Source organism: Cupressus sempervirens, chromosome 3, assembly GCF_028749045.1.
Source record: "Cupressus sempervirens isolate cs-2001-9-10 chromosome 3, ASM2874904v1, whole genome shotgun sequence".
Classification (NCBI taxonomy): domain Eukaryota; kingdom Viridiplantae; phylum Streptophyta; class Pinopsida; order Cupressales; family Cupressaceae; genus Cupressus; species Cupressus sempervirens.
This window is the reverse complement of record NC_143120.1, coordinates 778,085,561-778,229,739: the sequence shown is the minus strand read 5'-3', so window position 1 is coordinate 778,229,739 and position 144,179 is coordinate 778,085,561. Positions and strand designations below refer to the sequence as shown.

Below are 144,179 nucleotides of genomic sequence, written 5' to 3'. Positions count from 1 at the left end.
AGAAACACCCTTGATCTCTCCTTAGCAAATAAATCATATACCAATAATCTAAATGCATATCAATCCATTGAACAAAAGTCATCTTATGTAAACTAAACTTTTGTTTTGTTGCAAGATGTCCAAATAATTAATCGAATGCATATATGCAAAAAATTGAATAAAATATAATTGAGGTAAACTTTAAAAAAAGTAAATGAATGTAGAGCTCATAAGTATATTTCTAATTGAAGATAGCAGGCTTCCACAATCCACATTGAATTCTGTAGTATGTTTGGCCACCTATTTCACCCCCACTAGATCTCATTGCTCCATTTTCAATATGCCCTATGGATGTCCCTATCTAAGTATATATCTTTTAATTGCATATAATAACTAATTTATGCACTTTTTCATGACTATGTTTGACTCATATAATTGTGATCTCTCTAGCACTATGATGCCGTTTAATATGTCTTGCTAAAGCTTGTAAATTGTGTTCCTTTTTCCATGTCATGTAATATGTCTTGCCTTGTCACTTATATGTTTTGAAATTGATGTTAGGCCTTGTAGCTTGTATAATTTGATTGCTAGAGAGCTTATACAGCTAAGCAAGAAGGCCATTGCACGAGTTATAGCCACGTGCCCGGGTATGAAAATCGTATATTTTTTAATCTAATTTATATTTTAACTAGACTTTTAGCTTATATTTTTTGAAATTTCTTTTAGTGGCTTAATGTTGTGAGGTCTCTTGAAATAAGACCTTCAGGCGGTTGGTCAAAGTTTTACAAATAATCTTATCCACAAATTTTCCTAGAGCAATTGACTGAATGTTATAAAAGGTGATTGGGTTAAATGTCTTAGGAATAAAGTCAAAGAAAGTATTTTTAAAATATTAAAGTATTTAGCTAGGTCTAAGAATATTTGTGTACTTTTGACAGTTTTTCTTAGTTTGTGAAAGTTGTAGACCAAAGTTTTCATAGCCCGATTTTTGCTTCCTGCGAAGAATGATCATGTCACATAATATAAGTGAAGAACAAAATAGGGAGACAATCGCTAGATTGTGGTCTAACTTGAAAAGAAACGGTGATGGAAACTATTATTGTCCCTACAAAATTTGTAAGGGCTTAAACCATGAGAATGGTCACATTGAAGGGGGGCATGACTATCATCCACTGGTAAGTTGTTCATTATATCATTTTAACAATTTATATACATATGAAATCACTTGATGATGAGTTGATTACCATGGTTTATTCATGTTAATCAATTTTATATAGGTTGATCTCCCCAGGGAAGTACATGATATGAACCACAACAATTTGAAGAATATGGTTTTCAAAGTGTACGAACATGGAGGTGCAAATATCCAAGGTGAAGATAATGATCCCATGGAAGACGATGATCATGCACCAGAAAAAAACAATTGAAGATGATGGTATAAATACATTGATCCATAACACATTTAGTCCAAGCATATCTAATCATGATGATGATGATAGCCTTGATGTACCTCTACTTGAGAAGGCATACGAGCCCCTATACAAAGACTCCCAAACTACTCTTCTCTCTATTGTATTGTTGTTGTTGAACTTGAAGGTTATGAATGGTTTATCCAACATAACAATGTCACGTATGTTAAGGTATGTCATATATGTCTTTATAGTTAAAAAAGGGTGAATAATGTACCACTAATATTATTTATATTAACAACTTATATTTTTTTCTATAGATTGATAGGTGAGTTTCTGTTACCACCATCAAATATTCTATCTCGCTCATATCAAGAATTATCTGCTGTTATGAAAGATATTGGAATGGAATATGAAGCAATACATGCTTGTCCCAATGATCCTATTATATATTATATAGAACATGAATTTGAAACACAATGCCCTGTATGTCATATGAGTAGATATCGAATAGATCGACTAACAAAAAAGGTGCCTCAAAAGGTTCTTCATTACATCCCCATTATTCCATGGATGTGACAATTATTCAAGTGTAGTAGCTTGGCTCAATTTATGGATTATCATGCATGCAATAGAAGTTGAGATGACATTATTTGAATCCTTGCAGATGGTTTGGAATTTATGCACATAGAGGAAAAGTGGCAACACTTCAAAGAAGAACCTCAGAATCTTAGGCTTTCATTGGCAGCAGACGATGTCAATCCATTTGGAGAGATGAGATCTATTTACTCGGTGTGGCCTATTTTTGTTATCAACAATAACATTCCTCCGTGGATGTCAATAAAGAGGGAGCACATTATATTGGCAATGATTGTTCCAGGTATCTTATCATTTGATAGTTATTAATTTAGATGTACTTACAAATCTTGCAGTAAAACGGTTAGAATAATTATGTAATGTTATTGTTCATTCAAGTAGGTAAATATCAAGTAAAAGATATGAATGTATATATTGAGCCTCTTATCGACGAGTTGGTGGAGTTATGGAATGGTGTCACTATGTATGACGTGTCTAGACCAATAGGACAAAGACAATTTCAATTCCATGCAATACTTGCATGGAAAATAGATGATGCCCCAGGGCTAACACATTTTTGTGGTATGTTATAGTGAATTCAAGTTGCGCACGATAATACTAAGTATAAAAATTAACATATTTAATAATCCAATTATATCATTATCTTGTAGGTCTTCAAACAAAGGGAAAATTTGCATGTCTAGTTTGTAGTCCAAAGATGAAATCTCGTCATTCAAAAAGTTTAGGAAAGTAGGTGTTTGATGAGTGTAGACACTTCCTCCACAGGAATCATAAGTATTGAAGTACAAAAAAACATCTTTTCAATGGGAAAGAAGCAACTACATCAAAGCCACGAAGAATGACACCTCACTTATGGAAGTTGGAATATAATAGAATTAATCGTTGAGGTAATGTCGTTCCACCTAATGGTTTATGTTTGTAATTTATATATTTTTATTGTGATTTTTGTTTACTAATTGTGTAATTGATGATCGTGAAGGTCGTCAAGGTAGTATTGACAACCTTCCAAAGGGACTAAAAAGCTATCCCAGACAATTTAGTAGGTTGCCCTACTATGAGCACTTACAAATTGTGCATTTGTTTGATACTATGCATATTGGAAAGAATATAACAAAGACATTGTGGAAAATATTGGATGGAAGGCATGACAAAGAAAAAATTGTCAAAATTTGTAATGACATTCATGAATCCAATCATGCATTCAAGAATTTCATTCACTCAAATAGCAACAGAGATCAGATTAATATAAGTGCCCTTCCTTGGTTATTAACAAAGCAGTAAAGTGATGCCATAAAATAAGTCATACGAAAAATTTGATTTCTCACAGGATTTGCTGCGAACACAAACAATCTCATATCAAAAAAAAGTAAATTTGGGCCAGGGCTCAAAATGCATGATTGGCATACTTTCATCAAGGTAAGTTATGTTTTTCTGTATTTATAATATATTCATAAACTACATGTATTGTTCATTATGTTATGTTAGAAAACAATGAAATGATTGGTTTATAATTACTGCAGTATGTGCTTCCTCTATCTCTCCCAGAGCACTTCAACAATAACATCAAACAAGTGATATACGATCTTGGAAAATACATGAGGTAAGCAGTAATATCTATTGACTTTGTTGTATATATTTATTATATTCGCGATTTTTTTTTCTTGCTATGTAATCTATTGTATATTATTTTGTAAAGTCTTGTATCTATATATTTTTTGTGACTTGAATCTCTTAATGTAGGTGGTTGTCATCTAAATAAATCCATAAAAAAGATATAAACTATTGGAAGAGAAGAATTCCTCATTTACTATGTGAAATGCAAAAGTGTCTACCTCCAACTTTTTTCAATGCATAGGAACACTACCTGATACACCTAGTTGAGGAGATTGAATTGTGTGGACCTATACACACTAGGTCAATGTGGATGGTTGAGAGGCACCTGAAATCTTTGAAGACTTTGGTTCAATAAAGAACACATCCTGACGGTTCTATGGTAGAGGGATATGTGGTATACCAGATATGGTGTACATTACTGAATATCTTCCTAAGTTTGCATCAAATATCCATGTAGATTGCATTTGGGATCTTGAGTCTTTTAAAAAATTAGAAGGGGAGTACTTGATGGGAAAGGTACATTGAGGAAAGTGAGAGGTAATAAATTATAAGATGTTATTGCAATAAATTATTTCTTAATCTTCAAAATAAATTGGTTGTAAGTTGTCTATTTTTTTTTCGTACAGGTACTCGAGAGTGGGATGCACTACATTTGTATATTGCAAACAATCTTGATTGGATGATGGTATGGATTGAACAATGTCAACATTCTCATCGCACATTAACATGGGAAGGTGTATCTTCATTGGTTAAAGAAGCTCATCATAATGGAGATTCCAATGTTATGCAACGAGAAATAGATTTAGCACGTGCTTCAAGAGATTTACAGGTACATACAAATTTATTAATCACCCATATGTTTATCAACTCACGATACAATAATTTTGACATGTTTCACATATTATTGTAGGTTAAAAGCCACAAGGCTATGTTTTGTAATGGTAAAAAATTTCACGTCAAAGTGTTGGATGAGACAAAGAAAAATTGTGATTCAGGAATAACTATAGTCTTTCAAGTGACTAATATTTCATCTAGAAACAACTTACATCCTCGAGAGTCTAAAAATTGATACTATGGCATTTTGGATGATATACTTGAGTGTAACTTTAGTTCCTTCAAATTAGTACTCTTTGTTGTCAAATGGTACAAGCTACGACTTAATCCAAATGATCCTAATAGAACTATTATTGAACATGATAATGGATTTACAATGGTTAATACAAGGTCATTTGAGCCAGTTGGGGATGAGCCCTATGTTCTTCCAAGCCAATGTGAGCAGGTATTTTACTTAGAGGTTCCACATAAACCGGGTTGGTCATTTGTTGTTAGACATGAACCAAGAGGAAGGCCAATAAAGTATAATGCGATGGAAGAAGAAGATACCAAAGAAGTAGAAGATGATGTAGATGGTGATCACGATCGACAGTTATTGGATGATGTTACTTACACAAATTTTCATGAAGAAGAAGAAGAAGATGATGATGATAATGCTGCTACTGATGATGATGATGAAGATGATGTTGATGTTGATGATGATGATATTGATGATGACGATGACAACGACGATGATGATGATGACGAGGATGATGATGATGATGACAATGATGAAAAGGATGATGATGATAAAATTTAGAGGTATGCCATCAATCCTTAATCTATTTAATATTCATTTCTTAATAGAAATATATTTTTCTTTTATGGTTACATAGTTTATTCATTATCTATTTAAAAGGTACAAGTTTCAACTACAAATAGAATACTGCTAATCTAAATTAACTATTAATCTAAATTAATTAAATAAAACTATTTAAAACACATATTGATGCATGAATGTATTGAGCCTTATTTTCTTTCAGGTCAAAAGCATTTGTAAGTGTTTAGTTTAGAAAAGGGAATTCATTAAATATCTATAAAAGGGAGTTGTACCTAGAATAAAATTCATAGGGAAAACATAATATAAGTTCTTACCCAATTTGTTGGTTAATAATTCTGCCTCTATAGGTGATGCAGAGACCCTAGGTGGACTTGCAATCATTCATAATAAGAGGGACTTCCATAGTGTTCTCACAACACCAACCAAGCATCTTCATAAGATCCCTCTCCTTGATCCAAGCCAAATCCATAACCTATCAGAGTGCACACCAAATCCTTATACCACCTTAGGTTCTACATCTTTAGAATAATCCCATGAATGTCCCTCAATCCATCCAATGGATTCATCCAAGCAATCTAATCAACAAACTATCAAATGCTCACAATGCCTCAATAGGCGCCAAACTTGACTTCACCTTAACTAGGTATTTCCTCCACCTCCACACACATCAAAAAACTTCAAATAGCATGTCCCCAAGGTGAGTAAGCCCTCAACTCATCAGTTGATACAAAAACCTAGTTTTAGCCCTTCACTAGGTCTACTTCCCTAGTAGGCTTATAGTGTGAGCCTGATTTAAGTGTTATATTGTGTACCTTTTAATGTTTTTAATTTTTATCTGATGCTTATGATGGATGTGCTTATGATTATGATGTGATTATTCTCACGATAATTGAATTACATTTGCAGGAAACTGAACCTCTTTTAGGAGCATCCTGCACTGTCTCATGGATCGACAGGTATAAGTCAATACTCCTTATAGACAGTCTATTTAATACACTTATCAATAGTAAGATTGATGTCTTCTAAGATCTCTCCCATTTGCAGGTACCAGCGAATAGGTATTTGTCAGAAGTGTCTTCCTCGAGTGAGGGAAATATAGGAATAGAAGAGGAAAGTGAGACATGCAGTTTATCTAGAATAGGGAGATTAACTAGAGGTCAAAGGACTAGAAGGAAATTCAATAAACGCATGAAATTTTTCCTTTCTCAAGGGGGGTTGTGTTCTTATGATGATGAGACAAAAGGCAACATCGAAGTGCCCTTGAGGTACCAACATCTACAGAAACATTGGTTACCCAAGGAACTTCCTCCAATAAACACTGATTTTTGTGTTAACGAGAGGATATATCACATAGCACCATCATCATTACATGGTTTGGGCCAATTTTCTATGGATGACATAAAGGTGTCTTACAAAAAAGTTTCTGAATTGATGGAGTATGTTGGACCATGTTATGATTACAAAAGTTGGATGCATATTGTTCAATATAAAAAAAGTATGCGTAGGTATGCCCTCTCAGAAAATTATATACAACAATAGGACAATAATCAAAGTAAAAGTGTGGCTATATACATTGATGGAAGGCCAAAAGCAATAGGGAATATTGCAGGTTTTATAAATAGTACACGACCTAGGTCAACTATAAAGCAACCCAATTGCATATTTGAGGCTCGTGAGGGAAATCATGTATTCATCTATGCGATAAAATCAATACATGTAGGGGAAGAGCTTCTTATTGATTACAATTTGAACTGCATAGATACAAACAAGGCTACTATCATGGGGGTGGTACCTACTATTAAACCAACTTCTAATCAATGACTCCAACATACCATTTAGTCAATAAATTTTTGGCTAACATTTTTATACTTGATCTTTGACATAGGGGCACAATATGGAGCAACCGCCCAAAGGGGATGCTGGTGATGTTCCTAGCTCATCTACACATGAGAAAGTAAAACTCATTGTAATTGTGCAAACTAGATAAAAGAAAAATGTTATTTTTTTAATGTTGTTTTCTTCATTGTTTTGGAGTAATTTTGATAATACTGATACTATTGTTGTCACAGAGGGCCAGTGGTTGGAGGGAGGGAAAGGAACCTACAGTCCTTGATTAGTAGCCCCTCCTGAGGAGGACCCTTTTTATATTGATTTAGCAGAGACCGATGACCCGATCAGTTCAATTAAAAAGGTGCTAAAAAAAATTGGCAGAGAAATTATATGTTTGGCAACCATAATGCCTACTACTCAGGAAATAAAAGATAGGGGATCTGAATTGTTGCACACCTCTGAAACCTTAAAAGTAAGTATTAATGAAATTTTTAATTATAACAAGAGTTCAATAATGGTTTTTATGTTATGCTCTTTTATGGCATTAATTAAAATATGGATGTGTTGTCTTTACAGAGTTTTTTGTGTGATTTTGAGCCCCATTCCCATGATGAGGGTGCTGCAAGTGGTTTAGGTAGATCGCATGTTCCATTCCCCACTTGTGTTTTCCACTAAATAAATATAGGAATGATCATAATCATTGACAATACATGCTTGAACAATCCTTTTTTTTAATGCTCTAACAATCTTGTCCATGCCAGTCCACGTGTTCTATATTTATGCATGCTCTAACAATTTTATTCTTTAGCTTGAAATCAATTGCATCCTATGACGACACCGCCTCCATCTATTACAACCACAAATCTCTTTTTGACTACTGAGTTGACAATACGCAACTTACAAGCATCGACTATTGCACCATCTACTGGTACACAAATCCCTCTTTTTCTCTCTTATGATAGCAACAAATAGTTTTTTTTTACAACTTTTTAACATCAATTATCATTTGTTCAATTATACTCCATGACAAAGACTTATGAAACTTTTTGCAATAGGAGCTGCAGCATCATTTCCTAGATGTTACTATGTTCCTAGCATGGGAATGGTGAAGGATGTCATATTGATCGTCAGCGACGATGAAGGCATTCCATTAAAAGTAGCCAAAGTTCTAGGTACTTTAAAGTTATTATTATTCTATAGTGATATAATAGTAATTTAGTTTTTTATCACTCTTCATCGACTAATGATCCCATGATTGTTTTGTAGGGAATGATGTTTTTTGGAGAAAACTTGGTGATGAGTGTTTGCAAATATTCGGGCCCACCCTGCATACATGGTGGAACATCATATCCTTACTAAAACCCCAAACCACTATTTTGATTTCATATCATTGCTAGAATAGTTTTCCTTTTTATCCATTTCTTGAACTATATTAAAGGTAGCTTCACTTCATTTATGAGTCTAACATGTTTTTTTTTGCTTAAAATGTGTAATAACCAAGACAAACCATTGAAGGATGATCTTATAGAGAGAATGACACAACTCTTTGGACCTCGTGCATTCGAGAGAAACAACCTCCTTGAAAAAGTTGGTTTATGTTTGAAGTATATTAGGGACCAGTACAAAAAAAATTTATGGGATAACCCCAGGTATGAGTGTCCGCCCTATGTTCCTGAGGCTGAGTGGTAGGCTCTAATTTTGGATGGAAAGTATAAAGCTGACAAGAAAAATAATATTACACTAGTAGAGAGTACAACAAGGTATGTGATACTATTGAGAATGTAATTATGTACTCATTAACCTCTATATTTATACTATCTAACATATTTCAAACTTTTCATAGATTGCCTGACACATCAAAGGCAACAAAGGCAAGACTAGAAAAGCACAAGATACACAAGCTCGGCTCTGGTGGTTTTTTGAAACTTCATGCATGAGTTGTAACTATTAGTAAATGAAAAATTGTATCAAATTTTTTATATAATGTGATGGGAAATGCTAGGATAGACTAGCTTGTCTATGCTCCTGATCCTCAACTTGGATCTCAGTGTTCCTCCACACCAATATATGATGCAGAGTAACATGCTTTGGAAGCACCAACAAACTCCTAGCACCTTGGAACAACTAAGAAATTCAAGTTATCACGCCAATCCTCTGTTCTCCATAAGAACATTCAAGGCTTGATTCACCTTCAAACAAGGAACTAATTTGCTGTTACAACTGCTCCTTTAATTAATGGACCCAACTCATCACATAAGGCTGCATACTAGTTACTTCTCCCTTGTACCATTCAAGGCCTCATACACCAAACCTTGACACCAAGTGTTTTGGACAACTCCAACCCTCTAACATAAATGGAAACCAAAAAAAACATCAACACAGCCCAAAACAAATCAGGTCTAAGGCAAACTTGTTGTTACAAGTCACAGGGCAGATTGCAACACTTGACCTTTATTCTACACACCCAACCAAGAGTGCAATTGGATCCTCTAGGACTCCCAAACACCAAGGACAGTTTAGAAAAACTCCAACATGACCAAAATAAGGTGTAACAAGGGTTGGAAACCCTACTAACTATTTACCATTTCCTTTTGATATTTTAACTACCCTCTATTGGTTGATGAAACAATGCAAGTAAAATTCACTATACCATGCAAAAATGCAGGGCTTAGAGTTCAAGAGATGCCTCATAGAAGAGGATAAGAGAATTGGCTTCCAACAAGGAGATAGAGCCATGGCTAAATGACTACGAGCTAAAATCAGTGTGGAAGGTTCTAATAATGATGCATCTGAGCCACAGGTAAATAAGCTAAATGAAATTTATTTCAAATTGAATACTTTACCAATTAGTCTATTTGATGTTAAGTTCCAATATAAAGTGAGTATATTTGTTTTAAGCAAGCAATGATAACAATGTATAGGATGTTGGAATGCAGCTTGACAATCCTTCTATACAATCTGTGGATGTTGAAGGTTCGCATGATGTGCATCCTAGTGGTGGAGGTATACATTTGCTATTAATTTTTTTATATGTAATTGCAATTGGTGTTTGGATTAACATAACATTTTGTATAGCAGCTGTAGAGGATTGAGGGGTTAATGTTCATGAGCATTTTGACGTTGAGTCCAGACAAAATGATGTGGTCAGATTAGGTAAAGAGCTCCACAGTTATGTTATTTAAAATAATTAAATACTTGCAACAATTATAATAAATTATTTTTAATTTAACTATTTTATTTGTTATTGCAGAGGACCCCCCTTTACAATAGCATAGGAATTTGAGATCATCAAGAATAGAGAACAGAACAACTGATGAGGGGAGAATTGATGATGACATTGATGCTCCTCTTAGAGCTTACATAGAAAAAAGAAATAGAAAGTAAAAAAAGAAATGATTGTCATCTACATACCTTAATTGATAATGACTAAATTTTATGTCTCAATGAATTTAACTATGTGCTAATGAATGTTCATGAATTATGTGTTAATGTAGAATATTGATGAATGTTGCATGTTAATGAATCTAATGTGTTAATGAATGTTATCATATGATATTGATTGAATGTTATCATGTGATATTGATTGAATGTTACATTTTATTAATGGTTGAAAGAATGAATGAATGTTAGATGTTAACGGGGAATGTAGAGTGATGTTAGGGGGAGGGGGGTGGGGCCAAATGAGCTTCCACCTTCACGTGGTTGGCCCTGTTTAGTAGAGAATATTAAACTATTCTCGAAACAAAGTAAAGCTCAATAAGATACTACATATTTCTCTATTTTGTCCTATGCTTAGACTATTTTCCTATGCATCTAAGGCTTCATGCTTTGAACTGTCATGAAGTTCTAAACTTGTAGCTTTTTTATTGCCTCCTTGGATCTCAGCACTATCTTGGGACTGTGTTATCATCAATGATACAATAGTCGACATTCATGAGAGAGATCCAATGCACAATCCCTGGATAGCAACATAATAAGATCTTTTGGCCTATTAGAAAAGCTTCCTCATAGATCCATGGAAGAAATTGATCATGCTAAAATTCCCATAGTTTGGTTACCCAAAGACAGTTATAACTGAACATTCATGACAGGCAGAAAAGGAATGTGAAAGAAGCTTTGGGATTGAATATTCTATGTAAAATAAATGTTTGAAAGGAATACTTTGAACCTCAACAAGATCAATAGGCATTTCATGACTATTCTGATAGTTATCCAAATATGTACGGGAGCTTTAGAAAACATTAAATGATGGATAGGATTGATGAAAAGCATCACAAGAAGGAAAAATTTGACATGTCTACATAAAATTTGAAAATAGCAAGAACTAAAGTTTGTGGCAAAGATTCAGCCATAAAATATGTTTTGGGAATTCTGGAAAAGTTGCTCTTACAGTCCATACAATGCATTGCTAGGTAAAGCTAAAACCTCAATTCCTAATTATTGCCCAACTACAAGGTCAACTTACCTTGTTCAGTTTACTATTGTTGAAAGCTTGGATTTGATTTGAACAATTGGGTTTCATTTGCGAATTAGCAATCTGCTTTTCAGTTGAGTTTTACTACCACCCATGGCTTACACTAGTTGCTAAGAATAAAATAGTTAGATTTTTAGATTTATCAATTGCCTTTATGTATTAAAATTATTTTTGTTTAGACTTGACTGAGAAGGGGATTAGATTTCCAAGCATGAAGTTCTACTGATATTAAATGTCTACATTTGAAGGGAAGTATGTTAGAAACATAGAACAATATAGAAATTTCATTTACCTTTTCCTTTTCTTTCACAACTTCCAATGCAGGGCTAATATTATTTGTTATGGCATTTTATAAATGATGATGTATTTAGTTAGAACTAAGAAGGATATATATGATATAGATTTCATATATATTTTCTTTACAATGCTGTTTAGATGAAATTGGGAGGGTTAGGAGAAGATAGCATATGTAGTGATTAAAGTTGAATCATTGTAGCTATTTTGGATTGGATGACTTAAACATCACACATTAAGGCTTGATTTTTAGGCTAAAAATATTAAATAATCAAAGTCTACTTATTTTTTAAGCTTTTCTTTTCTCTTGATGTCTGATGTTTAAGAATGGCCATTCTGAATTATATAAAATTTTATAAGAAAGAATGGCATGACACAATTTTGATTTGGTTCATGGCAGTCTTATGTGATTTCCATGGGAGAACATTATAAAGGAAGCGTGAGGGCTCATCTGGCTGCAGAGTCTCATTATGAAGTCATGTCATCTATTTTGGGAAGGTAATAGATATAAACTTTAGAGCCCTATTAGTCAAATATATTTTGTATAAAACTAAAAATAATCCTCTGGACCCATTGCTTTACAAGAGTCCATTAGATTCTACATGGATCAAGGGGAATATGTGAACTTTTGATATTCTTCTTCTTGATTATATAATAGATCAAATTATGCATTGTAATTTGAGTCCTTTATAAAAAAACAATTCTATGCTTATGTAATGCTAACAGTTCATTTTTTAGATTCATTTACATAAATTAGATGTTACATATTTTTTAAAGATTATTTTACCCATCATTTAGATAATCCTCAAAATTTATATTGTTTGATTCAATTCTAAAATCTCAATTTTTTATTCAGTGATTATAAACTTAAACAACAATATTTATAAAATACAATCATATACATATTTTTTCTTGATAAATTTTTGAAATACTTTTGTTTTCTTGTTCATATTATACAAGTCTATTTATATGTAGATTTTTGTTCTTGAATTTGATTGTATATTTTTTTTGGATCAGCATTCTATCATCTTGATGATAGATTGCAATCAAATCGAAAGACATAAATCTACCATTCAAACTAATCAATTGTTTCTTTCATTTTTTTATCCTTCCAACCATCCATTGTTGAGTTCAATCCCTCTTTATTATAACTTAATTGAGAATGTGAAACATTTAAAAACCTTCCCAAATCCCTACTTTAGCCTTATCAAAGAAAAATGATATTTGTTCTATTCCTTTGTTTCTATGGATGACAGTTGTTCATTTTATTCTCATAAATTCTCCATTTTTTCAATTGTTTTGTCTAATTTTTCAGCAAGGATGTAGCCAAGGATTCAGTCTTCTATTCATACTCTAAAACTATTAATGGGTTTGTTGCTAAACTCTAGGAAGATCATGCTCTTGCCATTTGAAGTAAATTCTTACAACTATGATTTTTTCTTCTCATTATGTATTGGCAAACCATATGTTTAAGATCCCTAACACAATAGTTCTACTTCAATGCTCCCAGGAGTAATATCCGTGGTTCCTAATAGTCTGTGAAAGTTGCAGACTACTTATTCGTAGGCTTTCTTGGGCCTAGAAAATGCCAATCAACAAATCTTTCCACAATCACTCTGGAACAAAACAAAATTTAGACAAGATGTCATTATTGCTAACTTGGATTTAGGTATAAGCTCATCAGAAGCCCTATTGTTAGACTATATATATAGGGGATTATGTCATATATAATGCAATATAGCTAATCTTGTTTTGCCTCATGTCAGGTGTGTGGCCTGAATCTGCAAGCTTCAGTGACAAGAGTTATGGCCCCATTCCTTCACGGTGGAGGGGAATCTACCAAAATAACACCAGATTCACTTCCAACAGGTACTCTCTTATACCCATCACAAAATCCAATCTGGTATTCTAAGTTTTCAAAACATTTTTGAGCAATCCAAATGTCAATTTAGAGTAATAAGTGTAGAAGATGCTTTATATTTATATTCAAAGTTTTCGATAGATAAGTGTGTGCAAGATGTTCTAATTGTTAAGAAGAACTAGGGATCTTTAGTAACTAGATAGAGTGAATAAGGATATGAGCTTTCAAATAATCGCTAGGTTATTGCGCTTGTATATACCCTCGATATTACTAATCCCTAAAAGAGATTTCCAAGTATTAGAGGAAGAATGTCCCTTTTTAATGGATTTGTTGATGAATGTCCCTTCTTAATATCTTCCTATTCATTCTGATGATGGATCACGAAGTGTGATCCAAAATGTTGATACTAAAAAGAAATATAATCAAATTCAAAAATCTATGATAACAATTATGATTAGATTGTGGAAATTTGATATCTCTGGTGGATTTGTAGAATCAAAAACCTATGTCTTAAGATTATTTGTTCTCCACTAGGAAGTTGATTGGAGCAAGGTACTTTCACAAGGGATTTGAGGTTGAAACTGGGCCTCTTGAAGGAGGGGAAGAACTTTCGGCTTGAGACATGAATGGGCATGGATCTCATACCTTGTCCACAGCTGGTGGGAGTTTTGTGGAAAAAGAAAATGTATTTGGATATGTCAAGGGAGTTGCAAAGGGAGGGGATCCTACTACCAGAGTTGTGGCCTACAAGGTTTGTTGGAAGTCGAATAGTAGCAGCACAGAAGTCAGATGCTATGATGCAAATATTCTTGCAACATTTGATTAAGGGATATATGATGGAGTAGACATATTCTCTATTTCTCTTGGAGGTGTTCAGGGTGCATTACTATGCCTTTCTAATGTGATTTCCATTGGAGCACTCCGTGCTGTCCAAAAAGGGAAGGGTTGTGGTTTTTTTTGCAGGAAACAGTGGCCCAAGTCCAGGCAATATGTCAAATGTTGCTCCTTGGATTTTAACCGTCGGAGCAAGTACTACTGATAGACAATTCACCTCAGTTTCTTTCTTGGGAAACCAGAAGCATTATAAGGTGATCACTGAAAAACTATTTTATAAACATATCATTTTCATGAGCTTTTTTGTTTTGAAATTCCTTTAGGGTATCATATTTAAATCTATCTTTTAAGATGGTTATAAATTGAAGGGCATTTTGTTGTAGAAGAAGAGAGATGATTTGTAGAGAGCACTGATGTTTAGTCCAGAGGGCAAGGTTAATATTAAGTTATTTGCATCACATAAACATGCAAGCACACTCTAATTAGTAGCCATTCCTGGCCTGGACAAAAACCAGAATCTAATTACCAAAATTGTAAAGGTCATCTAAAAGAAGCTAGCAATTTTTTGTTTTGTTTTACTTTGTATCCGTCATAATTGCGACATCAACCACAAGCATTGCGACGGGCTTTCTGTAGCGGTGATGCCCACTACCGTCGCAATTGCCAGGGTTTTTATCATAATTGCGACACTAGCCACTAGCATTACCATGAGCTTGCTATAGTGGTGACTCCTAAAAGCCATCGCAATTTCCAGGAAGTATGTCGCAATTGCAACGCCAACCACAAGCATTGTGATGGGGTTGGAGTCACAATAAAGGGGTTGCATAGCGATGGATATGTGTCATAATTATGATGTCATAGGCTAGATGTCGTAATCTGTGATGAAAAAACAACGATGTCTATTACTATCACAATGGCAACACATGGCTGTTGTAATTGCGATATGTAGCCATTGCAAATCGATGCCAAATGTATTAGTGCATAATATCCTTATCAAAATTAATTTCAGCATTCAAGTTTTCAAGATTAGTTAACACCCTCACTTGTGGAACTCTCATGTCAAGTAATTTATGTACTATTTTAACAACATTTTCTTGTAAAACATTAATTTTGTTGAACAATTGTAAACTCTTAGAAAGTACATTGTTGTTTTCATGTATGTATGTATGTATGTATCTATATATATGTATGTATGCATATGTATGTATGTATGTATGTATATATATGTATTATTAAAAAAAAGAAAGAAAACACAACATTAATCATTCACAATCTATGAAAGTAAATTGAAATACCAAATTAAGCATATACATCCATAGTATGAAAGTAAATAAACATTCAACACATGTATGACACAAGTTATTTGGTTACCTAGAAAACCTCCAAGGAGAAGGTAAAACTAGGGTGGGGATGACACCCACAAACATCCACTATTGTAGTAAAAAAGTGCATCCAATGAAGGTTACAATGTTTGATCATGAAACATGATCTACCCTGTGAAAGACCTGCCCTGTTAAAGGCTTACAAGACTATTAGATCTTACCCTATTAAAGGATTTCAACAACCTATTAGAAGTGTGCCTGGTAAAAGGACTTTAACTTACAATAAACTAAGAACCTTATTAAAGGATATACAATAGCCTGTCAAGAGTACTTTGATAAGAGATTTAACTGATTCACTTGTTAGAATGTCTCATCAATGATCATATGGTTAGCACTCTATTGCTAGATAACAAATCACCTCTTTCTTGATGTGTACTTGTTCCTCACTAATTAGATGTATCTCTGATGTCTTCTAATTCCTTTCCTCAACTCCTTACTCACCATGAAAGCTTATTTTTTGCATGCAAACTTCTCTCATTTCTCCTTCTACATTCATAAAAAGTTTAGGGTTTGTCCTCCTTAAGAAGACCTAGGTGACTTAGGGTTAAGTATGAATCAACGAATGTGATTCACCCATATTTTCTTTTAATCTTTTCCTTTTTTTGATTGGCTAGATGTACTACATAGGGATTCTCAATAAAGATTCATCCTTATCATCTAAGATCACAAAAAAATCCTTAAGTTGGCTCTAAAATGGTTTACATAGTAGTTTGTGCCATTACAAACTATGTCAAAACTGTATTACTCAACACTTCAAGTCCTTCATGCTCGACATCAATTGCAACTTCAATGCTATAACTTAACCTCTGAATGACTCAACATCTATTGATCACTCAGCATCTGAGTGACTTGATACTTACTATCTGCTCAGCACTTGAGTGACTCAACACTTACTAGTTACTCGATACTTACTATGTATCTCTTGCTCAACACATACTATCTGACAACTTATGCTTGACATGTATTACTTGTTCAGCATGAACTAAGTAAATGACTTAAGTATATTGTCACTCATATGTCAAAATTGATTTGAGATCAACAATCTCCCCCTTTGACATGAGTGACAAAATACTTGGTCATTCATGAATAACCTCAGCATATCACGCATAACTTAGATAACATCCATTTACATATAAAATTTCAAAAGTTCAAAATTTTGTAAAACTTATGACTCATCAATTTTACCTCAAAATTTAATAACTCCCCCTAAGTTGATTATTCTATTTTGAATTGAAATTGAATACTCCTTCTGAGTAGATTATGCATATGTCGACTCTATCTCTATTTAATCTCTACTTATCATGCATTCTCTCCCTTTCTTCATTTTATATCTTCATTTATTTTGCCCTTTTTTGACACTTATATCATGGGTTGTACACAAATAGTGTGTTTGTCCCAAAAGGTTTTATGGATTTCAAGTATTATCTTTAAACTTGAATCCCAATTATCACAAGATACCTCCAATGATTTCATTTGTATGGATAACTTGGCAGCAAGATGAACTAAGCCTTCAAGGGTAGAAAGATGGAGATTTTTTTGTATTAATGTCTTTGCAAATGCTATCTCCTTGTGAAGTATATCTATGTGAGGGGTCAGCATGGATTGGATGTTGATCAATGTAGCTTGAATATTTGCATCTTCAACATGTAGAGCTGCCAACTAACCTTGGGAATTCATCAAATTCCTAAAGTGATTCTGACTCTGAGTTGGAGAATTTGGTAGAGTAGTACCTGCTAGCTTCATACCTCCCTCTAGATTTGTAGTATGGTGTTGCACTTTTTGTGTGAACAGAGTTGTATCACACAACTTGGTGTAAAGTGACAAAATATTCTCCAAGACTTTCTTTATGTTGACAATCTTGGTTGCTAACTCAACCTAACTAAGTGCAATAGCACTTAATATATTTTTATTGAATTTTCCTTGAAATTTTATCTTAGACCATCAAGTAATTTTACATTGGAATCTAGGTTGGTATCATTGATCTATTCTACAATGTTTACCAACTATTCTATGATAGGTTTGTCTTCTTTGGGTGTTGGTAGGCTAAATGCATCAAGAAATATATCCTTGATGTCTTGCAATGATTGCTTCTACCTATGCTCCTTCCTAAGTAGTTCTTGATGCTTTTTCTTTGCAAGCACATCCGGTAGTATGCTCATTTGTTTAATAGTGATTGTTGCAAGGTCAAAGTTTGGTAAAACAATCACTTCATCCAAGTTTACATCACTATATGATGTAACCTCATCTACATTAGATGTACTAGGAATATTCCATAATGACTATAGTGGTATAGAGTTGGCAATCTCAATTGGAGTCATCTTAAATGTTGCCATCATGGCATATACTAACTCTTCTACCTTATCCATTTCTAGCTTTCCAAGCTTATCAAATTCAATATGTGAAAATCCACTTAAATTTGTATTAGTCTTTATATTTTCACATAGATTATCCAAATTAGAAGGTCTATGACTTACCAATTTGAATTGGCTATTATCATTAGATTTTGTCCTCTCCTCATCTGATTTGGTTGGAGCAATGTACTTTCTCCTTTGTCTCCTCTCAGGCTCATGATTTTTTTATAGCTTTTCTGGCCTTCTTTTATTTTGACTTTTCCACTTCTTGAGCTTTTTTTTAGCAGTAGATCTTGTGTTGGTTCTAGTAGATGGAACTCCAGGCTTAGGTTTTACAACCTTCTTTGTTTTGCTAACTATTGGAGCTTTAGCTTTTCTCTTCTTCTTCTCTAAGGCTATAGGTTCTTCACTGGCTTCTTCTCCCTCGACACCTTCTTGAAGTTTGACTTCCTCTTCACCTTAATCTTCTCCTTGACCTTGGGTTAGGGCCAGTGGTTCTTGAGTAGGGACATCTTCTTCTTCATCATCTTCATTGTCTTCCTCTTCTTCAACTTCCTCTACTCCTTCGCCAAATTTCTCTTTAAGCTTCTTAGCTATTTTGTTCTTCTTTCTTAATACTATTACCATCTTCAAGTCCATAGTTATCTTTGATTTTGTAACATCACAATTACCAAAGGTAGTAGCCTTATTATCTAATTATTCTACAAGCAAAGCTATAATTGATGTAGATGCCTTATCCACATTAATATCATATCCTAAAGGTCTTAACCATCTTACCCTTGGAAATGCAGCCTGTACATATGTGAAATTAGTATCAACTAGAAAGCAAACATCATTAAAATGTTTCTCAACTAGTGACACTAGAATCCTGTGTATTTGTTTCATTGACTTCTTAAAGTCCTCAAAGTAACTAGTTATAATAGACTCAAAATTCTCTCCCATTTGCTCAATAAATTCACCTATTTGTATTGCAATAGATCTATTTGTCTTCCATCCAACTTTACCAAAAGGAAAGAAATGTGTTTTACACATAGAAAAAATACATATAGGTATTGATCCAAACTTGTATTGTACACTCTTGGTTTTCCTTGTGGCTCCCAAGTTTTCTAATAATTGTTACAACTATAGCTCGAAAAGGTCATAAGAATGATCGTTCTTCACTATCTTATATCCTATATCAACAACAATACAAGGTACACTTTTCAACCTACTTGATTGAAAAAATTTGTTTGAGATAATCCTTGTTGCAAAAGAAATTAGGGGATTTGTGATGGTATCAATTGTCATTCCTCTCTTGTTCCACACTACCCCTGTGTTTTTCTCAATGACCTCTTTTGCTTCACTTATCATGGTTTTGGGTTTGTATAGGGTTGGATACCCTATTACCCTCTGCACAATCTTCTTAGTAATCATGATCGGTCCATTTTCTAACCATACCAAATTGTCATGAATTCTGCTAAGAATAATCTTAATCCATTCTATCTTAAAATAGTTTGGAAAATCTAGGGCACAAGTTAACCCTTTTCTCTCTATAATCTTGTACTCCTCCTTTAGTACACATTCTCACATAGTTTTCCATATAGATCTTTGATTTTTATATCACCTATGCTACCCACCTTGCATGTGTAACAACATATCACATCTTGAATCATTAATACTATGGTAGTATCATGGATAACACGCTAGATGGTTCTTGTTTATAAGCAATGTTGGGAATTGCCTTGAAATTCAGTTGTCTAATCTCATTGTTGATTAATTGAACATTTAAAACTTCCTTTCCCTCTTTGACTTTAGTAATAGAAGTAGTAGATGCCATATTTAATACCTAGGGTTTTCACAAATTCAAATAGCGTAGCTTGACACAAGATAAATGATTTCACAAATCTAATAAATGGTGTTGAATAGTGGTTGAATTCACTCTACAAATGCTTGGAATCATCTCTTCAATTCACCTTTAGCTCTTTGTACTCTCTCCAATTTTGAATGATTTCAAATGAGTCAAAATTTGATCATATAGACCTTAAAACTTTGCAATTAATGCTTAGTGCTTACATAGCTGTAAGCTTTGCTTGAATAGAAATTTTAACTCACTCAACTTCCATATAGTTTTTTCAAGCTCATAAACCACTATGAGCTGAATTTATACTATCACTTACAATAGCTTGACATTAACTAGATTTCACTTGGTAACTTAAGTGAAAATTTTCATGTTCGACAGTAATGAGAAAATTGACAAAACTTAAAGATTTCTTCTAGATTCTAAACAAAACTTTGCATCTTTCTTCATGCAAATATAATCTTTTCAGAACTAAACTGTTGGAACGGATGTATAATATTTGAAATATCAGTCCCACACACAACTCTTTATTGCTTAATTGGAGGTGGTGTGATCATTATACCCATTGGGTGAAGTGATGTCATCTAAACTTGATGTGTTGCAATATTCCTTTCTCCTCCATTGTCTTATTCATCTCATCTCTAACATTCTCAAAATCTACATTTCCTTTTATTTCATTGAATTATTGCTAGGTTCCTTTGACCTTTTTCGACAATTCCTTCTTAAGTGACCAATCTTCAAAGAGCTAAAACATGTACCTTGACTCAACCATCTTTTGTAGTCACTTTTAAAATGTGTTCTTGTGCAATTTTTAGCAACATGTCCATACTCTTGACAATAGTGACAACTATTCCTAGTATTATAATCCCAATTATAAGAGTTGTCATTGTGCTTTACCTTTGTCTACTTGTTTGATGACCATTTGGAATTGGATCTGCATTTATATGCTCTATGTCCATACATCTAACATCTATAGCAATATCCTTCAAATCTTTGTGTTCTTATGGTCTTGATTCTACATTCATGTGCCTGATGTCCTTGTTTGTTTCATTTGTGGTAGTGACCCATGAAGTTCTACTTAGGCTTCTGATTTGGAGTCTTGCTTCTACAAGCATTGGTAGTATGACCTATCTTACCATAATTATGACGAGTAGGTTTTGAGTTCTTATCATTGGAATTCCTTTATTCATCACTTTTAGATGATTCTCTTTTTTTAGTACTAGTGTAACCTAATCTAGTAGTGTCACTATTGGATCTAGGAGATCTCACCAATTGCTAAAAATACTTGATGGCTTCACTAGGTTTGTTGAAACTTTCAACAAATTCTTTTTCTCTATTTAGATTATTTCTCAATTGTTCATTCTGAAACTTCAGTGTTATGATCTCAATATCTTTTCCATTCAATTCATGATTTACAATCATCATTTGATTCAATGTTTCCAAGTGTATGTGACCAATCCTATTCACCTCTGATGTCTTTTCTTCTAGTTTATTGGTCAGTATCCTTTTTTCATCTTCAATCATGACTTTGTCTTCTTTGGCTTTCTTCTTCTACTCAGTAACCTCACATAGTGATATTGATTGGACTTCTTGTTCTATCTTGAGATTTCTGACCTCTTTAGTTAGGGCTCCATTCTTTTCCATTAGATCTACAACTGCTACATCAAATTCAGTTGTGGTTCCATTTGCAAATAATTTAGTAGTGTCAATCTCTTGGTAATGTGTGTCATTCTTTTCAATAGCTACCTCTTTCCTTTTTTTCAATGATCACTTTAACTCATCTCTTGCCTAATTAGCTAATGTAGGGAAAGTTGTATTTCAATCTTCTAGTTCTCAATAGTCTTTCCCAACTTGTAGACTTCTATCTTCAAGATTTTTCCTCAAAGCTGCAAAGCTTTCCTTTTCAAAGAACGAGGCTTTGATACCAATTGTTGAAAATACAATGGGAAAAGTAAAATTTTGTTGGGGGGGGGGGGGGGGGGATCAACACTTAAAACTTCAACCTTAAAATCATTCACCACACATCCATCTCACAATATATGCATGTAAATTGAAATACCAAATTAAGCATATCATCCATAGTATAAAAGTAAATAAACATTTAAGACATGTATGACACAAGATATTTGGTTACTCAAAAACCCTCCAAGGAGAAGGTAAGACTGGGGTGGTGATGACACCCAAAAATCTCCACTATTGTAGTAATAAAGTATATCTAATGAAGGTTACAATATTTAATCATGAAACATGATCTAGCCTATGAAAGGTTTGCCCTATTAAAATTTTACAAGACTGCTAGATCTTACCTTGTTAAAGGATTTCAACACCCTATTAGAAGTGTGCCTGGTAAAAGGAATTTAACTTACAATGAAGTAAGCACCCTATTAAGGGATTTAAAAGAGCCTTTTAAGACTACTCTATTAAGAGATTTAGTTGATTCACCTATTAGAATTTCTTAGCAATGATCTTGTGGTTAACACTTTGCTACTAGATAGTAGATCACCTCTTTCCTGATGTGTACTTGATCCTCACTAATCAGATGTACCTCTTCTATCTTCAAATATCTTTCCTCTATTCTCCTCTAACTAATTCTATAATGTATCTCAAGTGACAACTCCTTAGTCACCATAAATGCTCTATTAACACATGCAAACTTCTCTATTTTTTCCTTCTACATTCATAAATAGTTTAGGGTTTGTCCTCCTTAAGAAGACCTAGGTGACTTAGGGTTAGGTATGAATCAATGATTGTGATTCACCCATATTTCCACTTAGTCCTTTCATTTTTTGATTCGCTACATGTATTGCATAGGGATTCTCAACAAAAATTCACCCGTATCATCTAAGATTGCAAAAAAATCCTTAAGTTAGTTCCAAAAAAATTTACATAGTAGTTTGTGACATTACAAAAAATATCAAAACTATATTACTCGACACTTGAAGTCCTTGATGCCAAGCATCAATTGCAATTTCAATGCTATAACTTAGCCTTTAAATAACTCAACACTTACTATATGCTTGACACTTGAGTGACTCAACGCTTACTGGTTACTTGACACTTACTGTACATCTCTCACTCAACATATACTATCTAACAACTTATCCTCAACATGTATGTTCGACATGAACTAAGTAAATGATTAAGTATATTGTCACTCATATGTCAAAACCAATCTAATATTAACAAGTGGTTGTATTGGTCATTGATAGATCAATCTTTTTGTGCAATAACAACCACACTCTAACAAGCTCTGAACAAGGGTAGATAGCTCTAAGCATTGGTGGAGATTAGTGGAGATCTAGGATTTCATTGTCGTGCCCTTGTGATCTCTACATCTCATTACCATTCCCTTGTGATCTTTGTATATGTATGCATGCATGTATGTATGCATATATATGTATGTATGTATGTATGTATGTACGTATGTATGTTTGTACGTACGTATGTATGTATATATGTATATGTATGTATATATATATGTATGCATGTATATATATATGTGTGTGTGTGTGTATATATATATATATATATATGTATGTATATATGTATATGTATATGTATATGTATGTATGTATATAAACAAATAGATCTTGATACAATAGAAAAACAATAAAAATCAATCAACAAGTAGCATGGCCATAGAGGCAATGGCAATGCCTATTAGTAAGTAGATTCCTCTTTTTCTCTCTCATTTTTCATGTGTTTATTTCACTTGAACTTTTATTTCTTAGGGGGAATTTTTTAATATTGGATTCATTTTATATAGGAAGTGGTGAGGGCATTCCTAGATGTACTCATGTGATGAATTGCTCATGAGCAATGAAGATGGACTTCCCTTGAGAGTAGCAGGAGGTGATGATTACATTCTAAGTACTTTAAACATTTATCTCATGACATTCTAGGTAACTTACCATGCTTATACACATATGGATATTTAGGTAATCAACCTTACATTTAATAAAAGGAATATGTTCTTTTAACCAAGCTTTTATCACATTGATTATTGTCACAAACTTTTAAACATAACTATATAAAGAGTGAGTTAGGATATATATAGTTTAACCTTAAATTAAGTGTAAAAGTACAAAGCTATGTCACCTTTAAGGCTAACTTATCAAAATGAATAAATTTGAGTATTTCTATATAAAAATCAATTTTGTTCGAACATACGATCTTAATAAATTTATTCTAGATAAGTTATATATGGTCTCACACTTTTCCAATTGGAAATGTCAATTAAATGCATGTTTTATACAAGTTACTATCCAATTACTAAAGAAATAAAATTATTTAAAAAAACTAACATTTTAAAAAATCTTACTATTTTTTATATTTTTTGGGTAACATATAAACACCATTTTATAGATCTCAAAGTCATGAATATTCTCATATATATTTCATAGTGTTTTAATTAGATATGGTATATTGTAATTAAAAAATTCTAAAAGTATGTATTTTAACACTCGAGAAGATGCCAATTTTGAGAATTTTTTTTTAAAAAATCATATCAAAAAAATTTAAAAATTATATGACGTTCTAGATGAGAGAATCCTCTTCCAGAATCCATAGTTTTTCTTTTGGTTGGAATAGATTTATTTTGAAAAATGTGTTGGGAGATGAAAACTATCGATTTGAATAAGTTGAAATTTGAATCGTTATAAAAGAGAAAATATAGGTCTAAAGCCAATTTTTATTTTTGATTGTTCTAGATACATATGTTACCTATAACATAATCTAAGATCAAAGGGATATAAGTTTATTTTCATGTGATTTTGTGGTGGGAACTAGACCCCTAATTTCTAGCATATTTCAGCAACTAAAATGTTATCTTTAAAGAATAGGGAAATATATCATTTATTATTTCAAATAATTCTTTAAAAATATAATCTTAAAATTTATCCATTTCTAAAAAATTCATTAGTTTACTTCATTTTCAAATTCCAAATAATAATACTAGTAATATGTTATTGAAGATGGAGAGTAATACTTATGTTAGCCTTTTCCTTTGTAAAAGGGTGACATAGGTTTGTGCTTTTACCCTTAATTGTAAACTACAACACAAAGGTTGCACTAAGGTATTAAAATATTGTAATTATAGAAAATCACCTATTTTCTTGAGTGGGTGTATAATGGTGAAGAGCTATATTAGGCGAGTCAAGGTCACCAGTGGTTATAGGATTACAACTACATCAAAACAATTAGAAACTAGAACTACATATTTGTTAGAGTGAGTAGTTCAAGGGTCTTGATCCTGTGGATATGGGTATGATGTAGGATCATCTATCAAAAAAAATAAAATAAAAGGATCCATGATAAAAAAAGAATTTATCTTTCAAATATTTTTAATGCATTTAGTTCCATATGTAAGGCTAACTAAAGCCATTTGTAATAGATTGTCAAAAGTTATCAAATATGCAATAAATATTGTCATAAATGTGACAATATGAAAAAGTTGATGTAAGAGAGAAGATGAAAGGTCATAGGAGGTAATTAATTAGTTATAGAACTTGAAAATTATTTAAAGTATCATGTATTGGTCATTATTTTTAGAATGTAATGGCTAGAGAAGCTGGAAGAAGAAGTGAAATAAAGAGAAGTTTATTTTTGTGAGTCTTAAGATAAATTTTTGAGTCACTTGAACAAAAATCTAACTAATTTTTGTGTTGGTATGAGAAAATATAAATAGATATAGATCTAAAACTTATATTTTCAAAAAGGCATTTGAGTTATCTTTGTTTTGGCTATGGTTTGGTCAAATTGTATCGAGTTTTGTAGAAGTTATGGTCATTTTGGTCATTGTAGGTCTGAATGTGTCCTAGTTTGTTGATTTAGTTAAAAGTTTGTAGAAGTGTGTAATATTTCCATGATAAGTCATGAATTTATGATTATGTGATTTGCGAGTCCTTGCACAATTGCATCAAGGTATGCAAGCAACCTAGTACGCAGAGTATGCCTCTAGTGTACAGATGCCTTGGACATAGTTAGGTAGCACTTAACTATTTTAAGACATTATATGTAACAAGTAACAAGTAGTTTGACACAAAAACTTGAAAAATTCACTATTTCCTTTTAGATACATTTTAATCCACCATGAACCAACAAGAAGTTAACTTTGAATAACTTAAGAAATAGTACACTTTTCAAACATAATTTCTTGCTGCATGATGCATTTAAGGTAAAAATGAAGTTTCAAGTGAAGTACATTGTTGATATTAATCAAAAAACCTTCTAATTATTTTCAAAATGGCAAGCCTAAAAATATTGTTTGGCCAATTTACAAATAGAAATCTATTTTGAAATATAAAAAAAAATAGATCTTGTAATTACCAAATTCTAATATATAACCCACCATACCAGATTATGAATCAATGGCAAGCTAAAATATAAAACCTTTTACTCCTTAGTAACATGTCTACAAAAAGAGAAAATAAATCTCATACCATGTACTTACTAAATTGTACAAAATAATATCTCAAGGAGGTTGCAAGCTCATGCAAACATTCTCTAACTATTATGTTTTTATAATTGTAGACTTAACAATCATATTTATTACTATCTTCCTCATACTTTTTACCTATCACCCTTAGCATCTCTACCCAAATTAATTCTTTCTCCCATTGTCTTAACCTTTCTAGACTCTGTATCATCTTAATTTTTACAAAGGTATGATGCTTACCTATTCTACAATTAGAAAATTTCTTTTTCATATCTCTGTTATCATGGTCATGGTCATATCTTCTCCTTTTCTCCCTTTTTCTCGTACCCTCTCAAATGATTCATTGTTTGAATCCCTTTTCTTAGGAACTTTAGTCATATATTTTATGCCTTTTTCACTGTGATTGATTGGTCTAGTTGCTAATTAGCTGGATTGTTTACAAATTCCTTTAGAACTATCATCAGATTAGGTATGATGAAATGAACAATCAACTTCTCTTAGTTAATAGGATGAATCTAGTAACTTTAAATTTTGCCATCATAATAGAAAAAAAATGGAATATATGATGTTAGAGAGAGTGCTTTCCTAAAAAATCTATTTCTTAAATTCAACTTTGGTTATGAACATTAATAGGATATTGCAACAGTCTTACCCTTATAACTGGTTTTCCTATTATTTTTATCTTTTGGGAGAGACCAGATGATTCTTATTTGACAATCACAAGAATCATCTTCTCTCTCCCAAAAGATAAAAATAATAGGAATACAACTACATCAAGTGTTGAAGAGTTGTATTAGGTGAGTAAAGGTCACCACTGGTTATAGGAATACAACCACATCAAAACAATTAGAAACCAAAACTACATATTTGTTAGAGTGAGTAGTTCAAGGGTCTTGATCTTGTGGATACGGGTATGATGCAAGAGCATCTATCAAAAAAGGAAAAATAAAAGGATCCATGATAATGAAAGAATTTATCTTTCAAATATATTATTAATGCATTTAATTCAATATGTAAGGCTAATTAAAGACATTTGTAATTGTTAAAAGTTGTCAAACATTGTCATAAATGTGATAATATAAAAAATTTGACATGAGAGAGAAGATGAGAGGTCATAGACGGTAATTAATTAGTTATAGAACTTGAAAAGTCTTTAAAGTATCATGCATTGGTTGTTATTTTCAGAATCTAATGGCTGGAGGAGCTAGAAGAAGAGGTGAAATAAAGAGAAGTTTATTTTTGTGAGTTTTATGATAAATTTTTGAGTCATTTTTCCAAAAATCTAACTATTGTTTATTTTGGTATGAGAACATATGAATAGATAGAGACTTGAAACTTATATTGTTAGAAAGGTATTTGAGTTAGCTTTGTTTTGGTTAAATTTCATCAAGTTTTTTAGAAGTTATGGTCATTTTGGTGACTGCAGGTTTGAATCTATCCTAGTTTTTTTATTTGGTTAAAAGTTTGGAAAAATGTATAATATTTCCTTGATAAGTCATGAAGTTATGATTATGTGATTTGTGAGTCCTTGTGTACTTGAATTAGGGTATGTAGGTAGCCTGGTAGGCAGAGTATGCCTCCAATGTGCAAACACCTTGGACATTGTTAGGTATCACTTAACTATTATAGCATGTAACAAGTAGTTTGACACAAAACCTTGACAAATTCATTGTTTCCTTTTAGATACATTGTAATCCACCATGACCCAACAAGAAGTTAAATTTGAATAACTTAAGAAATAGTACACTTTTCAAAAAAAATTTATCACGATGCATTTAAGGTAAAAATGAAGTTTCAAGTGAAGTACATTGTTGATATTAATCCTAGAAATATTATTTGGCCAATTTACAAATAGAAATCTCTTTTGAAATATAGCAAAAAATAAGTCTTGCAATTACCAAATTCTAATATAACATGTCTACAGAAAGAGAAAATAAATATCATACCATGTACATACTAAATTGCACAAAACAATATCTCAAGGAGCTTGTAGGCTCGTGCAAACATTCTCTGACTATTATGTTTTTATAATTTTTAACTTAACAATCATATTTATTATTGTCTTCCTCATTATTTTTACCTATCACCCTCAACATCTCTACCCCAATTACTTCTTTCTCCCATTGTCTCAACCTTTCTAGACTTTGTATCATCTTGACTTTTTACAAAGGTATGATACTTGTTGTATGATCAAAAAAATTCTTTTCCATAACTTTGTTATCATGGTCATGATTGTGTTGCATAAAAATGTAACTAAGGAATAAACTCTAAGAAACTAATGCACATTCCTACATTATCATGCAAAACCTCATAATATGAAAGAAAGACATGTAAATGAAAAAAAAAATAGCACTATGCAAACCTCATGAAACCATCAAGTCTAGATGATTTCATTGCTCATGGGATGTGGTTGCTCACAAGTCCAGCAACATAACAATAAGGTAGATAGTGCTTTCTTTAAAAATGAGGAGAGGGCTCTCCTTTTATAAGAAAATGAACGACTAAGATTGAATGCAAGATGGATGGCTAGGATCTCTCAGGATCAATGAGGTGTCCATGAGGTGGAGGCCAAGTAGACTCCATGTGGATTAGGGTTTTGACCATTCAAAGGGGGCAATATGCTCACACATGTGTGAGCAAACTTTGATGGTGACATGTCAATTACAGGTGTAAGAGGTGTGTAAGATCATGTTTCCTCACACATGTGTGAGACACCTTTGAAAGTGATGGGTTAATGACATGTGTAAGAGGGTTAGAGGCTCAAGGTTTCTCACACATGTGTGAGACACCTTGTTTCACATGTGAAGGGGGACAAGGTTGTAAGAGGCATGCAAGATATGAGGGATAAGGAAAGTGTGAACATCTCTCACACATGTGTGAGGATTCCTCACACATGTGTGAGAACACACTTAGGATCAAGAGGTGATTAGCTAGGATGATTAGGAAAAGAAAGCATGATTAGGAAGTGGGTAGGTTTAGCAAGATGGGTTATTTAGGCTAGTGAGGTTAGGTGAGGGTTAAATGTAGGAGCCATGTGCTCAAATAGGATTAAATGCAATATTTAATTCTTAGTGGGATTAGGAGAGAATTAATTAAGTAGATGACATACTTAATTAAAGTGAAAGGGGTTAGATGCAAGGGGAATAGGTTAAGATTTAAATAAACCTTAGTTTATTTAAATTAGGGTAAGGAAAAAGTACTTAAATAAATGCAAATTTATTTAATTAAGGTAGGGGAATTAAATAAATAATGAATATTTATTTAATTGGCTAGGAACGGGTTTTGGACAAATTTTGGTGTCTACAATGATTATATCTTCTCCTTTTGTACTTTTTTTTGTACCCCTTCAAGTGATTCATTGTCTATATCTCTTTTCTTAGGGAATTCAATCATAGATTTATGCCTTTTTCACTGTGATTCATTGGTCTAGTTGCTGGTTAGTTGGGTTGATTACAAATTCTTGTAGAATTGTCATCAGATTAAGCACAATAAAATGGACAATTAGTTGCTCCCAGTTAGCAGGACCAATCTAGTAACTTTAAATTTTACAATCGTAGTAGAAAAAAATATGGACTCTGTGATGTTAGAGAGAGTGCTTTCCTAACAAATCTATTTCTAAAATTCAACTTTATTTATGAACATTATTAGGAGACTACAATGCTCTTACCCTTATAACTAGTTTTCCTATTTTTTTAATCTTTTGGGAGAGACTAAATGATTCTTGTTTGATAGTCGCAAGAATCATCCAGATAAAAGAAAAACCAGTTATAGGAGTAAGAGCATTGTAGTCTCCTAATAATGTTCATAACCAAAGTTGAATTTTAGAAATAGATTTGTTAGGAAATCACTCTCTCCAACATGACACATTCCATATTTTTTCTATTGTGTTTTCATCAAAACTATGACGGCTAGCCATTGGTTCCTCAATATTGCTACTACAAACCTATCTCTATGGTGATAGATAGGTTCGATGTTAAGTTGTTAGACCGACAAAATAGTTGTTGCATAAGCATCACATATGCAACAACGTTTCCATGTTATAGCCATCACAATTATGATGGTGTATTAACCTATCTAGCTTCAATTCATGATAGTCTTATGCATTTCAATTGTGATGAAAGCCCTTACTATCACAATTTATGACAAAAAAAGTCTAGCGTCTATGCGACACGAGCCAATTCCTATATGTGTTGTTTGAGCAATAGGTGGCCATCATAATTGCAACATCCTGACATCACAATTTGACCCCAAATGTAGTAGTGGTTGCTAAATTAACTCTTACTTCTTCTCTTGGTTTAGATAGTTCTCCTCTTTTCTCAGCAATTTATACATCATTCTATAGGTCATTGTTAGTCTCAAAATTTTGTCGAACAATTCCAGTATTATCTTCTTCTTCAGAATTGTAGTCCATCATCTTTTCTTTCATTCGAAACTTTTCATCAACTTTTACATTTGCACATTCAACTATCAACTTGTTTCTATGATTAAAACATCTATAAGATTTAATTTTGAATGAATAAACAAGAAACATACCTTCATTACTTGTTGGGTCAAACTTACCAACATCACCATATCTCTTGATGTAATACTTTCTTCCAAAGATTTTGAAATACTTTCTTATTTGTACTATGTTCATAGTGTATACTGTTGTATTGATTGCTTCTCTCTAAATTTTTTTGGATATATCATTCTTAAACATCATTTCTACTTTTGCCTTTGATATTGACCTATTTCTTCTTTCTACAATCCCATTCTTCTCAAGGATCTTTGGTGAATACAACTATCTCTTAATTCCATTGTCTTCAAAAAACAAGTTAAACTCTCTAGAGCTGAATCATCAACAAAAATCATAAAATACCTATCTTTAAAGAATTCTCTTGTCCCTTTAGGGCTGCTTAAATATGTGCGAACAATCTCTAGCTTCTTTGTAGTAGTGGACTTCTTGCTGGGAAATGACAACTTCTTCTTTTTAGCCAATATTCATTCTTTGAAAATAATATTAGTAGGATTTATTATTTTAGGTAGATCTCTAACTGCAAACATGATACTAATCTTCCCAATGTTATCAAAGTTTATATGGAAAAACCTCCTATGCCATAACCACACATTATCCTCTTTTTTCAAACAAACATGTCATCTTAGTGGTATTCAACTAAAATACATTACCTCTTGACCTTATTCCTATTCCAATCAACTTATATCTTTATCTTTAATAATGCAAATCTTTTATGTGAATTGAAATTGATAAACTTTATCCACCAAATGTCCAACACTCACCAAGTTATGCTTTAATCCATTAACAGAGTAAATATTATCAGTGTTAGTCTTTCCATCAAGAGTAATATATCCTATCCTTGACATTTAATAGGCCACATTGTTACCAACTTCATCAATTCCTCCATCATGATTCCTAAATTTAACAAACTTGTTCAGTCATGTGATGGAAACATCCATTATCTATTATCCAATCATATTTCTTTTCAACTTGGGAAACTAGAACTTTTTCCTCCCTAATCTCTTTATCAAGATCATCTTCTTTAATAGCTACAAATCCTAGCTCATCATCACTTTTACTCTAAATTTTTTCATCAAATTCCTTGGTTCCACCATATGATTTGATTCTAGCAAAAATATTAGATATTGTACCAATAGAGCTTCTTACATATTCATCTTCCATCATTTTACCATCTTGAGAAAAACATATTTAGTTCTACAATCTTATCCTTTTTGTATGTGTATCACCTTCAAAAGTAGATTCTAATGCTTTGAGAATTTCATGAGACATTTTTAGTGACTTTACTTGACTGTATTCATTCTTTGGAAGAGCTATCAATAAGTCTTCTCTAGCTCTCATATTACACATGAACAAATCTCTCTCTACTTCACTACATTGTTCAAGCTTTTCTTCTTCCACAATTATTTGCCATCTTTTGTGAAAATCCAATATCCTAGACCCATACATAATAGATGAGTCTTCATCTTATCTTTCCAACTAACATAGTTAACTCCATTGAACTTAGAACTATCCTTTCTAAAATGACTTGACATTGATCTCCCAAAGCTGTTACCTGATCTTAAACTTTGCATCCAATAATCCCTTGGATCACTTACATTCACCAAATGCTCTACTTTTGTTCAAACTTCCTTTAACACATCACACTTGATACTTTTGTCACACTTTACAAACAAGGAAAACATCTTTCATATATACCATATCTTCAAAATATTCCTTGAGTCTGCTATGAGGCTTTCTTAATTAGTTGTAACAAGATAATTGATTATTTCATAATAACAATAGTATTGTAGGCTCACAATCTATTCAACTTATTACACATGCAACACTAGGGCTTGTGCACTGACTGATGTCAACATCACATTGTCTTCTATCAGTGTCAAGTTGTGCATCTCTAGATAATATCTCTATTAGAAGATATAATACAATCATCAGAAAACACTTAACAATTACTCTACCTCTATATTTCTCTTTGTAAACCATTTACAACTTCTACATGACTTCGACTAATATTACGTGCATTTAACCTCATTATTAGGACATCGTGTGGAACATATCCTTACTCATGCATTATCAAAACATCAAACCTCTATCTATACGACCTTGATCTCTATTTGCTACTCTTCTAGTCTTCACAAACTTACTATTATGTTGACATCAATGAGAAACATAGTCATAAATGCTACATGTCAATACTGCCACATGCTCACCAATGCTTAGGACAATCCCCCAAAGGAATACTATGAAAATTCACGCTAAAAATGTCCCTCTTTGGCATTTATTGCAACATAGATGAAAACAATCTACATTCCAAGAATACAAAATAATACTTAGTTGTTGCTCCTATTGTTCTCATCTTTTCAAATCCTCTTCATCAATCAAATATGAAATCCTCTGAAACACTACTCTATTTTTCATTTTCTAAATCAACATCATGAGTTGTTCACTAAACAACTTCTTAAATTCTCCCCCATTCAATGGTACTCTTATCTTCCCCTTTGAAATTAATAAATATTCATGTTGCATATCTCCCCCATAGAAATAATCCTTCTTTTTTATTTCATCAATCTTTCTAAAATTCCATATTAACTTTCTCCCCCCATTAATCTAGAGGATGTATCTCATACTCATCTTTCCCCATACATACTTAGATGATTTTTTTCATGCACTCTTCTCCCCCATTGACATCAATGGCAAAGGCCTCATTATGTAAATTTACTTCTTTGATTCTTCAACCAACTCAAGTGCCCAAAGACATTGTTCAATACCAAATACCAAGAGCCCTCCACGAATCTTCTCATCACAAATAATCCCCCATACATGAAACATCAACATTTAGTATTGCCAAATAATAGTGCTTAGTACCACTAGACTTATCCAATCTCTTCATCATCTACTCAGAAGTAGGCAGGGCTATAACCCCAAGCATACCTCTCAAATAATCAAATATATCTTTAGGTAAGGGATTCATAAAGATATCTACAATTTGATCTTTAGTAATCACATACTCCAATCTAATCTCAATTTCTATTGCCTTCTCTCTCAAAAAATGATACTTAATAGATAAATGCTTAGTCTTAGAATGCAATACAAGATTCTTAGACATACTGTCTGTACTTGTGTTATCATAGTATATGACAATAGGATACAAAAAATCTATCCAATGTCCTTCAACATCTTCCTCATCCACATAACTTAATTACAATTATTTTCTGCTACTACATATTTTGCCTCAGTTGTATTCTGTGAAATACAATCTCTTTCTTGCTTAGTCAAGAAACCAATCTTCCTACAAGAAAGAATTCTCTACCACTGGTGCTCTTTCTTTCATCCATACTAACTACCCAATCCACATTAGTATAAGCAAATAGAGTGAAATCACTTGATCTATCATGCAATATTCTATAATTAGATGTTCCCTTCAAATATCTTAATATCCTCTTTACTACTGCATAATGCCACTACTTAGGATCAACTTGAAATCTAGCTATAGTCCCAATTTCATTGGCTATATCTAATATGGTGTGAGTCAGATATTGTGAACCTCCAATCATGGATATGTACTTCTTCTGTTCAATTGTAGATGTGTCTATAATGCTAAAAACCTAGCATGATACACATATTAATAATAAGTTTAACATTTATTTTACTAAATGATAGCAACACTTGTGATAAGATGAGGTGAACACCAATAAGGAAGACAAAACTCCTTGGTTGTGACCTGTGATGACATAGATGTGTTTAGATAGCTAGGGTATGTGTGCTCATTTGTGCTCAAGATTCAAGTGATGGGTTGTTAATCAAGCATGGGGGTAAATGGAGGGTTCAACAATGGAAGTGAAGAGGGATTTTAACATGGTCATAGTGTAAATGGGTGTGCTACAGTGGTTAGTGGGGAATTATAAGTTTTCATGGTTAGATGATATGGATTGTGAGAGGGAAGGGCTTTATTTATAGCCCAAGGGGTAGTGAGATGGAGGGTCAGGATGCAATGATGGAAGAATGGTGAGGGAGGGCTAGGATGCTTTGAAAGGGGAGCACATGGATTGTGCTTGTTTTTAGCCAATTAGGGAGTGGCACTTGTCACAAGGAGGATGAGTGTGAGGGGATGAGAAAAATGGATGGTCAAAGGGATTAATGAGGGAGGAAGAGTGTGTAAGAAGGATGTAAGAGGCATTAATGGCATGTAAGAGCCATTAATACTCTTGGATAGGGATGGAAGAGGACAAGGGATACTTATTGACTTTGGCTTGGGTTAGCAAGTCTTAACCGTTGCTTAAAGTTGTGCACATTTTTAGGAGGGGGATTAGGCTTAGCTTAGAAAGGGGGTTAGGGGGTAAGTGGCTTATCTTTGATGGGATGGGTTAGTTAGGAGGTTAAGTGAGGTTAATATGGGTGGATGGGTTGGATTAGGAGTAAATATAGGTTTTAGGGATGGTTTAGGGGTTAGGATGATTTATTTAATAAAAGGGGGATGTGGAATAGATTTGGACATTTATTTAATTTAATAGAGGAATAGGAATTTAATTGATAAATTGATTTTGGGTTATCATTTGATTTTATCAATTAGACTATAGTTAATTAAATTAATTAATTAACTAGGGATGATGATTAATTAATTAAATAATGAATATTTAATCAATAATATCCTAGAAGATGACTAAATAAGATTACTTAATGGTGTAATCAGATTTAGGTGTTTACATTTTTCCTCTCTTTGACATAGAATTGGGACAATACTTTTTCAAAGAAGTTTGAATATAAATGACACACTTTTTAAAGCAACATGCTTGTCTTGGTTTTGAGTAGAAGAGGATAGAATGGACTACATGATGCCCCCTCAAGAAGCCAACGAGGAGAGAAAATGAATCTCAGTGAGTGATTGAAAAGGTAACAACAAAGGGATGGGAGGAGGGGGATGTAGAAGAGAAAAAGGAGTAGGAAAAAGACAAGGAATAGTAAAAATAACAGGGCAGGAGGAAATGATGGTGGTGGGAGAATGCAGAAAAGGGCAATAGGTGCCACTGAAAGTTTATAAGGGGGGTTAAGAGGGGTAGAAAAGGTTATTGGCTCTCATATGGATGTTGTTATATTTCTATTTGGAGCTCTAATTTTGATGATACAATGGTTGCACAGGTAGGGTTAGAGCATCAAGCAGATGTGGTACAATGAGTACGAGTGCAGTGGACACTAGACCAATCAGTAGTGTTCCCACAATTGATAAGACACAATCCCTCAAGCATGGGTCTGACAGTATTGCTATAGGGATCAGTTTGACTACAATCCCACAAAAAATATTAGATGGTAGGGATAAAGTAATGCTTGGAAGCATTTTTTAACAAATCACAAATTTAGTAGGAAGTTTGCATGGGAATGTAGATTTGCCAATAATTTATTGCAAGGAAGTGATCTTGCTAGTGGAATCATGGGAAAGGGTAGCTTTTTAGGAAAAGGTCAGCATGGGAATGAGAAAAGGTTTGACTAGTAGGGGTAATGGGGTTGGCGTATTCCTGTGATAAGTTGTACGTGTAGGAATGCAAGGAAATATCTGGGATTTTAGGAATAGAGGATAGGGTTTTTTGTGGGGAGACAAAAGTTTAAGGAGCAATCTCACAGTAAAATGTGATGGTGCGATTGTGGGGTGCTAGCATTCATTGGAATGCGCCAACGGGAACATTGAGAAAGGGATAAAGTGTAAAAGTGTGTGGAAAAAATAGGGACTTGGTTGATGGATGGGGGGGTTAGGTTTTGTTGAATGATGGTTATATTGTGCAAAAAAAAATAAAAATTGACATGCTGTTAATTTTGATGCCATGACCATTAGATGCGATAGTGCCATAGGAGCAGTGGGTGATCGTACTATGCATAGGAGAGCAGTTCACACTTGCTAACTAGGTGAGGATTGATGGCATTGGCCTGAGCTACCTAGCAAGATTACCACATACACAAACATACATGGTGATGGTGATAGCCCTTTGTAACTAATGGCATAGTGAGACTGACACCTTTCACCTACTAATAGGGGAGATGATAGTGACATTAGAGGATGTTTATAGGATTTTAAGGCTACCTTTGTGGAGGATGCTAGTGATGGTGACCAGGAAGATGATAGGAGAGGCAGTAGTACAATAATTGGTGGGGCTAGGAGTACAGTAACAGATCTAGAGTGGCTAGTTTCCCTTAGATGAGCACCCAGACCAGGTAACCACAGAGAGGAGGATTCATTTCAATGTATGTGGGCTAGTGTCAGGATATATTGTCCTAGATATAGGTGAGACAAAAGTTACTTTGGTGTTGATATCAACTATTATGCAGATTGTGGATATTAGGGTTCTTGTGGCATGGGGTTCATTGATGTTGGAAGAGTTGTATCAAGATCTTCATCAGATAGTCTATTAGGGTTTAGGAAATTAGGGAAGGAGTGTGGGGTTCTTGTCATTGCTATAGGTGTGGGCTTGGGAGCACATTATGACATTCAAGTTGATTAAGTAGAGAGAGAGGTAGGTAGAGGAGCTAGTTGTGTATAGCTGGGGGGATCCATTGACATACCATAATATAGAGGAGATGGACTAGTGGTGATTCTAGATAGATGAGATTTGAGTGGTGACATGGAGTCCAGATATGGGTCTCAAGCCATGGGTAGAGAAGAGGAAACATTTTTCATATATTATTTAACCTTGTTTTATTTTTGGACAGTAGGAGTATATTGTGGAGCAATATCAACTAGATAGGGCCTTGCAACAGTTTAGATGGCCATAGGTCACCCCTAGGGGGCCGAAATGATATCAGCACATGACACATGAGACAGTTACTATTTTTGGGCCTGCACTAGACAAAGAGGGGTTGCTACAGGCATGGTGAGACTTAGCACCATAGGAGTGGGATTGGTTTTGGGGTGTCACAGATGTAGGCTTGACACATGAGTATTGAGATGGTTTTAAGAAACTAAGGCCCATAGGCTAGGCTTAGGTTATGAGAGTAGTAGTGGTGGTAGAGGAGATTTTCTATGTAGTGAGGTAGGGAAGATATCTGGCTATGGGATTACGGTAGTGGGTAGAGACAGTGGAGTAGGAGGAGGTGCCACTTAGGTAGAGGTAGAGGGTTGTGAGGGAGGAGAGGTAAGAGGATGTGAGACCACAAACCAAAAGAGGAAAAGAGAGGGGATAGGAGAGGTCAATAAATCATTAGGGTGAGGGGATGATGGATTGGCCAGCAAGTATGCATCCCTATGGAAAACACATGAGATGACTAGCCAGCTACTATGGGATACATAGTAGGAGAGGGATCAACTTAGGATAGAGTGAGATAAGTTTAGAAATGAGCATGATTTGGTACAAGGATAGGCAAATAGAGCAGGAGTAGAGTTGGGGATACTGCGAGTGGAGGGTAGGCACTTGGAGGGGAGGTTGGAGGTGGTGACAATAGGGAGATAGATGTTGCAGTTGAGGATGGATATTGTCAAACACGAGAGGGATAGATTGGTGGTGGAGGTGGTGACCTTGAGGGCACAGATGGTGATAGGTGGAGGATTGGAGCAATTAAGGAGATTGCAAGGGAGGTGGTGGATCTGAGGGAGAGAGCTGATTTTATCATGGGAGATATTGTTGGTGCTAGCTAAGTAGGTAGAGCATTATAGATGGCTGACATAGTCAGCTACAACTGGGACCCATATAGGCATGTAGGGAGGGGGAGAGAGTGGATAGAGCATTGAGGGATTACAAAGGACTACTGGGTCTCAGCACACATGGTAGAGCCACTAGATAGGATAGATCCAAAGGCAAGATAGGGGGTGAGTGGGAGGAGGGATGAGGCAAAGATCTCAAGTACTAGAGGAGGACAGATGAAGCCACCACCTCTACTAGTAGCAACACTAGATATAGAGAGAGAAATCTATGAGTCTCATGACAAGGAGGTGAGGCATGAGGGGGATTAGTGATATGTCATATTTTACATATCATATTTTGGATGTATTGTTGGATGTTTTTTTGTGGGCACATACCCATGTATTGATGTGGGCCTTTGTATTTATATGGATACCATATATCTGGACTACGATGGACTTTGGAATTTTTGTAGGGATGGGTGATTTATTCTTTATTCTTTGTGGGTGAGATATATAGATCTGATCATTCTTTGGGGTGGGATATGAATGCATGGATTTACTATTTCATGATGTTTATTACATGTATGTTTTTATGAGAGGTGTATGGTTAGATGTAGAAGAGAGACTGGCATGGTTTTATGTAGGATGTGATTTTTATGAGATATATGATGTTATTGACATGTTGTGATGTTTTTTATGATGAGTTGTTGGATGATGCTAGCATTTTGTGATGTAGGATATGATGTACTTTATTTGTTGGATGATGCTAACATGCTGCGATATAGGATATGATGTACTTTATGATGAGATTTTTTGGATGGTGCTAATGTTCTATGATGTAGGATATGATGTTCTTTATGGTGAGTTTTGAAAAATTATGTTTATGATGATGTTTTATGATAAATAAGAAAACAACTAAAAATAAACCTAAGATATGATGATGGATGTAATGTGTTTTAACTTCTAGGATGAAAAAGATATATTGAAATGAACTTTTTGAATGAGGGTAATAATATAAAATGTAAAACAAAAAATAAATGCAAACCATGATGATAAAATAGGATAAAAATGGAAGCAAACTATGCAAATGAATATGACAGAATAAACTTTAAACTATGATAAAAGATGATAAAAAGAAACATAAACTATGATAAAATATGGTAAAATGAACTTAAGATTATTATGATGGAACATGATGTAAAATTAACTCTGATGATAAAATGTGATAAATGAACTCAAGTTTATGATGAAAAAACATGAAAAATGCACATAATCTATGATGATACAAAATGTGATAAATAAACTTAATCTATGATGAGAACATATGACAAATGAACTAAAATTATGATGATGAAACATGAGAGAATGAGTTAAAGAATATGATGATGGAACATGATTTTAAATGAACTCTAGCCATGATGATAAAAAATGAGATAAATGAACTTAATTCTATGATGATAAATGAACTTTAAAAGATGATGATGAAACATGATAAATGAACTCAATCTATGATGGTGGACTATGATAAAAAAGAACTCCAAACTATGATCATAAAACATGAGAAAATGAATTGAAGAATATGATGATGGAACATGATTTTAAATGAACTCTAGCTATGATGATAAGAAATGGGATAACTGAACTTAAGTCTATGATGATAAATGAACTTAAAACTATGATGATGTAACATGATAAATGAACTCAATCTATGACAGTGGACTATGATAAAAATGAATGAAATCTATGATGGTGAAACCTTAGCCTAGGGTTTATGAGTTGTAAGTTTATGCTAATGAATATGAACTCAATGTTTTAGGATAAGGAAAGTGAATCAAGAGATCTTGATAATGGAGGGGTCTAAAGCTCTGATAGTGCAAGGAGGACCCTAAAATATATCATAGAGATTAGGATGAGTGAAAAAGGTGAGTGACATAAAAAATTAAGATGAGGAAAACGATGAAGAAAAATTGGAGAAGAGATTTAAGGGAATGTGGGGGAGATGAGAGGTCACAATATGAAAGGTAAGTAGAGAAACAGGGGAACATATGTGGTGTATAGGAGGATGGTGTAGCATATCAATGATAGATCACAACCTTGGTCCAGAGGTGGAAACATGGAGAGGTGAGAACATGGTAGATAAGAGCTTGTGAGGAAGCGGGGTTATAGAAATAGATGTGTAGGGTAGGAAGATAACATGTAGGATGTGGCTAGTATAAATGTGTGACAAGATGGTATAAACAAGTAATTTTTCATATGGGAAAAAATGGTGAGAGTAATGGGATACACTTGAAGCTTGAGGGTAGGGTACTTTGTAAAGAAGTACCTCCATGTAGTGTGAGCACTTTATTTGATATAGGAATATTAGGGATATGCCAAGGTTACTAGGAACATCAAGGCCTTTTCCCAAATATTACACAGGACTAACTCGAACAAGCATGCAAGGGTTACCCCAACATCACACATGAATTTAAGAGAAATTAGTGTGGAAATGTAGTTGGGTTATCCACAAGAAAATGATATTTGCCAACTACATCATTGATTCATAAAGGAAAACATATTTGGAATATGCAAGGGTGATATCTAACTAACTGACAAGCAGAAAAAGACCTTGATCAAAACCTTGCTTTTGAATTGCTCCAGTCATAGCACACCATGATATAAAAGATCATGGCGACCATGAGGAGGGGACAACTAAATCACTTGGAAAAGATCCATTCGAAGAAAAAAAAACCCAATATTAGAAGAAATAATAAATCAATGAGAAAATAACCATTTTCTAAAGAGATCAAGATAACTAGATACTAATAGGCCACTGTTAGGTATGAGGAAGGATGCATCCTATAGGAACCTAGTGACAATATTTTAGGACAATGACATAATTGGCAACTGCAACTTCCTACAAACAACCAACTGGTGATGTAGGGTTTTGCTATAGGACTTGAAAATGTACAAGAAAGACTATACAAAATGTAGATGACTCAGGAACTACAATAAAATATGGTAGGGGGTGTGCATATGATGGGGACAAACGTAGGATGAGAAGGTAGCATTATATAGTATGGTTATTGTTACATGGGTATGATGCCATAATACTATTATTTTTAGAAGAGTATGATACACATATTACTATTATTGTTACAAGAGTATAATGCATATAATACTATTATTGTTACAAGAGTATGATACATAAAATACTATTATTGTTACAAGGGTATGAAACATCGACATGGTACAAAAGGATAAGATACACCTAATATGATACATGTGGTAGGATATAAGGGTAGGATAAATGTGTGAACCATGTTAGAATACATGATTTGGATAGGTTTTCCCAGCCAAGGGATGCTAAAAATATGTTGTGAGTTGTTGGAATGTGGGGATGAAACTCTTGGAACACCTTGGAAAATGAGAAGATGGGCGATGAGGTGTAAAGGGGTGATGGAGGAGATGTAGGTCATTTGATAGATAATCAATAGGCTAAGTACACCTAGCACCTATTTTATAGGTTTTCACCAGGGCACCTATCCAAGGTGCTTGAATTGCCAAGTTTTCACCATTGGACACTTATTTTTCTTTCCTATTTTTTCTTCTTCTTTTCTATTTTCTCTTTGAGGTAGCAAGATACACTGAGGATTTTAGGCATAGAATTTCTTAAGGTGAATTATGTTGGTGGGATCATTCAAGATTTCACCTTTAAGGGTGGATAACTGATAGGCCCCTGAACAAAAAGATGTTGTGATCACATAAGGACCAATCCATGTGGGCTCAAACTTGCTTTTATTTTCTTAGTCAACTTGGACCTTCATGTTTCCCTTAAGGACCATGTCTCCTTCTTGACATTGGTGTGGATGGACCTTCCTATTGAAGTTGTGCTTGAGGTGATTTTGGTAGACCATGAGATGGTCATAGGCCCATTGACTTTTTTCATCAAATAAATCTAGCTACGTAAGTCTAGCCGATGTCTAGCCCCACAAAAAAATGCATAGGGATGGGAGTTGAACCTTAATAGGTAATACTACTTTAGCTTCATAAACCAGGGAGTATGGGGTTGTGCCTATGGATGTATGAAACCAAGTGTAGTAGGCCCATAGGGCGGGGTTGATTTGCAAATGCCAATCATAACCACAATCATCAACAACTTTCTTTAGGATTTTGAGTAGGGTTTTATTAGTCGCCTCTGCCTGGCCATTACCTTGTGGGAAGTATGGGATAGAAAAATGTTGATGGATATGAAGGGAGGTGCACAATTCTTCCATATTGAGATTTTCAAAATTACCTCCATGGTAAGTAAAAATAGTAGCTAGGATGCCAAAGTGACATATGATATTATAGAGGCTGAATTTAGACACTTGAACTCCCATAGTGGTGACAAGTGAGACTGCTTCTATCCACTTAGTGAAATAATCAATGGCAATGATTATCCACTTGTGTTCTTTTGAAGAGAGAGGTGCTATAACACCAACAAGGTCATACCCCTAACATGAAAATGGCCATGGTGGCACAATAGGTTGAAGATCTTGAGTTGAGGCTTGGATTAGATTAGCATGTTGTTGACAGGGTAGACACCTTTTTACAAAGTCGCATGCATCATGCTCTAGACTAGGCCAATAATATCTAGCCTAAAGGATTTTCTTAGTTAGAACTATTTTTCTTGTGTGAGCACCACAAAGTCTAGAATGTACTTCTATGAGAGCCATTGTAGCCTCATTTTGGTCTAAACATCGAGAGAGAGTTTCATGATAACCACAAAGATATAGGGTTTGAACTATGACAGTGTAACAAAATTCTCTACAAATAAGGTTCTGGCATTGGGTTCATGTGAGATGGGGAGATGTGATACCATTTAGTAGGTAAGGGTGAATTTCATGGTACCATGGGGATTGAGGACCAACCAAGATACATATCTGTGTTGATTCATTGTTCTGGTATGCAAGCTTTTGTAGCTACTCAACTAAGAATTCATACTGTGTAGCCTCCCAAGGGATCTCTAAAAGTGAACCAATAGAAGCCATGAGATTTGCACCCTTCTTTTGCAATCTAGGTACCTATGTGAATTGAACTTGAGTAAAATGTGTCTTCAACTGATCTATCAATTCTTTGAAGACTAAAGATTTTCATCTTTGGTCTAGTATTCATCCAGAACTTGCTTGATAATAAGTTGTGAGTTTCCAAAGACTTTTAGCTCTATGATGTTCCATTTGATTGATATTTTGAGCCCTACAATAAGTGCCTCATACTTAGAGATGTTGTTGGTACACTAGAATTGTAGTTTAACAGATATAGGAATGTAATCACCTTGAGGGGTGACCAAGAGTACATTGGCTTTGAAGCCATGGGATGTGTAAGATCCATCAAAGTATAACTTCCAGGATGGTTGTTCTTCTATTAAGAAGAGGTGTTCATCTAGGAATTCCATAATGAGAGGGTGATTCACAATCAAAGATGCATTAGCCAAGTGATCTACTATAGCTTGGCCTTTGGAAGCCTTTCTATCGACATATTGGATGTTGAATTCACTGAGAAGCATGACCCATTTAGCTAGATGCCCTATGAGCATTATGCATGACAACATATATTTTAATGGATCAATTTTGAATATTAGTTGCACAGTGTGGCTTAACATATAATGACATAACTTATGAGTGGAAAATACCACAACTAACAAGCCTTTTTCATTGGTGTGTAATTGAGCTCATACCTAACTAGAGGGCGACAAATGTAGTAAATATCCCTCTCCTTCCTTCTTCATCAAGTTTTCCTAGAAGAGCACCTAGTGTTGTTGCGGTAGCTATGATGTATAATATGAGTGGGTGTCCTACAATTGGAGGAACCAAGATAGGTAGATTAGCCAAGTATTGCTTGATCAGTTCAAATTTACAGTGGCAAATATTCCCACCTAAAATTTTGATCCTTTTTGAGTAAATGTGTAAATGGTTGACACTTATCAGTGAGTTGGGAGATGAATCGTTTGACTAATTGTAGTTTCCCTTGGAAAGAGTGAAGCTACCTGAGTGTCTAAGGAGGAGCCATATCCATGATGGCCTTGATTTTTTTAGGGTCAACTTTAATACCACACCATGATACAACGAACCCAAGAAGCTTTTCCAATGTAACACCGAAGACACATTTCTTGGGGTTGAGCATGAGACAATATTTAGTCAATCGATCAAACACTTCCTCGAGGTGAGATAAATGATCAAAGGAATTAAGGGATTTGATTAGGATATCATCCACATAATCCTCAAGAGTTTTATGGATTAAGTCATGGAAGATGACTATCATGGTGCATTGATATATTTTCCCAATGTTCTTTAATCCAAATGACATCATGTTATAAAAAAATTTCCCCAAGGGGTGGTAAATGTTGTCTTATGCTAATCTACCTCTATTATTTGAATCTAATGGTATCTAGAGAAAGCATCCATGAGTGATAAGAGCTCATGGCCTATGGTGAGATCAACAATCATGTCTATATTTGGTAACATGAAATCATCTTTTAGAAAAGCTTTGTTGAGATCTCTGAAATTCGTGCAAATCCTATTATCACTAGAAGGCTTCATGATAGGCACCATGTTGGAGATCCATTCTAAATGATAAATCAAGTGAATGATCTTTTCCCCTAGTAGTTTTTCTAGCTCTACTTTAACCGATAGAGCAACTTTGGGATGCATCTTACATAGTTTTTACTTGATAGGTTTAGCCTTTGGATCCACAACTAAATGGTGTACTACTAACTTGGGGTCCAACCTTGGCATGTCTTGATAGGACCATGTAAAGTGACCAAAATTTTCATGCAAGACATTGATGAGAAGTTCCACCTATTCGAGTGGTAGAGATATTGCAATGTATGTGATCTTTGGTACCTTAGATTGATATTGACCGGTCTAGTTTCTTCTGTCAAGACTAACGATATGGAGGGCCTATGACCCTATGGGGGAACGAAAAAATCTCTATCCTTTGATGCCACAAATTTTTTTTCACCATTGGATGCTTCCTTTATTTTCTTTTCATTTTTTGATTCATTTAATGGTGCTCTAGAGGATTTTTCACCAGAGGATGTCTTTGCTTTGGTTTTTTGGTTTTTTGTTTCATTTTTTAGTTCAATTTTACAACTGGAGATTTCCTCCTCCCTAAAGTAACTTACTCAATCCAATTTGTAGACATATGCTGATGGTGGTGGTAGCTATTTATGAGGTGTTTCTACTCTCATGAATCTAAGGAGTGTGCGCTCTTTGGAGAATTAATCAACATGGACAACACTTGGTTGGTCCCAATTAATGAGTTTAGGGTGAGCAAGTGGTAAGTTGATAAGATTTTGGGATAATTGACAAAGCATAGAGGCTCCTAATATAAAAAATTTCAAGGAAGATCTCATCATAGGATTTCTTTTTTACTTCTTCAAGAATGTCTTCAACCTCAATAGGACTATTTTGGATGTTTGTGAAGGCATGGACTTCTTTTTTGGTGCCCCCAATTGCAAGGAGTCCATAAACTAAGCCTTTCTTTTTATTTTCTTTATATTCTTCTATAGACTTCTTAACACCTGAGTCTTGATAGCCTAGACCACCTCCTTGATAATCCCATTGCTCAGTAGCAAGGCAATGTGACAATGGGTATTTTTGTTTAAAGTGATCTACAAGTTCTTCACTTTTCAAAGGTGGCTATCTATGTAACCATGTTCTAATGTTAGGAGTGATATACTCTCCATTGAGGATACCTTTAGTAATAAATGTGGTAGGGCCCAGTTGTCTAAACTAAGGGGTTGTATCTAGCTCTGGCCCCTGATATGTCAGATGCCCTTAAGTATGTGGATCAAGTGGTAAAGCACTGACAAAAAAAGCATCTAAAAGGTTGTATTCTCCGCAACCTTGGTAGTTGATCTTAACTGTGGAAAGGGTGGAGGCTAAAATGGTATTTAGATCATGGTAGCTGCTAGAGGAACTAGCCATGGTGTGGCCAATTTTTATTCCAGGACAATGGTTGGTGTATGAAGCTTCTACCACATTGCAACAAGAAAAGGGTTTAGGATCTGTGTGGATGGTTACCTTAGTGCTATTATGTGGAAACTTGATGCATTGATGATATGTGGATGGAGTAGCCTTCATGGCATGAATCCATGGTTGACCAAGGAGAATCTTGTATGGAAGGTTAAGATCAACTATGTAACAGACTATTTCTTAAGTAGCCAAGCCAACTCTGAGAGGTAGCAAGATGGTTCCTTCAGTGGTATGTTCTAAATTGTCATATTCTTTGATGGTAATGACCTCATTGAGGATACCTACCTTAGTGTATTCAGCTTATTTGATGAACTTTAAAATACATAGATTTAGAGCTGATCCATTATCTATCATGACCCATTTGACTACAAATTCAAAAACCATGACCGCTATGTGAAGTGGAAGTATATGATCAGGCTAGACTGCTAAGATGTTGGATGTTTTGAAGGATAAAGCACATGATGTGGATAGGTGGCCAACCAAGTTGTAGAACTTAGTGGCATTGATGTTAGTGGGGACATGTGACTCATGGAGAGTACTATCAAGGATCTCTTAATAAACTAGGATTGTGCGCAAGAGATCTAAAATAGAAATTTGAGTTGGCATATTTCCAAGGTTTTCCAAGATATTATATTATGGTCCTAATGGGGGTGGTCTTGATGAAGGTGGTCTTGATGGTGTAGATACAGATGGGCCAGCTATGTTGAGTGGAGCTCATTGAGTGGTGACTACGCATTGGGCTTATGGGCCTTTGATATTTATAACATTTATAGAAGGCTCAAATTGTGATATGCATCCAATGAGGTTTCCATAGTCCAAGTATGATGAGGTATCATTTTGAGACTTGTCTTAGTTATTACCTTTTTTTTTTTAGCATTGTTGGGTTTGTTATTGATAGGAGTGTTTGTAGGTGCCTTTCCTGTATCTATGTTATGGAGAGGGAAAGCATTTTGGTATATCAATAATCCTACATCGAGTGAGGCTTGTACCCCCACTTTGATATCTTTTTGAAAAATAAGGTCTTAGACATAGTCCTTGAGCTGCATGCATTTGAAGGTGGTATGCCTCGTAACATGATGAAATTTATAAAACTCATTATCCTTATACTAGGATGCCCTAGATTGATTAGGTTCTAAAGGTTTTGTTTGTGGATGTCAAACAAGGTTATCCTTGGCTAGTTTCTCAAAAATTGCATCAAGGAATTCCCCCAATGAGGTGTATACATGTGGTTTCCTCTAAATGCATGGTTTAGGTCCAACCAAAAGTGCAATAGCATTAGTCTAATTTAGATGGCTAGCTATTTGGGCATTGTGTTGATTGTTTTGTATAAGTAGTTGTTGATAGATTGGTGGTTGTTGTTGAAAAAATGTGGTAGGTATGTTGGCCACTACTCTAATGACATGAATATGTTAAGTGTTGGCGATGCCATTAGTAACTATGTTCTTATTTTTGTTCCAATACCTTGGTTTGTCATTGCTTCGATTGCAGTCTTGGGTGTTTTCCTTGTAAATTTTGATGACATCATCTTTGATGAGTCCTTGCTCAAGTCCCATCCCCTTTTCCTTAATATCTTTGTATGTTTGTAAATAGTTCATAACCATGTGATGAAGAAGACTAGGATGTGCATTGTTAATGAACATCTTGACAAGTTGACATTCAGGGATGGTACATGACATCCAAGTTGTGAGTGTTTTCCATCATTGTAATTATTCTGCAAGGCTTTATCCTCCCTTTTATTTGGTATGAACTAGGTCTACTACAGATAACTCAATCTCAATTAGATGAGCATATTGAGCCACAAAGGCTTTAGAAAGATCAACAAAAGTCTTAATGGTACCCTAGGGTATACTACAAAACCATTCAAGGGTAGGTCCTCCTAGGCTCTTCAAAAAAAGCTGCATGAGGAAAACATCATTATAGGCTACTTCTTGGTACTGCATATATAACTCTTTTAACATGTGTGGTTGGGTCAGTTTGTCCTCTAAATTTATCAAATTTTGGGATTTCAAAGTGTTTAGGAAAAGGTGTCATTGTAATGATTTTGTCAAATGGGTATGGACAATCATTTTAAAATTTGAAAGTTTTGGATTCTATCCCATTTTTGAGGGCTTTGAGAGCACTTTTCATCTCTTCCCATTTAGAGTTTATAGGTGGGATAATGAGTGCCCCCAATCCTTGTGCTCTCGATGTGAGATATGTAGTGGATGTTGAAGGTTGATATGGAAAACTTTGATTGCCATATAATGATGGCTTAAAAATAGGTTGCACAACTATTGGTATGGATATTGTTGGTTGTTGGAATGTAGTTTGGGCATACTGCTACATCTATTGGGTAGAGTTCAAAAAAATAGGTGTGGGGTTGTTGCTTAAGTAGATAATTCTATGGGGGTGCCTAGACATACTGTTGGTGTGATGATTATGGCTAAAAATATGGTAGTATAGGTAATACCTGGGCCATGCTCTAAGAATGTATACCTTGCCCAATATATGTTGGTTATGCTCCTACTTGAGAAAGCAACTGAGTATTAACAAGTGCTAGGTAATTGACACAAGACAAAGTGCCAACAACTGGATATTGTAATGGAGGGGTGACTTGGCTATTGCCTAAGGGTGGAATAGAAAAGTAGTTGGTAATTGGTGGTAATGAATAGAATTAGGGAGGAAGGGATAGATATGCCTGAGGTACAGACATGGATACAGTGCTAAAGGGAATACTAGTGATAGGCCCTCATGCCAGACCAAAACTCCAAGGTCCTAGTGGAAATGGCATATAAGTGCTTTGGCTACTGAAAAATGGATTGATAGTGATGTTGGGTGGGATGGAAGATGAAGTATTTTATCCTAATGGAGGAAATCTTGTAGTGTACTAGGATGTGGGTTGGACATTTATGGTACTAGTGAATGGATTGGATGTGTTTTTGATGGAAGAGAAAATGCAGTTTTACTAAGTGGAAAAAGAGTATATTGTGAAATGGGATAGGGGTGGTGGAAGAAGTTGTAGATGGTATACTTGTGATTGGTTGGGATGTGGTATGAAATGGGATAGGGGTGGTGGAAGAAGTTGTAGATGGTATACTTGTGATTGGTTGGGATGTGGTATGAACTAAGGGTTGAGTGATGATGGGTTGATTGCTTTGTGGAATGGGAGCGTTGACTTGGGTTAAAGGGATAATTGGGTCTGCTTGTTCTATTTGCATTGATTGGTAAAAAGAAAGGATCATGAGGGGTAGATGGCCCTATGGATGGTGGTTTCCATCCAAATAGAGGATGTGCAGGATCTGTAATGTTGGTAGGTGGTGGTCTTCCAAAATCAAAGGCACCAACATTATCCCTTAAGAAGTTTTCCATGATGGTCTCCCTATTTTGATCTATGATGGCATTAACTATGGTTGCATGTCTAGGTTGGTTCATGAAAGCATCAAGGTCTAGTGTAGAACCTGATTCTTCAATGATTTGTGGTGATGGATATATCTGGTGTTACCATGGAAACTATGGGGTATGGCTATGCCTGAGCTGTGCTACTACTAAGACTAGGATCCATGTCCTTTTTCCATTTATTCTTACCAAGACATTTGTTAGGTGGCATGAAATGATGACTTCTATAAGGATGGAATACAAAAGGGAGAAGATAAGTGTATGTGAGGAGATAATTTGTCTAGGTATGACTAGGGTGGAGGGACTTTCTAAGATGCAAAGGAGAGTGTGTGGAAATGTTCCTAATGATATCAAGGGAATCTAAACAAGATGGGGCTAAGTAAAAGAGAGTATGTTTCCCTTATGTGTGAACTAAAAAATGTGATGGTGATATCAAACTCTAAGGTAGCCTTGTGACCTTTTAGAAGACAAATAGAGATCAAGTGTTTGAGGGCTTGGTATAAAGGGAAGTTATTTTTCTTGTGGTTAAGTGTGAAATGTGGCAAGTAATTATGACTTTAAGGGTGGATTACGAATTGAAAGTGAGTAAGAGATCTAAGATATTTTATGTGATGCAAGTATGCATATCTAGTATTGAGATCAAATAAGTGTTTGGTGTAGTAGAGGCACAATGAGAAAGGGAAGTAATTTTAATTGGTAGAGAGTGATAGTGTACATTTTGACCACTTGGAATTATTCTGAAAGGAATACTACTAAGGTTAGTTGGAAAGTGAGTTTGGTTATTTTGCACCCAAAGATGTTTGGATACTAGGTCCTTCTGCCTTCTACAACTCCTAAGGTGATTGGAACAATTCCTAATAGGGTTGGAATCTCCTCACAGGGATTCAAAGTCTCTTCACAAGGATTGATATCTACTGAATATATCTCATTAGCTCCTCATGGTATCTATCCTCTTGCAAGGAATTTTTATATTAGTACATAATTTTATGGGTATCATCTATTAGAAAAATAAAGTATTTTCTTATTTATAAAAATCATATTGATTTGATTATTAAGTCACTTATTATCTCTAGTTTACTTAAGCTAATCTTTGAGCATATCATAATTAATTATTTTATTAATTATTATAATACAACCTAGGTTATTTATCTATTAGGGTTTTGATTTCCTTTTATAAGGATTGATCTCTTTGTAATTTATTCATTCACTTTTGATAATTGCAATCTGTCTTTTTTTTCATGAAGAATGTCTCATCTATGGATCTGAAAATTTTAGCCTCCATATCTTTTTCTTCTCTCTTTCCATGATAGGTTTTTGCATGTATGTGATTCTTGGGATCTATGGGGTTGATCTTTCATCAACTTTAACATGGTATCAGAGCTCCAGATCCTCATGCCCCTATTTTATTAATGAGAGGTTTTGGTTTGACATTCAGATCAATGTCTTTTTTTTTGAAGGGTTTCATTTTTTAGAGGATTTTTATATTGGATATGGGAGTTACTAATTTTTGGTGCACTTTGATCCCAAACAGACATCACCATTGAGTTTAGAGCACCCAAAAACCCTTATTTTCATTTAAAATTTGTCCAATTTGGACACAGTTGGAATCAGGTAAAAATATATGTGTTGAGATTGGGCACATTTCTTGAGATAGAAATTTTGTGACTTTGAGCATGGAAATTAATATTTTTTCTCAAAATTAAAAAATTTGGCATTGAAATCAAGATTTTTCAGCATGCAATTGAGAGTGTTGGTACACAAACTGAGCCCATTTTTGTACAAAATTAGGATGCTTCCCAAAGTAATTTCTAGAATTGGATGACATGGTTTCTAAGGTATTTTGGCATAGATCCCAAGGTGGTATTTTTTCTACCCTTCTAGTGCTTTTTTGACCTACATGTGGTTTTTTGGCTATAACTTGCTCATCGAGACTCCATTTTTTGGAAATGAGATATTGCTAAAAAGATGGTTCTGAGCCCATTGTGATGGTGCAATTTATTTGGACTTTTGATGCTATTTGGTTTCTAGTTTATGCAATCAAAGCCAAAGGTTCTATTTTGCATTCTTAGAGACATATCTCGAGGCATTCTATTTTCCAAATTTTACTCCAAGCACATCCCATTTATTTTTTTGCTTTTTTGAATTCTAGTGGATATCTTGGTTCTTTCAAGTCTAGAGATTGATTTTGTTGCTTCAGATGATTTTTTATGGGTTTTACTATCTCTTTTATTGGTCTTATGTCTCTTTTGATCTTTGTTGACATCCTTTTGTAGTATTTTTGAAAACACACTGAGATAAAGTGCCACTCTATTGCATTTTGGGATCTTGCACATATTTGTGTTTTGTTGTACTCACACTACATTATAAACTACCTTGGGGGGGTTTCATGTTGGCCATATTCACCATCTTCCTTTGTCAAGTGAGTTTTCCTTCCATGACATTTTTAACTCATGGTGTGTCAATGACATGTGCCATTATAGGTATTTGTACTTCTTTTGCACTCTTGATGATCCTAGTTCTTATTTTTGCAAGAGATATTGCATTCACTTTTAGTGTTCATGTTTTACCTCTTATCTTTATAGGGGGGTTATGTTGGTTCTATTTCTTTCTTGGTTTGATGGAGTGAGCTATGTATTCAGTATTTTATCTTATATACTAGGTGATTGCAGTGGTTGGATACCTATGCATTTTTGTAAGATGGATCATTTACTATATAGAATTTCTTTCATTCCCATTTTTGGAGGCCATGAAGATACCTTCCATATTTGATTGATGATCTCTTCAAACTTAGTATTTTCTACCTATTTATGTTCTATATAGTGGAGGTTCTTCAGATCAATAGTTTGGTAGTGTTTGAGGCTTGATGCTTCAGTGGTGTTCTTTATTATCATCATTTTGTTCCTATCTTCTAGAGTATTCTTTCCATCTCTTTTTGGAGTAGGGTGTTTCCCATGTGGTTTTATATATTTCTCCTCTTTTTAGAGATTTTTTTATGCTTGGGTACCTCATCAAGCCTTGTTTTTGGGACCCAATTATTCTTTTAGTAGTAATTTCAAGGTTTTTAACTACTCCCTAAGTTTATCTTAAGGGGGGCGGTAGTAATAAAGTATTTTCTTATTAATTAAATCATGTTGATTTAATTATTAAGTCACTTATTATCTCTATTTTACTTAAGTTAAGCATTGGGCATATAATAGTTAATTCTTTTATTATTATTACCATTTAACCTAGGTTAGTTCCTTGTTAGGGTTTTGTTCTCCTTTTATAAGGATTGATCTCTTTGTAATTTATTCATACACTTTTGATAATATAAATCTCTCTCTTTTTTCATCAAGAATATCTCATCTATGGATCTATAAATTCCACCGTCCATAGGTTTTACTTCTCTCTTTCTGTGATAGGTGTTTGCATGTAGGTGATTCTTGGGAGGTGTGGGGTTGATCTTTCATCAACTTCAACAACATATCTACCAAGGTTTTCCCTCTATTTAAATGGTTTCCCAGTTAAAAAATATGGTGTTATTATGTATGGTTAGCTCTTGTGGTTGTTGCACTTGCTAATTACATTTTTTAGAATTATTAAGGTTAATAACATTTGTTTTAATTGGATAATTGATTCACCCTCTGCCCCCACCCTGCTCAGTTATCTTGGTGGACTTTACTTTCTAATAATTAGTATCACACCATCAAGTCCTTGAAGGAAAATCTTAACAACTTAAGAAGATATATGGCAAGTCATTTCAGAAAGGATAGTCATAAGTTTGATGGAACCATAATAGTTTGAAAGAGAAGATGAAGACACATTTTCTATGCATGGGTCCAGGATATTGGTTGATTACTAAGAACTCAAAATAAATAATTGAAGAAGATAAACTTGAAGGATGTTTTGAAGCACAAAGAGATCTATGCATGTGTAATATTCTTGTGAGGGAAGAACTTTTGATAGCTCTTCCTAAAAATGACTATAGTGAGGTAAAATCTTTAGTTTTGGAAAATGAAATTTTGAAAGCTTTGGAATATACTTATGAAGTTGGTAAGAATGCTAAAAAGGTTAGATTATAGAATTATATTTTCTTATTTAAAGAAGATGAAATGATGAAAGATGAATCTATAAGAAGTTATTTTAGTAGAATATCAGAGATTGTTGTAGGAATTAAGGCTTGTGATGGGAAGAAGGATGAAGATGAAATTGTATAGAAGATCTTAAAAAATTTGATACATGCATATAAGAAGATAGCATAGATGATTGAATAAGTTATACCTTGCACAAAGAAGTTCACAAGAGAGACAATTCTTTGAAGATTAGAATTAGCTAAGATAAGTTTGAGACAAAGTGGAGAATTACCTAGAGTTGAGACTACATTCAATGCAATGAGTGTTCAACCTGCATACAATATTATGGATTGCATGTACTAGTGGAGATTATGCTAGCAATAGAAGAAGAAGTTCATAGGAAGACAAAAATATTGAAGAAAGGAATTTCCCTACTTATGAGAAGAAACCCTAAAGGTAAGAAAAATTTTAAATGTTGGACTTGTAATGAATATGGTCATTATGCTTCTAAGTTTTCTAAGAGAGTAAACAAGTATAATAGGAATTTCAAGCCTATGATTCCTAGATAATGTCTTTTTTGAAAACAGATTGATACAAGTATGATAAATATGTTTTAATCATTGCTTTGTTGTTGATGTCAAACATGCTACTTTCCAGTAAGAAAATTTCTTATATGATTTTAGTACTATCATTTATTTGATTGATAAAGAGGATTTGATCAACTTAGGTAACAATAGCACCTAGAGGAAAGGTTGAGTTATGATATGGAAAAAGAGTACAAGGATCAGTTCATACAGTGATATTATAGTGCATTTATAATCTACTTAAGGTTGCAAAGGTTGGTTACACTAATTAAGTTTAGAAGAACAAGTTAAATGAAGTTTTTCTACCAAGCTTAACATCTGCATAGTAGGTTCTAAGAAAAGTTAGTGCAAGTCGAGTAGAAAAATAATTGGAGCAAAGAAAAGTCAATTTCAGTGTAAGTCAAGTAAAGTTTAGTTCATGCCAAGCACTAATAAACTTTAGTTTGTGTCGAGTGATTTGATAGAGGATGTTGAGAAATGTAGTATGTGTTGAGCATCAAAAGCCAGTTAATGTCGAGTGTCAACATTATGAGAAAGATCAAGAATTTGATTAATCTAAGCTAACAAGTTTGATTTCTTGGATTGAGTGAACCATGTGGAAGATAAGGTTGAAAAGCTTGTGGTACAGAATTCATGATGGACCATTTTGGGGTGAATTCAAAGTGGATTGAAGGATAAGTTTCTAGAAGGGAATGAAGTGAAATAATGGGTAAATTCATTGAATCCTACCTAATCTTACCTAACCCTAAAATGGATGATGGAGGATGAACAACAAAATATTGTAATTCACTATTTATAGAGATGGTTGGTTAGAAGAAAAGGTTGTCATGTGCAAGAACCTAAGGAAGAAAAGGAGTCAAGGGTATTGCTTCATTTAGTGACCTAAGTGAAGAGAATGCATTGGCAAGAAAAGAAAGAAGGCTTATGGGTATGGATCCTTAAAGGGCGAACAAGCTATTAGAGCTAAAGTGTGTGAAAGCCAAGTAGAATGAAGGACTAAAATAGAGATTTGTAATCTACAAGTGTGTTGTAAGTTATTATTAGATGAAGCCTTACTTTTAATTTCTAATCATTGTATCACTCTAGGGTAAATCCTTTGGATTAAGGTTGACCTAATAGTCATTTGTAAATCCTTTAAATGGGTGACATTCCAAGTAAATGATCTAAAGTCCTCTAACAAGGATCACTCCTAAGAGGGTGATTGAAATCCTTTAACCAAGTCACATTTAATGGTGTACATTGTAACCTCTAATAGGGTATGCCTTTCATAGGAAATCACTTCAGAAGAGAGAGAATGAGTAGCATGTTACTGGTAGTTTTTCCCAAATTAGGTTTCCACATTAAATCATTATGTCAAATGTTATTGAATCTATTATGTTTCACATTTATATTTTTGCAAAGTTGATTTGTTAGTAACCTACAAGTTTAAGAGATTGCATAATCTAATGGATGCATGCATGATTAAAAGGTTTTATGGGTTCACTATGCTGTGAAATTTTTTATTTGTACATTTGGACCTTGGATTCAATTATTCTAAAGAATTCCAAAAATTGGTGTTAGAGCCATCTACTTAAGAGAACTAGTTTGAAGGTACTAGAAGCAAAAAGATCAAGATGTTAATAAGAGAGGTATCCAAGATTAATAGAGATAACTTTCCTACATGAAATTTTTTGATGAAGATACACCTAGGAGGTCTTGTAGATCATGCACAATCTACCATTGTTGTTGAGCATATTAATCTTGTTGGAGCCCTAATTGCTAAAGATCTGAAAAAGAAACAATAACACAACCAAGCAATGTTGGATATTTCCTTTTCCCTAAGCTATGCCGTGTTTGATGATATCAAGGATTGTAACAATGCAAAGAAAATGTAGGATGCTCTACACACTCTCTATGGAGGCCACAAGAATGTTTAAGAGCCAAAGCTAAAAGTCTTAGAGGTAAGTTTGATGATATGAGACTATAAGAAGGTGAGAATATTTCTCAATATTTCTCTATGATAAAAGATGTTGTTAATGAAACAAGAGGAGCTACTAGTACAATAGATGATGATACTATACTAAGAAAAGTCTTGAGAACACTACTGCCCATCTATGCTATGAGAGTTTTTAAAATACAAGAATTGAGATGTATGCTAGAGAATGATCTGACTCTTTAAGGTCTGGTATGTAGGTTCACTACTTTTGAGCTATCTAATTTTGATAATTACAAGCCTGTTGATGTTGAATTTTTCTTCAAAGCTAAGCTATGATTGAACAAACCTAATGAGAAGAAGAACAAGAAAAATTATGTGTCCACTAATAGTGATATAGATTTGGGAAGATGTAGATCAAATTGAATCTCTACTAGCAAGGAGATTTCATAGAGGTAAAGGCAAGTTCAAAGGTAAGTTACCCATCATTTTTTTCAATTGCAATGAGGTTGATCATATTGTTTCTAGATGTCTAGAGAAGAAGAATTACAGAGGTGGTGACAAATACAAAAGTAGAAGAGATGAAGACAAAAAAATTTAGAAATACAAAGGAAAGAAGTCTTGATACATTGTCGATTAGGAAAAAAAAGATGGATTTGATAATCATGACAATGAAGTGGCATATGTTGCAATGAAGGATGAATCTGATGAAGATGAGGCAATTGCACTAGTGTCTTGTATGAACAAGAATGACAGATGGATCATTGACAATGGGTGTTCACATCACATGACTAGAGATAAAAGTAAGCTCATTACCTTGAATTATTATGATGGAAATAGTGTAAGGTTTGCTAATGATGCACCATGTTTGATAAAAGGAAAAGATTCTATCAAACTCATAGAAAAGATTTTGTGTGACAATGCTTACTATGTTGAAGCACTCGCCTATAATCTATTGAGTGTGTCACAACTAAATAATTCAGGTTGTATGGTTGATTTTGAAAACAAGATTGCTAAGATATATGATATTGATGGAAAACTAATTGGAAAAGGTGATCAAACTAGAGGTAATCTATTATACCTTGATATAGAGGATGCTACTTGTTTAATTGTAAAATTTGATGATGTGTGGCTATGGCACAAGAGGTTATGTCATGTTAATTTTCATAACTTGGTTAGTATCAATAACATGAAAAGAGTCAGAGTTTGCCTAAGTTGAAGAATCCTAACAATATAATTTTCAAAAAATGTTAGTTAGTAAAAATGGCAAGGCCAAGTTTTAAGAGTAAGACTCATACTTCTAAAGGAATATTATAGATTATTCATACTAACTTGTGTCGACCAATTAATGTGCAAAGCTACAAAGGAGATAAGTACAAGATGTTGTTTGTTGATGATTATTTGAGAATGATGACTATTATGTTTCTAAAACATAAATTTTATGCTTTCCAAATGTTTAAGTGGTACTTGGCAAGAGTTGAGAAAGAAATAGGTAAAAGTCTAAAATGTTTGAGATCTGACAAAGGAAGAGAATTTACATAAAATGAGTTTGAGGTATTTTGTAATAATAGAGGAATGAAAAGCTAGACATCAACTCCTTGAACCGCTCCACAAAATGGAATTTCTAAAAAGAGGAACAATTCTATAATGGATTGTGCTAAGACACTCATGATGGAGAAAAAAGTTGCTTTGAATACTGGAGAGCAGCTATAATCAACATGTTTTGAACTATGGTATGGATATTCACCTAATGCAAAATAATTTAAGGTATTTGGAAGCAAGTGCTATATTCTCAAAGATTTCAAGAATGGAAAACTAGATGCAAAAAGTGAAGAAGGTATATTTCTTCATTATTCCACAAGAAGTAAAGCTTATAAGTGTTTAAATACTAACACTAACAAAGTTGTGGAAAGTACAAATGTGAAATTTGATGAATATACAAAAGTATATGAGCCTAAACCTATGAAGGAACTAGAAGAATAGAAATCATTTGTATAGTTATATGGAGGTATACCTATTGATGAAGATGATGTAAATCAAGTTGCAAACCAATAGCAAGTTTTAGTGACTGTCAAGTCACATACTATGAATGTTGAGTTGCATTCAGAAACTAATCTATATTTAGGTGCCAAGTTACATAATGAAGTTGAGGCACATTCTAATTCTAAGATTAGTGTACATGAAAGAGTTGTTGCATTGCCTAATAGAGATGTACATAGTGATTTGGAAGTTGAGAGACCACATGAAGAAAATAGAGCTCAACCAAGAATATCTAAGTATGTCAAGAGACATCACCCTACTACACAAATCATTGGAGATAAAGATGTTAGACCAATGCCAAGGAATAAGTTGAGAAATGATACATGTTTACTGAGCATACAAGAACCCAAAACAGTGAAAGATGCCTTAGAATATGTGGATTGGAGTAAAGTCGTGGAAGAAGATATTGAACAAATTGAGAAAAATAAGACATGGACTCTAGTTCCTAGACTAGGAAATAAAAGTTTGATTGGTACCAAGTGGGTATATAGAAACAAGTTAGATGAAAATGGTGAAGTCACAAGGTATAAGGAAAGATTAGTTTGTAAAAGATATGCACAAGAAGAAAGGATTGACTATGGGGAAACATTTTCTCCTATTGCAAGACTAGAAGGAGTAAGAACTCTTCTTGCTAGTTTGCATACAAAGGTTTCAAAGTTTATCAAATAGATGTTAAGTCTGCATTTTTAAATTGTATATTAGAGAAGGAGGTTTATATAGAACAACTAGAAGGATTTGTTGATGCTGACAAAAAAAATATGGTATATAGACAACACAAAGCTTTATATGGTTTGAAGCAAGCACCAAGAACATGGTATGAAAGGCTTCATAATTATCTTGTGAAGATTAGATTTGAAAGGATTGATGATAACATCAATGTATACTTGAAGATAGAGAAAGGAAAAGGTATTATGTGATCTAAATTTTTTGTTGATGATATCATATTTGGAGGTCAAGATGCTTTATGTAATGCTTTTGCAAATGAAATGAAGAAAGAATTTGAGATGTCTATGTTTGGAGAGATTAAGTTCTTTGCAGGTTTACAAGTACATTAGATGAAATATGGTATATACATCACTCATTCAAAGAGTGATGATTTAGTTGACGTGAATCAAACACTATACAGGTCTATGATTGAAAAATTATAATATATAGCACATAGTAGACCTAATATTTCATTATCTATACAAATAGTTTCAAGATTTTGCACTAATCCCAAGGAGAATCATTTGATGGTTGTTATGAGAATAATGAGGTATCTAAAAGGAACAGAAGACTATGGTCTATACTACAAGAAAAATGAGAAATTTGAATTGAGAGCCTACACTGATGCTGATTGGGCTAGAAATATTGATGATAGAAAGAGCACCAGTGGAGGATAATTTTTCTTAAGAAAAAGGCTAGTTACATAGACTAGCAAGAAACAATATTGCATTTCTCAATCTATTTTTGAAGTTGCATATGTTGTTGCTGCAATAAATTGTACAAACATTGTATGGATCAAACATTTACTCAAAGGTATGACGGAGAAAATCATTGAGCCTGTGATAGTTTATTGTAATAATATAAATGTTATAAATATATCAAAGAATCTTGTGATGCATAAAAAGAATAAGCACATTGAAATCAAGTATCATTACTTGAGAGAACTAGTTCAAGATAAAGAGGTGAAGATGGAATATGTTAACACAAAAAAGTAAATAGTTGATATCTTCACAAAAGCATTATCTAAGGATGCTCATGAGTATCTAAGAGGTAAAGTAAGGGTGATACCCCTATCAAAGGCTATCTAAGAAGCATGAGGAGTGCCCTGCATCAAACAAGATTGATTGGCATGTGTTTCACATTGATGTAGCAAGTCTTACTTTAGGAGCTGCCTAAAATAATCAAAGAGCTGGAGCTACAAATCGGTCACAAGCAAGGTGACAGAGGGAGAAACTAAAAATATTCATATCTACATATGAATATGACACATCTTTGGAATTTCTATCAAAGAGGGAGAAAGTGTAATAAGTTCAAGGTGAAATCATTAAGAGAAAAAGACATAAAGATGGAGAAATTTGGATAGAAGATATAAAAAAATGGAATATGTACTCAAAGGAAGAAAAGTGTACCTACTAATTACATCTACCTAGTAAGAGGGAGATAATGTTGATGGAGATATAAGAATTAATCAAGACAGAGTCATAAGGATGAGTTGAGTGATTTTCTATTCATCTAAACAAAATTTTGTAACCTATTTAGAAGATGAAAGTAGCTAAAAGAGGGAGAGATTCAATACAAGGAATTCTTTTCTTTTTTGTATTCTATTGGTCATACTAGTTAAGTTTGGTCAGTTTGGTTTGCCATCAATGACAAATAGGGAGATTGTTGAAAATGGATTGATACAAGTACGATAAATATATTTCAATCATTATTTTGTCATTGATGTCAAACCTGCTACTTGCTAGTAAGACAATTGCTTATATGATTTAAGCACTATTATTTATTTGATTGATGAAGAGGATTTGATCAAATGAGGTAACAATAGCACCTAGAGGAAAGGTTGAGTTATGATATGGAAAAGGAGTACAAGGATCAGTTAAGACAATGATATTATAGTGCATTGATAATCTACTTAAGGTATGTTATAATCATTAAGTTTGAAATAACAAGTTAAATGAAGTTTTTTTTCCAAGCTTAACATTTTGCATAGTAAGTGCCAAGAAAAGTTAGTATAAGCCGAGAAAAAAATTAGTTGAAGCTGAGAAAGTCAATTTCAGTGTAAGTTAAGTAAAGTTTAGTTGATGTCAAGCACTAGTAAACTTTAGTTCATGTCGAGTAATTTGATAGAGGATGCCAAGAAACACAGTATGTGCTAAGCATCAGAAGCTAGTTAATGTTGAGTGTCAACATTAAGAGAAAGATCAAGAATTTGATGAATTTGAGTTGACAAGTTTGATTTCATAGATTGTGTGAATTGTGTGGAAGATAAGGTTGATGAGTTGGTGGCACAAAATTTATGATGAATTATTTTGAGGTGACTTCAAAGTGGATTAAAGGAGAAGTTTCTAGAAGGGAATGAAATGAAATCATGGGTAAATTTATTGAATCATACCTAATTTGACCTAAACCTAACATGAACGATGGAGGATGAATGACAAAAGATCTTAATTCTCTATTTATAGAGATGGATAGTTAGAAGCAAAGGTTGTCATGTGCAAAAACCTAAGGAAGACAAGGAGTCTAGGGTATTTCTTCATTCAGTGGCGTAATTAAAGAGACTGCATTGGCAAGCAAAGCAAACAAGCTATTAGAGATGAAGTGTATGAAAGCCAAGCATTATGAAGGACTGAACTAGAGATCTATAATCTACAAATTGTTGCAAGTTGTTATTAGATCAAGCCTTACTATTACTTTCTAATCATTGTATCAGTTTAGGATAAATCCTTTGGATTAAGGTTGACCTAATAGTCATTTGTAAATCCTTTAACTGGGTGACATTCCAAGTGAATGATCTAAAGTCCTTCAACAAGGCTCACTCCTAATAGGGTGATTAAAATCCTTTAACCAGGTCACTTTTAATAGTGTGCATTGTAACCTTTAATAGGATTGGTCTTTCATATGGCATCACTTTAGAAGAGTGAGAATGAGTAGTATGTTACTAGTGATTTTTTCCAAATTGGATTTTCATGTTAAATCATTGTGTCAAATGTGCTATTGAATCTATTATGTTTCATATTTACATTCTTGCAAAGTTGATTTGATAGTAACCTACAAGCTTAAGTGATTGCATAATCTAATGGGTACATGCATTATGAAAATGTTTTATGGGTTAACTAAGTTGTGAAAAAAATTATTTTTGCATCTAGATCTTGGATAACTAATTCACCCCCTCTTAGTTATTCTAAAGAACTACAACAATCTTTATGCAAATGATGAAGATTTGGAAGCTAGTGTGGAAAGATACTTGAGTGAAAGTGATAATGAGAGTGATGAACTAGGATTTGTTGCAAGTAAGGAAGAAAGTCCCAAAAAGAAAGAACATAGTGAAGACAAGGAATTAATGTATCAAGTTGAAAAGAAGAAATATTATTGGATCATAGATAGTGGTTGTTCACATCATATGACTGGTGATATGAATAAATTTGTTGAGTTCAATAGTTATGATGGAAGAATTTTCAGAGTTGGAAATAATACAACTTATCATATAAAGGACATGTGATCTATTACTCATGATGGTAAAACTAACACTAATGATGTTTGTTTTTTTAATGGTTAGAAACATAATCTTCTGATGTTGAAATTTTTTTTGACAAGGGATATCAATTGCAACTCATAGAGAAGACATGTATTACAAGGGATAAAAATGGTAAGATGATTGGTATGGGAAAAAGATCAAGAGGTAATGTTTTTCAAGTCAAATCCTATAGAGATGAAATGCTTGGTTGCTAAAGTTAATAATAGTTGGTTATGGTACAAAAGGTTTTGTCATATAAATTTTTACTATGAAAGTGAGTACTACACTCTTAGTTAGAGATTTTACTAAAATTATGAAGCCTACTAACATGATATGCAAGGAATGTGTTATGTCAAAGCACAAGAAAAATTAATTTCCAAGTAAGAAGTTTACTATATTAGTGAAGTTGGAAATAGTACACACAAACTTGAGTGGTCCTACAAAGACAAGAGTGTTCCATGGTGAAAGGACTTCATAGCTTGATTTTACTAGGATGATGTGGGTAGTATTTCTTAGCAAGAAATTTGTTGCCAGACTTTCAAGCCACCCCTTTTGAGATTCTAGCTTATGTGTTTTTATTTCAATTATGTTTAGTTTATTCTCTAGATAGTCCCTTGGTGGCTCTCTTTTCATCAAGCATTCTAAGGCATCCCTTTGTATCTTTTTCAAGTTTTCCCTGCTCCAGTTTCTCTTACATCTCCGGATGAGATTCTTTTCATTCTACTACATTAAGGTCTTAGGTGATCTAGGTTTAAGCGGGTTTTTGTCTCACCATATTATAGATGAGAAGAGAGTTCTTTTTATTCTACAACTTTATTACTACCTCAAGTAGGCATGTTTCCTATTAATTTTGACCCATTCCATTGGCTATCAATCTTTGGTGAATTTTACTAAGAAAAAATGTGAAGAACAAAGTAACAATGAAACTTGTAGATATATGTCTAGTCAATTCATGATAAAAGACCAAGATAAGCAAAGATATAAATCTAAGAAACTCTCAAATCGATGATCTGAACTCATAATTAAATTCTATGCAAAGAGACAAGACCTCATGTTTTCATTTTCTCATCCTCTGGAGGTGAACATTTGCCAATTTATTTTTGAATTTAAGATGGCCCATGCTTCATTCAAAATATTTCATGTGTGAAGTGGGACCTAGAAGTGGTGATATAAAGAAGTAAATCTAGAGCCTCGATATGCATTGTTGGAATCCATGTTCAACAATTCATCTCAAAGACATATATGGAAAAATGACCAAAATGAAGGAAAATATTTTAAAATTATTTTTTTTCTGAAAGCAAAGGTCGTAATGGTGAAATCCATCTAATGGAAACTCAAAAATCTTCTTTTTTAGAGGACAAAATAAATAAAGAATGCTAATGTGGAATATAAGGATATTCTATGTAGATGCCAGAAAGATGCTTCTGGTGAATTCACTTTTAAGGGTGTGCCCCCAATACAAAAGAAATCAAGTCTTCAAATTATCAAGGTGGAGAATCCATTATACGGCTTCCTCAAAACAAGTTGTGAGATCAAGAAAGATAGCCTTGTACAGAAAAGAAAAAAATAAAGTGCCAGAGGTGTCAAAGGAGGATTGCCTACACTACGATTCCAAATCAAAGGAAAAGGCAAGCTTGTGGAAAGAAAAGTCTATCCTTTCTCTTCCCTATATAAGGAGTCAGTGTGTGAGCCTTTGTTCTAGATTATAAAGTCAAGAGGGGAGTTCACAATAAATCAAAATCAACCAATTTGGTAAGTGGCTATTCTCACTACTATATGAGGTTTAAGTGAGTGACATGATCATCAGATTTATGAATCTTTGTCTAGGTGGAAGTAAAAAAATTTTAAATACACATTAATCATCAAACTTATTAAAAACCTTACCATTATGCTCATTTATTGTGATTTATTTCATTTGTGTGCCCCAATGTTTGGATTTCCACATTTATATGATCATATTTTTCAAAATCATAGTTCTTCATTATTTTAATGACTATTTATCAAGTAGTTTGTCCCCTTTTAAAAATTCTAAGCTAATGAAAATTAGAGTAGTAGGATATGATCATCTGATTGGTTTGGAAAGTGAAATAAAGAACTATTCTGATACCTCATTCAAATTTTACGATTTAGGTGATCTACACAGAAGGCTCAACTCTTAGCCGATTCATCCAATAACCCATAAATTGAAGGAAAGCAGATTGGTTGAAGCTATCAGATTCCCCATGGCTATGTAAGCACCAAAGCTAGTAAAAGAATATATTGAAAGATACAATCTAGAGATAAAATAAATATTGCTACCTGATCAGTCTATTTTTCTATATATTAACAAGGAACTGATGCAATCTACATTTGGTATTCATGTGAAGGTAAAATATTGTGACATCAACTTCTCATCCTCCACATCAATGTTTAATGAAAAGAAGACTCTGAGAAGATAAGACATGTAGAAACCTTGTTTCAAGACAACTCATTTGAAAAAGAGTCAGATGCCAAAGACTCTTTTTGGAATCAGCTTAAAAAGAGAGATTGGGGACATCTTGGCACTACTCCTAAGATTGAAAGGAAAGGAGGAAATATTTGATTTCATTGAACATTATTTCTATTTGATAACAACCATATGTCTTGAGGGTCTATAGATAGATTGGTCCTAGATCATATGTGAAGAGCTTGCTTCTTGGCTAAATTTGGCTAAGGCATTCAGGAAATTCTATATGTCCTCATATGTGATATATTCCTTAGTGAAACATCACGTCTAGTTGGGTTTTCCAAGTATTGAAGAAAATGATGAGAACATGAGGGTGTATGATTTATATCCACACCTAGTGCTATAGAGGAGATTTGAATAATTATAAAGGTTAATGATGCCTTTAGAATTAGGTTGTGCTAGGAATTACAAGGTTTTCCTAAGTAGAGATTTTTACTTGATGCTATATCAGTTGCAAGTTAATTTAGATGTTGTTTCATCCAATTCTTGTCTTTCTCATACTTGAGAATTGGTGCATTTGATGGTTTCCCCAAGAGAATACCTGGGTATTGCAAGGACAAGGTGTTTCTTGTTGAACTATGTAGACAATACTATAAGTGAAAACCTTGTGTTCTAATGTGAAGAAGATGTTAGAAATAGATAATACTAAGAGGGGGGAGTGAATTAGTATTCTACAAAATTTTTCCCATAACTAAATATTGTTAATTACTTTATAACTTTCATATGAAATTAAATCAACAATTTTGAATAGTGAATATAATCATGCACATAGATAACTCATAACACTATTATTTGTTAACTAGGGAAACCCTAGCCAATGGAAAAACCCTGGTGGGGATAATACCCACTAGATGATTCACTACACAATATGATCCTGATAAGGATATTGACCCTGTTAAGAGTCTATGAAGTACATAGAGTATCTCGAGTCCCTATTAGGAGACTAGGTCTTGTTAGAAGCCTCAACCCTGTTAAGAGGTGGTAGAACAAATACAATGTATACAAGAAGAGCTTATTGCCCTAACATGCAATTATACAATGTAATTATTCACAAGAATAGATATACTATCATGTCCCCTTTTCAAATAATTAAAAAATAATAATCTTTGCTAAGGCAGGTAGGCCCAAGAAAGTGAAGTTTTGGAAAAAGGGGGTTAATCTTTGAAAACCGTTGGACTAATAAATGAAAATTATTATTAAAATATGTTTCATTAACCTCTCTTGGACATGAGTTACAGTTATGCCCTCTTTTAAGGGGTTTGGAGGCATTTTGGGCTGATGGGAGAACTTGATTTTTGCTCATTCTTTGTTATTCTTCAGAGGCTGCCAAACCTGTGGAGAAGGAGACCCAAGAACGGGAGTTTGCAGGTTTCTAGGGAGACCCAAGAATGGGAGTTTGCAGGTTTCTAGGAAGGCTAAGGATGGGAGTTTGAAGCCATTCCATGTGCATGCTCATACAGAGTTTGCCTTTGTGCTGAACAGTGTAGATTTGTGGGTTTTTGGGTGTGTTTTTTGCATGAGTTTGGTGTTTTCAGTTGAGCATTTCATATCAGTTTTGGTTGCTACTGTATTTCAGACTTTAAGCTATTAAAATAGAGCTGAATATATGTATTGGGACATGATTAAACTTTTGAAATAGTTTATTAGTGTTTTTGTGGTATTTTCGGGCATTTTTGTGTTAATTTCGGGAGCCTGATGAGCATAGTTTTTGTCCTACATTTGTGAGCTATTGTGTAAAGGCTATATAGATCTGGAAATGTCATTTTGTAGGCTTTTATGCTACTGAAATTTTTGTAAAAATGGCCATTTTCAGATTTATTAATAATAGGTGAAGCTGTGAAGCTTTTGGCACCATTTCTGGCATACCCGATTTGGGGTTTCTTGAGAAATTTGGAGGATCTTTGTGATATTAGTTGTTTGATCTTAAAGATCTGATTAAAGGTTGGAAATATCATACAAAATCAGAAAAGGGAAATTTCAGTGGTATCAGAGCCATGATCTTGCCAGCTTGAGGGTTTGTAGAAGCTTGCATGTCAGTTTTGACAACTACCCAGATCTTGCATGTCAGTTTTGACAACTACCCAGATATTGCATGTCATAATTTATGATTGCATGTTGCTTCTAATCAGCTACATGTCAAAATTTATGGTTGCATGCTACCTCTAATCATTTTTATGTTAGTTATTAGTAAATTTGGTGGTTGTAGAAGTTTGCATGTCAGTTTTGACAACTACCCAGATCTTGCATGTCAATTTTGACAACTACCCAAATCTTGCATGTCAGTTTTGACAACTACCCAAATCTTGCATGTCATAATTTGGTGGTTGTATGTTGCTTCTAATCAGTTGCATGTCAAAATCTATGGTTTCATGCTACTTCTAATCATTTGCATGTTAGTTCTTAGTGAATTTGGTGGTTGTAGAAGTTTGCATGTCAGTTTTGACAACTACCCAAATCTTGCATGTTAGTTTTGACAACTACCCAGATCTTGCATGTCAGTTTTGACAACTACCCAGATCTTGCATGTCTGTTTTGAAAACTACCTAGATCTTGCATGTCATAATTTGGTGGTTGCATGTTGCTTCTAATCAGTTACATGTCAAAATCTATGGTTGCATGCTACTTCTAATCATTTGCATGTTAGTTCTTGGTGTTTGAAGAAGTTATATCCTATTGGGGTTACACTCTACTTTATCTAGAATGGATAGGTATAGTATAGAGTCTCAGAGGACACAATCTTGGACAATTGATATCCAGAGTCAAAACAGTAGAAAGGATGGTTATTTAGACATTCGAGATAAACTTATGAAAATAAGCCATGACATGTCTGAACAGTTGGTTGAGCACCACCGTATAATGAATGACATGTTGTCCGACCCAGCTAAGGTGGATAAGTTGACTGGATTTCTATTTGGAAAATTTTCTTACAGGATAGATGACACAATTCCCAAGAACTTGCATGAGGAGTTTGAGAAACTAGCTGATAGCCAGGTAGAGGTCTCAGATTCTACTCTGCCACAAGAGGTGGTGGGAAAGGATATTACACAGATTGATAGTAACGGTCAACTTGATACTCAAATTGAGACAATTGTTTACAGGTCATCAAAGGGTGATGCCATAGGTATTCAGGATGGTATAGTTACAACATGCAGTGAATACAGTGTAGTGGGTTCAGATGATGATTATGAGGATGTTGTTGTGCAGGATGGTGAGATACCTGGTAGAGATGTGCAGACATTGAGCATTCATGACTTTGCTAAGAAAGAGTACCAGGCACAGTTAGATGCTTCATCACATGAGGTTGAGGCTAGTAGTACTTCACATGATTTGTCCAGCCAACTGAAGGTGAACAAAGATAGTATTGTGACTTCATTATCTCATCATGACAGGTATGTGGAGTTAGTTGGTATTGGTCATATTACTCAGGTGAGGAGTTTGCTTGAGTTACCAGTTGATTCTAGTTTACGGATATGGACTCGAGATTGTTATATTGGCATTTGGGATTCAGTTGACTGGAGATCTTTAACAGTTTTTGGTAGCAATGTTTGTTTGGGTGCTATCATGGATTTGATTAGCAGATTACGCGGTGTTGTCTTTTCTTGTGCTAGTATCTTGTCTGATGTTGGTATTAGTTTTTATACACCGATGTTGGGCTTTGTTCATATATCCAATCGACCATACTTGCTAGAATGTGTTGATGATATTTCATATTTGGCAGTGTGTATAGATAAGTCCCAGGATCATATTGGCATTGATGAAATCTAGGAGGTTGCATTGGGCAGTTCTGAAGACTTAGTTTCCTTGGGTATAGAGGAGTTGGACAACAATGCTAATATTTTTGATACTCTGTATGTTGATATGAGTTTTAGATTTGATTCACAAGATATGGATGGTAATACTCTAGAGACTAGTAACTTTGAGGATACTCCTTTAGACAGTGCATCAGAGGAGGTTTGTAGGAGATAGTCAAGCCAATGCCATCATGTGTCTAATCAGTTGAGAGTTAGTGACTGAGACATTGCTATCGCTTCCCAGCATTTCGATGATGCTCGTCAGTTGTTAGCAGTTTATGGATGGTGTTCTCCTACTAGTGATGAGCAGGGAGGCAGTTATCTTTCCTTGACAGAGTTCCACTCTTTATGGGAGGCTATTTGGATTTTGAGACAGATTTATATGCAGTTGGTAGCCGACAGAGATTATCTTATGGAGTGGGGCAATACAACATATGATGCATTGTTGGCCAAGGAAGATGAGGTGAGTGAGCTTACTGAGCAGCTTGAGGTGACTTCTAAGATTCTTGAGAGTACACAGTTGGCTTTCAAGGAGTTGCAGTTTCATTTGGCTAAGGTGACCATGGAGTTAGAGCGACTACAGTCTTTACCTGATTCTATACAGTCACAAGCTATGGTGTTTGGTGATCCGAGGATGTCCATGGCCGAGATTGTCAGAGACAGTGGAGATGGGGATGCATACATCTTTGATACTAACATTGGCATATCAGGTTCATTCCCACTAGAGTCAAGTTTAGTTGATTTGGGTGTTGTAGTAGATTGTTGTATGCTTGACATGGTGGTGGCCTCTAGTACTGATGGCACGAAGACTAGAGATGTATCAAAGATCATGTGTGATGTTGGTGAGTTGGCAATTGGCATGGTTCCTGCTAGTAATACTACTCCCTTGGTGATATCTTCGGAGGTAGTAGTCAATTCCAACATGGTTAATGATCAATTGCAGTTAGTTTCATCTGGATTACAGTCTCAGCCACTGACTGAGATTGGTACATTCTATCGGCATTACACTATGAGGTACGCTCATCCATTTACCTTTGATGACCATGTTGATGAGATGATGATACAAAGATGTACTTTGGTTCCTAGTGCTTTTCATTAGTTATGGGATAGTCTAACGTCTCAGGATGAGAGTTGTGATGGGCATGACATGGTGATAGGTTCTACAGTTGACAGCTTGATAATACATGACTTAGAGTAGGAGTTTCAGAGCGATGCTTCAGCGGGTGTTGTTATTGATTCTACTCCTTTGGCTATGACATCTCTTGACTTAGCTGGTGATTAGTCATAGTGGGTTGTATCACTTGTTTATGGTGAGCCATTGACTGAGGTTGGTTTTTTTTATCAACTTTATATTGCAAGGTATGTACATCAGTTAGCATTTGATCCTTGTGTTGAGGAGTTGATGGCAGGAAAATTTGGTTTGGGTTCCAATTCTTGCTATTTATCTTGTGATGGCTTTTCACCATCAGGGGTGCATGGTAGTTATGGTTATGAGATAGTGGTTGGTGATCTACAGAGTTGTGTTGACTGCAGGTGTTGTATAGTGTGTGGATTCTCCATACTTGTTACAGTTTCATTTGGGAGAATTCACCATTGTTGCAGAGTTGGATTGTACATTCCGTATAGGCCAGTGGAATGCATTGATGGTATTTACTATGTTGGTAGTCCACTTTACTTAGATTTTGATGTTCTAAGAGTTTGTGTCTCAGGGGTTTCTGACTGTGGAAGTTGTGATTTTGGAGTTTGGTTGAGCTATAGTTGTCAGTTTGATTATGGATTCCTCTTGGTCATATTGCAGGAGCCTGTGTTAATTGGTAGTAGTATAGTTCATGACTACATTTGGGATCTAGGTGGATTGATTGATTTATTGTTTAGCCATTTCTTGAGGACAAGCAATGTTTGGGAGGGGAGGACTTGTCATGTCCCCTTTTCAAATAATTAAAAAATAATAATCTTTGCTAAGGCAGGCAAGCCCAAGAAAGTGAAGTTTCAAAAAAAGGGGGTCAATCTTTGGAAACCGTTGGACTAATAAATAAAATTAACCTCTCTTGGACATGAGTTATAGTTATGCCCTCTTTTAAGGGGTTTGGAGGCATTTTGGGCTGATGGGAGAACTTGATTTTTGCTCATTCTTTGTTATTCTTCAGAGGCTGCCAAACCTGTGGAGAAGGAGACCCAAGAACGGGAGTTTGCAGGTTTCTAGGGAGACCCAAGAATGGGAGTTTGCAGGTTTCCAGGAAGGCTAAGGATGGGAGTTTGAAGCCATTCCATGTGCATGCTCATACAGAGTTTGCCTTTGTGCTGAACAGTGTAGATTTGTGGGTTTTTGGGTGTGTTTTTTGCATGAGTTTGGTGTTTTCAGTTGAGCATTTCATATCAGTTTTGGTTGCTGCTGTATTTCAGACTTTAAGCTGTTAAAATAGAGCTGAATAAATTTATTGGGACATGATTAAACTTTTGAAATAGTTTATTATTGTTTTTGTGGTGTTTCCGAGCATTTTTGTGTTAATTTCGGGAGCCCGATGAGCATAGTTTTTCTCCTACATTTGTGAGGTGTTGTGTAAAGGCTATATAGATCTGGAAATTTCATTTTTTAGGCTGTTATGCTACTGAAATTTCTGTAAAAATGGCCATTTTCAGATTTATTAATAATAGGTGAAGCTGTGAAGCTTTTGGCACCATTTCTGGCATACCCGATTTGGGGTTTCTTGAGAAATTTGGAGGATCTTTGTGATATTAGTTGTTTGATCTTAAAGATCTGATTAAAAGTTGGAAATATCATACAAAATTAGAAAAGGGACATTTCATATACATACAATACTTGTTGTTTATTGTACTTCACACTTATTCTAATCATACATTAGAATTCACATCACATAAGGTTCAAAAATCTTTCAAGCTCTTTATAAAATAGTTTGCATCACATAACACTTTCTTGTCTATCATAAATAGCACACTTATCTACACAAGATAAGATCTTTATGTATACCTTGCATAATTACAAAACTTTTCTTAGTTTGCTTTCATGTGTTCACATACTTGACATAATATAAAATAAATTATGGATTATTATCCACAAAGTCATATCATCATAACTTATTAATTATTTCATAATCAAAATAATTCCTATGGTTGTACAATCCAATTCTCTATTATGCTTTGTTCTGCAATGTTAAATACTCGCACTAGTATGTTAATCATAACTCACATCATACTATCTATACACATTTGCACACTAGAACCCGTCATCATGATACTATCATGAAGCTTCCCTCAACTGCTCATGAGTTAACTATCAATGAGTTATCCATATACTTAACATATGTTTAGTGTGTTGCTGCAAACTATCTAACACTTAGACAATTTCATAACTCTAAATGCATAAATGAAATGTTGAATATATGTTGCCATAAATGACAACCATTAAGATATCTATTTGACCATATTGTCAACAATCTCCCCCTTTTTCATTGATGTAAACATTTGGTAAACTTGGCCAAGTCCCAAAATGATGTCATACATAACAAAAACAAAATAAAAGTAACTACAAAATTGCCTTCAAAACATAACAATTTTATTCATGTTTTGATGGATCATTACATTCCTTATCACTCTTTTACATTCATACATAAGTACACTCCCCCTTACATAAAAAATATTACTCCTACTTACAAACTTACAATAACATAGAATTTTCTATGCAAATTACTCTTCCCCTTTGACATAATGGAAAAGGTGTCAAAATCTATATATAAAAATTTGGATGTTCTGTTGTTGATCTACCTATTAATCTAGAAAAACAATCTACATAAAAAACCTGTATTCATTCTATCTCTTTCTTCCAATTCTCCTTTACTATCTTGAAGATACTGATTAGTGTCAAAAGTTCATAGGATGCCATTTCAAAAACATTCATGTTAGTATAGGAAAACCTGTCAATGAAAACTTTTTCATCTTCATACCTATCTTTCAGGTTATCTATTTCTTCAATAAGAAGGTCAATCTGCTCAAGAGATTATTATAAGTTTTTCTTCAGTTGTTCTATATCTTTAGGGATCTTACTTAAGTTATTAAACTTCTTTAAAGTAACTAGGCTTTGATACCAATAGGATTCTAACAAGGCCTAGTCTCCTAACAAGGACTCAAGACACTATGTGTAATTCATAGACTCCTAACAGGATCAATATCCTTAATAGGATCCTATTGTTTAGTGAATCATCTAGTGGTATCATCCCCTCAAGGGTTTTCCCTTGGCTAGGGTTTCCTTAGTTAACAAATAATGGTGTTATGAGTTATCTATGTGCATGGTTATATTTATTGTTCAACATTGTTGGTTTAATTTCATATGCAAGTTATAAAGTATTTAACAATATTCAATTGTGGGAAAAAGTTTATAGAATATTGATTCACCACCCTCACTCTTAGTCCTATCTATTTCTAAAATACTTTTAATAGGGTCAATATCCTTAATAGGATCCTATTATTTAGTGAATCATCTAGTGGGTATCATCCCCACTGAAGTTTTCCCTTAGCTAGGATTTCCTTAGTTAACAAATAATGGTGTTATGAGTTATGTATGTGCATGGTTATATTTATTGTTCAACATTGCTGGTTTAATTTCATATGCAAGTTATAAAGCAATTAAAAATATTTAGTTGTGGGCAAATTTTTTAGAATACTAATTCACCCCCACTGGTATTATCTATTTCTAACAAAAGATAAGTGAGATTTCCTTCCCAGTAGTGGTAGGACCTTACTCCTATACTTCAAGGTATGATGCCTGGAATCTAGTCAAAAGCTTTGAGAGAAATATTACTCTTATTGATTATGAGGTACTAAGGCCTCAATATGACCCAGTGAAGTTTTTTAAAGATCATCTAAAGCTTAGATATGCTCATAGACATGTCCAGGATATTCAGGACTATTTGGCCAGATGCTAACATGAATACTAGACTAGGTAGCAATATTGGTCCTAGCTAACATTAGATGAAATTAAATTCTATAATGATATTGTTGATGTTTCTAATCTTGTAGATGATGGCTCCTATATGGATCCCTCACCCTATGAGTAGGTTAAGAAGATTCTCATTGTGTCAACTCTACCCAAAGGTGTCATTTTTGACACAATGGAGGTCCTAATGTGGGGAATCATCAAAAGGATGCAAAAGTGGGTGGAATGGACCAAAGAAAGGAAGAAAATATTTGGAACTACAAGTTCTACTAGTGGAGTAGCTTCCAAAATAGCTCAATCAACCAGTGCTACATCGACCATTGTTGCAACTTCGACATCAGTTGGGCCAACACATTCTGTTAATGGAGGAGGGGATCAACCTCCTAAAAAGAATATCCAAATTTATCCAACATGTGGAGGAGGATTTTTGCTAGACATGGTAAAGGTAAAGGATTATGAGAAGAACAAAGAGAAGGCATAAGAGAAGTTAATTTCTAAGCTCTACTCCCCTGTGCCAATTGTCAACTTGGATGGTGACAACAATCCCCTAGATAGTCAAGAGAAAGGCACATCTCAACAAGGTGATGCTCTAGCTCTCTTAGTCACCAAGGTAACTAATTTTCCCACTACAACTCAAAGAAAGGTAACTCCCCTAGTGGCGAGGAAGCTCTTCGATTCTACATCCCTATAGTTAGCAATCGATGTCCTTTCAACTAAGTCATGGTTGGAAAAGACTAGTGATCAAAAAAAGAAAAGATATGAGGAAGCTACTCCATCCAAAGACCTCATTGTACAAGCAACTTGACCTCATATATCATCAAAGAATGGAAAGTTCATGAGCTTCCACAAGTGATTTCTAGATCATGATTGTTGACAATGGCATTCTAGTGCATGATGCTATAGTGAACATTTGGAAATCAACAAATGAGAAGATTGAGGATTGGTTGGAAGAAATAAGCATAGAAAAGGAGGCACTTAGAGCCTCAAATAAGGAATTGATGGAGTACATCAAAGCTTCACTTGGAAGCACCTCCACAAGCACATTTGATCCAAGTGCATAGGATACCAAGAATCTTCTATTAAAGCTACAATAGGAGAGGCAACTTGGTCAAATTGGCTATGCTTTGATTGATCATATGGAGGCCCAAGGTCAAGGTCCCTCTCATTGAGAACCTTGGAAACTTATTGTTAGACACAAAAAATTGAGAGAAGCAGTATCCAGTCATTAGGCTTCAATGCACAAAGCATCATAGAATTAGAAAGAGCAATTGGCCTTGTTGCTAGAGATAATTAATATGAAAACTAATGTGTTTATGATCCATGAGATTCTTAAAAAAGGCCAAGGACCATTGCTTCATTGGAAGAAATCATTAGAATTCATAATTGAGAGCTCAATAAGATCTAAAAATGAGCTAAAGGATGTACATGATTTAGTACAGAAAGTTATGGATAAGATATTTGAACATCTAAAGTTCTTGCATACTAAATGATATGTCACCAATAATGATCAATTGGTTGATATTGAGTGAATGAAAGATAAAATTATAGCATTTTTAGAAGAAGCCACCAACCCATCAAGCTTCTAGATGTCAAAGATCCAAGAGCTTTTAGTGACATATTCCATCCCAAGGTGTGCATGAAAGAAGCTCCAATCAAAGATCGCCAGAGCTGAAGAGTTGACAAAGATGCATGATTACTGTTTGATTTGAGATGATAACATTATCATCCTAGGCATGAATGAATAGAATAGTGTAACTGACACAATGAGAGTAAATAGAGCTAAAGTTGTGACACCAAAGGAAAATTGATGCTCTCACACTCTCTTTGAAAAGTGCCATTTCTTTTTTTCCTCAAATTCTCGTATTGTAGCCATTTTTGGCATTCTTCTCAAAGGCTGTAGTTTTGTAACTAATAACCCTCATGTTAGTCCTATTATTAGAATGATTTAGAGATACTCTATGGAGAAAGCATCAATATAGCCAACTATTCCATCAAGGCCTATACATGTAATCTTTTGATAATATAAAGGTGAGGGGGGTGGGGATTATGATATAGGAAAACCCATGTAGCTAGGACTATTGTGTGAGAATCTACATCTACATTTTGATTTTTTTGTTCATTTAGTTCTTGTATGTTGCTTGGAATCAAATGTGTTGTTAATAAAAGATGTGAGATTGCAAAAAAATTGGGTTTTATTTATTTCTTTTTAGTGGTTATAAGCTTTACACCCATTTATAGTATTATTTGTAGTGCCTGCCCCTAGTTCGCATTTCTGTTATCATTGTCAATTTGCTTTAGGTTGATTTTATGCATTGATTAGTTTTAGAGATACTAGATTTGTAATGTTATGATATTATTTCATGACTTTGATTACAAATGTATCAGTTATTATTGCTTAGTTGATTTCATTCATGTGTTGTTAATGATATTTTGATGATCCTAGTTAGTAAATGTGGTTTCTTTTGTAACAATGTTAACATGATGTCTTTAGTGATGATTATGTTGTATTGATAGAGATGCATTATTATATGTACGCATTTGATGTTAGACTTGTGATTTTTACGATACTTACCCCATACTTGCATGTGTATGGTGCGCATGTTTATTTTATCTTTCTGTCTGAAGTGTTTGATGTGGTTAAGGGAGGGAGTCGTAGTCACCTGCTAGTCGGGATCTACAATATGAACCACTCCCCGCCATTGTCTATTTAGTTTAGATATATTATATACATGTACATGCTCGTCTTTTATGTAGGATGCAAGTACCGAGCATCGACTTCCCTAAATTGCCAAGATGAGCGTGCCCTATTACAAATACTCAAATCGTGAGAATGGGAAGGTAATGATCAGGTCCAATCCTAGCCATAGCCTAAAATACTTGTCCTGCAAGGAGGACTCGTAACAAACTGTCTACCCTTTTTAAAACCCATGTGTATTTTGTGCGTATGTTGTTTTGTGAGTCTTTGATAAATTTTTTGTTAATTAAGTCTAATTAGAAGATTAAATTAATAACTTAATTTAATGGAAAATTATTATGACATTTTGAATATTTAATTATATTTAATTAATTGAGAAATTAATTAAATATAAAGAATTGAATTTGAAGATAAAAGTTTTAAGAATAAATTTAGAACGTGATAATATTTATTTAATTTAATAATAATATATTTAGAGTTCATTTTTAAATAAATGCTAAATATTATTGTTATTTAAGTTAATAAATATTCATCAAATTAAACATTCAAAAATAAATTAAGAAGTGAAAAGATATTAAATTATGAAAAAGATTTAAGTTCGCATGAATGAGTTTAAAATATAAGAGATTAATTTAAAAGATAAAATATGTGAACTTGATTAAGATATTTTATTATAGTGCGCATGAGATTAAAGTTAATAAATTAATTTAAAGTAAAGTAAAGTGGAAAGTTAAATAAAGTAATTTAACAATTCACTTAAAGTGCATGAAGGAATAATAAAAGAATATTTTAATTTAAAAAGAAAATTAATTGTGCATGAATGAATTAATTAAATTAAATAATTATTCTAATTTAGAGTTGTGGAGACAGAAACCCTAAAAGGTAATTAGATTCTATATTAGAGGGTTTTCGGGTCATTATTAGGAACACAGGTTTTCAGGGCACACACAGGTTTATGGATAGCAATTCGAAGGGTTTGGCAAGAAAAGAATTTTACGTGGCTTGAAAGATTTTTCTTGCGGTAGGAATTTTGCATCTAGTTGTCAGAGGTTAGCATCAGATCCAGGTAGGATATCGTGGTTTAATTGTATAGTAGTTTTTCGTTTTTCAAGTTTCTGCCTGCTTCGTGTCTTTTGCATGTGTAGTTTTCAGAATGTTTACCCTGGTATGCAAATATTTGTTCTTGATTGAGAAATATCTATACATGGATCTAGATGGATACTTCGTTGGGTTTACTTTAGAGGATTGTATTTTATTATGAATAAGGTTGAAAAGAAATCAAGCAGCTACAAGAATCTTTTGGATATTGAAATTGGGTTTTGGGTAGAAAAGAAAATAAATTTTATTGTTTATAATTTAGCTAATTAATCCAGGTTTTCCATTCTAAATCCGTGTTGAAAATGTTTATTAAAAAGGAAAGAAAAGAAATTTGTTTATATAAATTTTATATTTATAAAATTTTATAAATAAAACTAATTTAAAAAAAATAAAAAATTAAACAATTATATATATATATTTGATCTGAGAGGGTGTTTGAAGCACTTTAATAAAATTTATATTTTAAATTTATATATATATATATATATATATATATATATATATATAGAGAGAGAGAGAGAGAGAGAAGGGAGTTTTGTTTTATATTAAAAATAATAATTAAATTAAATAAATTATAATTTTAAAACAAATTATTATAACAATACATCTTTTAATAAAATTAAAATTAAAAAAATAATAAATTAAATAACTTAACATTTACACCCACTTACCTCATTAAAATCGGCGACGTCCATGCATTGGGTAGAGTATTGTTTGGAAATGGGCCGCACGATTTAATTAAGGCCGACAAGCCCTAAACATATTTAAAAGTTTTTTTAAAAATTATTTTTAATAATATATGTTTGTTAATTTATATATATATATATATTTTAATAAATATTAAATGTTTTAAATTTACTAATATATATATTAAAATTATTAAATGTTTTAAATTATTATATTTTTATTAAGTGTTAAATAATTAATATGTTAGTTAATAATAATAGCATTGTTTATTATTAGTATTATTTGAATAATAATTAATTTTTTATCGATGGAATAAGTAATTAAAGAAGTTAATAATAATTAATTAAATGTTAATTATTTAGTTATTTTATAAATAACAAATAATTAACATTATTAAATTTGATTTAATTGATGTACTTTAATAATGGGAATTATTTAGAAACAAAGACATAAATTTATTTAATTAGTGATAATTCTTATTTTAATAAAATTATAAATTATCTTATTTAAAAATCATTTGGTATTATTTTAATAATTAAATAAATAATCACCCTTTTAGTTATATTGATTAATTGACTCAAAATCAAAAGTAGGGTAATTGTACATTTTATTCGAATATATATAAATGGGGTAAATTTATATGTTATTTAAAAAGAAGAACGAGTTAATTGAAAGGGTGAACTACGAAAGTTATTTACTTGAAACATAAGTTTAACTAGAAATTGGAACCTTACCTTTAACTTAACTATATGTTTTCGAATCAAATCCAAACTATTAGACTATTATGTTTTCTATGCACTATCTATGCTTTGGGATTTTGGTGTTGATTAGATGTCGACCAATCTAGGATGTACACCAGAGGTTTTGTGAGATTTATGTTATACTATTTTGTGGTTGGATGTCATGATGTGCTTTGTGATTCAAATTGGGTTTATACCTTGTGGAACTTTTATGTGTACTTGGATGGGAGATCCATCTTATTTCAAGTTGCCTGTTAAGGAACCAAGTTTGATCATTATGGGTGTTGTGGTATGGGACACAACTGTGTTTTTTTATGTGCTTAGGAGAGGTTGTCTAGGTACGTGACTTGGGAGTGGCTTGCATAGGGGTCTGACTTGGGAGTGGCTTGCATAGGGGTCTGGGACCCAAAGTGGTTAGTGCTAGGGTAACCTAATGCAAGTTATGTAATAAGTGATAATCTAGTAATTAAAACTTTTGGGGGGAAAACACACTAAAAAGATAAGTTAGAGATTTTTGATCTACCCATGCCTTTAGTGCTTGTATAGACTAAGGATGGGAATGAGATGAGTGCCTCGTCTTCTTGAGAGGGCTTTCTAGTTTTTCATATGTGTGATGTTGAGGGTTTGGGGTTCAGAGTAACCAGTCCAGGGTAACTCAACGCTTGAGGGTCCAGGGTCTATTAAGAGATCAGTCCAAGGTAACTCAAGCAGCCATGTGATGGCACTCCCTAGTATGTAGCCTGAGTCTCCTCTGTAGATTTGTGTACCTTTGGTGGTGTACTTATTGTTGGATGTGTTTATTATGGTTATTTACTTTCATTGATGATGATTGGTGATTCATGGATGATGTACTTTTGACATGTGGCTTTTGACTTGAGGTGATTGTCTTTTGTTGACTTTATCTTGTGATTTTGGTATTTAGTTTATACTTGGTTTGTGATTGATGTTTGGTTATGAGGTGTCGGTATTGGATGGAGTGTTCTTTCTTTTTGGATTATTTTATCTTCTTGAGTAGCATGTGTTACCTTTGAGGTAGTTTGGGCTATTAGGGGTACCTTGCCTAGGAATGTTTTATGTTTGATACCCGTATGTGGATCGTTCATTATCTTCCCTGCACGGTGGGAGTGGAAGCATGACTAGGTAACCACGCGATTGGAAGGTAGTGCCTTCTTACCATTTGGGTTCCCCTCACATTGCTAGCTTTTGGATGTTCGTTGCAGAAGATGTACCTTTATCATTCTTATTTCTTATCTTAGAGACTTCTTTTCAGATGATGTATATACGTTATCATGTATCATGATGTATTGTATCTATTCTCACCTACCCTGCGACATGTGCAGTGGATGTTATTTACTGGATGTACTTTCATTGTATTAGTTATACTTATGCTTTGCTTATGCGATTATGTATCTATTATTTCTTTATGATCTTGAGACATTATACTTGGAACTTAAACTAATTAATTTAAAATTATTAAATGTGACTCAACATAAAGGAACTCTTGAGGAATTGAAACTATATCTGTAATTGATTATGTGTATTTGATGTGTATGTTCATGTTGCTTCCGCATTAATGTTATCTTGATGTTGTTTAAACTTCAAAAAAAAAATAGTTCAGTAAACATTGTAACATGTTAGGTTTATTTCTCTTGGGTTCCCGAGCAGGCCGTTACATTATTCTAATTCCTCTGTTCTATGCAAGTTAGTTCATATGTATTTCATTGTTGTGTGAGAAGTCTAGGTTTTGGTTGATGAAAGGGACTAAGTTGAAAGCAATATAGGTATTGTTAGATCTTAGTAACTTGGGCAGTCTAAGTATTGTTTATTGGACCATAATCTTTTTTCTTATGTAGTGATCATTGGTAGATAGTCTTGCATTGTTGCATATTCTATACAAAGAATAGAATAGGTTGCATTTTAGGTGTTAGATGAGCTTAAAAGTGATTTATATGCATGCATATTTGTGGAGAGTGTGAGTCATAATTTGAAATTGGCCTATATTGTTTGGAGTGTTGAATAATCTAGTTATACCTCTTCTTCTCTCTAGTTAAGAGCATATCCCAAAAATTAGTTGATGTACTAAAAACAAATTCATTGTAAATCTTTGCATCATAAGGGAGTTGTACCTTTCAATTCAGGGATCTCTAATAAAATACTACATTGACCCATTATGTTGTTAACTAATTCGTCTTCCACCATTTTGGGCACATTAAGAGTCAAAGTATAAACCAAAATCTCAACAAGACAAACCATTAACCAACAATTTTTGGCAACTCTACTAGGGATATGAGGAATATTAAAAGATAAAAGCTTGTGCCTATTCCTCACTTATTAAGTTATCTTCAGTAAGTCTTTCTATGGATTTACTAAAGTAACTTCTAATTTCATCCTTCTTGGCACTCACATTCATCAAGTCATGCTTGTTAACCCATGAGGAAAAATGGTGTTGCCTCATGAAGGTTAAATCCCTATAATTCAACCCAACCTTGGCTTTTAAGATGAACAAGAAGATATAATCAATCAGCTAAATACACTCACTGGAGAAATATAAAATCCCTTGATGAGTATAGAAGAGTAATCTTTGCATTAGAAATAGAAGAAGCCAATGTTGATTATTAGAAGGGTGTGTTGTAGCAAAGAAGATTCAGACAAGAACACCCATTGTGAATAGAATTGGTTCACCTTGGATCCCAAGTATGCCAAGAGTGTTTGTGATAAAGAGAAAATTGATCTAGTATTTGAAGAGTTGAGGAAAGATGATTTTCCAATATTCGGAGATCCTTTAGGAAGAGGGAGGGCTTTCTCATGGGATATAATGTTTCAAGGTATCCATGGAGCTCTTTTTCTGCCACCCCATCCTATTTCTTGGAAATGTTGTCATTCATCTTCCCCTCCTATTTTTCACACTCAAATTCCATCATTTTGCAATAACCTCACCTTATAGAGAGTCATAGCACCAATTTCTATCACCTTCCAGCTAGTTCTAGTCATTCTTCTTGCATCATTGGCCATACCTTGGGGTAATACTATAGCCCCCCTACAACTTGCTACTAACAATGACTTACCAAGAGCTTCTCGAAAGAAATCCCCCAAATTCAATGGCAATGGGAAAGCCTCTATAGATGAACATATCATTTTCTTCTTTGCATCATGTAGTATTGTCTACCCTCAACTTGAAGGTGTAGTCATAAGAATATTGTTTGAGACTCTAGTTGAAAACATAGCTAATTGGTTCCAACATCTCCTTGTGGGATACATTACAACCTAGGATGACATGTGAAATCAATTTGAGGCACATTATAAAAGAATAGATGATAAACATAATTTATTGTCTCAGCTCACTCAAATCAAGAAGGAACCTAGTGTTCCAATGAGAGACTTCATTGCAATATTTAACAAGTTGATCTATTGAATCCCTGTTGCAAGTAGGCCAACTATAGATAATTAGAAGATGTTCTTCATCATTTCTATGCCTTTAGATATTATCCTTCAAATCAAAAGAGTACATGTGGTTAATATCCAAGCTTCTTAGTCATTGAAAATATAACTAGAAGATGATTTGATAGCAGCCAAAAAATAGTAGAGACAACTGCAAAGTGGAACTTCCATTAGCACTACTACCGGCACAACTAGTAACATAGAAAAAATGCTTCAAAAGTTACAAAATGAGATGATTCCCATGAAAAGGAAAGTGTCTAAAATAGTTCATTGATTTCAACAACCTTACCAAGATGTGTCTAGAAGGAAACATGAAGGAAAATCCTTACAATTACCACCTGCTCAACAAAAGCTTGCCATTGAAACAACTCCTAAGAAGTAGATTATGTGCATATTCCACTGAAGAGAAGATCATGATGGTGAATCTTGTTTGGAAATGAATAGATACAAGAAACTCAATGCAAGTAATGAGCTAATAGTGGAATACCATGAAAGTGAAGATGATTGTACTCCCCCTGGTGACTCTAGAACATTTTACTAGGAGTATGAATTAGATTTAGAGATAGGAGGAAATTGGTTCACCATCTTGGATGGAGTAAAAATGAATATAGCAACAAGAAGGAAAAGGAATAAAATTTTGAAAAACTCAATTCCTATTCAAAACAATGATCTTGCCTCTTCTCTAGCTATGGCCAACACATATATTCCCTCTACTTCAAGAAAAGAACAATCAATAGTAGAGCCAAGTGGTAAGTCTCACCCTCATTTGTTATTACTCAATATTATAGAGATGCTTGTATTAAAGTTTCTTCCCTATAGTATTTGAAGTCTCATCCTACTGAACTGCAAAAAAATTAATAGATTATTGTGAAGGAGAAACTAGTAGGAAAACTCATCCCAATGTTAATACTACGATTGAAAATGATCAATCTTATATTAGTGCTTGTTCCCCTGCTGATGAAGAGCTAGTCCTACCCATGCTATTCAAAGAAGAAGAGTCTTCAGTCCTACCCAAAAACCTAATCCATTCTATGTGGCCTTATATGTAAATGGTCACAACTTGAGGAACTGTATAATTGACTCAGGTTTACTGTGAGGAGAAAGCTAAGTTTACTATAATGGAGTATGAGGATCCTAAAGCCTAAATCTTGTATCAGGAAATGGAGTTTGGGAACTACATGATGTTTTCTAACTTCAATTCTTTCGAAGAAAAATCAGAATCACCTAATGATCAAATGATTTGGACCTTAGAGTTTAATGGTAGTTGTGAACCTATTAGATCAAGAGTAGGTGTGGTTCTTATTTCCCTTGAGGGATATTTGACACAACTTTCCTACAAGATGCAGTTCAAAAGAAAAAATAACACTATAGAGTATGAAGCATTACTATTGGGTATCATTTCTAAAAAGAAGAGAGGTGTGAAAATCCTAAAGGCCCAAGGTAATGCAAAAATCATAGTGACACAAGTCCAAAGTCAATAAATTGTGAAGAAAACAAGACTTCAAAACTATAGGAATAGAAGAGTTTGATGTCTTCTCTATAAAAGTTATTCCAGGGGAGAAAAATGCAAGGGAATACATGCTAGTTGCCTTATCATTCCTTCTACTACCTCATCCAGAATTAAAAGAAAAATAATATAAGGTTGAAGTCCTCTTCAAACCTAGTGTGCCTAACAATGTTGAATCATGGCAAGTCTTCATCATTGATAAATAGATATAGTGTTTTCTAGAAGGATTGAAGCCTTTCACCGACTAGCATTTTGAAGGAAGTGAAAGCCCCTACCAAGAATTTCCCCTTGATAGCAAGAAATATTTGGAGCTTGGTGCTAAGCAACTTAAAGGTAAGAAAATTCCTAGGAATCTAATATCTTTAGAAAAGATATTTAATAGATGCAATACATATATCATAAGAGAAAGAGGGAGGAAAGGTTGGATCTTTGGAGATTATGAGGGAATGAGTATAGGCACTCAGTTTAAGCCTAGAATGATTAATATTGGTAGTAGTTGTTATAATGAGGAAAGAATGAGTGATAAAGTGTTCCTTTCTAAATTTCAAGATGTTTTTGCCTAGGTATATGAGGATTTGAAACCTTTCAAAAATGGTGAGTTTGAACATAAGATTCTACTTAAGCCATAGACACTCCCTTTTAGACAAAAGCCATGCAAATATAACCCAAGGATCATATATCCTATACATCACTCAACTCTAATAGCTAGCATTATCTCTTAGAAAAAAAAGTGGGGAGATCAGAATTTGTGCTACCTATAGAAATTTAAATTAGGCTTCTCTTAAAGACAACTATGCTTTCCCTAACATGGATCATTCACTATAGGCAATGGCAAGATCTAAGATGATGTCTATGTTAGATGGTCTCTTGAGCTTCAATCAAATTGAAGTAGATCTAGATGATCAATTTAAGACAACATTCACCACTCCTATTTTCCTTATAAAATAATGCCTTTTGAGCTAACTAATGTTATAACCACTTTTTAGAGAGCCATGATTTCATCCTTTGCAGATTTAAAGGACAAGATTATTTTTATCTATTTAGATGATTTAATAATCATTTGAAGGACTTGGAGAAACTAATGATGAGATGTAGGGAACATGGAATTTCCCTTAACCCCAAGAAATTGGTTTTTTGTGTTATAGAGGGAAAGTTGCTAGGTTATATAGTGTCTCAAGAAGGCATTAAGATTTATCATGAACGTGTCAAACCTATCTAGTAGCTAAATTTACCAACAAGAAAATTTGAAATTAAATCCTTCTTTGGACAGGTAAATTTTTTGAGACACTTTGTTCTCGATTTCTCTTAAATTACCAAGTGCATAATTGATATGATGAAAGGTAGTCAAATATTCAAGTGGAATGACTTTGGAAGAAAGGCTTTTTGAAAAAATCAAAGTTTCTATAGCTAATGCCTATGTCCTAGTTCATCTAGATTATACTAAAGAGTTTATTTTTTACTAATATGCATCAACCCATGCATTATCTATCATACTCATACAAGAAAACATGAAGGTATTCATTAACCTATCACTTTCATGAGATCCCCTCTCAAGGAGCATGAACTAGGGTACTCTTAGATGAAGAAGCATGCTTGCGTCATGGTGTTGCCCACTTTTCATCATTTACCTATCTTGCAAAAGTAGAAATTTAACTTGTATCATGTTTAGTCTGGTCAAGTCAATTGATCCTTTCCTCTTTAAGTTATAAGTATCTCCATTGGGTTTCCATCTTCTCCCTTCTCCCGCATTACATAACTAGGCAGGTTTCCTTATCATCACAAGTCTTGTGGGTAGCTTAGGACCTTGCTTGATGGAGATTCTTGGATTATGTTAGCTCAGATGAACTTAATCGCAACTCATTTTGTTCTGGGCATAAAGACAATTGAACTTGCGAAAAATCTAGTTTCATCTTCTCCTTGGCAGGTTTTCGCACCCTGAAGGTGAAACTCCACCAAATTTTATGAGTATAATTTTTGAGCTTGAAGAAGGAGAGTAAGATTATATTATGGATTGATCATTCAAGTATTGCCATATTTTTATTGTTGGAATCATTCAAAATTCACTAAGATGATCAAAATAAGATCCAGGAAAAAACTCTGAAACAACTTCTCCTCGGCGGACTTCGAACCAAGAAGTTAGTTTTCTGAAAAGGCATTTGCGAAAAGGTAAAGTAAGTCAGTGGGTCCCATTTTTCACTTTCAAAGTCTCTTTCATATTTTTTGATTTCTTGAAGTCAAGTTATTTGGGCATAGGAGGAAAAACAAAGACAAATGCAGAAAAGTAGAGATTGCCTTCTCCTCTGTAGGGTTTCTACCCTCAAAAGCAATTTTTTGAATATAATAGAAAATTACTCCTACAAGCATGGTTATTCAGAAAATTGGTCTTGAGGTGTTTTGGGAAAGTAATGGAAGAATTTTTTTTGCATATGTGAAAGTATTTTAAACAGAATTTAGCCAGGAGGGTTTTCTTCCAAGGAGTACTTCGTTTCTATTTCTCTGAAACTGGGTAAAAATGGGAAAGTAAGTTTGTAATTAAAAAAAAGTTACCGTTGGGCCAACGAAAATAGTGAAAAGACAGGGAAATATCCATTAGAACCCTGACATTTACTAATTCAATGGATTTATCCTTACATTCACTCCTATGGTGCGGATCATGAAAATCAACGGACAGATTAAGGGTTCTTATATAAAGATGAACGTAATAGATTTTCAAATTACTTCTTTCTCTTTTGAACTATTATGTTGTTGTATTGAATGGTGCTTTCAAAAAAATTTGAAGTTACAAGATTCACTCCTTGCCATATTTACAATTTTTGAATTTCAGTTTACCTCTATATCAAACAAAATGGCAACAAGATTCACTGGTTTTGATGGACTGGGTGGAATCAAGTCTATATGGCAAAATATCACAGACACTTCACTTCATTTCTTCGACATGCAAGATTTCCAAAGAAGGCTGAGGATGGAACCAATCCATCCCATAATGGAGAAACTCTGAGGAAGTGGACTAGTAGAAGTAGCCAGATTTTTAGTAGTAGTACAAGCCCCAGAGCTAATCATTGAATGTATCAATCACTACAACCTGAATACTAAGAAAATCTTATTACCTGATCAAACAGTGTTAATCTCAATTGATAGACAAGTAGTATTCAATTTTCTTTGGATTCCAAAGTGAGAAGAATTATCTGAATTGACAATAGGAGGAGCTATGTCAAAATTCTCCCTAAAGAAAATGGTATGGCGGAAAGAGATTATGAGGTCTTGGTTTCAAAAACTAAGAGGAGCTAAGAGTAAGGTTCCTAAAACCCTTTTTGGCACTGATCTCAAACCCAAGATCATGGACATTCTAGTCCTTTTGCATCGATTGAAAGGTGAGGTAGAAGCACTTAATTTTGCAGAACATTATTTCTTTTTGGTGCAAATTATTTGCTCAAATACATAGTATATTGACTGGGCATATGAGGTAAGTGAGCATCTATCCAGAGCCCTTAGTGCAGCAAAGTTCTACAATTCATTTTACATGTCTTCCTTCTTAATATATATGTTAGCTTCCCTACAATTATGGCCAAGCCTTCCTAGAATAGAGAATTTTCCAAATGATGTAAAGAGTTATGAGTTTTACCCATGCTTAGAGTAACATAACAGTTATGCGGAGTATATAAGAGTTAATGATGCATTTACAATGAGGATTTGTAGGGAACTCCAAGGATGCCCAGAGAGGAGATTCAATCCAAAAGCGATGGTGACCATTAGTCATTTTGGTAGCTATTTCATTCAATTCTCATCCTATTCATATTTACAGCTTGCAGCTTTCGATGGATTTTCCCTGATGTTGCCCAGATACTCGAATGACATGATCGTGCTCATTGAGATTGTGAGATAAGAAATTTAGGTGAACGTGTTGAGCGCCAGTTTGAGGAAGAAGGGATATGAATTCCCCATGAAATTTGGAGCCTATAGTTGTGAGTTTTGATCAGATGCTAAAAACATGCTTAAGGCATTCGAGAACAAGTATAAGTTAGAGGCGTATGAAGTGGTGAGGCCTATGTTTGACCCAAATGGGTATGCTAGAGATGTGCTTCAAATTGGAAGTGTAATCAAGCATGTTACTACAATGGAGAATTATTGGGCAGATTGTAAAGATGAGTTGGAGAGCTGAGATCGGGCTTTTTCCATATTTACAGTGGATCAAGTAAAGACATATGAAATTAACTTGGATGTGGAAGGGCTAGAACATGATGGGCAAAATATGTATAGTAATACATATTTGACTAAACTAAGGAATACTCTTATCAGTTCTTAACCTTATGTAGATATAGAGGAAGATTTTGATGTTATGATGGCCAGATCATCAAGAGGATTGGGAAATGGGTTGAGTGGACAGCAAAAAAGGGCTAGAGTAAGAGTAAGACTACTCAAGCTTCTCCAGCCACTACTACTCCTACTTCTTCTTAGAATGCCACACCCAGTGTTACAACTACAACTGCTCAAGGACTTTCTCAATCTGCAAGAGGAGGTGATCAACCCCCAAAGAAGAATATTTCAATAGCTCCAACTTGCCAAGGCAGCCGTCTACCAGTTATTGGAGCCCAAGCTAGTACCAAAGAAAAGAAGATAGAAGAGTCGAAGGATGGTGTTATTGCTCTAGTCTCATCTCCTCATGTTACTCCAACTCCATCTCCTCATGTTACTCTAGTCCCATCCCCTCATGTTACTCCAATTCCATCTCCCCATCATAGCTCTGTTCCATCTGCAAGTGCTCCTCTTTTGAAGTCAACTGGTTCCCCTATTTAGATAGTAGAGATTGGGGATGAAAAGAGTAGTAGCAGTGACTCCACTAAATCTGATGAAGCTATGAAGAAAACTCAAGAGGAAGAGAAAGCCCCAAGTTCATCTAGGCTTCTTTTTCAAGACCCAAAGAATCCTTTCTTTGCAACTATAGTAGTAGTGACTCTAGTAAAGAAGAAGATGTTTAGCATAGAGTCACTTGGGACAAATTCTAAGGTGATTGGTCTAGAGTCTTGGTTAGAAGACACCTTAGAAAGGAAGAAGAAAAGAAAAGGTGAGAGTGTACCTTCAAAGGACATTTTGTCTCAAGCAGTTTGCTCCGGGACTGCAATGGTGAAAGCTAAGAAGCAGAAGACCCTATTGATACTTGGACAAGATCTAGAAATAGGGCACTTGACCATGGAAATAGCGAAGAAGAATAAAGTGGGAAGAATTGAAGATATGTCACCTGATGACTTTACTCTACACTCAATTGATCTTGGAGAAGCTAGACATGATACAAAAGTGGGCTTGTGGAGATCAAGTAATGAGGTGATAGAAGAACAATTGGAAAGCCTAAAATTGTCAAAAATTAAGATGAAGGCCAAGATAAAAGAATTGAATAGGTTTATTAGGCAACTGGTTGTTCGATTAGCAACCATCACTATTGTACCTGCTACTCAGAATCCTACCATAGTAGAAGTACAGGCTTTTATCTTGCAACTATAAAAAGATAGGCATTTTGGCCAGATTGGAAAAGAATGGATTGAGAAACTCAATTTAGATGGAATTTCTTTGATTAATCAAATTAAAAATGTTATCCTTCAATTAGAAACTAAGAAAGATAATATCATATCTAATTGCAACACTTTGGCCACAGAGAAGGAAAGATGTGATGAATGCATTTCCATCCTGAAAATGATCATCCAGATGAAGGCAAAAGAGGTAGTTGAAGCAAAGATTTTGAAGAAAGGGACTGAGCCTCTATTTGAATGGCTTCAGAGTATGCAATTTAAGCTAGAGATGATTCAAGAAGCTGAAGAAGGACTCAAAGAAATAGGGGAAAAAGTGAAGAAGAAGACCCAAGATAGAGCATTCAAACTTATGCGAGGAGTAAACACTTATTCACAAACCAATGGGCAAGGGAAAGCTCTTATTGGAGTAGAAGTAATGAAGAAAAACTTCTCCACATACTTGAGTAATCTGTTTGGAATGACTTCAAGCAGTCAAAATAGAGTGGTAGAGTTGCAAATGCTTGGCAGATGTGTACACATGGCTATGGAAGAATTACCAAATTAGTTAAGCGCTATGAAGGAATTGGCTCAAGAGCATTCAAAGTGGCTCTTGAGGTTCACTAATGTACATGTGCCTAGTCATGAGGAACTAGTTCCAGTTATAGTTGTTGCTAAGGCATATAGGATGAAAGCTAAAAAGGGGAAGAATTCCAAGTGATTCAAAAGATTCCTCCTTTTCACTTTCTTTTACAATTTCTATCAATTTCATAAATTTTGTAATGTGACAAACTGGCATCTTTCCATTTGTCCTTCTTAGAAGATGAACTGATTGAGTTACTATTGTAATGGCCATCTCTTAAACGCTATATGTATGAAGTTGAATGATGAATAAAGGGTCAACAAAATTTTTGGTGTCAAATACTTCTTGTTGCAGAGACAATTGAGAGTATTTTATATTGATCATTTTTTGTTCTAGTTGGTGTTAATTTAAGTTTGTATCTTTATCTTATGGCTTGGATTGGAACAAGGAAGAAACAAAGTTTTACTTGCCTTGTTTGGTACACAATGAATGAAAACGATAAGTATTGTTATTGTTTTTTCTGAGAGGAATTTTAAGTGTTATCAATTTAGCAGTTAAAGTCTAGATTTAAGTTCTTGTAGTTTAGCTCATGGACAAGTTTTGTGAATTCATAATATGTGTGGATGCATAAAACCAAATAGATTATTAAAAACTTCTATTCGACTGAGTTAGATCTTGCCTAAGTCTAGCTTGGTTATACCTCGACTATTCTCATGGTTAAGAACACATCCCCAATTAGTTGATAATAATAAACATAATTCACTGAAAATCTATCATAGGGAGTTGTACCTATTAATTCAGAGAAAAGCCCATTCATCCACAAATGGCTTTTCAACTATTGTAATCAGATATTGTTTAGAACTTTGGGTATTCAAGAGTCAAATAAAAAAGAACAAATTTATTTACCAACACATGGTAAGACAACTTAAATTTTTTAGATTCTATGTTCTACAGTTGCATTCTATTGTGCATGTTCCTAATTTGGTACTCAAGAGTATCTTGACTTAGCAAGAGATAGGTTGTAGTACTAGAGGATCTTAGATAGCCAAATTTTAGGAATATGACATTGAGTTAAAGCCATAAAAATTGGTATGAGGAAATGTCTTGTGCAAAACAATTGTAGACAACCAAGAGCACAAGCAAATAAGAAGACACCTCAAGAGTTTTAATGGTAAGCCTCCAAGATCCTTGGTTTTCAAAATTCCCTACTTCCTTATCTATGGAGAATATCCAAATGGATTTACATACAAGCAGAGAAGAGATCTTACGACTAAGTCCAACAAGTATAAAAAGGGAATTCATGGTACCTTCCTTAGGTGTTTGGATAAGCCTTAGCAAGAGAGGTTGTTCCAAGGATTTCATAACGAATCTTGTGGTGGCACTTCTCTTCTACAATAACAACTTCTAAAATTATGAGGAAGTGTTATTATTGGCCTAGTATGTTCAAAGATGCCTATAAGTGGGTAGCCCAATGTGACAAGTGTAAAATGTTTTCTAGTAAACCTTAGTTGGTTTCCTTACCATTGAATTGGGTAGTGATAAAAGGCCCCTTTCAGCAGTGGGGAATTGAATTTATTGATCCAATCAATCCCTCCTCCTTTTTCGGTCATTTATACATCACAACTACTATAAACTACTTCACTAAGTGGGTGGAAGCCAAACCTACCAAGAGAACCACCTCTAATGTCATTTATGAATTTTTCAAGGAAAACATCCTATAAGATTTGGTGTCCCATTGTAGCTAATCATGGAAAATGCTACATAATTTTCTTTAATGGAGATTCTAGAATTCTTCTATGACAATAACATCCATCTGAGTCATTCTTCAAACTATTTCCCCCAAGGAAATGGCCTGGAATCAAGCAACAAAAATTTGATAACCACTATGAAGAAGCTTGTCTTTGATATTCAGAAGGATTGGCACAAGAAGCTAGATGAAGCCCTTTGGGTAGATAGGATAACACCTAAGAATGCCATTGGTATTTCACCATTTGAATTAATTTATGGAATTGAGACTAGCTTTCCTCTTCCACTAGAACTATTTGTTTGCAAGTTGTAGCAAGTGAATGAGGACCTAGTATTCTAGAATGGTCTTGAAAAGTGAAATTTGTACTTAACTGATCTAGACGAAGAACGTGATAAACTAGTTGACCATATCACCAAAAATTAGAAGTGTGTGGAAAGCTTATTTCACAAGAAAGAAAGGTTGAGAAGGTTTATGAAAGATTATCTAGTCTTGTTATGGGATAAGAGACATGAACCCAAAGGTATACACCATAAGTTTGATTCTCTTTGGAAAGGCCCTTTCAAAATCATACAGATGAATCAGAATAATTATTTTATTTTGGCATATCCTACTAGATAGGTTCTACTATTTTTCTACAATTTCTAAGACTTGAAGCTATATCAGTTCCATAATTGTGTCATGCCAAAATTATTGGGGCAAAAACACATAGATTTTTTTTCAAAAATTAATCAATCCATTGTGTTAATACATGCTACACTGAATAGGTTATAGAAAGTTTACAAAGGATTAAAAGTGAGTTTTGGTTAGTTTTCAAAAATATAATATAAGTTTCATATGTTAATTTCATATTTAAAGTCAAATCACTCATTAAAACATAAGTACCTAAACATAATTCTGACTCCTAACACTATCGCTATTCAAATTTAACATTAAACCTAAAGACTAATGTTCATAATTATCATCTTAAATAAATCTATCATATCCAATCACAAAAATGAAAGTCAAATTCCAAATGTCCATTAAAATATTTAAATTTAATATCTAAACCCCAACATATAATTTCTATCCATAAAATAATTACTAAGCCTATCCCTTCTCTTTCAATAATTAAATATTTAAAATGAAACACGAACCTTTTTAATAACACCTATACTAACAAAAAATTCACAAAATAAACTTATAAATTAAAAACTATAACTAATACTAATTACCACTAAAACATCCAAACACTAGACATTTACTAACTTTTTAATTCTTACTAACCATACTTAGCTACTAATCAAAAATATTATTAACAACTTAATCCTAACCAACATACTAACCTTAACTCTTAACAATTCCTACTAACCAATCCTAACTCCTAACTAACCACCAACTAACATCTTACTAACTAATCACCCATATACATACTAACCCCTACCCCTTCCCTTGGGCAATACTCAAGACCTCTCCCACACTACCAAAAAGGTCAACTCACTACCCAAGGAAGCAGTTATGTCCCCCTAACACTTGAGCACATGGGATGAAAGAAATGCAAGGAGCAAGGTGTTTTAACATTAAAATTTCAAAAAATTTCCTTATTCCTTATTACTACTATGACCAATGCAACTGTTCTACTAATGATGTGGTAGTAAGGAGATCTTTTTCCATGCACAATTAGGAGAGAGAGGTAGCCTACTAACACATGGAAGGAGGAGACATGAGTGTTTAATATTTTAAATATCCATTTCTATGTAAGTTGACTTTGTCTTTCCATCTCTATTTTAATTCTTTTATAACATCACCTATCCTATTCACTCACCCCAAGGGATGTGTTAGTCTTGACATGGGATTTGGCATCAATGGGATGGATAAGGAAAGAAGATAAGATTTAAAGTTTATTAGGTGAGGGGGGAAAGGGTAGAATAGAATAGCTTTACTTTAATTAATTTTTTTCATTTTATAATTATATATTTCTTATTTAATAAGGTATCAAAAATATTTTAAAATTAATTTTACTAGAAGACTCTCTACTACTAGAAGAGAGTTAAAACTTTTCCATACAAAATCTAGAGAGCATTTTGGCTCTCAAATAGATGAAAGTTTAAGATTTATTTTCTCCTTCATAGCGCTAGCTTTCCATTTAGAATTTTAATAGTTTCTTAGTGTACTATTATTTGGACATTTTATAGAGTGGATGTATGTAAAACTTTGAATTTAAACTTTGCATTCAAATTATAAGTAATCTTAAATAGTTTATAACACATGCAATATAAGGTAATATTCATTCAAATCCAATTTACTATAGAACATAGTCATAGTCAAATTGAATAACTTCATATAACATCAATATCTATAACACAATTGATCACTTTGCATTTAGAATTGAATTTTCAAGGGTACAAGAAGTGTTACAAGAAATAAAATGTGAACCAATATATTTTTGCATCCATCCTATACCAATCAATTACAAGAGATTTACAATAAAATCTATTTAACATGTTCTCATTTCTACTATCAAATTTTATACATCAAGATCATATTTCCCCTTATTACAATAATAACTACATTAGGAAGATTGAAATCCAATAGATCCAATAGACATCGAACTTTCTTTTTATAGCATATAACAAGATTCATTGGAATCACTACAAGGAGAAGTCTCCATAACAATGAACTCAAGAACACCATGACAATTCTGAATCCAATTTTTCTCCTTTTCAAGGTACCATTCAAGAAAATCTTAAAATACATAAATAAAATCATGAAGAGCTCACATCCCAATCAATATCTCAATTTGAGGCCACACCTCAAGCTTAGGAGAACTAGTAATCGACCGGGTGACATTTAGACATTCACAAGGACACACTCAACAAATAATTTCCATCCAAGGTTTTCACAACAGGTTTTGAAATGAACCTATGACTTGGGATAAGGTGGATTTTTCCAGGTATGAGATGTCAATCACAAACAAAAATCATATGCCTCTTCCAATGCTAACAAATCACAATGAACTTCCATTCTTTATCTCCTTATTTCCCCAAACAAAATCAATTTGTATTGACAAGGGCCCATAACACCTTACTTTCTCCCTTTCCTCAACATGAGGAGAGACTTTTCATTGACCTAGAGTCCAACTAAATCTCTTCTCCCATACATGGCCACTTTTTCCCTATCCGAGGGTGAGTAATTTCAATAGACCCTTCAAAAAATTTCCAACAAACCAAAAGGAAAAAATGAAAGAAAAGAAATTCTAAAACCCATAAATACCCATCCCTCACATGTTACCACACAAACACAAAATACACACATGTAAGAGATTTACATAAGCAAGCAATAAACAATGCATGAAGAATATGGCCATGGATAATCCTACCTTCACAAAGGTTATGGCAATAGAGTTTTGAGATGAGCTAAAACCTTCTTCCTCTTCAATTTCAAGCTTGACTTCTCTAAATGTAGAGAATGGGTGAACAACCTTCCACTCTCAAAATGCCCACTAAATAGGCTTCTAACCCCACCCACCCATTGTTGTAGTAACTTTAGACTTGACTTGAGCCTTTTATGGTCTCCTCACTTGATCCTACCATCAAGAAAACCTTTTAGGAGAAGTATAAACTTGACTAACCTCATGGAGATGGTCAATTTTCATGGTAAAGGGAAAATGAGATATTTTAGGGGACATAAATGTTGCTAGGAAGTTATAGAAAGGTGGAAAAGGACCCCAGCCCATACGCATACTAGCTAGGCACTTGAATTAAATTATATTTGGCCTTTGGGATCATTTTAGGACCTATACAAGTGGCTAAAAATATTTTATTTTTAAAATCTCTATGGCTTTCCACTAAACCTTAATTATGGTAATTAATCTATGTTACCAACTAATCGGTCTTAGATTAACGAGTTACTCTTCTAACCCTAAATTGACATATCAAAACACATATGCATATAACGAGTGTCAAGTGACACTATAAGATTCATTGTTACATAACATTTGATATATCACAAATGCAAAATTATACACACACATTCAAGTTACAATACAAATAAAACACTTGACAATGAGGTTTGAAATCACTTTATTATATTCAACCATAGTCTTATAGTTTGCACATAGGCTCAATTTCTAATTCTTTGATAAATTCCATGGTTACTTATCCTACACACTCAATTCAAATACTAGTACTTTGAGAAAAATCACATGTATATATTTAAATCTCATTTGTATAAGCACATAAATTGAAACATTAATCTTTCATTTAAATAATTTTTTTCTCATTTATGCACACATATTTAATCATCATTAATTGCATAATTAAAGTATTTGACATATTCATAATTCTGAATCATTTACTAAATTACATCATCATAATGCATGTCTACACATACACATCAAATAACCTATTTAAGGATTTTTAAAGTAGAGCATCACACATAATAAATTAATATAAATAATGTCCATTCCACTAGATAATTTCTCAACATATCTAGTCATAATGTGTCTAAATAAAATTTATCTAATTTGCTATGGTGGGTTGGGGCAAGGCTTCACATCCTCCCCACTAGGCATAAAATTCCTCGTGAAGTTCATCAAAAACGTATGGGTACTGAGATTTCATCTGTGCTACATTCCCCCATGAAGTCATGACCTTATCATAATAATCCTACTAAACCGTAATCCGGTCTAGTTCTCAACCTCGAAGAGCTAAGGTTTGTCAAGAAATAATACAAATAGGCTCCAATACTAATAGCCCATCTGACTCCAATTGCAAGGCATCCCAATCTATAATGTGAGACTCATCATATATACCCTCTAAGTATAGAAACATGGAATACATCATGGATGTGTGATATGCTAGCTGGAAAGGCTAGGTAGTAAGCAATTGGTCCTATCCACTCTAGGATCTCAAATAGTCCAGCGAACCAAGGTGCCAACTTAGAGCCCTTTCTGAATTGAACCAAACTTTTGTATGATCCCACTCTCAAGAAGACTCTATCTCCAACTTTATACTCTTGATCAATCCTCTTCACATCAGCATACTTCTTATGTCTATCATCTACCTCTCTAAGACATTGTCTAATCAAAGTCACTTTTTGCTCCATCTCTTTGACTATATAAGGACCAATAGATACTCTATCCTTAATCCTATCCCAACTCAAGGGTATTCTACAAGGCCTTCCATATAAGTTCTAATAAGGTGGCATGCCTATAGAGGAATGGTGCCCATTGTTATAGGAAAACTCAACTAGATGTAAGTATTCCTCCCATTCGACCTGATGGTCCATCAAATACATGCACACCATATCCTCCAATACCTAATTCATTCTCTCAATTTGACCATCAATCTAAGGCTGGTACATTGTACTAAAATTGAACCTAGTGCCTAATTTTTTATATGGCTCTCTCCAAAAGGATGATGTAAATAATGAGTCTCTATCTAAGATGATATTACAAGGAATGCCAAGAAGTCTAACAATGTCACACAAAAAAACCTGAGCTATGTCTCATGTCGTGTATGTAGTACACATGGGTGAGAAGTAGGAACCTTGGAAAATGTTTCAACTATCACCAAAATGGCATCATGGAGGTAAGAAGACTTGGGAAAACCAAAATAAAAATCCATGGATACAGCATCCCACTTCCACTCTAGAATTTCATGAGGCTAAAGAAGCCCATCGAGATGATGGTGTCCTACCTTTACCCTCTGACACTTGAGACATCTTGCAACAATGCTACCAATCTATACTCTCATACATGGCCAAAAATATAGTTGCATTAGATCTGCATGTAGCTTCTTAACACCAGGGTATGTTTCATAAGGTTCTTTGTGAGCCTCAAGCATAATGAGCTTACACAAATTCCCAATGGAAGGTACATAAACACATCCTCTATGATGTAAAAGTCCATTAGAATCCAATGAATACTCTGAGTACTTCCCTTCTAAAGGTCTATGAGAATGCACCAACTGACTAACTTCTTCATAAATCTCATCTTCTGGTAAATGATGTAGGATACACTCTCCAAATTGGTATAAGTAGTCACAGATGAAAGCTCATAGTGCTTTCTACTTAAGGCATCTGCAACCACATTCTCCTTTCCCTTGATCTAATGAGCATCAAAATCATACTCACAAAGGAACTCCATCCACCTTCTTTGTCTAGCATTAAGGTTTGACTGTGTAAATATGTATTGCAAGATCTGATGGTCAGAAAGAAGCTTGAATCTATAACCTAGAAGGAAGTTTTGCCTCCTCACTAAAGCATGTACAACTACTATAGCTCTAGGTTGTTAGAAGGGTAATAAAGTTAGTGAGTCTTCAACTTCCTAGACTCATAAGAAATAGGTCACCCATTCTACATAAGGATTGCCCTTATACCATCCAAAGATGCATCTGTGCACACCACAAAAATTGCAGAAGGATATAGCACTCCAAGTATCGGTGCATTCATGAGGGCTCTCTTGAGCTCTTAGAAAGCCCTCTCACACTTCTTTGTCTACTCATATTTTTTCCCCTTTCTTTGAAGAGATGTGATCTAGTGTGCCAATCTAGAAAATCCTGTAATAAAGCATTAGTCATATCCTACTAGACCTATAAAAATCACCTCTATGAGACTACTGGGTGCTGGCCAATCCATGATGGCGCTAATATTTAATGGATCTACCAAGACTCCATCCCCTAATATAACATGACCCAATAATGTATCTTAGGTCTATAGAATGCACACTTTGACAAGCTTCCATACAACTGGTTTTCTTTCAACTTCTACAATACTTGTCACAAGTGCTTCTTATGTTCCTTCTCATTACAAGAATATATCAAAATATCATCCAATGATATGACTAAAAACTTATCCAAAAAGGTATGTAATATTCCATTCATGAGACTCATGAATATAGCTAGAGTATTCGTCAGGACAAATGGTACCATGGTGAGCTCATAGTGACCATACCTTATATGAAATGCAGTCTTGTGGATACCACTTTCCAAAATCCTCAACTGATGATAAATTGACTTTAGATCTATCTTTGAGAATACTCAGGCACCCTATAACTGATTGAAAAAATTGTCAATCTTGGGAAGTTGATATCGGTTCTTCATGGTTACTTTTTTCAAGTGTCAATAATCAATGCTTAACCTAAGTGATCCATCCTTCTTCTTTATGAAGATCAGTGATGCACCCCAAGGTGACACACTAGGTCAAATATGCCCTTTCTTTAAGATTTTCTACAAGTGAGTCTTCATCTCACCACACTCATGAGTAGTCATAATATAAAGTGCTCTTATTGGCTAGGCTCCTATTATAAGATCTATGTGAAAATATATTGCTCTAGGTGGGGACATACTAGGGAGCTCCAAAGGAAATACATCTACAAAATCCTGTACTATAGAAAAATCATCGAGGGATGGCTCTCCCTCTGAATCCTCCTCTCTATCACTAATGGTGATAGAGAATAATTGACATCCCTTTTGTATGAATTGTCTAAGCTGCATAGCAGAAATCATATGAAGAGATATTGGTCTTTTCACTCTGAAGATCACTCTATAAATCTCGTATTCATCCACACACTCTACCCTCTTTTTTCAATAATCCATCTAGTCATGGTGGGCATAAAGTCAATTCATGCCAAGGACAACATCATATAAACCTAGAGGGTTAATGTGTAGATCAAACATTGTGGCCATGTCTCTAATTTGAAGCTAACAATTCTACACCATAGAACTAACTAACACTCTAGCTTTTGAAGAAAACTCTACCTCCCAACTTACATCCTCTCTAACTACCACTAGCCCATAATGTTCCACTATATATGGAGATATAAAGGATTTAGTAGCTCTGAAATCAAATAAAAAAACAACCATACTACCCTGTGTTATACATGTGGCCTCAATAATTGTGGCTTGATGCTTAGCCTGGCAACTGTCAACCATTGCAAGCACTATGTGGAATCTACCCATATCACCAATTTTAGCTTTGAGCTAGCCCCTCTCTAACCATTGGCTAACAATCCCTGCGAACACTCTCTAGCTAGGTGACCCATGCCACCATGAGTGTAGCATGGTCCCTGGGTATAAGCCTATACATCCTATGATCTAGACTGTTGTAGACCTCTAGACCTACTATATCCATTGTGTCCACCCCTAGAAGACTATTGGACCTTCATTAGCTATGACTGTGGGGCCTATACCTTATGATCGTTCTTAGAGCCCTATGACTACCACTTCTTGGTCTTAGAGCCCTGATACCCTTGTGATGGTTTCTACCTAAAGTCTTTTTGTGGTTTTTGCTACTGGGACTATTGTCCCTCAGAGGACCCTATTGAATAGCTCTAGTTACCTTTCCAAGGGGGTTTATGCTATCTTGACTGCTATCTAGAGATTTAATTTTGAAACCACTCTCAAGACTCCTGTATACCCTAAATATCCTAAGCAACTAGTGCTATCTCAACTACTCATCTGAAGGTAGTAGGGAAAGCCAAGTAGACTACACCCTGGAGTGAGAAATTAAGGTCCATGATAAAATGGTGGATCCATAGTTTCTCATCCTTCATGTATTCAAAATATGGAAGGATCTTGAGAAACCAACTCTCATATTGGGAAACTATGAGGCTTCTCTACTATAGAGAATGGAAATCCTCTATTTGATTCTATTTAAAGTGCTCAAAAAGATACCTCTCTTAGAATCTAGCCAAAAATGTCTCCCATGTGAGGGTGTCGCTCCTCACTCCTATAGATTCTTCTTGTTGCCACTAGATGGAAGCATTCTCCTATAGTAAATGGACTAGTAGTTGTGCCTTTAGATTACTCCCATATAGATGTAATCCAAAGCACTATTGTAGACTCTGTAACCAAACCTCTAGTACAACCTTGTTTGTGGAGCCCAAAAAAAATGGTGGTTAGAGTCATATTAACTCCCAAATCTCATCTCCTACATGTTTATTAGGTGGTGGCCCTAACTAATGCATTGACTCACTATTGTGTCACCCTATCCCTCAACATGCCTTAGTGGGGGACTCCTACTCCTCTCTCTATCATCTGCTCTACCTCCTTTAGGTATATGTGCTTCCCCTTCAGGAATATACTCCTTGGGTTTTACTATGGGTGGTAGCCTCTACTAGAATACTCCAGTCAAGGTTTGGAGGGCATCCAAAATATCCTAATTAGGGTTTTGTGGTGGTGCTGGTGGTTGTTCATTGTCTAGTTGTAAACCAACACCTCCAACTCTCTGCCTCATCAGGTGTTTCATGTGATGGGGCAAAAGCACACAATTTTTTTTTTTTTAAATAATTAACCCACTATGTTCATATATTCTACACTAAATAGGTTATAGAAAGTTGACAAAGGATTAAAAGTTAGTTTTAGTTATTTCTCAAAAATATAATATAGTTTTGTGTGTTTCTTTCATATTTAAAGTCAAATTACTCATTAAAATAGAAGCATCTAATCATAACTCTAAATCCTAACACTATCTCGATTCAACTTTAAGATTACACCTAAAGACTAATATTCATAACTATAATCTTAATTAAATCTATCATATTCAATCATAAAAATGAAAATCTAATTCCAAATATCGATTAAAATATTTAAATTTAATATCTAAACCCCAACATATAACTTCTAACCATAAAATAATTACTAAGTCTATCCCTTCTCTTTCAATAATTAAATATTTAAAATGAAACACAAACCTTTTTAATAACACCTATACTAACACAAAATTCATAAAATAAACTTATAAAAAAAAACTATAATTAATACTAATTACCACTAACACATCATAACACTAACATTTACTAACTTTATTAATATTTACTAACCATACTTAGCTACTAATCAAAAATATTATCAACAACTTAATCCTAACCAACATACAAACCTTAACTCTTAACACTCCCTACTAACCAATCCTAACTCCTAAATAACAACCAACTAATATCTTACTAACTAATCACCCTTACACATACTAACCCCTCTACCTTCCCTTGGGTGATGTGCAAGACCTCTCCTATGCTACCAAAAAGGTCATCTCACTGCCCAAGGCAGTAGTCGTGTCTCCCTAACACTTGAGAAAATGGGATGATCGAAACATAAGGAGAAAGGTTCATTAACATTAAACTTTCAAACTTTTTCCTTACTACTAATTACTACTATGACCAACATAATCCTTCTACTAATGACGTGGTAGTATGGAGATTTTTTTGATGTACATAAGGGAGAGGGAGCCAGCTTGCTCACACATGGAAGGAGGGGACATGAATGTTTAATGTTTTAAATATCCCTTTCTAAGAGAGTTGAATTTGTATTTCCTTCTTTTTTAATCCTTTTTATAACATCTCCTATCATATTCACTCACCCAAAGGGACATAACAATCTTGACATGGGATTTGGGGTCAGTTGGATAACATCAATAGTCAAACACATCAGGTGGATAAGGAAAGAAGTTAAGATTTAAAGTTTATTAGGTGAACACGGAAATGGTAGAATAGAATAGGTTTATTTTAATTGATTTTTTCATTTTATACTTATATATTTCCTATTAAATAAAGTGTCAAAAGGATTTAAAAAGGAATCTTACTAGAATATTCTCTGCTACTAGAAGAGAATTAAAAGTTTTCCAAAGAAAATGTAAAGAACAATTTATTGATATGAGATTGTTTTGAAGTCAAGAAATTGTAATGGAACAATCATTATTTTTTCAATGATGTCAAACCTACTACCTACTGGTGAGATAATTGCTTTTTGGTCTGAAAGATATCATTTAGTTGATTGATGAAGAGGATTTGAAAAGAGGAGATAACAAGAGCACCTAGAGAAAGTTTGAGTTATTTGGTATATAAAAGTAGCACTCAGACCAAGTAAGACATTGATACATACTATAGTGTATTGTTTATTTACTTAAAGTTTGAAATGAAAGATTACTAAATTTTAGAATCAAAGAAGATCAAGTAAGGAAAGTACTTTCCAAGCCTTGCCAAGAAGTCAGTTCAAGTCGAGCATAAATCAATAGAAGTCAAGTGAAAATCAATAAGTGTCGAGAAAAGAAGACAAACAGTGCAAGTCAAGTGAATGTTAGTATATGCACAATAAATTTTAGTTGGAGTTGAGCATCAATAACCTTTAGTGTTTTTCAAGTAAACTAGTGTTGGTCGAGTGATACAATAGTATAGATGTCGAGTGACAACAAATAGTGTTAAAGAAAAGATTTGATGAATCTGAGCCAACTAATTTGATTTCTTGAATTATGTGAAGCATGTGGAAGATAACTATGATGAGATAGTGGCATAGACTTCAAGGAAAATTATAGAGGAAGTTTCTATAGGAATAAAATAAAAAAGTGGGTAGATTCATTGAATCCTACCTAATCCTACCTAACTCTAAAATGGATGATTGTGGTTAAGTAGAAAAAGATATAAATTCTCTATTTATAGAGATGGTTGGTCAAAAGAAAAGGTTTTCATGTGTGAGAACCTAAGAAAGACAAGGAGTCTAGGGTATTACTTTGTCTAGTGGCCGAATAGAAGAGACTATAGTTGGAATATAAAGCAAGAAGGCTCAAGGGGATGAATGCTTGAAGGGTAAACAAGCTATCAATGTTGAAAAGTATGACTTCCTAGCAGAATGGAGGATTGAAATAGAGATCTGTAATCTACAAGTGAATTATAAGTTTTTATCAAATCAGGTCCTACTATTACTTTCTAATAGCTATACTAGTGTAGATAAAATCTTTTGGATTAAGGTTAATCTAAAAATCATTTGTAAATCCTTTAACTAAGTGATATTCTAATGGAATGGTCTAAAGTTCTCTAACAAGGATCACTCCTAACAAGATGATTGAAATATTTTAACTAGGTCACAATTAATAGTGTGTATTGTAACCTTTAACAAGGTTGGCCTTTCATAGGGCATCACTTCATAAGAGTGAGAATTAATAGCATGTTACTTGTGGTTTTTCCCAAATTGGGTTTTCATGTAAAATGCTTGTGTCAAATTGTATGAATGTTCTTATGGTGTTTCATGTTTACATTTATGTAAAGTTGTTTTGACTTAGGATAGTAACCTATAAAGTTAAAGTATTGTATGATCTAATGGATGAATGCATGTTGAGATTTTATGGATATGAATCTAATTAGCACTGAAGTTTTTTATTTATACATCTAGACCTTGGATAACTAATTCACACCCCCCCTCCCCCCTCTCTTAGTTATTTGAAAGAATTACAAAAATTGGTATCAGAGCCGTAGTACTTGAGAGGAAATAGTTTGAAGGTACTAAGATCTAAAGATCAAGATGTATAAAAAGGAGGTACCCGCACTAAACAAGGAAAGCATTCTTGCATGGAAAAGTTTGATGAAGCTACATCTAGGGGGTCTTTGAGACTATGCACAATCTAACACCACCACTAAGCATTGTGATCCTACTAGAGCCCTAATTGCTAATGATCTAAAAAAGAAGAAGGAACACAATCATGAAATGTTGAAGATTTCCTCTGTCCTAAGTTACTTAGGGTTCAATGATATTGAGGATTGTGAAAGTGAAAAGAAGATGTGGGATGCAATACAAAAAATTTATGGAGGAGATACAAAAGTTTTGAGAGCCAAATTTGAAAGTCTAAGAGGGAAGTTTGATGACATGAGTATGCAAGAAGGTGAGAACATTGTTCAATATTGCACTAGAATAAAAGATGTTGTGAATGCTATTAGAGGAGCTAATGGTATCATTGATGATGAGACTATAATTTGAAAAGTACTGAGAACACCACTTTCTATATATGCTATTAGAGTTTTTTCCATACAAGAACTAAGATTTATACATGGTAGCAATTTGTCTCTTAAAGGATTGATAGGTCAAATATGTTTCTAGCGATAGTGATATAGACGAGGAGGATGTATAATAGCAAGAAGCATTTCTAGAAAGGAGATTTCATAGAGGAAAAGGAAAATTCAAAGTTAAGCTACCTATCGTGTGCTTTAATTGTAATGAGGCTAGTCATATTTTTACTAGATGTCCAGACAATAATAACAATAGAAGTGGAGAAAAATACATAAGTAAAAGAGATGAGGATAGAAAGATTATAAAGATAAAGGAAAGAAGTCTTGCTACATTGTTGCAAAGGAAACCAAAGATGGATCTGATGACCATGATGATGAAGTTGTGTATATTGCAATGAAGGATGATTCTGATGAGGATGAGGCAACTGGACTTGTATCTTAAGTGAACAAGAGTGATAGATGGATCATTCAAAGTGGGTGTTCACAAAAAATGACTGGAGATAAAAATAAGTTCATTGCCCTTGATTATTAAAATGGAAATAGTATAAAATTTGGTAATGATGCATCCTATTTGATAAAAGGGAAAGGATCAATAAAAATAATAGAAAAGATCATGTGTGACAATTCTTATTATGTAGAAGAACTTAACTATAAATTTTTGAGTGTGTCACAACTAAATAGTTCAAGTTGCAAAGTTGAGTTTGAGAATAAGCAAGAAAATATCTATGACACTGATAGGAAACTAATTGGAAAAGGTGACTAGACTAGAGGTAATCTATTTTATCTTGACATGAATGATGCTACTTGTCTTTTTGTAGAATTTGATGATGTGTGGCTATGGCACAAGAGGTTATGTCATGTTAACTTTGATAACTTAGTAAGTATTTGTAACATGAAAAGAGGCAGAGGTTTTCCTAAACTGAAGAAACTTGACAGTATGATTTGCAAACAATGTTAGTGAGGCAAGATGAAAAAATCTAGTTTTAAAAGTAAGATTTGTAGCTCTATAGAAATTTTGGATTTAGTTTATATTGATTTGTGTGGACCAATTGATGTGAAAAGGTACAAAGGTGAAAAGTACATTATCCTATTTGTTGAGCATTATTCTAGGATGATGACAATAATGTTTCTAAAACAAAAATTTGATGCTTTCCAAATGTTTAAGTGGTACTTAGCTAGAGTTGAAAAGGAAGTAGGAAAAAGATTGAAATGTCTAAGATCTGATAGAGGTGGATAATTTACATCAAATGAGTTTGACATATTCTGTAATGATAGAGGAATCAAGAGATAGACTTATGCACCTAAGAGCCCTCAACAAAATAGGATTTCTAAAAGGAGGAATAGATCTATAATGGATTATGCTAGAACACTCATGATGGAGAATAATGTCACTTTGAAATATTGGAGAGAAGTTGTAAGTACAGCTATCTATACCTTGATCCATGTAAAAGTAAAGAAAGGTACTCATTCAACACTTTTTGAACTATGGTATGGATACTCACCCAATGTAAAATATTTAAAGGTATTTGGAAGTAAGTGTTATACTCTTAAGGATTTCAGGAATGGTAAATTAGATGCTAAAATTAAAGAAGGTATATTCCTTGGATATTCCACAAGAATAAAATCTTATTAGTGTTTGAATACTAACACTAAAAAAGCTATGGAAAGTGCAAATGTGAAGTTTTATGAATATACAGAGGCACATGAAGTTGCACATATGAAGGAACTTAAAGAGTACAAATCCTTTATGTACTTTTATGAAGGTATGACTACTAATGAAGTTGCTATAAACCAAGTTGTAAATTAGTAGAAAGCATCTATGACTATTGAGTCAAATACAATGAATCTCAAGTTGCATTCAAAAACTGAGTTACAGTCAAGAGCTGAGTTACAGATTGAAGATGAGATACATTCTTATTATAAGATAACTATACATGAAAGGAATGTTGATCTACCTAATAAAGAAGAACATAGTGACTCTAAAGTTGACAGACCCATTGAAGAAAGAAGACCAAAACAAAGATTGTCAAAGTATGTCAGAAGAAATTGCCCTACTAAGGAAATTATTAGAGATAAAGAAGCTAGACCAATGACAAGGAATAAGTTGAGAAGTGATACATGTTTTTTGAGCATGGATGAGCCTAAGACAATAAAAGATGCCTTAGAGAATGAAGACTAGAATAAAGCCATGAAAGAAGAGATTAATTAGATTGAGAAAAACAAAACATGGACTCTAGTACCCATACTAGAGAACAAGAATGTGATTGGAAGCAAGTGGGTGTATAGAAACAAGTTAGATGAGAATGGTGAAGTCATAAGGAATAAGGTAAGATTAGTTTACAAGGGGTATGAAGAAAAAGAAGGAATTGACAATGGAGAAACATTTTCCCCAGTTGCAAGATTGGAGGAGTAAGAACTCTACTTGCTTACTCTACATACAAAGGTTTCAAAGTTTATCAAATGGATGTGAAGTCAATAGTTATGAATGATATACTAGAAGAAGAGGTTTATATAGAATAGCATGAAGGATTTGTTAATCAGAACAAAAAGAACGGTATGTAGACTACACAAAGATTTATATAGTTTAAAGAATACTCCAAGAGCATGGTATGAAAGGATTCACAATTATCTTGTGAATATTGGTTTTGAGAAGGCTGGTGATAACAAAAATCTATACTCGAAGACAGAAGGACGTAAAGGTATTTTACGAGCTAAAATTTTTGTTAACGATATCATATTTGGAGGTCAAAATTCATTATGTAAGGCATTTGAAAATGAAATGAAGAAAGAATTTGAGATGTCTATGTTTGGAGAGATCAAGTTCTTTGTTCATTTGCAAGTACATTAGATGAAGTATGGTATATACATCACTCAGTCTAAGTATGTGAAGGAAATATTGAAAACTTTTGATTTAGAGGATTCAAAACCAATTAGCACTCATATGCTAATAGGACATAAACTTTCAAAGAATGATGATTCAACTTATGTGAATCAAACATTGTATAGGTCTATGATTGGAAAGTTGCAATATGTAGTACATAGTAGACCTAACATTGCATTAGCCATTGATATTATTGCAAGATTTAATGCAAATTTAATGCAAATCTTAAAGAGAATCATTTAATGGTTGTTAAGAGAATTATGAGATATCTAAAAGGAACAAAAGATTATGGTCTATACTATAAGAAAAATGAAAATTTTGAATTAAGTGCCTACACATATGTTGTTTTGGTTGGAAACATTGATGACAAAAAGAGCACAAGTGAGGGAGCATTTTTCATAGGAAAGAGACTGGTCACCTAGACTAGTAAGAAATAAAATTGTATATCTCAATCTACTACTGAAGCTAATATGTGATTGCTAAAGTAAATTATAAAAATGTGGTATGGATCAAACAATTAATCAAAGGTATGAAGGAGGAAATCACTAAACCTATGGTACTTTATTGTGATAATACAAATTCTATAAACATATCAAATAAACCTATGATGCACACAAAGACTAAGCACATTTCAATCAAGTATCATTACTTGAGGGAGTTGGTTCAAGATAAAGAAGTGAGGATGGAATATGTGAATACAAAAGAACAGATAGCTGATATTTTCATAAAATATTTACCTAAGGATGCACATGAATATCTTAGACATAAACTAGGGATGATACCCTTATCTCAAGCTACTTAAGAAGCATGAGTAGTACCATACATCAACTAAGATGAATGTTGTATCTTACAACTTGATGCAGTGGATCTTACTTTAGGAGCTACCTAAAGTAATGAAGCGATTGAATTAGAAGACTTACAGTCACATCCAAGGAGGTAGAGTGAGAACCTGAAATGATCATATCTGCATATACAAAAGATAAGTCTTTGGCATTGTTGTCAAAGATGGAGAGATATTCTAACAAGGGGTATATAAGAAAGAGGGAGAAAATTATCTGATAAGGGAGATATAAGAGAGATACATTGAAGGAGATTGATAAAATTAACATTACCCCATACAGAGGAAGGGCATATATGGATAGAGGGATAAATTTTAGAGATATTATTTTCTTTTCAATATTGTTGTTGGTATTAGTTTCCCATCAAAGCCAAAGAGGGTTTTGTTGATATGGGATTGTTCTAAAGTGAAGAATCTGTAATGGAACAATCATTATTTTGTCAATGATGTCAAACCTACTACCTACAAGTGATACAATTTTTTTTTGGTCTAAAGCTATCATTTAGTTGATTGATGTAGAGGATTTGAAAAGAGGAGATAACAAGAGCGCCTAGAGAAAAGTTGAGTTATTTGGTATATAAAGGATCAAAAATACCAAGTAAGACATTGATACTATACTGCATTATTTATCTACTTAAAGTATGAAATGATAGATTACTCAAGTTAAGACTAAAAGAAGATCAAGTAAGAAAAGTGTCTGTTAAGCTTTGCCAAGTAGTCAATGCAAGCCAAGTAGAAATGGGTAGAAGCCAAGCAAAAATCAATAAGTGTTGAGAAAAAAAGACAAATAGTGCAAGTCGAGTGAATGTTAGTATATGCCCAATAAAGTTTAGTTGGTGTTGAGCATCAGTAAACTTTAGTGCTTGCCGAGTGAACTAGTGTTGGCCAAGTGATAGAATAGTATAGATGTCGAGTGCCAACAAATAGTGTTAAATTAAATATTTGAGAAATTTGAGCTGAGCAATTTGATTTCTTGAATTATGCGAAGCATATGGAAGATAACTATGATGAGATGGTAGCAAAGACTTCAAGGAATATTATAGAGGAACAAAATGGAAAAGTGGGTAGATTCATTGAATCCTACCTAATCTTACCTAACCCTAAAATGGACAATTGTGGTTAAATGACAAAAGATCTAAATTCTCTATTTATAGAGATAGTTGATCAGAAGAAAAGGTTGTCATATGCAAGAACCTAAGGAATACAAGGAGTCTAGGTTATTGCTTCATCTAGTGGCCAAACAGAAGAGATTGTAATTAGCATACAAAGCAAGAAGGCTTAAAGGGTGAACAATCTATCAGAGATGAAGAGTATGAATGCCAAGTAGAATGGAGGACTGAAATAAAGATTTGTAATATGCAAGTGAGTTGTAAGTTTTTATCGAATCAAGTCCTAGTATTACTTTCTAATAATTGTACCAGTGTGGATAAAATTCTTTGGATTAAGGTTGACCTAACATCCATTCATAAATCCTTTAACTGAGTGACATTATAATGGGATGGTCTAAAGTCCTCTAACAAGGCTCACTCTTATTATGATAATTGAAATCCTTTAACCAAGTCACATTTAATAGTGTGTATTGTAACCTTTAATAGGGTTGGCCTTTCACATAGCATCATTGTAAGGAAACTTACAAGAAAGAATATAACTATTTTCACATAACCCATAATAGATCTAAAATAAATATGCAATTAAAATCTACATACAAGAGAATAGACAACATATCCACAGAATGTGACACAAGATATACCCTGGGAAATCCTCATTGAGGGAAAAACCCAACCTCCAAAAGCATCCTTCACTATGCATTATTCAGTAAAAATACCATTGCAATACAACCATGGTCCAAGCCTTCAAAGCCATAGCCACAACTGAGAAAGCTATGTAAACAAGCATAAATCCATACATCCCATGCCATGCTTCCAAAATTCACAAATGCTCCCTTGGCTAACCTATCAAGCCTTGTCCCACTCAACTCTTGTCTTTTGCCTTCTGTCTTGTCACACCAACAACTACCCTTGTGGCTACTTATATAGTAGCAAGTCCCACAAAACCACCAAGTAGTATTACATAAACCATGTGTTACCTAACCCATTGACCCCACATTTAATATTAGAATTTTAATTCTTTTCCCTAATATTAAATAATTACATATAATATAATCACAATGTTACAATACAAATCATCAAGCATATCTCATGGGAATCTTTACACGTTTCACATCTATCTACATGCAACATTACATAATAAAATAAAATGATACAATATAACAATATTATGCAATGTATGCAACACCCATTATCTGAACAATCTCCCATGTTGTATACATTACATAGGGTCAATCTGTAGCCACATAAATGAACAAGGGAACAATCCCTCCTAGCACATCCACAATCATGGATCAAAGTACTCCGTCCTAGTAGTAACAACAAAATCAAAGTATCCGGCATCTCAAACATGAATGATCTCACCTCCTATTATGCCACTACCATCGAACATACATAAAATCCATCCAAAGAGAAAGCCGCCCAACCTATCACATTATAAGATCATAAAATCTTGTACCAACTAAAATATCAAGCAGAAAAAACTTGATCCAAAGGTAATCACATTTATTTATGGTCGTCAAAATATCCATAGCTGAAATAGTACCCATAGCAAGTGCCAAACACATCCAACTATCCATACCTCCAAAAGGTATATCAAGTGAATCTTGCATCATCAACATATCCAATCTATAACCTACAATCACAAGCCTCAAGAGCAATATTTTCGACATGTATACCAAGAAGCTTCCACTACAAAAGATAATGTCAAATCTATAACCAATCCACTCACAACATCTCAAAGAAGTGAATGCATGTAGTCTCAAGGACATCCACAACACATAAACTATCAACCTATAAGAACAAATCTCATAACATGTCTCCAAAAATCTCCTAATTTCTCCACAACCAATAGAGGAAAGAGATAAAGGAATAACGATGTCATCTCTCACATTACATACATGAGCACAAACCAGTGATCATAATTCATAACCAATCTCCTATCTAATATAAGTAGAACCAAACATCCTGAAAGATAACCAAGACCAAAGAAAAACCATGTAAATCATAACTTGTATCATGTCCTTCTACACACAAACTTCTAGATGTAAACTATGCAAGTATGATCTCCTCCATTAAACCTCAACAAGAAGCCACAAAAAAACCCAAACCATACCATATAACTAATCAAGGATGTAAGCCTCTCACAAGAAGATCAAACTCATAAACCATTCCTAATCCAAGGAATATTCCTAATATAAAACCATCTCCCAAACTCAACCAACATAACAACATATGCAAATGGAGATAACCAATACTAAACCATCTCTCAAATGAACCCTCCAGATCTATCTTATGTACCATAGCTCAAGATCCATATCCATAAAAGAAAAGCATAAATAAAATGCACCTAAGAAAAATAATGGGCTATACCTCTAAAGTACAAACTACAGAGTAGACCAAGAGTGGGGAATGAGAATACTCATCAAGATATCCAAGTCTCCAACCAAGACTCATCTAAGAACAATCTCCTCTCAAGTCTATATTAGGTGAATGCCCCACGAACTTCTTGTTGAAACCATCAACTATCCCAACAAATACTTCTCCAATTTGAGAGAACTCAGCATCACCACCATCTCTAAGTATCCATGAGCACCTATAACCAATCAATCCATGCCAACTCCAAATGCAACATAGCAATATCATGAAGTATCCAACATATGATCAATGTATGCAATACCAAGAAACTAAACCAAGATCAATGTCAAAGTTCCAACTGTAATGCCCCGTTCGGAGATCCTTGGAAACAAGGATTCAAATCAAGCCAAGATTTTTTTTTTTTACAAGTATGAATGCACATGACAACATCATACAGGGATCACAACGATCGCAACGGAAGACTTCAACACAATCCCGGCAACCAACGAATCTTCGAACACCACTACCAAACTGACACACACAAACAAAGCCAACAATGACAACAACAAGATGAGGGCACAAGAAATGACCACTCATCAACAAAACACCAAGCTGGGGTAATATGCAAAATCTCAAAATTTGGCTAAGCCTGAAATCCTGAAGCCTTGAAAATTGGCTAAGTCTGGATTTCTGAAGCCCTGAAATTTCCTAGAATCCATAACTTATCTCTGAGAGGTCTGAAACCTATCTCAAACGATTTGTTGCATATATAAAAATATATCTTAAGTATAAGATACGTCAACTTATACTTAAACGATATATTTTAAACCCCGAACGACTACAACAGAAACCCAAAAATTGAATTTCAAAGAAACCTCCTGAAATCAAAATGCAACAACATAGGCTCAAAGAACGCCCAAAAGGGTATCCACAACCACTCTCAAAAAGATCGGGTCACAAAGAAAAGTGCCTGCTGATGGCATGCGCAGGTTTTTCACAAAACCCGTGCGACACTTTTTACTAAGGGAGGGCGACACTTCTCCCTTACTGCGTGCGACACTTCTCAAGAAGGCGTGCGATACTAGAAAAGTATCGCGCAACATTTCTCATAAAGCCGTGCAACAGTCTTCCAGTTTCGTACAACACTTCTCCAGTAATGCGTGCGATACTTTGAAGTATCATACGACATTCTTTCTATGGGCGTGTGATACTTTTCAGAGTGTCGCACCATGCTGAACAAATGTCACCCATAGAAACACGAAAACACTCCCAAAAGCAAAAAGGACCAAAATAGAGCAAAGAACCTCCACACCAAGGAGTACCGGATCCACAAAGGCTCGAGGAATGAACACTCGAGTGCAAGAACAACACAGAATGAAGAACATCTATCCATCTAAACCATGAAACCAAAGCACATACTGAAATAAACATCACAAAGAACAAAAGCAACATCGCAATGAACAGAAATACATCTCAGGAACAAAACAACCAAACTAAGTACGTGGTTCGTCCCAACCATCAATAGCATCATAAGACCATCGTGGGTCCTAGCCATCCCCCACGCGTAACATCCCAAGCCACCGACCAAATCGTCGGTACTGTCGTAATAGGGACGTCACTACTAAAAACATGCAATAATAACAGCATAAGAAAATCTAACATGCTAGTGATAATGCATAAGATAATCCTACAGTAGATAACATCACCTATCACATGCTAAACAGCAGTAAGCAACATATATGCTAATACAACAATTCACAGCATCTAATCATATGCTAAACATTATAATAAGGGAATGCGTCAAATAAAATAACATCATCTAAAAATGATATACAAGCATCCCAAAGAAAGCATAAATCACAAGAAAGCATACTCCGGAACCCGAAGTACCAAGTGAAGACATCCAACAACGGTCGCACTAGGACAAAAGATCATCTCTGTACACCGATCCCTAGTAGTGGTGAAGGTAGCTACGCCTCCCAACCACGTGGCACCCGTAGGTCCACACTCGTCGTGCTGATGGAGATAATGATCCAACCACAAACACACAAAAAGCACAACATCCATGGCTAACACTCACGCCAGACAGTATGATGGCTACAACCAAGAACCTAAGACAATGCAAGGAGTACAGGTCTTGGTCAGACACTCAATAGGCCACTATATAGGGGCTGACATCATCGAGAGTCGCTTGGCATCGAAAAGCCCAAGCTCGGATCTGTGTAGCTCAACTCCCTCAGCGAAAGGCCAATACACCGTGTAGCTCAACTCCCTCAACGGAAGGCCAATACACAAAAGTACCATTTTATTATCTTAATTTTTATTACCAGTCACACATTTTATTTAGTTATCACTTATATAAAATTTCCTCTGCAACCGAGAAGTAGTCACCAAGTTACAGGATAGAAGCCCCCTCCATATGCTACCCTACCCTACCCATGGTCATCCTATGACAAGTGCCCGTGGGCATGCATACTCCCATCCCAACCCCAATGATCATAACTTTCGGCAAATCCACGAAAGATCGGGCCTCGCAAGTCACCCAAAAAATGTACGCGTACGTACTTGTGTGTGGCACACCACCATCATGAAGATCATAACACAAGGACAAGAATGAGAACACAATGCAAAGAAAACACCCAACTGAAAGCAAAACGGGAAGGGCGGATTCTACATGAACCCCAAAGCCAATAAAACCATACATCATTAAATCACTCAATCGGCCTCAATTCGAGAGTATGGATTCTACACGAATCCCAATGATGCAACAAGACCAAACATCATGAACTCACTCAACCGGCCTCAATCCGAGAGTATGGATTCTACACGAATCCTAGCGTTCACGAACAAAAGCAAAGGTCCAAAAGAAACCATAACAAGAAGTATAAAATCACTCAACTGAACACAATGTCGGGAGTACAGATGCAACACGAATCCCAATGCAACAGAAAAGTGCAAAAGTGGTTTGACTGATATCCAAACAGATCATCAAGGTCCACGACCCACATTGTGCCAAGAAAACCCGAGAAAATAGGGCGGCACGCAAAATGAGGTAAAAACCCCAAAAATTTGGAAAACTTCAAAATTAAAACCCATTTGGCCTTTGGGTTCAAAAACCCCAAAAATCCAAAAATAAATGGAATCGGACACCGTATGCAAAAACGACCAGCATAACGGTGCAAAACTCCAAACCCTCATCCCGAAAAATAAGGAAATGTTCATACCCGCTCAACCGAGTAGAACTAACATACAAAAATGGAGGGGAACACTAGTTCTCAGCCTCCAAACAAACGGCTACCAAAAACAGAAGCAGAAATGGAGCAGAAATAGTAAAACAGGAAAGCCCTACCTCACAGCCAAAAGGGCAAAACAGGAATTTGAACCATAAAATAAATATCTTGCAGAAGTAGTTGAGAATCGCGGCAATCCAAAGTTTCCCTGAGCTAGATCCAACGAGCCCAACCTTGCGACGATCCCACACCCGTAGCTCCCACAACGAACAAAATAGTAAATCCTCATGAAGAGGATTTTGGGTTTTGCTCTCCAACTTTCCAATTCAAAAGTGAGAAGTGAGGAATTAAATTCCTCTTTGGATATTTATTCACTTTTCAGGTGAATAATCGATTAGGGCATTTAACTAGCCAATCTAGTTAAACCCCGAATCGACCCAAACGAAAATAGGATATTCCTATAAATAGGAATTCATCTATGGAAAATTTGCCAAAAATTAAAATAAATCAATTAAAAAGCTCGAAAACCCAAAAACACATAAATCTCCTGAACAACTTTCGCGACAAAGCGAAACTCTAAATGCACAGACACGCATACTGGTCTAATCACATAATGCAAATGAGTTCATATTTAATAATCACCGAAAGGTTTAATTTAAACATTTAATTAAGGATATGTCAACCATACAAAGGCGACATTGGCAAGATATGAACGGCTGAATCACTAACTCCAAGTGCCACTGCCAGGGATATAATCCTGCACACTAAACAACACGATCAAGTGCAATTGCATATAATAATATAGCCGAAGCAATAAATGCATTAAATCACCTAATTTAACCATTTATTTAGTTATATTAAAATAATCTATTTACATCACTCACATTCGCATAAAGCATAGCAATGCAAGAATGAAGTAAATAACCATAGCATTAAATCCATCATATAGAAAAATCGGAGGTATGTCCAAATACCAAATAACTAGATAACATCATAAAACACACTGTCATCTCAAAATGGCATCATCATGCAATATGATTAACTAAATAGCATAGTACTCTAATATCTATGATACTGGAATCAAAGAGTAACATTTGACCCTCAGGTCATCTCAAATGTAAAACATCACATGAGTAACAAATATCTCTCTAATCAGAAATGTAACAAGGTAAATGTCTGCAGCACATAACCAAATAATCCAACAAGAGCAATCCATTCTAATTACTTAAGCATTTAATAATGATTGATTACTCTGCATTAAAAAGGCATTTAAAACACATAACCAAGCATAGTCATAAACATGACTAACCACTACTATAGGAACCTAGTCCAGTGCAGCATGGTAAAAGAACATAGTGCAATCTCTGCACACATCTTAGGGTAATCGTGGAACAACCTCATGATACCACATCGATCATGGTAACCACTGGCACAAACCTCAGTGAACCAAAAATCACATCATAATCTCATAGATCAGTCAAAAGCATAAACAAAGCAACTGATACAAAAATATAAATCCAAACACCTCGACGGTGTAGACCACTCAGGGTCACAATCATGATCCATCACAACAAAAGATGAGCAAGGTTGCATCCATCAGGACGACTTACAAAAGTCAAATGGGAGAGGCACTACACCAACCCTGGCCTCAACAACATAAACATGACAACATGATCTTACCATCTCAAAAGAGACAAAATGCTCCATATGAACATACTATAACATGTCAAAACTCTAAATGTGTATCAAGAGTATAACATGACATAATAATCAAACCATCCTCACACCAAGGATAACATGCCAAATGAAAGCATAAACCACACCTTTACCAAGAGCTATGTGAGTCCTTAAGATGTAACCATCTCCACACACCATGAAGATAACCAAGAATCCCATGAGTCCTCAAGATCTAATTATCTTCACATAGCATGAAAATAACCAAGTGCACCATATAAATGTCAAAGATGCTTCTATAGCAACATGATCTAAGACAAACCTCCAACGTCTACAAACACTCCATAAATATATCAATGCCAAAAAAACTCCCACTCAACCATTGTACCAAGGCATCATAAAATCCATCTCCTATATGAAGATCCTCCAAGTCTATACACACACAACCAAAGTGTCAGTACCAAGTGAAACCAAGATCTACAAACTAGGAAGATACGAACCAAACCAGGAACTAATCTTGCACTGTCACCCCATCACTGTCACAAGCTCCCACTAAACTATGTATCCAAGATATCCATGAGATCATGATGAAGAAAAATCCTCTAACCTTGAGAATCAACCAAGGCATCAAACCATCAAAGAACTCAAAGTGCACATCATGAGTTCCTTAAAAGAAACCAAAATAACCATGATCTTCAACCAAGAAGATATACCACCATAACCAAATCAGGAATCCAAACCAATGAACATCAAGGATGTATCTATATATTCAATCATGTAATGTCAAAATCTATGATACCATGATCACATCCATGAATTGAGCAACTAACACTCAATGTGTCCAACCTGTCAACATAAAATAGTCAACTGCAATCGTCCGCCATGACGATACCTAGTAACAACATCTCATCCCTTCTACATGAAGAAAAAATAGAAAATCATGTGACTTAGGGCATAGGCAACCCAAATCCAAGTCACCAATATGAATATGCATCAATAATGAAATATTAATGGGCAACTTAACAACCCATAACCAAGCTATAAATGTAACTTGTAAGTATAGACTATTTACAACAATGCACAACTTGTAGACCCAACAAATCATCATCCATATCCAAATCAAAACACTAATAACCATATCATCATGAGACTAATATAAAATATAAATTGAGTATAAAATGACATCAAATCTTAAATCTCCAAACATACAATGTCATAAACTCACAATGCTACCATAGTCAATATATATCATAAACTATTCAGATTAAATATATCACCAAATAAACCATGCCAAACCTGCACCAAATCTAAACCAATGTGTAGAATTGTCTAAGAGCTTTCCATTGACTACTCGAAGTCCAAAATCTGGCTCCATATGCCCTAATTTGTGCTCAAAATAAATAGCATTTGAATTTAGGGCTCTTAAAACCTGAAAAATATCAAACTCACATAATCAAACCTACACCAAGTTTTCATTCTTTGAATTAGCTTTCCAATGCCTGTAAGAAGTCTGAAATCTAGTATCCTAAGAGAAAGTTATGGTCCTTTTACTAAGACGGTCTTTGTCACCATTTTCATTGTGATTTCTTTTATTGTGGCAAAAATTCTAACAAGATTAAATTTGACGACCATCACAAGCTAAGACTAAAAAAATCTTTCATTTCCTCTGAACGTGGCCAAACTAGAGCATATTATATATCAAAATTTATGGAAATGTTAACCTAGATCTAATGGTGAGGTCTGTTTTTACCCAAGAGGTGATTTCTGCAAGCTCCCCCCTAGAACCCTCATTTAAATGAAACATCCAAAAAAGAATCCTTTTTTCCAACAATTTCACATGCCCAAAATCTTTCAACATCCCATCATAACAGAGGATCCAAAACCCTCAGATCTGCAATAAACAAACTATATATCTTGCCCTTTCTTTTATTCTTGCATGCATTCCCATGGATTCAATCTAGGGTTACAATGATAAAACCATAGCTTTGATACTAGTTGTAAGAAAACTTGCAAGAAAAAATATAATCATTTCCACATAACCCTTAACAGATTTGAAATAAATATGCAATTAAAATTCACATGCAAGAGAATAGAAAACATACCCACAAAATGTGACACAAGATATACCCTGGGAAACACTAATTGAGGGAAAAACCTAGCGTCCAAAAGCATCCATAACTATGTATTATTTAGCAAAAATACAATTGCAATATAACCATGGAAGCCTTCAAAGCCATAGCCACAACCAAGAAAACTATGTTAACAAGCATGAATCCACACATCCCATGCCATGCTTCCAACTTTCACAAATGCTCCCTTGGCTAACCTGTCAAGCCTTCTTCCACTCGAGTCTTACCTTTTGCCTCATGTCTTGTCACACCAACAACTACCCTTGTGGCTACTTATATAGTAGCAAGTCCCACAAAACCACCAAGTGTATTACATAAACCATGTGCTACCTAACCCATTGACCTCACATTTAATATTGAAATTTTAATTCTTTTTTCCAATATTAAATAATTACATATAATATAATCATGATGTTATAATACAACTCATCAAGTATATCCCATGGAAATCTTTATATGTTGCACGTCCATCTAGGTGCAACATTACATAATAAAATAAAATAATACAATGTAACAATATTATGCAATGTGTGCAACACCCATTACCTCAACAATCACTTCAGAAGATTGTCAATTAGTAGCATGTTACTAGTAGTTTTTCCCAAATTGGATTTCCATGTAAAATCTTTGTGTCAAATTGTGTGAATGTTCTTATGGTATTTCATGTTTATATTTCTACAAATTTGTTGTGACTTAAGATAGTAAAATATAAAGTTAAAGTATTGTATGATCTAATGGATGCATGCATGTTGAGGTTTTGTGGGATGAAATTTTAAGATTTATTTTCCCCTTCATAGCACTAAGTTTCCTATTAGAATTTTAAGCATCTTAATGTATTATTATTTGTACATTTTATAGAGTGGATGGTATGTAAAATTTTGAAGTTAAACTTTACGTTCAAATTATGAGTAATCTTAAATAGTTTATAACACATGGAATATAAGGTAATATTCATTCAAATTTAATTTGCTATAGAACATAGTCATAATCAAATTGAATAGCTTCATATAACATCAATATCTATAACACAATTGATCACTTTGCATTTAGAATTGAATTTTCAATGGAACAAGAAGTGTTACAAAAAAAAAGTGTGAAACAATATATTTCTACATTCATTTTGTACCAATCAATTACAAGAGATTTACAATGAAATCCATTTAACATGTTCTCATTTCTACTATCAAATTTATACATTAGGATCATATTTCCCCTTATTACAATAATAAATACATTAGGAGGATTTAAATCCAATAGACATGCAACTTTATTTTTATAGCATATAAAAACATTGAATGGAATCACTATAAGGAGAATTCTCCATAACAATGAACTCAAGAACACCATGAAAATTCTAAATCCAATTTTTTTCCTTTTCAAGATACCATCCAAGAAAATCTACAAATACATAAAGACAACCATGGAGATCTCACCTTCCAAACAAGGAGTTGATGTGAAGCCACACCCTGAGCTTAGGAGAACTAGTAATTGATCATGTGACATTCAGACAATCACAAAGACACACTCAACAAATAGTTTCCATCCAAGGTTTGCACAACCAATTTCAAAATGAACCTATGGGGAGAAGGTGGATTTTTCTAGGTAGGATATGTCAATCATGAACACAAATCATATGCCTCTTCCAAGGCTAACAAATCACAATGAACTTCCATTTTTTCTCTCTTTATTTCCCCAAAAAAAATCAGTTTGTATTGATAGGTAAGTACCCATAACACCTTACTTTCTCTCTCTCCTCAATATGAGGAGAGAATCTACACTAACCTAGATTCCAACTAAACTCTCTCTCCCATACATGGCCACTTCTTCCCTATCAGGGGGTGAGTAATGCCAACACACACATCACAAATTTCCCAACAAACCAAAAGGAAAACATGAAAGTGAATCAATTAGAAAACCCACAAATACCTATCCCTCACATGTTACCACACAAACAAAAAATACACACATGCAAGAGATTTACATAAGTAAGCACTAAACAATGCATGAAGAACATGGCCATGGAGAATCCCACCTTCACAAAGGTTATGGAAATAGAGTTCTGAGATTAGCTAAATCCTTCTTCCTCTTCAATTCCAAGCTTGACTTCTCTAAATGTAAAGAATGGTTGAACAGCCTTCCACTCTCAAAATGGCCACTAAATAGGCTTCTAACCTCACCCACCCAAAATGACAATAATTCTAAACTTGACTTGATCCTTCAATGGTCTTCCCACTTGATCCTACCATCAAGACAACCTTTTAGGAGAAGTGTAAACTTGACTAACCTCATTGAGATGGTCAATTTTCGTAATAAAGGAAAAATAAGATATTTTAGGGGTCATAAATGTTGCTAGGAAGTTTTAGAAGGGTGCAAAAGGTCGCCAACCCATACACATACACCTTTGGCACTTGAATTACATTAAATTTGGCCTCTAGGATCATTTAGGACCTATATAAGTGGCTTGAAATATTTGATCTTAAAAAATCCTAAGGATGTAACCTTTTTACTAAACCCTAATTAGGGTAATTAATCTAGGTTACTAGCTAATTAGTCTTAGATTAATGGGTTACTCTGTTAACCCTAAATTGACATGTTGGCACACATATGCATATAATGAGTGTCAAGTGACACCATAAGATTCACTATTACATAACATTTGACATGTCACAAATACAAAATGATACACACACATTCATATTACAATACAAATAAAACACTTGAGAATGAGGTTTGAATAACTTTATTGGATTCAACCTTAGTCTTATAGTTTATACATAGGGTTGAGTATCGATTATTTTATAAATTCCATTGTTAATTATCTTGCACACTTAATTTGAATATCAGTAGTTCAAGAAAAATCACATGTATATATTTAAATCTCATTTGGATAACCACATAAATCAAAATATTAAACTTTCATTTAAATAACCTTTTTCTCATTTCTGTAGACATATTTAATTATCGCTAGTTGCATAATTAAAGTATTTAACATATTCATAATTGTATATCATTTACTGAATTACATCATCATAATGCATGTCTACACATAAACATCAAATAACTTATTTAAGCATTTTTAAAGTAAAGCATCACACAACATACAATAATATAAATAATGTCTAGTCCATCAAATAATGTCTCAACATATCAAGTCATAATGTGTCAAAATGAAATGTATCAGATGTGCTATGATGGATTAGGGCAAGGCCTCATAATTTGACATTAGGTAACACCTATAGTTAGAATGAGTCTAGGTAGGTTTTTCTTTTTGTTGTGTTCCTTATTTTGTTTCTTGCTTTCTTAGTCGAGTTTTTCTTCTTGTTGTGTATTTAGCTTAGTGGTTTCTCCCTCTTAGGTTTTTTTTTCTAGCTCTATGAAACTAGAGATGCTAGGTCCCTTCTCAAGCATTTGCATTCATGAGTCCCTAGTCAGAGCATGCTATTTCTAGACTTTCATTCCATCCCTTTTGATGTTCTAGCATGATGTGTTTTCATTTTAATTATGTTCGATTTCTTGTCTAGATATCCCCTAGGTGTCTCTCTTTTCATCAAGCATTATAAGTCTTTCTCTTTGTGTCTTTTCTAAGTTTTCCCTATTCCACTTCCCCTTATGCCTCTAGGTAGGATTCTTGTTTTTCTACCACATTAAGGTCATAGGTAATCTAGGTTCAAGTGAGTTGTTGTCTGAGCGTCTTCCCGATGAGAAGAGATTTTTTTGTTTTACAACTTTGTGACTACCTCAAGTAGGCATGTTTCCTACAAATTCTAACCCATTTTGTTCACTATCCATCTTTGGTGAACTTCACTAAGCAAGAGTCTAAATATTAGAGTAATAATGTCACTTTCAAATATATGTCCACTCAATTCATGATAAAAGACCAAGAGAAGAAAAGATATAAAGCTAAGAAACTCTCAGTTCGAAGATCCAAACTTAGAATTCAGCTATATGTAGAGAGATGAAACCTCATGTTTTCAACTGCTCATCCTTGGGAGGAAAAAAATTTCTAATGTGTTTCCAAAGTTGAGATGACCCGTGCTCCAATAAAAATATTTCATGTGTTGATTGGGACCCAGACATGGTGTTATAAAGAAGTTAATCCAAACCCTTGATATGCATTATTAAATGTAGAATCCACAGTCAACAATTCATCTCATAGACATATATGGAAAAATGACCAAAATGAAAGAAAATAATTCAAAATGCTTTTCTTTTCAGAAAGCACAAGTCTTAATGGTGAAATCCATCTAATGGAAAATATCAAAGTTTCTTTTCTGGAGTACGAAAGAAATAAAGAATGCTAATGTGGAATCTAAGGATATTCTATGCAAATGCCAGAAAGATACTTTTAGTGAAGTCACTTATAAGGGTGTGCCCCTGGTACAAAATAAATAAAGTGTTCAAGTGATCGAAGTGGAGAATCCATTCCATGGCTTCCCTAAAATAAGTTGTGAGATAAAGAAGATATCCTTGTGCAGAAAAGAAAGAAACAAAGTGCCAAAGGCGTCAAAGGAGTATTGCCTACGTCGTGATCCCAAATCAAAGGAAAAGGTAAGTTTGTAGAAAGACAAGTCTATCCTTTATCTTTTCCATAAAAGGACTCATTGTGTGAGCCCTTATTCCAAATTATGAAGTAAAGAGGGGATTTTCCATTAAATCAAAATCAACTAATTCAATAAGTGGTTATTCTCGCTACTATATGAGGTTTGAGTGATATGATCATTGGATTTATGAATCCTCATATGGGTGGAAGTGAAAAAAATTTATACACATTAATCATCCAATTTATTACAAATCCTACCATTATGTCTGTTGGTTGTAATTTATTTCATTCATGTGGTGCCAATGTTTGGATTTCCACATCTATGTGATCAAATTTTTTCCAAACATAGTTCTTCATTTTTTTAATGGTTATATATCAAGCAGTTTGTCCACTTTGTGAAATTGTAAGCTAATGGAAATCAAAGTAGTACGGTATCACCATCTGATTGGGTTGGAAAGTGAATTAAAGAACTATTCAAATAACTCATTCAAATTTCATGATTTAGGTGATCTACACAGAAGGATCAACTCTCACTCAATTCACCCAATAATCTAGAAATTGAAGGAAATTGGATTGGTTGAAGCTATCAAATTCCCCATGGTCATGCAAGCATGAGAAATAGTAAAAGAATGTATCAAAAGATACAATCTAGATACAAAACAAATATTGCTACTTGATCAGTCTATTTTTTTTGTCTATTAACAAAGCACTGATGTAGTCTACATTTGGCATTCCCATGAAGGAAGAATATTGTGACATCAACTTCTCATCCTCTATATCAATGTTTAGTGAAAAGAAGACTCTAAGAAGAGAAAACATGCAGATAAGTTTGTTCTAGACACCTCATTCCAAAAAGATTAAGATGCCAAAGACTCTTTTTGGAACCAATTTAAAAAGGGAGATTGTGGACAGCTTAGTACTACTGGTAAGATTGAAAGGAAAGGAGGAAACCTTTGATTTCATCAAACATCACTTCTATTTGATACCAACCATATATGTTGACGGTTTGCAGATAGATTGGGCCCAAATCATATGTGAATAGCTTTCTTCTTGGCTACATTTAGCTAAGGCATTCAGGCAATTCTATATGTCCTCATATATGATATATGCCTTAGCCACACATCACCTATGGTCATGTCTTCCCAGTATTGAAGACTATGATGAGAACATAAGGGTGTATGAGTTATATCCACACCTATAGCTAGAGAGGAGCTTTGAAGAACATGTAATGTTAATGATTCCTTTACAATGAGGTTGTGTTAGGAATTGCAAATTTATCCTGAGTAGAGGTTTTCACCTGAGGCTATATCAACTATGAGTCAATTCGGATGTTGTTTCATCCAATTCTCATCTTTCTCCTACCTAAGAATTGGTGCATTTGATGGTTTCCCCAAGAGACTATTTAGGTATCCTAAGGAAAAGGTGGTTCTTTTTGAACTATGTAGACAAATATTGCAAGTGAACACCTTATGTTCTAATGTGAAGAAGATAGTTGAGATTTCCTTCTTGGTAGTGGTAGGATCTTACTTCTGTGCTTCTAGGTCTGATTCCTAGAATCTAGTCAAAAGATTTGAGAGAAAGATTAAACTAATTGATTATGATGTAATAAGGCCCCAGTATGACCCAATCAACTTTGTGAAAAATCATTTGAAGCTTGGAAATGCTCAAAAACATGTCTCCGCTATTGAGGACTATTGAGAAAAATGCTATGATAAATATTAGACTAGGGAGAGGTATTAGTCCTGGCTAACATTAGATGAAATAAAATTGTATAATGTTACTGTTGATGTTTCTAATCTTGTAGATGATGACTCCTACATGCATCCATCAACCTATGATTAGGTTAAGAAGACTCCCATTGTGTCAACTCTACCTAAAAGTCTCATTGTCAACATAATGGAGGTCCTAATCTGGGGAATCATCAAAAGGGTGGAGAATTAGGTGGAACGGACTAGAGCAAGGAAGAAAAAAACTACAAGTGCAAGTTCTATTGGTGGATTAGCTTATGGAATAGCTCAATCAACCATTGCTACATCCACCATTACTGATACTTCAACATCAGTCGATCCAACACAATCTATCAGTGGAGGAGGGGACCAACCTCTTGAAAAGAATATCCAAATTACTCAAACTTGTGAAGGAGGATCTCTTCTCAACATGGGAAAGGCCAGGGATGATGAGAAGAACAAAGAAAAGGCCCAGGAGAATTCAATGGCTAAGCCCTCATCCCCTGTGCTAGTCATCAACTTGGATGGTGGCAATAATCCCCTAAATAGTCAAGAGAAAGATACATCTCAAAAAGGTGACACTCTATCCCTCTTAATCACAAAGGTAACTACTTTTCCTACTTCAACTCAAAGCTAGGTAACTCACCCAGTGGCTAAGAAGCTCTTCAATCCTATAGCCCTACAATCATAAATCAATGTCCTTTCGATTAAGTCATGTTTGGAAGAGACTATTGATCAGAAAAAGAGATGATGTGAGGAAGGTGCTCCATCCAAAGACCTCATTATACAAGAAACTTCAACCTAGCCAAGATTAAGGAAAGGAAAAGAAGCAACAGAATATAGTGGCTCTATCCACTGATTCTTCTACTTGTCATATGCTAGTGGAGATTTCAAAACCTCAGAAGGAGGGAAGGTTTCATGAGCTTATCACAAGTGATTTCTAGATCAAAACTATTGACATAGGCATTCTAGTACATAATTCTATGGTCAGCATCTGGAAATCAATAAATGAGAAGATTGAGGATTTACTAGAAGAATTAAGAGAAAAAAAGGAGGAATTCAAAGCCTCAAATGAGGAATTGATGGAGTACATCAATGCTTCACTTAGAAGCATCTCTACAAGAACATTTTCCCAAGTGCAAAGGAGAACAAGAATATGCTACTAAAGATATAATAGGAGAAGCAATTCGATCGAATTGGTCATGCTAGATTGATCAAATGAAGGCCCAAGGTCCCCTTCTCATTAAGAACCTTAGAAACTTGTTGTTAGACACTGACAAATTAAGAGAAGCAGTATCCAGTCATCATGCTTCAATGCATAAAGAATCAGAGAACTTGACAAAGCAATTGGCCTTGTTGTAGGAGGTAAGTAATATGAAAACTAATGTTTTTATGACCCATGGGATTCTTAAAATAGGCCAAGAACCATTGCTTCATTGGAGGAAATCATGGGAATTTTTAGTTGAGAGCTCAATAAGATCTGAAAATGAGCTAAAGGATGCACATGATCTAGTGCATAAAGTCATGGATAAGATGTTTGAACATCTAAAGGTGTCGCATATTGAATCATATGTTACAATTAATGGTCAGTTGGTTGACATTGAGTGAATGAAAGATAAATTTATATCATTTGGAAGAAGACACCAACCCATCAAGCTTGTAGATGTCAAATATCTAGGATCTTTTAATGATAGATTCCATTCTAAGGCATGCATCAGAGAAGCTCCAATCGAAGATTGCCAAATTTGAAGAGTTTACATAGATGCATGATTACTAGATGATTCAAGATGAGAACATTATTATCCCAAGTATCAATGAGTTGAATAGTGTAACTAACGCAATGAGAGCATACAGAGGTAAGGTTGTGACCCCAAAGAAAAACTAATGCTCTGACACTCTCTTTGACATGTGCCACCTCTTCTCTTTCTTAAGTTCTTGTATTGTAGCCATTTTTGGCATTCTTCTCAAAAGCTAAATTTTTGTAAATGATGACCCTCTTGTCAATCCTATTATTAGAATGACTCAGAGATACTCTATGAAGTAATCATCAATGTAATCTATTTTTGTGTGAAGGCCTATAAATATAACCTTTTGATAAGTTAATAGAGGGGAGGAATATTATTGTATAGACAAGCCCCTGTAGCTAGGACTACTGTGTGAGACTTTGCATCTGCATTTGATTTTGCGCTTCATTTAGTTCTTGTAAGGTGCTTCAAACCAAATATGCTATTAATGAAAGTTGTGAGATTGCAAATAAATTGGTTTTTGTTTCTTTATTTTTAGTGGTTGTAAGATTTACTTCCCATTTATAATAGTATTCTAATTCCTATGTTCTATGCAAGTTAGTTCATATGCATTTCATTGTTGCATGAGAAGTTTGATTTTGGTTATGAAAGGGACTAAGTAGGAAGCAATCTGGGCATTGTTACATCTCATTAACTTGGGCAATCTAGGTGTTGTCTATTGGACCATACTCTTTTTTCTTATGTAGTGGGTTTTGGTAGATAGTCTTGCATTGTTGCATATTTCATTTAGAGAATAAAATAGATTCATTTCAGGTGTTAGATGAGCTTAAAAGTGATTCTTATGTATCCATATTTATGGAGACTGTGAGTCATAATTTTAAATTGACCTAGATTGTTTGAAGTGTTGGGAAATCTAGTTATACCTCTTCTTCTCTATGGTTAAGAGAATACCCCAAAAGTTAGTTGATATACTAGAAACAAATTCATTGAAAATCTTTGTATCACAAGGGAGCTACACCTTTCAATTCAGGGGTCTCTAGTAGATTACTACATTGACCTATTTTTTTGTTAATTGGTTTTTCTTCCACCACTTTGGGCACATTAATAGTCAAGGTATAAAACCAAAATCTCAGGAAGATAAACTGTTAACCAACAAAATCTAAAGCATTTGAGAAGTTTAAGGTGTTTAAGAATAGAGTTGAAAATGAATCTAGATTAAATATTAGGTGTTTAAGATCTGATAGAGATGGAGAGTTTACTTCGAATGAGTTTTAAAAATTTTATGAAGTAAATGGCATAAAAAAGATAGCTTTTGGCCCCTAGGACACCTAAGCATATCGGTAGAGTAGAAAGGAGAAATAGATTAGTAAGAGAGGCAACAAGAGCTATGATGTTTGAGAACAATGTCTTCAAGATATTTTGGAAAGAAGTAGTTAAGACAATAGTAGATACAATGAGTACAGTATAGACTAGACAAGGTACTCATAAGACCTCTCATGAGCTTGTTGCCCAATTTTCTATTATTTTTTCTTTTTCTCTAGGTTGCAATCAATGTATCAATGTCTTGAGTCTAAGTCTAGGTTACCACTAGGAAGATATTCTTCTCATCTACCCATCAAGAAAACCAAGTGAGAAATCATGTATGTGATTATTCAAGCGGCTAGGTGATTAGTGTTTGGGTGGAGTCAAGCTTTCCCTTATGAGAAGAGGTCTGTAATTTCTAATTGATCCATTGTTCTTTATTCTAAAGCATGTTGGAGACAAAGATTCATATTGGTCTATAGTTTAATGGTGAATGATCTGGTCAAAGGTGGCAAGAGAGAAGGAAGAAATCAAATCAATGGCACAAAATGCATCTAAATATACATGTCACGTGTTGAAAAATCAATTACCCTTAGAAATGGATTCATAACTATCAAATGAAGACTAGATCGCATGATCATGACTTAGTTTTGAATTCAAGAAATTTATGTTGCGATAGTGCAAAGAACATAAAGTGAGAGTCAAAGATAATAGTCATAGCATCGCATGTGATCAGATAAACTCCAGCTTCTAAGTTGTAAGGGTGCAAGAGATAGTAGCAGTCAAATTAAATAGCTATTGCATGATCATAGAAAGTTAAAAGCTAACTAGCGTTAAGGTTGTGAAGCAACAAAATTTATTCATCACATCTTTGCAAGGTCACTGGTAGTTAATGGTAACCTGAGGTGAATGTTGTGATGGAGAAAAAGCACGCATTCATGGCTTTGCAAAGTTAAGAGATGAACAAAACTGTGAAAGATGATCAAGATAGTTAAAGGTGAAGTGATTGCATCATCGTAAGATAAAAGGAATTCAAGACATTTTAAAGTTGTGAGCTGGTGAAAATGTCAAGTTGCAAAGTTGTGAAATGAAATAACAGTTAGTGAATCACAACATTGCATGTAGTAATGTAGTTAAGGGATTCTAAGTTTCAAAGCTGGGAAATGAAACCAAAGACATTCAAATTTTGAGTTGTCACACCATTGTAGGAGGTTAATAATAATCTGAGGTTAAGGTTGTGAAGGGGCATAAGTATGTATTTGCATGGTCATTGGTGATTAAAGATAACCTAGAGTTAAGGTTGCAAAACTACAAGGAGTACATGATAGTTAAGATCTTAAGTTTTTACATCTTTGCAAGGAGTTACATTCAACCTTGAGTTAAGACAATGAAGAAACGAGATCTAATCATCACATCATTGCATGGGTTAAGGGTATCATATGAATGACAGTTGCGAAGAAGTGACAAAGGAAAAATAAGAAAGTTTGCTATGTTTTAATCGTGATCCTTGATTTAAGATTGACGGTGGAGATTTAAACCTACTATGACTATTGAGATATGAATTATACGAATTTGGTGCCAAGGTGATAGTTACAGATCATAGAGGAATATGAACCATTTTGAGGGTTTCTAACCGTTTCTTCTTTCTTTCTCTGATGTATTGGATTTTTGAGTGGCTCAAGTTCTTTGTTAATGTAACTGATGAATCTGTAACTAGCCAATAACCCCAAGGGGGGGCCTATATATGTAATTTTCTAAGTTAATAAAAAGGATTGACAATTTTGCCCAAATTTTTTGCTTGCATTTCCAGATGTTGAATGAGAATCAAATAGTTAGATGGAATGGAGGACTTGTATGATGTTCATAGTTACTTAATGTGATCTTTTGATTCCATTTCAGACTAGCATTCCTAGGTTCCTTTCATTGTCTCCTTCAACCAAGCTAACCTTGCATCTTAGAATAGTTTCTATGGGATTGTAGGATAGATGTATTTGAAGTCAAGGTGATATCTTACTAGATCCCATTTTAGTGGAGGGTTATCAGTCGAGGTGAATTCCATTTCATCTTTCATGTGCATCTCTCCTCTTTCCCTAGATTGTATTTCATTAGGTATAATTTGCATTTGGAAGGAGTAGATATTAGAGAGCTTAAAGGTGGTTTGTGATAGCTATTCCACTAGGTGTCATAGGTTACCCAAATATTATTTTGCCTAGGTTGTTTGTGTTTGCAAACAATCTAGTTTATCCTCTTCTACTGTTAGGTTAAGAGTATAACCCCATTCTAATGATCTATTAAAGACACAATTCATTGCATATCTTGCATATAAGGGAGTTGTACCTTATAATTCTAAGGGCAATGATATAACACATACACTGACCCATTTTTTGGTGACATCCTTTTGTTTCCTCACAGTCTAGGCATCTAGTGTCAAGGTAAAGCCAAGTTAGCAAGATGGACAAATTGTTAACCAATCAAGCTTTAGTTTGAACATGCACCCTTAGTTACGTATTTCATAATTTTTGGAGGTAACTGTTATATTAAGAGAGAAAATGATATTATTAAATTTGACACAAGAAGTGATGAAGGTAAGTTTCTTGGTTATTCATTGAAAGTTAAAGCATACAAATGTTTTTATCAAAGAACTAAGACTATTATTGAAAGTGCAAATCTTAGAGTTGATGAGAAGTTTGGAATTCAAGAAAGGATAATTGATTTTGATTCTGATGAAGAGACTAGGCCAAAGGCTAACCAAGAGAATGTTGAGAGTTGTTTTATGAGATTGAAATAGATTTTAAGAATGTCTTATAGATTGTGGAACATAGAGAAGAACCAAGGAGTGAAAATAGAGTTGAAGTAAGAGTTGAAATAGTGACACCTAATAAGAAGTTGTTAAAGAATTATCCTGCTAATCAGATCATTGGCAAGAAAGATAAAGAAGTGATGACAATGAACAAGGTACAAGGAGAAGAACTATGTTTGATTTATGAAGTAGAATCTAAAAGTGCAAATGAAACCAGTAAAGATGACTTTTGGATTTAATCTATGAGAGAAGAATGATACATGGGAATTGGTTCCTAGGCCTAAAGACAAGAATGTCATAGGAACTAAATGGGTTTTCATAAACAAGATGAATGAACAAGGTGAGTTTGTGAGAAATAAAGAAAGACATGTATGTAAAGGTTAATCATAGAAAGAATGTATTAACTATGAGGAAAAAATTGCATCTGTTGCTAGAATAGAAGTACTTTGAATGTTTTTAGCATATGTGGCTAACAATAAATTTAAAGTGTATTAGATGGATGTGAAATCAATATCTCTAAATGGAGAACTTGAAGAAGAAGTTTACATTGAGAATCCTAAAGGATTTCATTGGACAAAAGAAGGAGACATGGTTTGTAAGTTGAAGAAAACACTATATGGATTGAAACAGGTGCCTAGAGCCTAGTATGTGAGGTTGGATAAATATCTAGAAAAATTGGGATTTTGTAAAGGTATTGTAGATAGTAACATGTATCTAGAGGATATTCAGAATGGTTTACTAATTATTGAAGTATTTATGGATGACATAAAGTTTGGAGGTGATGATGAAGCACGTGAGGAATTTTGTAGTGAAATGAAGAAGGAATTTGAGATGATCACGATTGGTGAGATGAAGTATTTCTTGGGTTTGCAAATTGTACAGAATAGTGATAATATTTTCTTATCTCAAACTAAGTATTTGAAACACTTGTTGAAAATATTTGATATGAAAAGTTGTAAACTTGTCAGTATACCTATAGTAGTTGGTCATAAGTTATCTAGCAAAGATGAGACACTTACTATTCAGTAGAAGAAGTATAGATTTATGATTGGAGGTTTGTAATATTTAATTCATACAAGACTGTATATAGCTAATGTAGTTGCCATTGTTGTGAGATTTCAAGATGATCCTATAGAATCACATTATGCAACAGTAAAAAAAGAAAAATTAGGGATTTGAAGGGTACACCTAATTTTGGGTTATGATATGATAGATCAAATTACTTTACCCTATGTGCATATAAGGATGCAGATTGGGCCGACAATATGGATGATAAAAAGAGTACAAGTGGTGGATCATTTTTCTTAGGATGAAGATTGGTTTCTTGGATAAGAAGGGGAAAAAATAATAATTTCACGAAGTGCAATAGAAGAAAAGTATGTAGCAACAACAAATAATTACAATCTAATCATGTGGATGGAGTAGATATTGAATGACATTGGAGTTGAGTTGATTGAGCTTGTTATCATACATTGTGATAACACAAGTACATTGAGTATGTCTAAGAATCCTATGTTACATTCTAAGGCAAAGCACATATCTATTAAGTATCATATTTTAAGACAAAAAGTTGTAGAGAAAGATATCATACTAGATTATATCAGTATAAAGGAGCAGACAATAGACATTTTTACAAAGTCTTTGCCAAATGATACATTTGAATATTTGAGAGGTATGCTTGGGTTATGCCCCTACCTCTTTCTAAGTAAATGATGCAGATATTGCATTAGTCTAGTGGTACAAAGCATTATTATTTATCTAGACTTGATGTTGGATGCTTCCTCTATGGGGGAGTTTCTTTGGTTGAGCTAAGTCATGAAGGACTCTTGGTGGCTAGTATTTAAGAGTGTCTTTGGACACTTGAGCTTGTTGAAGATATTGTTTGTAGCAAAATTGATATAATGATGCCTTGGTCATTGATGTCAATGGGGGAGAAGAAGTAAATGAAAAACATATCATGCTATAGGGAAGAAGATGGAGAGTATTGATGTTAATGGGAAAGTATATGTATCTATGGGAGAGCAGCAACACTGATGGAGAGTTGTTTCTAAGATTTAGATTTGATTGATGAAGAGGATTTAAAATCAAAGATTACAACAATAGAGTTATATGTTTGGTATTCATTGAACTTAAATGTTTTTCATCTATGTTGCCATTAATTCCAAAGTGGAAGATTGTTAACATGAATGTTGATGATATTCCTATAAGTGAGTATCCTAGCATTGTTGGAGCATTTGAGAGATTTTTAGTATGATTATATGTTGCATTCATGGTACTGTTTGTCATTGATGTCAACATACTAGTTATTCTGTGAAGATTGATAGAGCAATAGACATAGATTTAGATCATGTGGTTCAAAGATTGAAGATGAGGATGAGCACAATTGAGGATATGTTCTACAGAGTGCCACGATGACATGGTTAAGTATGCATGCAAAAAGTGAAAGACTATTGAAAGTTATTCAAGATTTATTGAAGATAGTATACAAACAGAGTTCCTAAGAAGCAATTTTTGGTAATTGGATTATATCTCCTAACATGGATAGAATTTGGTGAAGTGTAGTTAAATAGAGGTAGAAGACATGACAATGATGGTGTAGTTGATTGTTTGAAGTCGAAGGTTGCACGTATGTGAGCCAACAGTGTTATGTAATTGTGAAAATATGTTATGTAACACATATTATATTATCTTAATGTGGTCCTATATTAATTGTAAATTGAGAAAGCCCAAAGGCCAACTCAATTAATTAGTTTGAGGACTTGGTATAAAGGAAAGTTGGGCTCCTTGTGGATAAGTGTGAAACATGGAAAGTAATTGTGAATTGTAAGTGTGGATTGTGAATTATAAGTGAGTAAGTGATTTAAGGGATTTTATGTGGTGTGAGTATATAGATCTGGTATTGAGATCAAAGAAGTGTTTGGTATAGCAAAGGCAGAGTGAGAGAGAAAAGTAGTTGTATTTGACAGAGAGTGCTAGTGGACAGTTGATCATTTGGTATTATTCTAAAATGAATACCACTAAGGCCAGTTGGAAAATGAGTTCAATAGTCTTCCTCCTGAAGTTGTGTGAATAGTGGGTTCTTGTACCTTCCACAACTCCTAACAAGGTTGGAATCTCCTCATGGGGACTCAAAGTCTCCTAATAGGGATTGATATGTACTAAATGTATTTCATTAACTCCTAACAAGGCCTATCCTCTTGCAAGGAATTTATATATTAGTACATCATTTTGTGAGTACCATCCCCATTAGGGTTTCCCCTCTAATCAAGGGTTTCCCTAGTTAACAAATCTGGTGTTACTATGTATGGTTATCTTCTTGTGGTTATTGCACTTGTTGATTACATGTTTCAGAATTATTAAGGCTAATAAGTGTTTTTTTTAATTGGATAATTGATTCACCCCTCCCCCTCTCGATTATCTTGGTGGACTTTACTTTCTAACAAAAGTGACATCATAAGTTATGACTTTGGAGAAGATAGTGATCAAGCGACTTTAAGGCTTGTAAAGTAAGAAGCTTTGAAATGTGGAGTGCATAAACCACAACTAACATGTCTGAATTTTTTAACCTTTATTTTCCTAGCTTGTTCAACTCATTTATTAATCATTTTTAGCAATCCTCTTTAAAAAATCAAAATGATAGTTTGAATTTGAAATTCAACTATTGACATCCATTATAGTACAAGTTAACTAGAATTTTAAACTTTTAAAATTTTCCATTTTTACCTTTTCTTAGATAATAGTGGTGAAAACTTTACTTTTCCTTGATTAAGAACATTTTGTCTCCATCATCAATTTGTGTAATACTTAGTAGTACGCTTTGGGTGATTTCTTTTTTGTGTGTCCATCTCCAAAATTTTCAAAGAGATCTATAGATTTGGTAAATTTGGGTTTGATTCACATTATCTATCTTCAATTATATATATACTATACTTAATTAGCGTCCATGTGTGAATTATATACCATTTTTAATTAGTGTTCATGTGTGAATAATTGGAAAAAAAACTATCAAAATTACAACTTAGGATTTGAAATGTGTCTAGCTTGTCCTTAATGTTGTTTGCTCCATCTTTACTCTATGAATTTTAGTAATTTTATTATTTAACTTTTAAGAAGATTTCTATATCTTATGATTATGTACATTATTAAATGTTTATATTATGGAATAACTATGTGAATATTTTAAGGCAACATTATTTAAGTCCATGCTCTTAAGCTTGGATTATATTGTACATGAATAAATACTATAAGAAAAAAAATTAAAAAAATCTTTCAAGTTTTGTTTTATAGATATGGGTGACTATACAAAGTATGACTCAGTTAAACAAACACAAACTCAACACCAATGAGGATGGTCATTTAATGGTGTGCCACCCTAACAAAGATCTTTTAAAAATTAACTACGAATTTTACCAAACCTAACTAGAAGCCTAGTCAAAAAAATATGACACAAGATATAAAAGAAGAATTACAATAGGAAATAACCCACGCTCAAATCATACCCCCCCAAAAAAACAATAAAACTGAATTACCAAAAGACTCATAAATTAATAGTATAAGGTGGTCCATACAAAACAGAAGTTCCTACATCTGATATAACGAGCCAAAACTCGTATTCATTCGTCTCCCACTTGTCTAATGACTGAAAACACCTTCATAGAAGCAAATAAAACTTTACATATACATATGAACCCTTAAACAAGGGACCAAACACGGATAACTAGTTACAAGAAGAGGGTCCAAAGATAAAAGGTGCGGTACATTATCATCATAGCTCCTCAATACAATACCCCTTTATCATGATGCTTGTTTATTCCTTATTCTTCAAAAACATTAATCAAATCAATTGACTTCTCTCTAAAAGAAAAGCCAAGATCCTCTTTCCTAAAACAAGAGATTAACTAGCTCTCGTTATACACAGTAAGCTCATATTTAAGATTCAGAATTATGTCGTAGATGGTGCTTTTCTGCTATTTGAGCACATTCGCTGTGTCTGAAACAATTGACAAGATGGTTGTTAGTCAATCCAGCAGCCTGCATGAAGGAATAAACTATGGTTGGCCCAACAAAACGAAAGCCCCTCTTCATCAAGTCCTTGCTCATCAATTCAGATTTGGATGTCTTCACAGGAATCTGTCTTGGGGAATGATAATTGCTAACAATTGGTTTGTAATTTACAAATTGCCAAACATACTTGTCAAATGAGCCAAACTGTTTAGCAATCTGCTTGTCAACAGTAAAATTGATATATTAGCAGCCATCGAAACTATTTGAACTCAAAGATCTTCCTCTATTATTTTACTCAATGTTCTGAAATCGTTTTGGCGGATGGATTTGAAAGATACCTGAATGATGCACTTAGCATTGGAAACAACTCCACGAATCTTTCCTTCATGCTGCATTACTTTGCTGTTAGATGCCAGACACATTATTTTTCCCTCATCAAATGAGGCCACGGTGGCTATATCAAAGTCTGCATATGCAATCCTGCAAGATATGGAGATGTGTAAGAGGCCATGCACCTGAAATGACCAATCTGGTATTACCCACTTTAAACTCAGTCCTTTCGCTTCTATAATACATTCTAATGGTTGGCAACATGGGAATACATTATTTTGAAAAAAAAATTACATGGGGTGACCTGTGACCTAGACCAGTGATGATCAGCTGCGAGTTAGAGCGAGACTAGTCCTCCATGGGTGAGATCAGCATTCGCAAGATGTCTCACCTCTTAAACTTGAAAGATTTGAACTGAAGATCATGGGAAACTACCCCCACCGTCTCACCTCTTAAACCTGAAAGATTTGAAATCAAGACCATAGGGAGCTACCCACTTCACTTCAAGCCAACTCATCTACCCGTGCAGGCTAATAAGGGAATACAATACTAGATTCTAATAGTAAGAAACAGGAGAATGAATAAATTCTAAATAGTAAACAACAGGGGAATACATTAGTACATTCTAATGGTCAGAAAGGGGGGAATATATTCTAATAAAAAGAAACAGGGGAATACATTATAGATGGATGACAGTTTGTAGTGTTTAACATGCCAAATTTTCCTTGTACCAAACCACTAGTAGTTGATTCAGTTTGCCCAATGAAATCAATGCTCAAGCTATTTAAGGGAACAGAGTTCAGTTTTCTTCCTGTTTCATTCATCTAAATGTAGCCAACATTGTTGATAGCTACATAGCAAACTAAAACCAGGTTATTTTGAGCTTGAAGTGAGAGGCTCAAGATTCAAACCACGGTTTGAGCGGTTCTCGAATACATCCCCTAAATCATGTCAGCTTTGTTAAAAGAGACTTCTGATATAGGTGAATGGTTTCTCAATATCATGACCAACTATTTCAAGGGAGAGATGCCATTATCTATACAGCTCTAATGTATCCATTGAAGAATGACAAATCAAGCTTATTAGAATTCCAAAGCTAGCTAGTCCTATAAACGAATGGAGAGAGTGGATTTCTATCGCTCATTTAGTTTTCCATTCTGAAAAACTGTTGTCATGGGCCACGGACTTCCATATTTGCTCACCTGAAAGCATCACGCTTGCTCAAATTTGTGGGCCAAGTGAAATCAGCCTGAGCCCCTGCAAGAACCAACAGCTCAAACAGCTCCCTGTATCATCATAGTGATCAACACACACACACACAATACATTAATACCTTCATAGCTGATAATACCCAAATCAAGAATCTAAAAACTTACACACCTATCACCATGAACTGGAGCTCCCCACTCCTCATCATGATAAGCAATGCAATCAGCACCTATGTGTAAAAAGTTGGAACAAAACAACCGAATTCATCAGAGAATTACCCCATCAAAACACACAAATCATTCAAGAACCATACTAACAAGTAGTCCATTAGCTTGAAGAGATGCAATGGGATTCAAATCCAAGTCCTAGTCCCCTACTTATCATTCTACAACCGAATGGGCCATTTATTTGCACTTACTTGATTGAGAAGTGATCCATCCACAACGCAACGGAAACGAAACCCTTGGAGGGGTAACATGGCTGGGCTGAAGAGAGTGATGTTTAAGAGCACATCTGCTGAATCTATGTTTCAAGGCATGTAATTCCACCTGCACCGATCTAACGCCATTAATGGCTTCTCCGTCTCTTGACGCTTTCACATCCTTAGAAGTTTTCTGAGATCCCCTGCTTCTTGGCCTCGTCTTTACATCAATTTTAGCAACTGGGTCTTCACCTTCCCTCGCAGTTCCATCATTTCTAAAGCATTTACTCGTAAATGATGTTTCTCGGGGAAGCTGATAGACTGCGGGCATTGTTTCTGACTTGGAGAAATCTATAAATTCTGTTCCTCAGTTTATTTTTTGGGCTTTCTACTCTCAAAGCTTTCAGCTTCTTGTTTCCTATATATTGGATTTGAGTGATGCTCAGCTTTTATGCCGTTACCAGCAAAAGCGACTTAAAACGGTTAGCAAATGGACGAACTCATGATATCTTTGCTCATTGATTAATACTTTTGTTTGATATGGATAATCATGGAGTTTCATTGGGTTCAGCACACCACAAACAAACTGAGGTTAAGTTAAGATTTCATTCAAAAGGACAATAGAGCTCGCTTCATTTATTGTTGAGGTATTTCAAATTAAGATATGTCATTTTCATCTCCTTTTATCTTCATAGTTGTAGTCGAAGAAAGGAAGAAGCTTGCTAATCACAAGGTCTCCACATGTAACATCCATATAATTTAAATATAAGTAATACTTATTGTGAAAATTATAACAAAATGATTATATTGGAAAAGGAGAATCTTTACCATTAGTAGATACATTATAACATAAGTTTTTATCATTATTCAATAATATTTTAAAATAATAACTTGAACTATTAAAAGAAATATTTTACTTGTAGATAAGTAAGTCTGATATAAAATTTAATTGATAATTATAAATATTAAAAATATATATTAATAAAATATTTATGATGAAATGATGCATTTTATAAATTAAGGAAAGGTCAATGATCATTTTCTATTGATGCTTTCTTGTGCTCTCTTCTTCAAAGTGTTTCCTTCATGTTCTTTGTGTCATTTTGTGGACCTTTGGGTTGTGTGCTTTGTCTTTTCCTTGATTATTTTCAAGTTTCCATCTTACTTTGTATTTCCTCAATGTTGTGATATTTATTTCAGTCTTGTTGGGTGTTTGGCGTACACAAGGGTTTATGGAAGCCAACAACAAAGCATTGGGTGAGCCTCTCAATGACTTAGAAGGGGCAAGTGTCTTAATGGTGGTGAACACTCTTTCATGACATTGTAGCAAAGAGAGATAGTGAGGCCATTTTAGAGTGTATGACATATGAAGTAATTGGTGATGGGTGACATTGTAAAGATCAATAGTCAAGAGGTGGAGCAAGTAGGTGACCTCTCAAAATGTCAATGGTGCATAATTTATTCCTAAAAAAATAATAGAGAATAATTCCTAATTCATAAAGAAGGAAAAACAATTGTAGTCATACTATATTCTAGAGTTGTGTAACAAAGAAGGTACATATTCTAACATAGAGAATGATAAGATAGGAACTAACCGACATAAAAGCGCTAATATTGAAGCAAAAGATGCAAATTCTAATATTATAGAAGAAAAAGTGAGATTCAAGCATAGACACAAAAACCATAGAGTTAAGAGCTGTTATTTCACTCCGTGTAATCAGCACTTGCTGATCAAGGGGAGCTCCAAACTAAAGAAGATGACATCTTGCTTTATGGAAAATTACTCAACAGCTAGTCTTAGACACTTTAAACAAAGGATTGATCAATCAAACAATAATGTTAAAATAATTTGGAATAAATATAAGGAGATTTCAAAGAGACAGAGAACCTTTATACAATAACAAGGCTCCATGCAAGAGTATTAAGAGTTAATGATAAGAAACCTAATATCAAAACCAACAATGAAAATTAAATAGCTCCAAACATTACAAAACTAGTGGATACCAATTATTTTCAAAAATAATAACAATATTAGAATGAATCATAACATTAGCAACATGAGTTTAATGTTGTCACTGATACCAACCTATTGTGTGCATTGACATCAACCTAATGTGAGTGGATGTGTACCTGGTGTCTAGTAATTAATAGAGGTAAAAAATGAATGTTCAAGTGTTGATATGACATCTCATATTGCTATTCAATTAGCATGTGGTATTTCTAGAAGGTGAAGATATTGGAAGATTGAACATGTAAGAAATTATTTATTGGAGCATGTTTTGTATTTCTCTGCATTTGAAGATAGTGGATTGTGGTTCTAGATGTAATATCTATGTTTTGTGGATGTTGAAATATTATGTTTTTAGGTCCCCAACTACTCAACTATTGAAGTTGACTATCGTAGTTTGTTGACAGTGAGGTTGTTTGCCAAGACTAGTTGAGAGAATGCTTCACATCCCTCTGCAGCATTATTTTTTAGGTGCGAAACTTGGAGGACATGTTCAAAGGGATCTTACAACATTTTAGTTTAGAATTCATGTGTTGGTTTTCTCTACAAGTGAAGTTGAGTCATTCTTTAATTTGGCACCATTGGGTGCATTGATCTATGGATGGCTTATTCAATTCTATCAATTGAATTATATGTTTTTGATTTGGATATTCTTTGGAGGATAAGTTAAGAAGTTGTTACAAATATTACAATGTCATGTGAAGATCCACATTAAGTAATTTACATTTGATAATATTTTTAGTCCATCTTGTTAATGTGCTTCATTAGTTTTCTATACACTATATTTGATGCCAAATTTGGAGGATGTTGTGTTGTGTGTACTTCATTGTAATCAATTATGTTTATGCCTGCATAATATGTATGCTTATAACATACATTTCATAACTTAAGCCTAAAAATTCTATATATTGAAGTCATATTGTTTAATTTGTTATTGTGAACACTATTATATTTTTTGAGATAACACGTCTATGTTTGGAACAATTTGCATTCTTTTCTATAAGGTATAGCTAATTTACCTAGGCATTATACATAGTTGAAAGATGAATTTAAGTTGGTTAAGACACAATGGAATTTTTGGTTTTGTATTTCTATAAAATGTAGAGGTCCACATCATGTCTAAGCCACCCCTTGTGATGACATTTTACTATTCCACATTTTACTCTCAAACTTGTTCTTTTTTTAAAATCAATATGCACATTCTTGTAATTATTATTGATTATAATTTATTTATAAATGTGAGATTAATGGATTTTTCTAAGTATTAGGAACACATACTATGAAGAGCATGGTAGTATATATTAAGAATGAATTACTTAGTAAAGGTACATGGCATTAAATGGTAACCAATTTGAGGCATATTTTATACGGTCTTAATTGTATAGTATTGTATAATTTCAAAGAACTTTTGGGGAAATGCATGAATTTCATAATGTAACATCATAATTTGCACCTTGTGCAATTGCAAGTTACATGGAGATTTTACTTTAGTTGAGTCAAAGTTGTCGCTTAAGATTCCACCTCATGTTCTTTTCTTGTCAACCTTCTTTTTTAAATTACCAAACATGTTGATTATTTTGTTTCAAGACCCTTGTACATCAAAAGACTTATGTGTATCATACATTTTGTTACTCGTACAATTAATCATATTGCCAATTAGTGTCAAAATGCCAAGTGAAAGTTTGCATAGCAATTGAGTCATCATATTGCCCAAGTAATGAAGGAGGAGATGAATGAGTTTTCTTATTATACTCGAGCTCAAGTACTCATCAAGTGATTTTGTATATACCAAGTAGAAGTCATAACCGAGTCAGGCAAAGACAATAACAATGTTAGGATTAACCTCAAATAGAAATAACAGTTACAAGCAAATATAACCAATACCAAAAAATATTAGATCACATAGGAGAACACAAGACACCAAGATTTAACGTGATTCACCCAACCCCTGGGCTACATCCACCAACATCAAGTCCAATATTATTATTATCTAGTGATTACAACGCGTAATCCCTTACAACTCAATATCACCACAAGAACCAATTTTCACATCACACCTTATGAAAATCCCTAGCCCTAAGCCTTTTTATACAAGCTTTTTGTCGCTTGCAAAATTAGGGCTAGAATAATAGAAAAATAGTAGTCAATGCATTTTACAATATAAGGTCATTTTTGGCTTCGGGGGTGCTACCCTTGAAAACCCTCGCAGGGGCATTATTCTTCAATCCCACCCTATACTGCGATAGGGAGCACACCTGGGGTGCTGCCCCTTGACCTCGTCTCGAAGGCACTGCCCCCAAACCCCCATAGAAAAAATTTGGAGGGAAACTATGCCAAATAAATCGCTAAGTCTAATTAGGCTCCCATCACAACAAACAAGCAGTTAAAGTATACCAAAAATAGAGACTACCAAGATGTACTATTGTAACTAAGCTAACATTATACCGAGCGGCAGTAAATAAGAACACTGCATTACTAAGTGATACAAAGGCTACATCAAAATTTGATTTGGCACAAAATCTAATGAGATATGATCATATTGAGTTGGAGAAACTCTTTACATTGATGGAGGTAAAGATTTGAAATGATTTCTTGAAGTATGCATATTGATTATTGTATAATTACATGATAAAAAGGACCAATGAAAATGAGAAATGGAAAGAAATGAAATATTGGATGGTTCTAGATAATTGATTAGGATTAGAGAAGTATTCTAGAAAGTTCCTAAACACTAATTATGTCACAGATCACAAAGGAAAAAGAAAACTATAAAATGACCTATTAAGAACAATTTGAAGGTTGTTATTGTTGTTGTTATTGATGATAATTGTTGAGAAAGATTGTGAAGTAGTTATTGCTATTGAGAAAAGTATTGAAGTGAAAAAAGAGATCAAAGGTCAAAGAAAAGTATAGAGGATATTAGAGATCAAAGAAAAATATTCTACAAAGAGGAATTGGAGATCTATCATAGAAGGTGATGACTAATGAGCAAAAGAGGAATCTAAATGAGCAAAGTTAGTTTCTATCATAGATCATTTTCTACTACTTTCTAATCACTATGGTAGTTTCTAAACCCTTGAAAAAGGTGGACCTAGTAGTCTTTTATGTAAATATCTTAACCAAGTACATACTTAAAGAGTGTTGTCAAATCCATGGGAAAGGTAGATCCTTGTAGATCTAATTGTTTACTCTTAACAAAGTAAGTCACCAAAAGTGACTAAACATTGTAGCCCCAACAAGGCACCCTCTTACTGTAGTAGTGATGGATTTTTGGGTACCATCCCCACCACAATTTTCTCTCTAACCAAGGGAATTTGTAATACCAAATGATTGTATTATGTGTCATGTTTAATGGGATTATGAGTTTATAGTTGATGAAAGTTGAATTAGTTAAGTTACTTTCATTTACAAAGTATTGTGATAAATTTTGTGTAATTGTCAAGTTATAGAATGAAAAGAAAAAGTACTAAATTATGTTGAAATTTTTTAAGGATACTCATTCACCCCCCTCTCCCACTCTCAGCATCCTATCTCTCTGAATAATTCCAAAAATTGGTATCTTAGCTTTGGTATCTTGTTGAAGGTTTTACCACCTGAGAGTAAATGATCCTAGTTGTGGAGAGGTATGCACTTGATAGGACTATTGAGAATCAGATACTACAGATCAAGATGACCATGAGTCAAATCAATGAGATGAAATAGGCAGTTAAATAGTCATTGAAAAGAAGGAAGAAAATTGCTCAATAGACCAATGAAACATCATATCAAGAACAAGTGATTCAAGAAATGTCTGATGGAAACATGTTTGATGAATTGGATGTGGTCATAGTTGATCTACTAGAGAAGAACTAGATCCTTAATGAGAAGGTTAAATCACTAAAAAGAGAACATGAATTTTAGTCTACTAGGATGTGTGAAGTAATGAAACAAAAGAGAAAGGATTGAGATGACAAGAAAATGATGGAAGAAGAAAAGGGACAAATCAATGCAAGACTAGATGCAAAAGATGAATAAATCACAAGGTTCACACAAAATCATTATAATCTGGTAAATTAGGTA

General features: G+C 34.1%; 1 protein-coding gene across 1 annotated transcript; it reads right to left on the bottom strand.

Moving 5' to 3' along the window:
• Nucleotides 1-135,673: 135,673 nt before the first annotated feature.
• On the bottom strand, nucleotides 135,674-138,577 carry LOC149569097 (uncharacterized). Its single transcript, XM_089821875.1, has 5 exons — nucleotides 138,110-138,577; nucleotides 137,863-137,920; nucleotides 137,685-137,768; nucleotides 136,491-136,632; nucleotides 135,674-136,368 (listed from the first exon to the last, which is right to left on the bottom strand). Exons 1-5 carry the CDS (start codon nucleotides 138,441-138,443, stop codon nucleotides 136,078-136,080), a joined length of 909 nt encoding a protein of 302 aa, XP_089678001.1. The 5' UTR covers nucleotides 138,444-138,577; the 3' UTR covers nucleotides 135,674-136,077.
• Between the last annotated feature and the right edge of the window lie 5,602 nt (nucleotides 138,578-144,179).

What these genes read in the sequence shown, in the direction of transcription:
- LOC149569097 (XM_089821875.1), bottom strand. Translation starts at nt 138,443, where the DNA reads ATGCCCGCAGTCTATCAGCTTCCCCGAGAAACATCATTTACGAGTAAA. An exon ending in GCTCCAGTTCATGGTGATAG is followed by an intron (nt 137,769 to 137,862) that starts GTGTGTAAGTTT and finishes ATGATGATACAG; the next exon opens with GGAGCTGTTTGAGCTGTTGG. An exon ending in AGCAAGCGTGATGCTTTCAG is followed by an intron (nt 136,633 to 137,684) that starts GTGAGCAAATAT and finishes CATATCTTGCAG; the next exon opens with GATTGCATATGCAGACTTTG.